The following is a 136528-nucleotide window of genomic DNA, read 5'->3' as shown; positions in this document are numbered from 1 at the left end:
TTTCAGCCGGCCCTGAAACCTGGGCATCTCTCTGTTAGCGTTCCCAGTTTCTGCCGCAGGGTTCAGGTTCCTGTCACCATCGGTGTTTCCTAAGGTTTTACTAGGAAATGGAGGAGGACAGTGACAGAGTGTGTGCAAAAAAAAATGGCTGCACTCTCCTTTGGTGAGGGAACTGAGAAATGTATGCGGCTACTTCACAGCTGTAGAGCACATGGGTGAATTCATATTCTGGATCTTTCTTGGCCCTTCATCAGCCATAAACACTGAGATTTATCAGCATTATAGAGGTATAAATTGTTACAGGGTATTATTTGATCCAGCTACTCCTTGTGTCAGATGTGTGGAATGGTTTCTGTAGCCCAGTAGCTATTCTTACAATATCAGACATTCTCCCCAAGTCTAGACAAAAATATAGACTTGGGATCCTGCAGGTTCGTGATTTCTACATTTTCCTACCACCTTTCATGTCTTGTCCTCCCTCCAGTTGCTCTCAGAAAATGGATGGGGCATCATGTGAGATGAAACATGCACGATTTTCAGAAAAGCACACCTAAATTTGCCCTCATTTGGATTTTGTCATACAGCTTGTGCTCCAGAATCTCAACCTGCTGCCCACTGACTACCTCCTTAGTTTTTTCTCAGATTTCAGTCACTTGTTAAGATCTCATTCTCGGATAACTTTATTTTTAGAAAAGATTTAAACCGAACTTTTCTCATTCAGTGGTATGTCATTTCACAGTACAGATCTATAATTTTTGACAGCTCTCATATACAGATTTCTAGAAATGTAATAGAAAAACGATTTTGCACATATGGTGCAAGTCTTGCTGGTGTACGTTTCATGTGGCAACACTTGCCATAACTTCTTGGCAAAACATGTCAACTCGAACGCTTGAGTCAGAACTCTGATGTAAATGTGTCTAAACAGCGGTATGCATCATTATGATGTATTTTTGTAAACATAGTGATGGCTTCTTTCAAGCGTATAAGTACTGAATAAAAATAATCACTTCCCTTGGAATAATGTAGGGAGATGCTCCCCAGATGATGGCCCTCTGCACAGTTACTTGCTCCGTCAGCCAGTGGCATTCATGTTTTTTAGAGAGTGAAGGAATGATACCCAGCAACGTAGAGTGTAGGAAAACCAGGCCACCAGGACTTGCCTCCTCCGAGTGTAAAACTCCCAGCCATACCTGACAGCATCCACCTGGGAGAGGCCGCCCTCATCCTCTGTGCTGTGTTCAGTTGTAGGAAACACTGAGAGGACTGGACTTGGTTCACCTATTGACCGGCTTGGTCACCTTGCCTCCTGAAGCTCTAAATTGACCAAATCTCTGTGGTACGAGGGGCCCGAGTAACGTTCCTCGTGACCCTCCACAGCTGGCTGATACAAGGGCTGAGTGTCTGTTCAGTCACAAGTTCCCCAAGTTCATGTGAAAATACATCCGCTCAGAAGACTCTTCCGAAATAACTGCCCCAATTCAAATGGCCACGTTGATTTTGGCCACATTGGGAAACTGTTGAGGCCCGTCCCAGACCGCTCACAAGTGTCCTAACTGTAGCTGACCGTCCTTGAGTTCTGATGTGCCGGGTTCTCTCCTAAGCACTTTAATGCATTCTCTCCTTTGAACCCTCCCAACCACCCTCCGAGGCGGTTACTGTTGTCCCAGTCCATCTGTAAGGACACTACCCACAGTGGAGAATCACTGGGCTTAGTAAGCGGGGTGACCAGTTCTGTTTTCCCTGTGGTCAGAGCAGAGTTCTTAAAGCCCATCAACACTTTGGAATGGATTTTGTTTAATGTATGGCATCGAGGGAAAGATGGTATTTCTGTTATTAAAAACCACCTTTAAAGTACAGTGATGTTTAAATAGGACCCTATAAACCGTATCTCCTCTGGTAACCGCCCAAGTTTCTGCGTAAGACTTGACTTACCTAAGATTCCATGTTGCAGACAAAAAAGTTTTAAAGTAGTGAATAAATTAAAATTGCTAATGTGTTCACATTTGTTTCATAGGTTTCCTGTACAAAATTGTGGGGATATAAAAGGAAAAATTTGAACTCAGTGAAGTGATATTCTTTGGGAACTCCTAGATGTTAGAAATGGCACTGGGCATTGGTTAGCTAATGTTTCTTTCACTTTTTCCCATTTGTTGTATTTGTAGCCTTAGAATCAATGAGTATGGTTTGGAAGAGAGGGATTTCATTGATGATGTCACTGTGAGAACTGTTGTGAAGATTTTGTAGGAAAATACAGTAATCTGTCGTTTTTTTCTGGTAGTGACGGCTTTAACATCTCTTCGGCTGTGTTTAAGTTCAAGAGCCTGCCACGGCCACACAGGCCTGGCTTGTGTTTCTGGAAACAGGGCATGCCAGACCGTGAGATGGGTCCCGAAAGGTTCAAGGTCACTGGTCCAGCCCCCGCCCTGCCCAATGTAGGCATCACCTCTCTGTCTCTCCTCTCTGGACCTTCATGTAGCAGCCTAACACTGGGGCCAACTTGCCTTTGCTCTGTTTTCTATGATGAACACTTGTGGAGAAACTGTGACAAATCCATCGATCCTAATATTTTTATTGTTGGAGTCTTGTTGATTCTCTATGAATAATTTCTATTTGATGGTACTGTGTAGAATTAATACCCACTAGGGATATGTTAATAAAACTATAAATGCATAGTGTAATATAGAATAGCAAGATTTTTTTGTGAACAATTTATATAGAAAAGTAAGTTGTTTTTTAAGTGTTAGGCACATTTCTTTTAGGAACTTAAAATGTTATAAGAGTTTTTTAAACATTCAATATTTTTAATTATAAGAAACATTTGTTACTAGAGCCAATTATTTCAGGTGTTCTAACTGGAGTATTGATTTTATTACCTCATATACCTCTAGAATGCCACATGTTCTGTTGGAGATAAAATTGCACAATAAATGTCAAGTCTCTGTTAAGTGTTTTTGCATCTTTCTCCAATTCATTGAAGAAGCTTTTCTGTGTTGTTTTGGTTTTTTGGGTGTGTTTTGTTTTGTTTGAAAAGAACTTTATGTCCCCTGAAGCTAAGGCTTTTCTACTTGTCTCTGAATGCCAAGAAAATATTGTATACTTAAAATGCAAGTAAAAGATACTCAAGTTCTGTCAGGGAACAGATCAAAAATCATCCCAAAAAAAATCATTCGATCTCGAGACTGAGAGGGACAAGCAGTGATAATGGAGCGTGGCATGGAAGCCGAGACGACTTCTGCCCCGTGTTTTGTACTTTCTCACTGCACACATGACCCGTTTCCTATGCAACGGCACCCTTGTATTGGGGAGGGAAAATCCTACAACTGTTACTTATGACCTTTAAAAATGAACAATTGTTGATTGTTTATGGTTTTCGAACAGTAATCTGAGTACAAAATCAAAATAGTTATGGCTAAATAAAGTGGCATGGTTGTGGCTTCCCACGTTTAGTTATTGCATAAAACATGAATCTGACATATCAGTCATTATAGGATGATAAAATGGAGCAAATGTCATTTCATAAATCAGACTAAGAAAAACTAAAAACACTGGTTTCATTTTAGGGAAAATCTAAAGAGATGAAGAGAAGAAGTGAGTTGGGGGAAATTGGAGGGGGAGACAAACCGTGAGAGACTGTGGACTGAGAAACACAGGGTTTTGGAGGGGAAGAGGGTGGGGGCGGCGTGAGCCTGGTGCTGGGTATTACGGAGGGCACGTATCGCATGGAGCAGTGGGTATGGTGCATAAACAATGAATTTTGGAACACTGAAAAAAAATTTAAAAAAAATTTTTTTTAAGATTTTATTTATTTATTTGACAGAGAGAGATCACAAGTAGACAAAGAGGCAGGCGGAGAGGGAGAGAGGGAAGCAGGCTCCCTGCCAAGCAAAGAGCCCGATGCGGGACTCGATCCCAGGACCCTGAGATCATGACCTGAGCCGAAGGCAGCGGCTTAACCCACTGAGCCACCCAGGCGCCCAAAAAATAAAATTTTTTAAAAGAGAGAAAAAAAATAAGGATATGATTTTTTTATCACTAGAAGATGCAACATTTCAACCAGGTGTTTGGATGAAACAGTAATTTGATCCAAATAATTTCAGTTTCCATTGGAATATCAATTAAAATGGAAGTTAAATTATTTTATTATTCTAAAGCATTAAAGGAAGATCATTAAATAACTAGGGTTCTTAAATATTTACAAATATTCAAATGTTCTCAAATATTTTGAGTATTTACCCCAGACACACAAGGTAAAACTTTAGATTTAAATACTTGAAAAAGTATTAGGAACAAATTCATCCAGGTTGCAAAAATTCAAAAATCAATTGTATTTCTACACACCAGCAACAGACAACTGAAAATGAATTTAAGGACAATTCCATTTACAATAATTTTGGAAAGAATAATATACTTAAGAACAAATTTAATAAGTGCTAGACCTGTACACTGAAAACTACAAAACATCATGGAAGGAATTTAAAAGATCTAAATGATAATGGAATGCAAATTTAATATAATATGAAGATGGCAATACTCCTGGAAATGATCTACAGATTTATTGCAATTCCTATCCAAATCCCACAGAATTCTTTGCAGAAATTGAGAAGCTGATCCTAAAATTCATATGAAAATGCAAGGGACCCCAGATAGCCAACAGATAGACATCCTTACATTTACGTTCAATTGGTTTTTAACAAAATGCCAAGACAATTGAATGGGGAAAGAATAGTCTTTTTAATAAATGGTGGTGAAACCACATGATCTCCTTGTCAGAAAGAATGCAGTTGGGGGCATGTGGGTGGCTCAGTCTATTAAATGTCCGACTTAGTTGTGGCTCAGATTATGATCTCAGAGTCATGGGATTGAGCCCTACGTCAGGGTTTGAGCTCAGGGCAGAATCTGTTTGTCCCTCTCCCTCTGCACTTCCCCCCACTCACATGTATTTTCTCTCAAAATACATCTTATTAAAAATGCAGTTGGAGGGGTGTTTGGCTGGCTCAGTCGGTAGAGTATGCAACTTTTGATCTTGGGGTCATGAGTTCGAGCCTCATGTTGGGAGTAGAGAATACTTAATTAAAAAAGAATGTAGGGACGCCTGGGTGGCTCAGTTGGTTAAGCAGCTGCCTTCGGCTCAGGTCATGATCCCAGCATCCTGGGATCGAGTCCCACATCGGGCTCCTTGCTTGGCAGCGAGCCTGCTTCTCCCTCTGCCTCTGCCTGCCACTCTGTCTGCCTGTGCTTGCTTTCGCTCGCTCTCTCTCTCTGACAAATAAATAAATAAAATCTTTAAAAATAAATAAATAAATAAATAAAAAATAAAAAAGAATGTAGTTGGACCTCTACCTCAAAACCATATGCAAAAAATAAATCAAGGGGCGCCTGGGTGGCTCAGTGGGTTAAGCCGCTGCCTTCGGCTCAGGTCATGATCCCAGGTCCTGGGTTCAAGCCCCACATCGGGCTTTCTGCTCAGCAGGGAGCCTGCTTCCTCCTCTCTCTCTGCCTGCCTCTCTGCCTACTTGTGATTTCTCTCTGTCAAATAAATAAATAAAATCTTTAAAAAATAAATAAATAAATCAAAATGGATGATAGACCTAAAGGAAAGAGCTAAAATTGTAGAACTTTTAGAAGAAAACATAGTATTAAATCTTCATGATCTTGGATTAGGAAATAGCATCTTCAGTATGAAACCCAAAAACATAAGCAACATCAAAAACAATAGATTAACTGGACTTCATTACTTCTTCATTACTTTTGTGCTTCAGAGAACACAACGAAGAACGAAAAGATGACCCACAAAACTAGGAGAAAATCTTTGCAAATCATACAACCTGTTGAGAGACTTGTAGTCAGAATATATAGAACTCATAACTCAACAATAAAGACATAGCCCAATTAAAAGTGGGCAAAGAATGGATACACATTCTCCAAGCAAGATGTGTAAATGGCCAATAAGCTCACGAAAAGATGCTCAACACCCTTAGTCAGTAGGTAAATGTAAATCAAACCACAATGAAACACTACTTCACTAAGATAGCTACAGTGCAAATGACAAATGTTGACAAGGATATAGAGCTACTGAAACCTTAATACCTTGCTGGTAGGAATGTAAAATGGTACAGTCATTTTGAAAGATAGTCTGGCAGTTGCTTGAAATATTAATAGAGTCAACATGTGACCCAGCAATTCTAGTCAGAGGTATATACTTAAGAGAATTAAAAACGTTGTATACAGATGTTCACATTATCCTTGATAATGGCCAAAAGGTGGGAACAGCTCCAATGTCTGTCAATTGATGAATGGATAAACAAAACGTGGCATTAAAAATAATTTTTTTAAACGGTGTAATGTGTAGCCACACAACGAAATATTATTCAGCCATAGAGAGGGAGTGAAACAGCAACACCTCCTACAACAGGAATGGACCCAGGAAGAATGAAAGAAGCCAGACAAAGAAGGCCACAAGTCTAGGGTTCCATTTATAGGAACTATTCTGAATAGTCAAAATACCAGGTCGATCAATTTTAAAGATTTTTTTAAATTTATTTTTTATTTATTTCTTTATTCATTTTTAGGTCGGTCAATTTTAGAGTATGCTGCTCAGCACACGGTTTACATAATGAAGGAAGCAAACATATCGTATTACAATCCCTATAAGGTTGATTATCCTTCACACAGTAGATGTACGGAGAGCCCAGCGTGCCTGGCCCTGTATCAAGTATCACGTCCCAAGAACCAAAGTAGTAGTACCACCCGTGGCTGGATCCCTATTTGAGGGAAAATGACAAAGACCCACTATGAATTATAAGAAACCCCCAAGTTCCACCGAGCAACTTGTGCCTCCGAATAAAGCTATATTCAGAAAGCTTACTCTGGCACAAAACGAGAGACCGGGCCCCTGAGCCCGTTGTCTCTGTCTTATGGAGATGGTTCGATCTGACGACCTCTGTCAAAGTACATGCGTTCAGGGGAAGTTTGGTTTGCATGGGATTTATGGTACTCCCGAGACTTTGTGGAATTAGTCTTGTTTTCTCTTTTCCTCCTCCTCCCCCCTTTCAAGCTGCTGTGCAGACCTCACATAGACACAGTCCCTGTGGTACATGCCTGGGGTTTCAGGCAGTCCGTTGGCAAGCAGATGGCCCCGTCCGTTTGAGGAGTGTTTAATAAAGATGTTTGGTAAGAAGGTCTGGGCAGGATGGACTGCAGCTCTGAGGGAGAGGGCAGTGTCCAGACCCAGCGCCCTCAGGGGGTTGTCAGTAGCCTGGAAGGGGAGGCCGAGTGAGTGGTTGGCGGCACTGGGATTAGAGAGGGCTGGGTGGGGAAGGCTCCTCACCAGGAAACACGACCCCCACATAAGAAGCACCGTTAGAGTTGGCAGTGCCCGCGGGGAGGGAGCCGGAGGAATCAGCACCCTGATCTCCCTCCTTTTTTCCATCTCCTGCTGCTGCTCCCTTCTAGCTGATAGCATCCGAAATCCAGAAGGCAGGGAACCCATTTTTGTCCACCCAAGTCAGCATCCTGGGACACTGAGCCGGTGGAGAAAGGGAAGGTGAGAGGCACAACGGCTATAATCACAGAGACTAGTCTGATGGCCCTAAGAGCTCTTTGGTTCCACCTCATGGGAATCCTGAGAGCTGATGTCTTTCCGTAAATGACCTCGTAATTCTTAGCAAATTGGAATAGTTGATATTTACTTAGTACGTTAGTTAAGTGTTTGACTGACATGATCACACGGAGTCTTCTTCATGAGTCTATGAGGTAAAGTAACATTGTCCCCACTCTACGGAGGAGTAAACTGACACTTAGAAGTTCCCAAGATTACAGAGCTAGTCGAGCGGATTGGTGAGGCCAAAGCACCATTCCAGGCAGTCCGAACGCATGTAAGAAGCAAAGGCCTTACCTAGTTCAGTAAAACTCATCTTTGAAGGTAGTATCTGGAAGCTTTCTGAGACTGAGTGAAAAAATTGCATCAATGAGGGTAAGACAGCAACTATCTCTTACCTCTACCAAGCTTGGCTAGTCAAACTATAAACTTGCTCTACTCGGTCTGAGAAGACCGCCGCATGAAACCCTGAAAAGAAGGCACAGACGAATATTAGTGCAATTCTGGGTCCTCGGTGAGGCTGGGCTCTGCTTCCATCCTAAATCTCATTAGAGACACAGAGTCTCTGCTAACAGCCTTCTGGATTCATTGGTCTTGATGTTGAAGAAACAATGCTTCAGTCAATCAGTCATCAATAAGGTGGCATGAAATACGTCTAAAATAGAATCTGAGTCTTTGTACTTACCAAATGTCAAATTTTAATAAATTGGCTTATGCAGTGGTTTTGAAATCCAGCTTTCAAGAGAAACGCTCGTTCTCATTTCCCAAAAATGTTATAGACCAGCTTGATCCTGATCTTTTTTTGCTTTCTTTAGTCATAAAAATCAAAATTCATCAAAACATAAAAATATTAAAGAATACCACTAATGAAAATGAAATATAACAAACAGTAGGCTATGTGGTTGAAGAGCAGTACAGGGGCCAGAACAAGGAACGATAAATACTGGCAGTTTTTTAAAACCTAGGGTCCTCTTCCCAGCAACGAGTGATGAAAAACAGAGACTCTCCAGCTTCTGCCTGATTCTGAGGAGAAATTCAGGCCGTGGGGAGATAGGAGGACAGAGGTATGAAATGTCTTCTACTCTGTATTTATTTATTTATTTTTTTTTTGTATTAATGACAATGATTCATTCTCCTTCCTGGCAACACAGAAGCATTTTCAATTCAATTGGGGGAAAAAAAAAAAAAACAAACATAATAATGTGTTTGACTGTGGGTTGTATTGTGTTTTCTATTAGCATTTCGTGCTAAATAATTACCCTTTTGGTTTCTGGTGTATTTTTGGATAGACTGGTTTTCTGTGGCTGAAGAAGGATGTCAAAGCCAAAACTAGGTACGTGATATATGAAATGTATGATAGCTCTGGAATTCGTAAAGACTGGGAACTCTGTCACATTCCTCTTTAGGGATATTTAATGGGGAAAATTATCATCAATCTCCAAGGAACCATAAACAGTTGCTTAATGAAGAAGGGTCTAATCCTGGTGAAAAGTATAAAACAAGCCTTTTCCCTGAAATCTCATTAATAATTGAGAAGTTAGTTACAGATAGAAGGAATTTAAAGATCTTCTGATCAAATAGGCAATCACCATCACTTAAGGAAAAGTAAGGCCCAGAAAATTCTACTAGCACAAGTTCATGCACGTATTTACTAGCAGTGCCTAAATGAATATCAAAATAATGCATTGCCCTAGAATCGTGGTTTTACAACCACTTGTGCACATTTCTTACTGGGGTCTCCCTTTTTTGCCTTGGCTGCCAGGAAGCTCAGTGTTAACTTGTATCTCCATTGTATGTTCCCACAGCTCAGCTTTTCTGATATGCTTATTCTCTAGTACCGTCAACCATCTTTTCTATTCTTGTCTTTGCATTTATCTTTGAAAGTTTATTGTAACAGTGCTTTATTATAAAAAGCTATCTCTGTCTGAAAATAGGTGAATTCCACATAGAAAGTATATTAGAATGCTTCCTGGAATATCAATAGTAGTGTTCAAAATCTAACTTCAGAAATAGGACACCTCCTCTACCCCTTCCTGTCACCATTGCCCCTGTGCCTGCCCCACATTCACAAAAATATTGCAGACTCTTTTTCAACTTATCCACAGGATCTGTCTTCTCAACCTTGATGTCACTTCCTCATCAAGGTTCTGTCCCCTCTGCCTGCAATGAGGGTAAGAACCTGACAGATGAGGTAAAGTGAGGCACTTGCCCAGAGGTACAGACGTGTGATGTCCAGAAGACCTGATTTCTTCCCTCTCTGGGATCCTACCTACAAGCCTTTGAGTAGAGCACACTCAAGTGTCTGTTGTCTGACAGGAGCTGGAAGTAACTTCCGGAGAACCAGCTGTGGTTTTAAGCTACCAAGATCTCAGGTTTAATTTGTAAGTGCAGCATAACTTAGTCTATGGTTGACTCATATTACAAGAGTGACTCTAACACTTTTGAGTCAGGACCCCTCTGAGAATCCTATAAAAACCATAATCCTATAAAAAAAATCCCATAAAAACTCTCCCTAGATGAATAGACACTCAGGATTTTCCAGGACATTCCCAGGGATCCTTGAATCACCTAAAGCTTATCTGTGGTCTCAGTGTTAAGAACTCTTAATCTAGAACCTTCTCTCCTGCTCAGAACCACCTTTTCCTTGATAGCTTATCTTACAGTTCTTCATCTGAGAGCACTTGTTGGCTACCTAGGAAAGACTTTGGAGTTAAACATATTGCTCTAAAATATTAAAATGAAATGGCTAATTTATTAGTCTGGAAAGGGAGTATTAGAAAGACAAATGGATGAGCCATTTTCAAAATGAAAATTCCAGGGGGCACCTGGGTGGCTCAGTGGGTTAAAGCCTCTGCCTTCGGCTCGGGTCATGATCCCAGGGTCCTGAGATGGAGCCCCACATGGGGCTCTCTGCTCAGCAGGGAGCCTGCTTCCTCCTCTCTCTGCCTGCCTCTCTGCCTACTTATGATCTCTGTCTGTCAAATAAATAAATAAAATCTTTAAAAAAAAAAAAAAGAAAATTCCACTATTAAAAAAGCATTGTGCCACATCATTATTGAAACAAAGCAGGTTTGCTCCCCCGTGAGACCCTAAAAATGAATGGATGAACCCTCTCAAAATTCTGCCACGCTTCAGTCTGGCGGGTTCTTTAATATTAAAAACTTGATGGTATACTAATGAAAATATTTCTAAAGGAATATTTTTGAAGGACAATTATTCTGTGCCAGAAACAATCCTTCCCATTTTGTTAGCCAGACAAACCTGCCCATCTACATTGCAGGCAGGCTCGCGCGGCAGACTCAGCTGCCCACATCATTCCCCACATGGCCCTGACCTCCCTCCCTCCTCTTGCTCTAATCAGAAAGGCAAATGGAGCCGTTTGAGTGCCTCTACTCTGTGCAGCCGTATCTGTTCAGCGAGCAGATGTTTCTATTGCCTAGGTACTAAGTGCCTACCATGAAATACTCAGAGAGAATATTTCAAATCCGGCCACTCAAATCCGTTCCTAAAATAAAGCTACTTTTACAAACAAGTAACCAGATAATGATCCAATGCTTTTAAAAATCGTCACTTTTTGTCTCTTCCCGCTCTGGTTCTTACCCAACAACTAACAAAAACTAGCTTTAGTTCCATCTCCCTTTTGAGCTATCTGAAGCCAAACGCCCCTTTAGTTTCATGTTTCCTTTTCTTTTTCTTGTTCCTTTTTTTCTTTTGTAAGCATGTAGTGTGTGGTATGGGCTAGACCCAGGTGAGCCGTCAGTCCTAGGCCCTGCCTGGGGTGTCCAGTTCCCTCAGACCAGAGAAAAGATAGGCTATGAAGCAAGAGAACTGTGATCCTTTGAGGACCACATGACGGCAGCTTTCCCACCAGTGGCAGCTGGGCACTGGGCTCCAGCCCGCAGACTGTGATTGGAGGGAATCGGTAATTGTCCCTGCGAGATCTGGTCTTGTGAGACAGGGAAGTGGGTTCCCGAGGCACCTGGCGTGGCTCAGTTTCTCCAGGACACAGATCACGATGAATGTGGTAGGATCTGGGTGTGCCCCTTACATGCTGTGGGTCACATGGGTTAGAGTTAGAGTATAGAGTTGTCCACACCCGGGATGCCTGGCTGGCTCAGTCGGCGGAGCATCTGACTTTTGGTTTTGGGTCAGATCATGATCTCTGGATCCTGGCATGGAGCCCCGCCTTGGGCGCCACACTCAGCACGGAGTCTGCTTGGGGTTCTCTCTCTGTCCCCTCCCCACTCACACATACTCTCTCTCTCTCTAAAATAAATAAAATTTTTTTTATAAAAGTTGTCCACACCCATTTGTTAATGGAGTGCCTGAAGTGTTTTCTTCTGAAATCCTATGGTTAAAGCCTGCGTTAAAACAAAAATCCCTAGTTGAATCTTTACTCTTAAAAATTATTGTTCTTTTAGCAGAGGGGAAAGGAAAGAATGAGTAACTTTCAAAATAATTGCAGGAGACAGCCCTTCCTACTCAAGAGACTACACTAGAAATATCTTGTGAAAAAGAAATTGCTTGGGTCCGAGCATGCTAAAGTTGAAAAAACCGTTTTATTACTCAACTGTATTACTTATTGTCAACTTCTGGCTCAGTGGCTTTGTGATAGTTTCAAAGTCTTCGGTCTGCTTGGTAAAAGAAAAAATAGCTATTCCCACTGAATTTGTGGATAACAGTGAAAAGCCACACGAACATCCTGGAAATTTGAAAGGAAAACAAGCGGCATCACCGTGGTAATAATAATACCCAGGGTGCGGTGGGGGTGGCCAATGTCATCCTGTTATCTAACAGGTCATGCTGTTGCTTCCATAGAACTTAGGACGACATTATAATTACATATTTCTGGGATTCTTTGTATCATTTGTACCCCTCAGAAGAGTTTTAGCTCTATGATGTCAGAGGACACAATTAATTTTTTTTTTTTTTTGCCTTTTTGTATTTTCTTAACCTAGCGCAGTAGCTGGCATATTGTATGGAGCTCCAAAATAGTTTTTAACATGTTAGTGTCCTGTGCTTATATATATGTATATACATAGATGAGGAACACAGCAAAAAGCTTGCAAAGATTTGAAGAGATTTGTGGAAAATAACTTAAGTTGTCCTAACCGTGGTTGGTGAGGCAATGGCGTACAGCCGCAGTGTTGGTTGCTTATGCCTTCTCGTCCCACTCCCTCATTGCAGAGAATCTAGGCATGGTCCCACCTGTGATGGAGAGTGAAGACAGACAGGAAGACACTCAAGAAATCATCCTGTGTACCTTCCCTGTCATTTGAAGAGAATACGTTTTGGCTAAATAGGCATGCAAAAATTTCAATGTCAATCGTATGCACAAATGGTGAACACATAGGTTTAGTTCCCAAATTAGTCTACACACCCAAGAAGCTAGAATGCCCATATGCACACAAGACAGCAATGTCTGGGCATTCAATGAAATGCACAAGCCTTGGAAGACCCGAACTCGGATGGAAGTCCAGCGCCAGGACATACCAGGTGAGTCACTTTGGGCAAGTCATTTAAAGCTCTCTGAGTTTTCATTTCCTGATTTGTAAAATGATAGCTACCTCTTTGAGTTCAAATAAGAATTAAAGCTGACATCTTATTGTGTTTTGTCTCTTCTTTGTTCCTTGTTTACTGCCTTGTTTTGGATTATTTATTATGATTCCATTTTATCTTCATTCTTGGATTGTTATTAGCTGTACCTCTTGGTCTGTGTGCATGTGCATGCTAGCGGTTGCTCGATGATTTACGATCTACATCTTTAACTTATCACAGTCTGCCTTAACATAAAGTCATACCACTTATGAACAGTGCAAGGATCTTACAACAAGACCCCTCCATTCTCTCTTCCTGTCCTTCTGACTATTGCTGTCATCTATTTTAATTCTATGTTTTATGAGTTTTTAATTTGATTCCATTTTGGTCAAAGAACATACTTTTGTAAGATACAAATCTTTTTTATCTTTTATTGACGTGTGTTTTATGGCCAAGCATATGGTGTTTCTTGGTAAATATTCCAAGTGCACTTCGAAAGAGTGTGCATTTTGTTTTGGGGTGGAAGGTCCTAGAAATGTCAAGTAGGTCAGGTTAGTTGATAGTGTCATTCACATCTTCTATATACTTACTCGTTTTGGTTCTCCTTCTAGTTGATTATTGTGAGAGGGGTGCTGTGTGAGTTTATCTGTTTCTCCTTCCAGTTCTATCAGTTTTCTCCGTGTATTTTGAAGCTCTGCTTTTAGATACATAAATGCTTGGATTATTTTGACCTCTTGGAGTATTTACCCTTTTGTCATTAAGAAATAACTTTCATTATCCTTGCTGATAATTTTTATTCTGGAGTCTATGTTGTCTGATATTAATATGCCTATTCCAACTTTCTTTTGGTTGGTGTTACTGTGATATAGCTCATCCCATCCTATTACACTTCACCTATAGGAATCTTTATAATTACAATGGATTTCTCATTGGCATCATATAGCTGGGTCTTACTTTTTTTTTTTAAGATTTTATTTATTTATTTGACAGAGATCACAAGTAGGCAGAGAGGCAGGCAGAGAGAGAGAGGAAGGGAAGCAGGCTCCCCGCTGAACAGAGAGCCCGATGTGGGGCTCGATCCCAGAACCCTGGGATCATGACCTGAGCCGAAGGCAGAGGCTTTAACCCACTGAGCCACCCAGACACCCCTGGGTCTTACTTTTTTATCTAATGAGACAATCTCTGCCTTTCATGGAAATATTTAGACCATTTTACATTTATTGTGATCATCGATATAGTTCAGTTTAAATCTACCATATTGCTATTGGTTTTTCTGTCTCATCCCTTATTTTTTTTTCCTTTCTGCTGTTTGTGTATCCTTTATAATTCCATTTCATGTCTTTTGTAAGCTTATTAGCTGTACCTCTTTGTTTTCTTTTTTTAAGTTTGCTTAACAGGTTAGAGTATGTATCTTCAACTTATCACAATCTGCCTTCAGGTAATGTAATTTCTCTGCAGGTGTAAGAACCTCATAATAGGATACTGTTTCTTCTCTGCTAGTATTTGTGCTTTTGTTGCTATATATTTTATTTTTTATTTAAAGTTAATTAACATATAGTGTATTATTAGTTTCAGAGGTACAGTTTAGTGATTCGTCAGTTTCATATAACACCCAGTGCTCATTCCATCAAATGTCCTTAATGCCCATCACCCAATTACCCCTTCCCCTCACCCCCCTCCCCTCCAGCAACCCTCAGTTTGTTTCCTAGAGTTAAGAGTCATCTTATGGTTTGTCCCCTCTCTGATTTCATTTTATTTTATTTTTTCTTACCTTCCCTTCTTGCTATATATTTTAATTCTACATTTGATATACACCCTGTAACACAATATATAATTATTTTTACTTTAAACCATCAACTATCCCTTAATTTTAAAAATAAGGGAACATTTTTATATTTGCTCACTTTTTTCAGTGCTTGTCATTCCTTTCTGTAGATCCGGATTTCCATCTGTTTTCGTGTTCCTCTGCCTGTAGGACTTGCTCTGAATTCTCTTGTAGTGGAGGCCTGCTGCTTGAAGAATTCTTCCAGCTTTGTGTGTCTAAAAGCTTCTTTATTTCACTTTTATTTTTATAAGAGATTTTTACTGTGTATAGAATTCTAGGTTGAGGGGCACCTGGGTGGCTCAGTGGATTAAGCCTCTGCCTTTGGCTCTAGGTTATGATCTCCGGGTTCTGGGATCGAGCCCTGCGTCAGGCTCTCTGCTCGGCAGGGAGCCTGCTTCCTCCTCTCTCTCTCTCTCTCTGCCTGCCTCTCTGCCTACTGTGATCTCTGTCTGTCAAATAAATAAAGTCTTAAAAAATTTAAAAAAAAAAAGAATTCTAGGTTGAGAATTTTTTTCTGTTAGCATTTTAAAGATGTCTGCCCATTTTCTTCTGGCTTGCATAGTTTCTGATGTGAAGTTTTCTATATTTCTTATTTAAGTATCTCCAATCTAAAGATCTTTGTATATATGTGTCCTTCCCTCCTCCCCACCTCCGATATTTTTAAAGATTCGTTATCACTGTTTTTTCAAGTTTGATTATGACACGACTTGGTATAGTTTATTTATTCTACTTGGGGTTTGTTAAACTAATTGGATCTCTGGGTTTTTTTCATCATATTTGGAAATTTTTTCAGGCATTTTTCAAACATATTTCTATCCTCCTTTCTTTCTCCTCTCTCCTCTGGCACTCCAAGTCCATGTTATAGAAGGCAAAATAATGGCTCCCTGAAGATGTCTACATCCTAACCCCCATGATCTGTGAATATGTTATGTTACATGACATGGGGTACCTTAAGAAGGGAGATGAACCTCGATTATCTTGGTGGGCCCAATGTAATCACAAGGATCTTTAGATGTGGAAAGGGAAAACCAAAAATAAAAACTGGACAAGGGAGCATAAGAGAGAGTCAGAGGGGTAGATGTGAAGGTCTGACTCACTGTTGCTGGTTCTGAAGCTGGAGTAAGGAGACCATGAGCCAAGAACTACAGGTGGCCTCTAGAAGCTTGGAAAGGCAAAGAAAGGATTCTAGAGCCTCCAGAAAGAAATGCAGCCCTGTCAACACCAGTAGACCTTAGCTAGACTTCTAACCTAACTTCTAACTTCTACAGTAAGGTAATAGATTTGTATTGCTTTAGGCCTCTGAGATTGTGGTAATTAGTTAGAGCAGCCACAGCAAACTCATACAAACATATATTAGGATGCCTGATAATTGTCCCAGGGGTCACATGGATTCTGTTTATTTTTCTCTCCCTGTGCTTATTTTGGATAGCATATATTACATCAAATTCACTAATCTTTTTTTTTTCGCAGTAATCAAATCTACTATTACTCCATCCTGTGTATTTTTCTCTTCTGATATGGTATTTTTTTAAAAATTTCTTCAATATACACACAGACACATATTCTTTTCTCTTCCACACACTTTATTTCTTGAATATATATATATTCATTCACAACTGCCCTCAATATGTTCACATTTTCATTTACATTCCTGAACAAATCTATGTTTAGATAGCTGTCCTATGTCCTTTTCTGCCAATTTCTTCATCTCTGTCATTTCCGGAGCTGTTTCTATTGATTGATTTTTCTCCTAGTTATGGGTCATCTTCTCCTGCTAGGAATTATTGATTGGATGCTAAACGCTGTGAATTTTATGTTGACTTGCTGAATCTTGTTGGATTCTTTTATAAAGTGTTGGATTTTGTTCTAGTGTGCAATTAAGTTACTTGTAGATCAGTTTGATTCTTCTTTTTTTAAAAGATTTATTAATTTATGCATTTATTTATCTGAGGGGGGGAGGGGCAAAGGGAGATCATCTCAAGCAGAATCCCCACTGAGCATGGAGCCCAACAGGGGGCTCAATCTCACGATCCATGAGAGCATGACTTGAGCCAAAACCAAGAGTTGGACACTTAACCAGTTAAGCTACTCAGGTGCCCCAGTTTGATTCTTCTGAGGCTTGTTTGGGCTTTGCTATGGTAGATCCGGGGAAGCCTTTACTCTAAAATAATTTAACCTCACAGAGGTGTGGTCCTCCAAGGACTCCCCCAAATTTCCTGTATATGGTAGCTTTTCTCCATTCTGACTGATGGAAAAACAAACTCTTCCAGTTTGGTGGGAATTGTTAGGTCTACTGATTCCCAATTGTTTCCCGTTTTGAGATTTCCCCCCACGCGTGCAGAGGTAAGTACTTAACCAAAGACGTGAGGGAATATGACACATGACAGATGTGGCTTGCTCTCTGTACCTCCATCGTCCATTATAATCTGCTTGATTAATCTCTTCCTTGAACGCAGTTTCAGCTCAACTCAAGAAGCTCTCCAAGCTCTGTTTGACGTATCCATGTCTGTGCTGGCAGCCTAAAAAACCTGCTGTCCAATGTCTTAAAACAGTGCTTTGCCTCACATAATTTGTCTGGTTTTCTAGTTGCTTCGCCAGAAGATAATTCCCATAGCAGGTAATTCATCATGGACAGAAGTAAAGGGATATTTAAAGAATTAAATGATATGTAAAAATACCTAGCAAGAAGGCACTCAATACGTGATTATATTAATCAGTGAATTATTTGAATTACCTTTAATAATGATAGTAATCATATCGGCTATGTTAAATAGGCTCTTACTAGGATCTGAAACAATGTAGTATTTTACATCCGATATCTTATTTAATCCCTATTCAGTTGGAGAATACTAGCATCACTATTTAATAGATAAGAAAACTGAAGCAAAGTAAGTAAAGCAACTTGCCTAAGGTTACATATAGTAGGTAGCAGAGTCTGAATTTGAACCCTAATATACCTCCAAAACACAGGCTGTAAGACCTCAAGTATGGTGCCTTTTACATTGTGTAAGAAATACTTAGAATGAGGTCAAGTTGGTAAAATAATGAGACTGACTTCCTTTAACCAACAAACCGAATTTGTAACTTCGGGTGAGCATTATTCTTCATAGTACTAATTACCTTGAAAGGGCAAAAACTTATTTAAAAATATTTGTAGCACAGTTAGGGTTTCTCTTACAAAATGAACTGATTAGCCACAAACACAACCTAAATTTTAACCCAAATGGTGTTCTTTACTTTTAACCCGAAATAATACCAGCTTACTCATCCACTATATTCATCAGTCTTATATCCAACTAGTTTGGCTGCTTCCAAAAAAGTCAAAATTATCCTCAAAAGATAAAGATATCCATCATTTTTTGAAGGCTACTTTAAAAGATGGATGACAACTTCGCTAGTTAACTCCCAAGCGAGTGTTGGCAGCATTGTTCGAATAATCCTATAGCCTCCCAAGGGATTATTTTTTTTAAAGATTTTATTTATTTATTTGACAGACAGAGACCACAAGTAGTCAGAGAGGCAGGCAGAGAGAGAGAGATCGGGGGGAAGCAGGCTCCCCTCTGAGCAGAGAGCCCGATGCAGGGCTCGATCCCAGGATCCTGAGATCATGACCTGAGCCAAAGACAGAGTTTCAACCCACCGAGCCACCCTGGTGCCCCAACAAGGGATTATTTTTAAAAGAACACTTAGGTTGGTCTTTAATATTTATTTAAAATACTGACATTTAGTTAAAATATTGACATTATTTTAGGGCCATACTTTTTTTTTAATGTTTTTCAAGTTTTTATTTAAATTCTAGTTAGTTAACATATAATGTAATAGTTTCAGGAGTAGAACTGAGTGATTCGTCACTTACATATAACACCCAGTGCTCATCGCAGGTGCCTCCTAATACCCATCACCCCGTTAGCCCATCCTCCCACCCATTCCAGATTTACTCCAAGAAATCAACTAGGTAGGAAATGCATTCCTTTATATGAGAATTCATAGTGATCTTTCTTTCTAAAAGTGTGTCAGTTTTACAACCACAGTAACTACCAATATTTTTTGGAGATACATCTATGTAAAAAAATTGGATATTCCTGTGCCAGTAGGCTGCATATCCAAACATCAGAAAATAATCTTAGTCCTTGATAGTCAAAGTGTAGTCCATGAGCCAGCACCTCAGAATTAATTACCTATAAGCCTGTTAGGAACAGAGAATCTCAGCCCCACTTGCAAACCTCCTGAATCAGGAAATCTGCATTAACAAGATTTCCAGGTGATTTGTATGCAGGTTAAAATTTAAGAAATGGCTCCAGCTGATTCTATGAAGAGACAAGGTAAGTTATAATGCCAATGAAACAACTAATGAAGATAAGGAAAGGATAGAATAGTTAGTGATGACTATCTTTATTAGGGAGAAAGATAATTCTACAGTGAAATTTTAGAAATATAAATCTTTAAGAGAACTTTAGCCAAATTTAGTTAGACCAGAGATGAGCATCAAACAATTAAATAACTGGACCATAAACATTCTAGAAGAAAAACATAGGTGGTAAGCTCTTTGACATCAACCTTGGTGATAACTTTTTGGATCAAACTCCAAAAGCAAAGGCAACAAAAGCAAAAATAAACAAGTGAGGGTACAAACTAAAAAGCTTTTGCACATCACAGAAACCATTAGTGAATGAAAGGCAACCTACCGAATGGAAGAAAATATTGCAAATCACACATCTGATAAGGGGTTAATATCCAAATTATCTGAAGAACTCCTAAAACGCAATGGCAAAAAAAATCCTAGCAATTCCATTTAAAAATGGGCAAGGGATCTGAACAGAAATTTTTCCAAAGACATCTAAATCACCAAGGGGATCCCGAGGTGGCTGGTCAGATGAGCAATTTAGTGTGGGACACTTGATTTCTGCTTAGGTCACGATCTGGAGATTAAGCCCACCTCAGCCAATCTCAAGCCCACCTCAGCACCAGAGCTCATTGTGTTGGGTGGAGTGGAGTGGATGCTGTTGGAGATTCTTGCCTTCTACCCATCCCTCTGCTTGCACATTCTCTAATAAATAATCAATCTTTAAAAAAATAAATGGGAACACCTGTGTGCCTCAGTTGGCTAAGTGGCTGCCTTCGGCTGGGGTCATGATCCCAGGGTCCTGGGATGAAGCCCTGCATCGGGTTCCCTGCTCAGCAGGAAGCCTGCTTCATCCCTCTCCCTCTGCCTGCCGCTCTGCCTACTTGTGCTCTCTCTCTATCAAATAAAGTAAATAAAATCTTTAAATAAATAAATAAATGGCCAACGAACACATAAAAATGTGCTCCACATCACTTATCATTAGGGAAATACAAATAAAAATCACAAGATAACAGCTCATACCTGTTAGAAGGCTATTATCTTAATCCAATTAAAAATGGGCAGAAGAGGGGCACCTGGGTGGCTCAGTGGTTAACCCTCTGCCTTCAGCTCAGGTCATGATCTCAGGGTTCTGGGATCGAGTCCCACATCGGCTCTCTGCTCTGCAGGAGCCTGCTTCCTCCTCTCTCTCTCTCTCTCTGCTTGCCTCTCTGCCCACTTGTGATCTCTGTCAAATAAATAAAAAATCTTAAAAAAAAATGGGCAGAAGACATGAAGAGATATTTCTCCAAGAAGACATACAGATGGCCAACTGACACATGAAAAGATGCTCAACATCGCCCATCATCAGGAAATGCAAATCAAAACACAATGATTTACCACCTCAGACCGGTCAGAATGGGCTAAAATCAACAACACAAGAAACAACAGGTGATGGAGAGGATGGGGAGAAGGGGGACTCATGTACTGTTGTGGGAATGCAAACTGATGCAGCCACTGTGGAAACCAGCATGGAGGTTCCTCAAAAAGTTAAAAATAGAGCTACCCTATGACCCAGCAATTGCACTACTAGGTATTTACCCAAAGAATACAAAAATACTAATTCAAAGGGATACATGCAATCCATGTTTATAGCAGCATTATCTACAATAGCCAAATTATATTTGGCATCCATCGAATGATGAATGGATAAAGATGTTACACACAACACACACACACACCACACACACACACCACACACATACTTGAATAGTGTTCAGCCATAAAAAGAATGAATCTTGGGACGCCTGGGTGGCTCAGTCATTAAGCATCTGCCTTTGGCTCAGGTCACGATTCCAGAGTCCTAGGACCAAGCCCCACATTGGGCTCACTGCTCAGTGGGAAGCCTGCTTCTCCCTCTCCCATTCACTCTGCTTGTGTTCCCTCTCTTGTTGTCTCTTTCTGTCAAATAAATAAATAAAAGTCTTAAAAAAAAATGAAATCTTGCCATTTGCAATGACATGCATGGACTTTGAGGGCATTATGTGATGTGAAATAAGTCAGAGGGAGAAAGATGAATACTGCTATAATCTCACTTATGTGGAATCTTAAAAAACAACACAAAACAGCTCACAGACACAGTGAACACAGCAAACAGATTGATGATTGCCAGAGGCAGGGATAAGGGTGGGAGAAGTGAGTGAAGGAGGTCTAAAGGTACAGACTTTCAGTTATAAAATAAATAAGTCATGGGGAAGTAATATATAGCATAGTGACTACAGTTAATAATACTGTTCTGCATATTTGAAAGTTGCTAAGAGATCAGATTTCCGAAGTTCTCATCATAAGAAAAACTATGTGAGGTGATGGATGTTAAGTAGATTTGTTGTGGTAATCATTTTGCAATGTATCAAATATCAAATTATTATTCTATACACCTGAAACTAATATGTGAATTATAGCTCAATGAAGTAAAAAAAATTAAGTAAATGACTTATGAGAAAATTGAATCCCTTTCATCTGAAAACACTGCCAGACTTTGAGGGGTAGTCCTATTGCAAAAACTAGGCCCTGTGCTCAGGACACAGAAAGGCCCCGGGCCTCAAAGAAGTGAAGGTAACTCAGAGAGCCTGGGAGGAAACTTGCAAGGCTCAGTCAGAACAGGAGTCCCACCGGAACAAATAACGTTGAAACAGCTGTGACATCTATTTCTTTCCTTCAGGAGGTCCAAACTTTTTCCCATTTGGAATAAACTGAGAAATTCTATATCAATAGAACTTTCTATAAAATTTTTAAATGCTTCAATCTGAGTTTGACAGCCACCTCTCCTTTCATGTCTTCCTAAATCATCTAAGAATACATCTAGAATTCAATAAGAAAAATTACAATAAAATGGGTTTTTAGAGTTTTCTCAAGATTTATTTAATATTTCTACTGAGAATGGATAAATCACAATTCAGAACTCCAGCAAGAAACAATACCTTGAGCTACACTTCTGAGGAAGCAAGTTAAATATTCAGAACCACCAGAGACACCATACATACCGTTTCAAATAGGCATGAGTCTCTTATCGATTATGATTCTCTAGATCCAGCAGAAATATCGCAAAGTGAATTCACTCAATATTGAAGGCTGAAGACAATCTGCTCTAGCGTCAGGAGAAGGGTTCTCACGAATAAAAATGCACTCTGATATTCCTGGTCGAATAAGATGTGTTAGCCTGATTAAACATAGCTATCAACTGAAGACAATAGCCATATTTTTGTGCACATTCTATCCATCTTGCCTAGGACACTCTTCATCCTGCTCTTGGTGCCTGGCCTTACAGAGCACTTCCTCAAGGGGGCACTCCTGTCCCCATAGCCTGGTAGTTAAGAGGTGGTACAGTGCCTAGTGACACACGGCACTCAAAAATAGCTGTCAAAAAACAAAAAGAAATAAGACAAGCTCATAAATATAGAGAAGATGAGGAGCCCGGGTGACTCAGTCAGTTGAGCGTCCCACTCCATTTCGGCTCAGGTCATGATCTCGTGGTTGTGGGATGGAACCCTGCGTGGGACTCCACGCCCAGAAGGGAGTCTGCTTGAAATTTCTCTCCCTCTGCCCTTCCCCTGACTTGTACACACGCTCGCTCTCTCTCTGAAATAAATCAACCTTTAAAAACGATAAATACAGAGCACAGATTGGTAGTGGCCAGAATAAGGGGATGAGAGGGTGGAAGAAATGAGTGAAGGGGATCAAAAGGTACAAATTTTCAGTTATAAAATTGGTAAGTTATGGCAAAGTAATGTAAGCCGGCAGACTACAGTTAATAATACTACATTGCATTTTTGAAAGTAGCGGAGAGAACAGATCTTAAAAGTTATCACAAAAGTTTTCTTTATAACTACATACGTGACGGATGTTAAGTAAACTTATTGTGATTATTTTGCAATATATACAATTATCAAATTGTTATGCTGTACACTCGAAATGACTATCCCATTGACTCCCCAACAACATGGATTTGAACCATGCGGGTCCACTTATAACAGATTTTTTTACAGTACAGTACCATAAATGTATTTTCCTTATGATGTTTAATATTTTCTTTTCTCTAGCTTACTCCATTGTAGGAATGCAGCATATAGTATATAATACGTATGAGATATAAAATAGTATCAATCAACTGTTACCAGTAGGGTTTTCTGGTCAACAGTAGGCTATTTGTAGTTAAGTTGTGGGGGAATCAAAAGTTATATGTGAGTTTTCGACTGTATAAGGGATCAAGGGATTCTACTCCCTGTGTTGTTCAAGGGTCACTGTAATGTTACGTGTCAGTTATACCCCAAAAGAAAAGAATATTTAGTGAGCATATACAGTAATCAAAGGCTCGGGTTTTGTTGTTTTTTTTTTAAGATTTTTATTTATTTAATGGAGGGAGAGCAAGAGCCCACAAGCAGGGGGAGCGGCACGGAGAGGGAGAGACAGAAGCAAATTTCCTGCAGAGCAGAGACCCGGATGCAGGGCTCGATCCCAGGATCCTGGCCTCTGCAGAGCAGAGACCCGGATGCAGGGCTCGATCCCAGGATCCTGGCATCATGACCTGAGCCAAAGCAGACACTTAACCAACTGAGCCATCCAGCTGCCCCTGAAGGCTGTTTTTAACATTTCTTTTTCAGTTTTCCAATGGAACAATTGCCATAGTCTTCTCTGACAAACATACTGTTTTTACCATGACCCACAGTGAGATCTCAGAGTATTTCAGGTTATATAAACAAAAGAGTCAAGCCACACCCATATTGACTTCCAACAATATATGCCCTATTACTAGGGGTAGAAATCTCTATGGGAAACTTCTGAAGTTGAATGGTATTAAATCCAAGTTAAAAAATAATCAAAAGAAATGAGCTCAAGTCTTTTCCTTTAAAATTGTTGGTTCTCACCTCCTTTTGAAAGGAAGTGTTAAAATTCTAATTCAAGGGTTCTCACACCTTAGGGTTTTTTTTTTTTTTTTTCAAGATTTATTTATTTTAGAGAGAGAGAGAACAAGCGCGAGTAGGGGGAAGGGTATGGAGGGGAGAGAGAGAGAGAGAGAGAAACTCAGGCAGACTGCCGACTCCATGCTGAGTGTGGAGCCTGACACAGGACTTGATCTCACAACCCATGCCAAAACCAAGAGGCAAGTGCTTAACCAACTGCACCCCCCAGCATCCCTCACACTTCAGGGTTGTCTTATTACTCAAGTATAATTAACACACAGTGTTATATTAGCTTCAAGTGTGTAATATAATGATTCAGCAGTTCCCATACATTTTTTCAATGCTCATCAAGATAAGTGTACTCTCAATCCCCTTTTGTTTCCCCCATCCCCCTACCACCTCCCCTCTGGCAACTACCAGTTCCTCCCCTGTATTTAACAGGTCTGGTTCTTTGTCTTGTTTGTTCATTTGTTCTGTTTCTTAAATTCCATGAGCGAAATCGTATGGTATTTGTCGTTCTCTGATTTATTTCACTTAGCATCATACTTTCTAGCTCCATCCATATTGTTGCAAATGGCAATATTCTGTTTTTTTTTACTAATATTCCATTATACACATGAGACACTCTAATATTATCAATTATCTCAATTTTCTCTGAAGACTTGTTTGTTCTCTTAATTATCATTTTTTTCTAAAAGACAGGCTCATAGTAGAAAATCTAGAAATGACAAAAAAGAAATAAAAATTACCCATGTGTGAGCACTGTTACTATTAGTGTATCTCCTTTCAGTCCTCTATGTACACAAAATTGGAATTATTCTGAATAGTCATGTATCATATTTTTAGTTTTTCACTAAAAATATGAGTCTAAGCACTTTCTAAAATTTACAAAATATTTGCTCATAAAAATATTTCCAGTGTGTACAATAAAAAGTAAGTAACATCTTCTACCCCAACCCCAACCTTAGCTATACACTTGGAAGTCCAAGGTGTGTATTCTTACATTTTCTTATCTAAGCATTTGTCATATCATTGTTCTGCAAAAAAAATGCTTCCAAGATTGCGTTGTATTCTACCTTATAAATATACCATAATTTACGAGGCTGTGGAGAAAGAAGAACCCTTCTACACTGTTGGTAGGAATGCAAGCTGGTGCTGCCACTCTGGGAAAACAGTATGGAGTTTCCTCAAAAAGTTGAAAATAGAGCTACCCTACAACCTAGCAATCACACTACTGGGTATTTACCCTAATGATACAGATGTAGTGATCCAAAGGGGCACGTGCACCTGAATATTTATAGCAGCAATGTCCACAATAGCCAAACTATGGAAAGGACCCTGGATGTCCATCAACAGATGAATGGATAAAGAAGATGTTATACATATATATATATATATATATATATATATATATATATATATACAATGGAATACTATGCAACCATCAAAACCCCCCGAAATCTTGCCATTTGCAACAACGTGGATGGAACTAGAGGGTATTATGTTAAGCAAAATAAGTCAGAGAAAGGCAATTATCATATAATCTCTCTGATATGAGAATTTGAGAAGCAGGGTGGGGGAGTTGTAAAAGCTAGGGAGGGAAAAAAGAAACAAGATGGGATCAGGAGGGAGACAAACCATAAGAGATTCTTAATCTCAGGAAACCAACTGAGGGTTGCTGGGGGGTGGGAAGGTAGGGATAAGGTGGCTGGGTTATGGACATTGGGGACGGTATGTGCTATGGTGAGTGCTGTGAAATGTGTAAGCCTGAAGATTCACAGACCTGTACCCCTGGGGCAAGTAATACATTATATGTCAATATAAATAAATAAGCCATACTGTAACCATTTTCCTAAATTAAAAAAAAATTGTCATACTGAAGCAGCTCTATTTCCCTAGATTGTATTTCTAGAAGTGGAATGAAAAAGTCAAATGTATGAACATTTTTGACTCTTGATACCTACAGATAAGTGCTCCAATTCACACTCCCCTCAGCAGCATATCAGCATGCCAATCTTACAAACCTGGTTTTGATAAAGATTAATATCAATCCAGTTAAATATTTGATAAACACATTATTATGCTGAATTGCAATCATTTGTATGAGCTGAGGCTTGTCAAATTTAACTAGACTGTGAGCCAGAAGACCAAGTCTATGTCTTTTTTTTTTTTAAGATTTTATTTACTTATTTGACAGAGATCACAAGTAGGCAGAGAGGCAGGCAGAGAGAGAGAGAGAGAGGAGGAAGCAGGCTCCCTGCCGAGCAGAGAGCCCAATGTGGGCTTGATCCCAGGACCCTGGACCCATGACCGAGCTGAAGGCAGAGGCCCTAACGCACTGAGCTACCCGGGCGCCCCGTCTATATCTTTTTTACCTTTATACTTCAACAGACTAGCATCATACAAAACATTCACTTATTCAATACTTATCGAATGTCTTCCAGGTGTCAGATGTCATTCCAGTTTCTGGAGACACAGCTCTAATGGGTATTACATTCTAGTGGAGATTAAAAAAAAATAAACAAAGGTAAAATTATGTAGCCAGATAATAAATTCTATGGTCAAAGAAACAAATCAGGGAAAAATTATGGGAGTGGAGGGGAAGATGGAGAGGGTTTTCCCTATTTACACAGAGCAGTGAGAAAAGGCCTCACTGATGACATGGCATCTGAGCAGACAGATACTCGAAGCAGCAGTGTGCTGTGTGGGTATGTGGCGGGAAGAGTAGTCCAGGCAGTGCAAAGAGCCAGAAAGCCTATGTAGGATGTATGAAAAGCAGAAACACCAGTCTGGCTGGAACACTGAGAGACTAGGAGACAATGGGGTCAGAGAGACAGTGGTGGAAAAACCCCCCAATGGAGGACTGTAGGCCTGATCAGGACTTTGCTGTCCTCTATGAGATCAGTAGCCATTAGGAAGGCTTGAGAAATGACACGATTGGACAGATTTTCAAAAAAATCACAAGCTGCTATGTCAAAATAGAATGGGTTAAGTAGTTAAGAGGCTACTTTGGAAATTCAACTGGTGTGATCATGGCTGACATTATAATTGAGGGTGATGAGAAATGGATTCTACATGTATTTTGAAAGTAGAGGAGAGACTATGGACTCTGAAAAACAATCTGAGGGTTTTGAAGGGCGGGGGTGGGAGGTTGGGGGATCCAGGTGGTGGGTATTGGAGAGGGCACGGATTGCATGGAGGCACTGGTGTGGTGCAAAAACAATGAATACTGTTACGCTGAAAATAAATTAAAAAAAAAACAAAAAAAGTAGAGGCAGTGGATCTTGCTAAGGTGTTGAACTGTCCGTGTAGAAGAATGCAGACGAGCCGTCTTTGTCAAGATTGTGGGCCAACTGAGAAAAATGAAGATGCCATTTGCTGAAAAAGGAAAAGATTGTTAGAGATTTTTTGAAGGCAAGGTGAAGAAATTGGGAGTTTTGATCCCAAGTTTTCATCTTCTAGGGCCTTCAGATGATGAATAGTGTCATACCAACTTAGCTGTTTGCTGGGCCACCATGTTAAACTAACTTAACTCTCAGAATCACATAATATATCAATCTGGGTAAGAGATTTCTGATGATTCAACCTTTTTTTTTTTATAAAGATTTTATTTATTTATTTGACAGAGAGATCACAAGTAGGCAGAGAGGCAGGCAGAGAGAGAGGAGGAAGCAGGCTCCCCGCTGAGCAGAGAGCCCGATGCGGGGCTCGATCCCAGGACTCTGAGATCAGACCTGAGCCGAAGGCAGCGGCTTAACCACTGAGCCACCCAGGTACCCCCAACACTTTTTTTTAAGGGTTGACTTGTTCCGTAACGCTCAGAATGTTGATCGTGCATTGAATGAGAGATGAAGTCCAGTTCAAACTATTTTTTAAAGAAATTTACATATTCAAGGTAACACTAACGAGTTGTAGCCTTAAGTCATACCCAAGACCGATTTATACATCAATACATTTTTAAGAACCAAGCTAGAAGTTCTTTCCCCTTCCTCCAACAACAAATAATAGGTACTATAGATGGTCCCTGACTTATGACAGTTCAACTTACAGTGTTTTGAAATACACATTCAGTAGAAACCATACTTCAAATTTGAATTTTGATATTTTCTCCAAGATAGCAATAGTGGTAGGACACTCTCTTGTGATGCTGGGCAGGAGGGCATGAGCAGCAAATCCTGCTTACTTATGCAAACACAAAAGTAAAGTGATATTTCTGTACCCATACAAACTTTGTTTTTCTTTCAGAATTCATCTCTTTGAAGAATACCGGTGGAATTTTGATTGGAATGGCATTAAAAGTATAGATGCTCTAGGCATATAGACATTTTAACAATGTTATTTCTTCCGATCCAAGAGCTATGGATGGTCTTCCATCTTTTTGTGCCTTCAATTTCTTTCTATGAGTGTTCTGTAGTTCCTCGAGTACAGATACTTCACCTCTTTGGTTAGATTTATTCCCAGGTATCTTATGGTTCTTGGTGCTATAGTAAATGGAATGATTCTCTAATTTCCCTTTCTGTATTTTCATTGTTAGTGTATAAGAAAGCCACCGATTTCTGTACATTGACTTTGTATCCTGCCACGTTACTGAATTGCTGTATGAGTTCTAGTAGTTGGGGGTGGAGTCTTTTGGGTTTTCCATATAAAGAATCATGTCATCTGCGAAGAGAGAGAGTTTGACTTCTTCATTGCCAATTTGGATACCTTTTATTCTCTTTGTTGTCTGATTGCTGTTGCTAGGACTTCTAATACTATGTTGAACAAGAGTGGTGAGAGTGGGCATCCTTGTCGTGTTCTGATCTCAACGGGAAGGCTGCGAAGCTTTTCCCATTGAGGATGATATTTGCTGTGGTTTTTTCATAGATAGATTTGATGAAGTTCAGGAATGTTCCCTCTATCCCTATACTTTGAAGCGTTTAATCAGGAACGGATGCGGATTTTGTCAAATGCTTTTTCTGCATCAATTGAGAGGACATGTGGTTCTTCTCTCTTTTCTTATTTGTTCTATCACATTGATTGATTTGCGAATGTTGAACCATCCTTGTAGCCCAGGAATGAATCCCACCTGGTCATGGTGGATAATCTTTTTAAGGTGCTGTTGGATCCTGTTTGCTAGGATCTTGTTGAGAATCTTAGCATCCATATTCATCAGTGATATTGGTCTGAAATTCTCCTTTTTGGTAGGGTCCTTTGCCTGGTTTGGGGATCAGGTAATGCTGGCTTCATAGAAAGAGTCTGGAAGTTTTCCTTCTGCTTCAATTTTTGAAACAGCTTCAGGAGAATAGGATTCAATGAAGTACATGAGACATTCAAAACTTATTACAATCTTTTTTAAAAAGGTGATTTATTTATTTATTTGACAGAGATCACAAGTAGGCAGAGAGGCAGGCAGGCAGAGAGAGGAGGTAAGCAGGCTCCCTGCTGAGCAGAGAGCCCGATGCGGGGCTCGATCCCAGGACCCTGGGATCATGACCTGAGCCGAAGGCAGAGGCTTTAACCCACTGAGGCCACCCAGTGCCCCTATTAAATGTATTTTCAACCTATGATTATTTCACTCACAATGGGTTTATGGGAATATCACGGTAGGTTAAGGAAGATCTGTTATTTTGTTATACACTATAAAGATACTCTCAAATACTAAACAGATTAGATAGAATGACTATCATATTAGCACTGTGCCAAAAAGAACTGTGAAATGGAAATGTTCTGTATCACATTGTATAACATGGTAGCCACCGGCCACATGTTAGCTACTGAACACATGAAATGTGGCTAATGCAACCGGGGAACTGATTTTTCAATTTTACTTATTTACAAAGTAGTCCCCATGGCACAAGTGGCTACCATACAGTGAAGGACAGCAACTATACTGTTCCATCCTCCTGATGTAACAATTTTCAGTGAACACAAAACTCTAGAATCGGATATGTACTTCTTAAATTATAAGAAGATTCCTTATTGTGTAAGTATTTTCCCATCTGTGTAGAACAGAGGAAATATATATACTATAAACTTGCATGTGGGTGTGCATACATACACTGAATGATCTGTAAGGATACATCAAAAGCTTTCTCTGGGAGAAAGTTTCTCTGGGAGAAGATGGGTAACTAGTGGTCACAGAAGAGAGAATGTTCCTGATGTATCTGTTTGAACACATAAATGTTTAATTTTAGATCACATAAAGTTTCATCTATTCAGATATAACTTTAGGGCATTCTATAATTTTTTGACTAATGCTAACCTCCACACCTTTCCCTAAATATTTTTCCTGCATGGTTCAAATCAATGACTGACAGTTGAACTAAGTAGTGCCTTCTGGGTATGTCTCTAAGGTGGTCTGTAAGTAATACTTGAAAATAAAACTTCGAAGTGACAGCCAATTCCTCAGCTTCTATAAAGCGTCAATGTCCCACCCCAAGCCCACCTCACCAGCCCCCTTTCAAGAAGTCTAAATTAGACGTGGCTTGGTGTTCTGATTACTGAATATTAACTCACTGGCTTATTTCACAATAAAATGATTATTTTGCTTCCACTTTCTATTGAGTGCTCCTCTTCTTGGGCTCTCCTGCTCAGCAGAGTGACTTGGGAGAGCCAAATTTATTTGCATTCAAATTTGGACTCTGCCCTTTATCAGGCGCATATCCTCAGGCTTTATAGATCTACTGTATCTCAGTTCCCTCATCTGCATTCAATCATCTCTAAAAAAAGTAAAAAAGTAAGTCATCTCTATTCCACTGGCTCTTTGTAAGGATTAAATGCGTTAATATACGTAAAAGGGTACCTGACATAAAAAACTCAAATTATCCTGTTGATTCATAATACCAACAGCTATGTTTTAAGTCTGTTTTAAAGCCTCTACAAGCCCATAAAGATACAGATACAATTCTGTATTTTACTATGCAAATTTTAAACAACTGTGCTTCTGTTTTAATTTTTTTTAAAGATTTTATTTATTTGACACAGAGAGTGAGTAAGAGAAGGAGCACCAGAGGAAAAGGGAGAAGCAGACTCCCCACTGAGCAGGGAGCAGGAGGCTAGGCTCAATCCCAGGACCCTGAAATTATGACCAGAGCTGAAGACAAACGCTTAACCAACTGAGCCACCCAGGCGCCCCTGTGCTTCTATTTTCAATAAATTTTTATTTAGGGGAGGGAACTATGCGCACTCAAAATACCAAATTACTTTCAGTAATTACTTTGGTTTAGCTTCTTATAAAAAGGAAAGTACAGTTGGAATTCCTATATTAGGATTAGTAGAGAATTCATCATGGGCCCCAGAGCAGGCTGGCTCTAGGTTGCAACTTTTAGTGTTGTGTTGGTTTTTTTTTTTTTCCCTCTAAATATGCTACATAGACACATCTCAGAAGAAATAACCTAATTAACATGTTTAAATAATCTAGTTTCATCAAAATGAAATAATATATACCAATAAGGGATATAACATTTGGGGTTTGTGCTTTTACCAAACATATGACATCCTAATGGTATGTTAATAACAGTTTTCTTCCTAATGGTATGTTGTTAACGGTTCTCTTTATCCTGAAAACTGGTTATAAAATGATTGAGTTGTTATATTTTGGTATTGTAAAACCAGGAAACTTACAAACAAGCATACTCAATGAATAATAAATTCTGTTCAAAATTACAGGCATTTTCAAGGTAAAAAATGTATCAATTTAGTTTACAGTTTAGTTCTTATTAGTACATGAGGTAAAGGAGGATTTAAGTTGATGAGACATTTATCAGGAAGAAAAAAAAAAAAAACCCAAACTAAGAAGTGAACTGCTCTTACTTACATCTGACATTTATTAAGGAAAAAGCATCCTGAGGGACCAGGGCCATCTTAATCTGCCAGCGAAATCAGAGAGATGAAATACAGTATAATAAAAATAAAAATTTTCTCTTCCATAAAACCAAAGTCTAGAGATGCTACTAAACTTACTGCAAATATAAAGGCTGCCAGACCAATCTTCTACATAAATGCCTTCCAAATTTCCATTTCAGGCACAGGGATGAGGGATTTAGGGGAGATAATCTTTGAATCAACATTTTACCTTCAATTCTTTGCTTCACTGACTTCTGACAGTTTGGCAAATTGGGGGTCATCACATTTAAAAGAAATGCCAAAGCTTGACAAATGCAATCTAAGATAGTATAAATTCTAAATGCCTGTGCAATTTTCTGTAGTTTCTAGCATTCTACCTCAAAAGTTATCAGATTTAAAACTTAAGTCATTTCCTTTAGATGGTGTAATTTTAGCAAAAAGCATTCTCCAAATTATGGGACAATTAAGGTAACACTAAAATCATATACTCAAAATTCAAGTGTTATGCCATTTTGTTATTCTGGGTTATTTGGTGTGTGGGTAGGATGTATGCATGCAGAGATTAACTTTGTTTTTGAAGAAAATCTGAAAAATTTCCGGTCTAATCGTATCTCAGTTTCTTTAGTACATGTTCAGGAATCTCCCTCATTGGAATTGGATATTATTGGCCACCAAGATGGTCAACTTAAAAATAGGTCTCCGGGACGCCTGGGTGGCTCAGTTGGTTAAGCGGCTGCCTTCGGCTCAGGTCATGATCCCAGTGTCCTGGGATCGAGTCCCACATCGGGCTCCTTGCTCGGCAGGGAGCCTGCTTCTCCCTCTGCCTCTGCCTGCCTCTCTGTCTGCCTGTGCTCACTTGCTCTCTCTCCCTCTGTCCCTGACAAATAAATAAATAAAATCTTAAAAAAAAAAAAAATAGGTCTCCATCCCTCATTTTCCCAACTGCCGTCTTAAAAATGTGCCACCTTACACAGTTTGGGGCCTACTACTTACAGCTGATTGGAGGTCCATTCTCAGCTGGGACTAAAAACAGCATGTGTTCACCTTTGAGCTCCTGAGGTCAGCAAGTAGGAGTCATGGGCCCCTGACTGCTCTTCTCACTCTCCAACATTACTTTCACAATTACTTTATCACGGAAGCTATTTCCCTTGAAAAGATCAAGATTTATATGCTTACATGTTCAAATGCTATGTATGTATCATCCTGTCAGACTTAAAGTAGAATCATTAATTCAGAAAAACACAAAACCAAGAAACCTGAACAGACATTCTCTTATTTTGAAAAAAAGAGGCCCAAATTCTCTGGTTTTAAAATTCAAACTGGACTCTAATTTAAAAGGAGAAAAAAACAAAAACAAAAACAGAGCCGTGATAGCATACATTTTCACAGAAATACTCAAATTCTTAGATAATGCCATACGTCTTTATGTCAAATTTTGTTAAACTTTACAATATTAGTACAGAACAAAAATGGAAGGAAAAGACAAACGTAAGCCTTCTATTATTATTTAAGAACTGGCATGACTTCAATCAAAATCAGATTAGAAAACTCAATGAAATATCAGGAATTGGTTTCTTTTAGGGAATCTTTAAAAAATCTACCATTTAGAATAACAGTGCACACTGTTATTTGTGCACACCAACTGTAACATTTTTTCTAAATGAGTTAATTACTCTCTTATAGCTATGTGAAGTTTTTCAGAGTAATTTTACTGGGAGGAAATTGCATATAACTTGGTACTTTCCCATATGACAGTGACATGGGACAAATGACAAGTGGGAACTAGACATTAGAAGTACGGAGTGAAGTATAATGGGTCAAAAACAGTTTTAAAAAAAAAAGGGTAAAGAATCTGAAACCGTAAGAGAATCAAACTGTGTGTGTTACATGTATATATGTATGTACATAATAATTTTGTATCTTCAAAAATAAAACTGGAATGTTATTTCACTTAAAATGTACAACATTCAAAATGCTCTGTAATGGTAAAAATAAAAAGTACACTGATGTAAATTTTCATAATTTTCCAATAAATGACATTCCTGGATCAAAAAACTACCATTACAACCCCTTTAACCAAATGTTTATTTTTTGTTTCCAGGATTACAATTTGCTGTGATTCATAAACCTCAATCTGAGTAGGTTTTTAGACACTGACCTCATACAGTTAGGTCCTTAGGTCAAACACTCACTTATCCAGCAAAAGAAATCACCCAGCCGTCACTCTTGCCTGGACGATTCTCTCTGCTACCTGAACAACTTAAAGTGCATATGAGTTGGGGTTTTTTTGTTGTTGTTTGCTTTTTTTTTTTTTTTAAAGATTTTATTTGTTTATTTGACAGAGAAAGAGATCACAAGTAGGCAGAGAAGCGGGGGTGGGGGGGGGAGCAGCCCCCCTGCTGAGCAGAGAGCCCGATGTGGGCCTTGATCCCAGGACCCTCGATCATGACCTGAGCTGAAGGCAGCGGCTTAACCCACTGAGCCACCCAGGCGCCCCAAGTAATTCTGATGAACGGAGACACAGCTACGGTTTCGCACTAAATTTCCCATTACGGAATTGTAGGCTTTTTCACCATGATACCTGATGATCACTAGAAAGCTGCTTAATTACATAATGTTTTAGCCATATATTATGTTAAACGCCCATTTATAACTGCAAAAAACTCATATTACAGACACACTATTGACTATGACATTATACAAAATCATGGCCACAAGTTTCTGCATAAGAAGAGATTTACTTCTCTTTCTCTTAAAGCAAGAAATACCCTACGGTTCAGATTTACATGAGTAGTGCCTTTTTAAATAAATTAAAAATAAAATGCTGTCCTGTCTGCAAAATTATAAATACTTCTAGTCCATTTTACAGAATGTTAAAATGCTTATAAATGCATTACCTCCTAGTAAATACACATTATGGCACCGAAGCCAGTGAAAAAAATGAAAACAAACAAAAACAGCCATCAAACTGGCCTATGGAAACATCTAGGGTTATTTTGGATCTCCTACACTGGAAAAATTAAACTAAAGAAAGAAAAAAGGTTAAGGAGAGATAGAAATTTTACAAAATGGCAACTACTATAGCCTAAAAGAGTGGACTGACATGTCTTCCTTCAATTCAGTAACTAAGCCATTTCTGGAATGAACATTTGTGGATAACTCGGTTAGGAAAGTGTTCCTCTTAGTGCTCAGGGCAGAATTATGTAAAAATAATTCCCACATTCTATAAGAAAAAAAAACAGGGTGACTGTTTAAAAACCAAGATTTAGCCAGGATGTTCAAGACTGATGGGTTTTGATGGAGTGAAATCTTCAGTGGTCATAAAATTAAAAATTGTAATCCTATGGATGTCGCTTATTTTTACCAATGTGAAGAAAGGAAACATGATTACAAGGTACAATACACCCTGATGGGGTAAAATGAAAAATTATGAACAATTTAGATAACTAAAATGTTCTCTACTGAAACATAAAAACAAGATTTCCAAATTGATTCAACTTGTAATATGTCTCTCAGAAACATGAAGTAGTATTAGTTCTGTAGACTGCTGAACTGCCCTTCACATTAAGTATTTCCTCCATCTTAAAAAAACAGCTTCTGAGTAGCATGGACTCCTTTGATGTGGGAGAGCAGGCTTGCCAAACTTGTTTCCAAGGCTTCCTTCCAAGGTGATTCATTCCATCAAATCTATAATATCTCCAAATCCACATGTCGCACTTCAGGATTTCGTTTCTGGAAGGAAAAATCACCACCACATTATTCATAACAAAAGAGAATTTTACTTCCTTTTATTCCTTTAGATCCCGAAAGCCACTGAAACCATATGATATGGTCAAACAATTTCATGGTAGTATGTTAGCAAGATAAAAATCAATAGAGGAATATTACACACTACGAACAATATGGTAAACAGCCCTACCTCCCGGAGTTTGTTCATATGTTCATTAAATACAAGAATGGATTAAAAATCTCATATGTGCCAAACATTGCAAAACTTCCGCAATATACTCATTTGGGGTAAAAAGAAAAATCACTGGAAGACAATAATAATGATAAGAAGAAATAATCAGAAAGAAAAAAAATTCACTTATTCTATATATGTTAGCAATAAGCCATATAGTTTTGGGCCATGCACTGTGCTAGAAAGTGGAGCTATGATCATTAAATAAGCCTGTTCCTGACCTTGAGAGACTCAGTTTAGCCAGGGAGCCAAGTATATCAATAACCATCTACGAGTCAGCGCATTAGCATTAACAATAATGACAGTTAACACGAGGGGCAGTTACTTTTGTTTGGCCAAGTACTGTGCTAAGGAAGGGGCTTCACATGCATGTGTGTGTTCTCAAGCCCTCTACTAACTCAATCGTTTCCATTTCCATGTGGGAAAACAGAAGTCTGAAGAAATTAACTAGCCTGCCCAAACTTAAGGAGCTGGAAGTGAATGATGAAGCCAGGATAGATTCCAGACTCCAAGCTCCTAAGCATTACAATGTACTATAATGCTAACTCTGGGAACAAAAATGTCAGGTCTATTACTTTAACTCGTGAGGTCCAGCAAGACTTCACTAAGGATGTAATATCTAAACAAGGCTTGGAAGTAGTGAGTTTTCCAGAGAGATGATGAAGAGGACCAGACAGCAAAGTCAGGGAGCCCGAGAAGTATGCGCTGGCAGCATGGTACAGTTAGCCACAGAAGTTGCAGCGAGGGGCGCCTGGGTGGCTCAGTGGGTTAAAGCCTCTGCCTTTGGCTCAGGTCATGATCCCAGGGTCTTGGGATCGAGTCTGGCATTGGGCTCTCTGCTCAGCAGGGAGCCTGCCTCCCCTCCTCTCTCTGCCTGCCTCTCTACCTACTTGTGATCTCTGTCTGTCAAATAAATAAATAAAATCTTCAAAAAAAAAAAAAGTTGCAGAGAGGGTAGGATCAGTAAGGAGGCGGGAAAGGCAAGCAGAAACCAACTTGTGAAAAATCTTAAATGCTAGCTTAAGGACTTCAATTCACTAACAACAGAAAATATCTTTATCACGGGCCTACTCTGTGCCAGGCACTGAAGTATGTAACAATGAACAGGAAACAAATGGTACTTGTCTGGTGAGGAAATGCAGGTAGGTAAGCAGGCAATTTTAACAGACTGCTACTTGAAAAGCAAGGCAGAAAAAATAAAGAGCAAGGTAAAGGTCTTGGGATTTTACGAGTACAAAAGGGAAGGTCACCTAACTCAATCTGTGGGGTAATTAAAAATGTAGTAAGATGTAACAGAATGACATTGTGAAAAGGGAGAGCAGAGAGAACGTATAAAACTAATTATATAACTTACATTTATCAAAGAGGAAATAAATAATGTTTAAATCATGAGGAGTTTAAGACTTTCATATAGAAATATGGTACAAAATAAAAAAAATATTAGACATGGTTATCTCTGAGCCGAAGGATTGAGGATGGTGAGGCAGGTGACACTTACTTCTGTTTATAAGCTTTTCAGTTGTTTGACTTTATAAACTTTGCGTGTTATTTGATAAAAGTTATAAAAATAGGGGTGCCTGACTGGCTCAGTTGGGAGAGCGTGTGACTCTTGATCTGGGGGTCATGAATTCGAGCCCCACGTTAGATGGAGAGATTACTTAAATAAATAAATAAATATTAAATAAATGGATAGATAAATCAACATGGGAGGAAAAACTCTTCTAAGGGATTCTGACAATCAATCAGGATTAATAACTCCTAACTTAAAAAAAATAATATCCTAGGAACATTTGCATATTACCTATATTAAAGGAATTTGAGTATAAAGACAAAAATCTGACGTAATACTGGAATTGAGCTCCAGTTAGAGCATTCTACTGAGTGTGCACTGAGATTTTTCTTCTAACTAGTTTTGTTCAACTATCCTTGAAGGTTCTTTCCTCTTGGATCTTAATGCAAGAATGGCCAGGCCCACCCCAGACATAGGTGTACCCTTTTGTTCTCAATGCTCTCTTTACCTTAAACCACTTGCTCTATCTAGAATTCCCTAAACTCATTAAAGAACAAAAAAGATTTCCTCAAACAGAAATGAAACTCAATTTTATTTTCCCTTCCCAGTCCTCCCTAACCATCCCAGTCCATCCCCTTCCCAGTCCTCCCTAACCATCACTTGAAAAAGTTTAGCTATTAATGGAAATTTTGAAAATATTCTATCTAAAAAAACACTATGTAACAAATGTGTACCAATAAAAATTTAATCTCAAGACAAAGTAAAAAGCTGATGTAGTCTGTTTTAAAATCAAGTTTTTAGAGAGAAAACTATCAAATTCCTAAAATTTAATGTGCCAAATACAAAGAAGAAACATACAATATATTTGCTGAATGAATGAAAAAGAGAATGTCCTTAAATTTTAATATTTAGTGACTAAAAAGAGATCATGTGCATAGCAGAAACTGAATAAATTTTGTTAAATGGAAATGAAAATCAATAAGTGGTGTTCAACTTACAATTTTCATTCATTTTTTCAATACTTAAATTTTTAAAAAGATTTATTTATTTATTTGAGAGAGAGAGCATGAGCAGGAGGGGCAGAGGGAAAGGAGAGAGAATCTCTCCGTCTCACATCAAAGCCTGATGTGAGGCTCGATCCCACGTCCCCGAGATCATGATTTGAGCCACCAAAAGTCAGATGCCCAACGGACTGTATTACCCAGGCATCCCTTAACAAATATTTATCGATTTATTATGTCCTAGCCAGTATCCAACTTGAACATTTTACATACCACAAATTTATTTCAAAACTCGCTATGGAGAGATGAAAACCACAATGTGTAATTTATTTTGCAATGCTGCAGACTCAAGAAAATGCTATAGGAGCATGCAATTCAAGAAGCAAAAGATGGACTAAAGAGCAGAACATTTAACTGGAATACTACTTATTAGGAATTTGCAAATACTATGGCATCTTCCCACTAAATTAATTCCCAACAGAAGTGTTGCCTCCCAAACACAAAAAACTTCATGGAGGGATAGGAGAAGGGTCTAGCCACAGACTGACATAGAGGTAGAACAAAAAAAATTTAAATGAGCAGTTCAAAGAACTTCAAAATAAAAACAAAATATATTTCATATTTATAATATGGGACTTTATAAATTAGCTTCTATTATTTTTCATGTTTTTATATAGAACTACCCAAGCTATAGATTTTATGCCAAAAATACCATCCATTCTAATAATGAGATCGATGGCATTACTCAAAAGAGATGGCCATACTGCTAAATTTTATCACTGAGGGTGATCTTCCAAAATAATTGAATAATTATTAAATTTAAACCTAGAAGGCAACCAAGCTTAGATACTAAAAAGAAAGAAATATGCCAAAGTTTTAGTTTTCAAAAGAAAATCAGCTATTTTTCCTAACAAGAAACAAGAATTAAATTCATGCACTCTGTTGGTTTGGTGCCTCAACTATGAAGAACTTTCCTTTAAGATAAATTAGGGAGACCTGGGTGGCTTAGTTGGTTAAGCATGTGCCTTCAGCTCAGGTCATGATCCCAAGGTCCTGGGATCGAGCCCCACATCAGGCTCCCTGCTCAGTGGAGAGCCTGCTTTTCCCTCTATCCTTCTCCCCACTGCTCATGCTCTCTCTCTCTTGCCCTCTCTCTCACTCTCTGACAAATAAATAAATAATATCTTTTTATTTTTATTTATTTATTTTTTTGACAGAGATCACAAGTAGGCAGAGAGGCAGGCAGGCAGAGAGAAGGAAACAGGCTCCCCGCTGAGCAGAGAGCCCGATAAGAGGCTCGATCCCACATGACCTGAGCTGAAGGCAGAGGCTTTAACCCACTGAGCCAACCAGGTGCCCCAAATAATATCTTTTTAAAAAAAGATAAATTACGGGACGCCTGGGTGGCTCAGTTGGTTAAGCAGCTGCCTTCGGCTCAGGTCATGATCCCAGCGTCCTGGGATCGAGTCCCACATCAGGCTCCTTGCTTGGCGGGGAGCCTGCTTCTCCCTCTGCCTCTGCCTGCCATTCTGTCTGCCTGTGCTTGCTCTCTCTCCCTCTCTCTCTGACAAATAAATAAATTAAAAAAAAAATCTTTAATAAAAAAAAAAAGATAAATTATACCTTATTACCTTAGTCAGAGAGGTTTTCAATTTAAAGGTATAAGTTAACTTTGTTTCCTGGTTTGAGAGATTTAGATTTCAAAAACACGTACGGATTAGTTTAGTCTCTTAAAGATTTAATAGCTTCTAATTAAAGCACACAGTTAGCTAGACAAAAATAATAAATTTACCTGATTGTGATAAAAGTAAATACAAGAATGACCAATTTGTTAACTCAAACCTGGTTTCTGACTTATTGTTCCTATTAAAGAGTAAAGATAAAATAAAGATTTAGTTGAAAAGTCCATTATTTTATCCATGTCAGGGAAATAAACAGAATGGGAAAAGCAAAGATTATTTATTCTCATGTCACCCTGCACAAAAATAATCACCTGGTATTATATTTAGAAAAGTGATTTTTCAAAGTATGGCCCAAAGATCCTGAAACCTTTTCTTTCTTTTAAAGATATTTGTTTGTTTGTCTGTTTGTTTTATTGAGAGTGTGTGCGTGCACGAGCAGGGGGAAGGGCAGAGGGAGAGGGAGAAGGAATCTCAGGCAGACTCCACACTAAGTGCAGAGCCTGGATGCTGACTGGGACCCGGAGCTCAATCTCACCACCCTGAGCAGAAATCAAGAGTTGGTCGCTTAACCAGCTGAGCCACTGAGGAGCCCCTGAAACTTTGTCAAGGGGGATTCCAAGGAAAAAACTATTTTCATAATAACCACTGATGTTATTTGCCTTTACTATGCTGGTATTGGGCACCTGGGTGGCTCAGTTGGTTGAGCAACTGCCTTCGGCTCAGGTCATGATCCCGGACTTCCAGGATCGAGTCCCACATCGGGCTCACAGCTCCCTGGGGAGTCTGCTGCTCCCTCTGACCTTCTCCTCTCTCATGCTCTCTCTCACTCATTCTCCTTCAAATAAATAATAATAAACTATGCTGGTATTTCCTCTGATGACATATCAAAGCAATGGCAGATAAATCTGATGGCATCTTTGCACAATTTAAGGCAACTGGCACCAAACCAGACAGACAGTCACTGTGCTTCTTTATTGTCAGACACGTAATTTGAAAAAAAAAAAAAAAAAGCCAGTTTCACTTTAGAATGTCCTTCATGATCAGGGTGCCTGGGTGGCTCAGTTGGTTAAGCATCTGACTCTTGATTTTGGCTCAGGTCATGATCTAAGGGTCCTGGGACTGAGCTCCCAGTCGGACTCCGCACTCAGCACAGAGTCTGCTTGGGATTCCTTCTCCCTCTCTCCCTCTGCCCCTCCCCTCACTCACATTCTCTTTCTCTCTAAAATAAATAGTACCTAAAAGCCAAAATGTCCTTAATGAAAAAGTAAATAAAATGCCCTTCATGAAGTAGTAAAAACATTGGTTTATTAAACCTCAACCCTTGAGTATACTTTTAAAAATGGTCTGTGAAGCATCGCCTGGATGGCCCAGTTGGTTGAGCCACCAACGTGGTTTCAGCTTGGGTGGAGAGGCGCAAGTGGTGACTCTGGGGTTGGGAGATCTGCCTTTTGCGGGCCCTGCATTCAGCACAGTCTGCTTGAGATTCTTTCCCTCTCCCTCCCCTTCTGCTCCTCCCCACACTTGCACTCGCTCATGCACTCTTGTTCTCAAACAAATAAATGCAATCTTTAAAAAATAAATAAGATATTCCATGACAAAATGGAAAGTGTTTCCAAAGCCCCTCTGCTTCTGAAGTGTCACAAGGAAAAGCGCTTCTGTGATTGCTTGAATTATGGGTTGAGTGAGATGCTTTTTAATCTAAACACCGTTTAGGGGCTCCTGGGTGATTCAGTTGGTGGAGTATGTAACTCCTGATTTCAGGGTTTAAGAGTTCAAGCCCCACACCGAACATGGAGCCTACTGTAAAAAAAAAAAAAGGGTGAGCTTATCTAAAACCCAGTTTTACTTGAAAGAAAAACTAACATACTATGGTTATTCAAATTTGGGTATTTGGCAGAGATCTTCTTTAAAAGTGAACAAAATAAATCTGTTACTTCAAGGAAAACAATAATATTTGTTGCTAATGGTAAAATGCAAGGTTTCTAATGAAAATCAGAATATTGAAAAACTTCTCTATCTTACCACTACAACCCCGACAGCTTCCCAATACTTAGAAATGTATCACCATTTGAAAGATATGCATAAATTCAGTGAATCAGTATTTCTAACTGGCCAATTCATAACATTCCAGAATCATGCATGGGTTAAAAGATTCAAAGTACAGAGACAGACTAATGGATTTTAAAGTAATAGTGTATAGCAGATAATTAATCATACCTAGAGAGAATTCTGGCTTTGGCCCTTGGCTATGGGAAGTGATCTCTAGGCCCTTGGAATGTCCTGATTAATTCTGTCTTTATCTTTGGCCACACAGTATATGTTCTATATCCACAAGGGACTGGAGACAAAAAGTGTGGGCTTTTCCTTGGAGTGGCTAGAGATGAAAGGTTGACCAGCCAAGCAGTCAACAAAGGAGCCCCAATAAAATCTCTGGACACCAAGGCTCAGTTAAGCTTCCCTGGTTAACAATACTCTGTGCAAACTGTCACACATCATTGTCAGAAAATAACACTGTCCATGACACCATGGGGAGAAGACAACTGAAACTCTGTGTTTAGAACGCTGTCTTATGTATCTCTTCCCTTGGCTAGTTTTAATCTGTGTCCTTTCACTGTAATAAATCATAACCATGAGTCTAAAGGCATTCAGTGGGGGTGTCTGGGTGGTACAGTCAGTTAAGCACTCAATTCTTGTTTCAGTTCAGGTCATGACCTGAGGGTGTTGAGATCAAGCTTTGAGTTGGGCTCCCCACTCAGTGTAGAGTCTGCTTGGGATTCTCTTTCCCTCTCCTGGCCATGCTCTCTCTCCTTCTCTCAAATAAATAATCTTAAAAAAAAAATTTAAAAAAGCATTCAGTAAGTTTTGTGTCCTTTTCATGAATTATCAAACCTGAGGGTGATATGAGGAACCCCTTGAAATTTGCAACTGGTATCAGAAATTAGGGTAATCTTGTGGACTGTGCCCCCTAACTTCACAAATAGTACGTGAAAAGTTCTCTGATACAGTTTCAGATTCCACATTGCAACTAAGCTTCAAGAGGCCAAGAGTTGTCAGGTATTGGTATCATATCCAAAAAGAATATCACAATTATCTGAAAACACATTAAGAATACTTTTAAAGATTCTTCCCTTTTCCCTTTTCTTCTTATTCTTCAACCATAACAATGTACATCAACAGAATGAATACAGAAGCAGATACAGGGAATCTAGCTGTCTTAGATTTTTTTTTTTTTAAATGTTTAACAATACCACTCTTCTCACTATTTTTTTCATTTTGGAAAATATAGTTACTTTTCATTAAAATGTTATTTATATTAGCATGTAATAGTTTATTATAGTTTTTTTTAAGATTTATTTATTTGACAGAGATCACAAGTAGGCAGAGAGAGAGGAGGAAACAGGCTCCCTGCTGAGCAGAGAGCCGGATGTGGGGCTGGATCCCAGGACCCTGGGATTATGACCTGAGCTAAAGGCAGAGGCTTTAACCCAGTAAGCCGCCCAGGCGCCCCAGTTTATTATGGTTTTTTAAATGAATATTTTTAGAGCTCTCAATTTTAATTTATGATTTAATAAATATCAATAAATATTAATTCAAATCAATAAAAGCTCTTTGGGTCCTGAATAATTTTTAAGAATATAAAGAATCTTAAAGATGAAAATATTTGAGAACTGCTCATCTACAAACTTGAAAATCATGTTATGAACTATAATATTAACATAAACACAATCATATTATTTGAAGTGCTTCTACTACTCTGGTAACTAGAGTCTAAAAGAAAAAAAATAGTAAGTAGTGACAGAAATGATACCCTTCAATTTTTGTTATTTGCCGTCAGTGTTTAACAAAACTGAAGAATGGTCAACAGCAGCTGAAGAAAATGCACTGCCTTCAACAAGCTATGTATGTTAAAGATCATTTATAAGTTTTATTTTTCCAATAACTTGAACTCAAGAGTCAATAAATGACAATTTGAGAATACTGAGATTTTTAAAGATAGTCTTATCAGGTAATATTTCAGTAAAAAAACCAATAGGTTGTAATGATCTCCAACTGAACAGAAGCAAAAAGAAAATATAAAATAATGACAGATGGAGTAAAAGGAAGATTGTGGATATTCAAGGTCACATTCTGTTTTTTCAAACTTTTGAAGAGAATCTAGTTTCCATTTCACCTTTCTCTAGAAACTTTCTTTCTTTCTTTTTTTTTAAAAGATTTTATTTATTTTATTTGTTAGAGAGAGAGAGCGTGAGCAAAGGTAGACAGAGTGGTAGGCAGAGGCAGAGGGAGAAGCAGGCTCCCCGCCGAGCAAGGAGCCCGATGTGGGACTCGATTCCAGGACGCTGGGATCATGACCTGAGCCGAAGGCAGCCACTTAACCAACTGAGCCACCCAGGCGTCCCCTCTAGAAACTTTCAAAATGCTTTTTATTTCAGAACAAACACAAAACCTTTAGCTATTTTAGAAACTAAGCAGGCATTATCAAATAGTGGTTGAAAGTACAGAATCTGGAACTGACCAACAAATGTCCAATTCCCTACTTTCTTGAGTAAATTACCCAATTTCTTTGAACCCAGTGATTTTTCTTGTTCAGTCACAAACCATGAGGTTACTGAGAGAAGTACACATATGATACAATCAGCACAGTGTTCTGACACAGAGTAAGTACTTAAGGGTCAGCATTATGATTATTATGATTACATCTTACTTTTAGCTCTTTCTCCAGTCTATCTACTTCAGCTCCTAAAGTATCAATAATGTTTTCTCCATGTTTAAGCATAAAGGTCTCTAGTTCTTCAGGAGTTTTCACTTCTTGAATTTCCTATAAAGAAAACAACAGGAAAACAAAATAACTTTTTAAAAAATCGTATTAGTATACCGATGAGTTCTTTAAAAAATTGTAACAAACACCATTAAATTTAGCAAAAAACTTTCACGCTGAAGGTGATGAACCACCTAGTTCCAAAAAAATTTAATTCATCAAAAAATTAAGTATAATACTTCACAAAGATAACATTACAAAATTAGTGGGAAAAGAACAGACTATTCTTCAATAAACAGTGCAAGGGCAATTCTTTTTCTATAGGAAAAAAAGATTAAACCTCTACCTCAGATCATTAAACAAAAAAATAATTCTAAGCAAATTCGAAAACTAAGGGCAGAAAACAAACCACAAAACATTTAGAAGAAAAAAGAATATTTTTATGATATTGGAATAAGGAAGTATTTCTCAAGCAAGATAATTAAAAGCCTAAAGAAAAAGATTATAAATTTAAAAAACACACTAAACCTTCTGTCCAATAACAAAGTGAAATGGTTAATCACACAGTAAAAGTTATTTGCATTTCACGGGTCGCCTAGGTGGCTCAGTGGGTTAAAGCCTCTGCCTTCGGCTCAGGTCATGATCTTAGGGTCCTGGGATCCAGCCCCCCATTGGGCTTTCTGGTCAGCAGGGAGCCTGCTTCCTCCTCTCTCTCTGCCTGCCTCTCTGCCTACTTGTGATCTCTCTGTCAAATAAATAAATACAATCTTTAAAAAACAAAAAAAGATATTTGCATTTCACAGTGAGGAAGGATCAGTGTGCAGCATATTAAAAATAAAATGTTTATTAATTTGTCAGAATAAGAAATTAACTAAAAAACCAAGCAGTATAGGACAATCCCAATGGTCAATAAATTAAAAGTTTACTAACCTCACTGTTATACTGGGGCGTGGGAGGGACAGAAATTAGAATTACATATAAATCACCAGTTCATATCTATCATAATGACAAAAATTTAAAACTGTCAATATAACTAGCATCTAGTAAGAATGTGAAACAATAGAAACTTTGTACTGATGGTGGAAATTAAATTGACACAATTTTGGAGCATAATCTGCCATCTAGGGAAGATGAAAGTAAGTTTGTTTTGTTTGTTTTTAAGTAAGCACACCCAGCACGGAGCCCAACATGAGATGAAGACCCGAGCCAAAATCAAGAGCTGACATTTAACCAACTGAGCTGCCCAGATGCGCCAAGTCTAGCCCAACCATTTTAAATCTAGCTGTACAGTACCCTAAAGGAATTCTTACACGTCTGAACAAGAAAACATAAGAGAATGCCATTGTGGAATAAGTATGCATCAAATGGAGACTGGATAATAAATTGCACTATATTCCACAGAATATTATATAGCAATTAAAATAAATGACTAGATGTGTGTGTGTTGTGTTGTGTGTATACATATATAATAATATGTAGGAATTTCAAAACCATGCTGAGTTATGTTTTCTTTTTTTTTTAAGATTTAGTTATTTGACACAGAGAGATACAATGAGCGAGGGAACACAAGAGGGGGGAGTGGAAGGGAGAAGGAGGCTTCCTGACCAGCAGGGAGCCAGACGCAGGGCTCGATCCCAGGACGCTGGGGATCATGACCTGAGCCAAAGGCAGAGGCTTAAAGACTGAGCCATCCAGGCACCCCTCAAAACCATGCTGTTAAACAAACTATAGAGGAAATCAGATGGTATGATACCATTTATATCAATTTGAAATATTCAAAATGTTACTATATACTTATAGTGCTAAGAAAATCTGTTGAAAAGTATAAAAACTGAATGGAAATAACTACTAAATTCAAGACAATTTTTAGTTCTAGGATGGAGGAAGAAGAATAGATCTAGAAGGAGGAAAACAAGGTCTTCACCTGTTTTGTAACAATTCATTTCTTTTTTGAAGATCCTAAGCAAATACAGTAGAATAAAATGTTGAGATTTGATAAAGGCAAGTAGTAATATATAGTGAACTTTGCACTGTTCATTATATATCCTCTCAATTCTCTTTTAAATTTAATTCTATATGTAAAAGCATGGGTTGTAGAATCACAGAGCTCTACATTCACATCGACTCCATATTATGGCTCTGCAATTTTAGACAAGTACTTATCCTTGTGTCTTAATTTGACTACATATAAAATGAGTATTATTTCTTTACCTCACAGATTTGTTGAGAGTATACTAGAGAACACATATTAAAACGCCTAGCCCATGACAAGCACTTGAATGTACTTTGCTCCGCTGCTTTCTCCTCACCCACTCTAGAACAAATAAAACGGCTGTCGATTTTGGAACCCTAAGAAGTTGAAAGCGGAAGTAACTTTAAGACCTGTAAAAGTTTTATTTTATTTACTTAAAAAGTAATTTTTCTAACCTTGACAAGAAAACAATAAATACATAACTTACCTGTAGCATTTGTCAAAATCTTGTTTTTCCAAATACGATCTTGTAACAACTCGTCCATCAAAATCTACTTCTGCCTTAAATCTTACTTTCCCTAATCACAGATCTGTGGCTTTAACGTCATGAATTGCCCTGCAATGAATAACAATGCATACAAATTTATATATGTACACATAACATTTTAATGGCACAAGTACAGAATTCTTATTTTTTCCATCAGTGATAAAAATGGACCAAGATGGCTTTCAGAATATTCACCATTAAGTGCCATCTATAAATTCCCAAACGTCCAGTTAGCTATTTTTGTGTAATGCATACAAAGACACAAACTTAAAAAATATTATTCTATGGCCTGTATTTACATGAATTACATAGTTTGTGGATTAAAAAAATAAACTCTAAATTGCTTTTCTACAATGTTGTAATTTTGTCTCATAATTCCTTTTCTCTTTTTTTTTTTTTTTAAAGATTTTTATTTATTTGACAGATCACAAGTAGGCAGAGAGGCAGGCAGAGAGAGAGGAGGAGGAGGCAGGCTCCCTGCTGAGCAGAGAGCCCGATTCATAATTCCTTTTCTTAAAAGCTTCTTTAGAAGTCTTCATACAATAGTGAAGTACTCTATTAGAATGAGGTTAGTAATGACTACCTAATGGATCTGATATGGGAATAATGAGCCAACACATACACACAATGTTAATATGGTAGCAACTACATGGCAGGCATTTAATGAATGGAATTCAGGGAAGTAGATAAATTTACCTTACAGATTATAAAACAGTCCTAGAGGGGCCTAAGTGACTTGCCTAAGGTAATTTAGCTAGTTAACAGCAGAGGCAGGACTCACCTCCAGATCTTCAGACACCCAAACCCGGTGCTCCATTACACTACTATGCCTCCCAGAAATGTTCTAGTGTTTTAACTACTTTTCATCCTTTTTGGCCCTAGCTCTCACTAATGAATCTTCCTTAGAAAACTGCTGAGAAATTCTTTTCTTTCTATGATAACCACTGTTAACATCTTTTCTTTATGGGATATATAAAATAACAAAACACTCTGAATCCCGGGGATATAGAAAGCTATAGGAAAACGTGCCTAAATGAGACTCCAAATACTCAAAAAACATTTGACCCTAATTTCTGAGTGATCCTGAGCAAATCAGTAAATAGTGAGTCTAAAATTCTTTAGACAGAAATAAAAAAGCATATTTATCAATGATTAAAGTACGAATGATTTAATACTTATAAAGTTATATATAACCAATGAATCAAAACTTGTCCAGATAGGCAAGAAGCTATATAATTTTTTTCATTTTTAAAAGCATATCTACCTCAATCCTAACAAAATATTACAAATTTCATTATTTGACTAATACAGTGTAAAATAATGCTCAAAGGGAATTCATAACTGTAAAAGCCTTTATGTTTTTTATGATTTTATTTATTATTTGACAGAGAGAGAGATCACAAGTAGGCAGAGAGGCAGGCAGAGAGAGAGGAGGAAGCAGGCTCCCTGCTGAGCAGAGAGCCCGATGCGGGGCTCGATCCCAGGACCCTGAGACCATGACCTGAGCTGAAGGCAGAAGCTTACCCCACTGAACCACCCAGGTACCCCTAAAAGCCTATATTTAAAAGATAGATATCAAATGACAAACTTAAAACTATCATCTTAAGAAACTGGAAAACAAAGCAAACAAAACTAAAGCAAGCAGAAGAAAGGAAATAATGTAGATTAGAGCAGAAATTCATGAAATGGAGAAAACAACAGAAAATAAAATTAAAAGCTGGTTCTCTGGAAAGGTCAACAAAACTGACAAGCCTTTAGCTAGACTGGCCAAGAAAAAAAGGAAGACCCAAATTACTATTAGAATCAAAAATGAAAGAGAAGGGGCGCCTGGGTGGCTCAGTGGGTTAAGCCTCTGCCTTCGGCTCAGGTTATGATCTTGGGGACCTGAGATCGAGCCCCGTGTTGGGCTCTCTGCTCAGTGGGGAGCCTGCTTCCCCCTTCTCTCTCTGCCTGCCTCTCTGCCTACTTGTGATCTCTGTCAAATAAATAAATAAAATCTTTAAAATAAAAAAAAATGAAAGAGGAGACATTACTACCAACCCTAAGAAATAAAACGCTTACAAAGGAAAATTATGAATGGTTGTATGCCAAAAATTAGATAATTAAGAACTCATGCACAAATTCCTAGAAAGACAATAACTACTGAAACTGACTTGAGAAAAAAACAGACAATCTGATCGGACCTGTAACAAGTAAACAGGTAGAATAAGTAATCAAAAAACTACCCACATAGAAGAGCCCATGCCCAGATGGTATCACTGGTGATTAGTACCAAACTTTAAAAGAAGAAATAATACCAACTCTGCATAAACTTTTCTAAAAAAAAATATTAGAGGAGAGAACACTTCCCAACTCATTCTCTAGGGGCGCCTGGGTGGCTCAGTGGGTTAAAGCCTCTAACTTCAGCTCAGGTCATGATCCCAGGGTCCTGGGATTGAGCCCCACATGGGGCTCTCTGCTTAGTGGGGAACCTGCTTCCTCCTCTCTCTCTCTCTCTCTGCCTGCCTCTCTGCCTACTTGTGATCTGTCTGTCAAATAAATAAATAAAATCTTAAAACAAACAAACAAACAAACAAAAAACCAACTCATTCTCTAATGTATTACCTTGATACCAAAATCAAAGATGTTATAAGGAAAAGGATATTAACATGGATTAATCAAGTACTAAGCCTAATACTAATTCTAAGAATACTCAACTTCTAGTCTAATCTAGCAAGGTAACTACTTTTCCAGATTAAAAATATAGGGCTTAGAATATAAATCTAATATTATTTTACTCATTTGTTTTACTGATTTGGATATACAGGTCATTCTTCAAAGATTTAGAGATTCTGGTTGTAAGGGGTGCTTGGGTGGCTCAAGTCGTTAGGTGTTCAAGTCATGATCTCATGGTTGTGGGATCAAGCCCCGTGTCTGGGCTCTATGCTCAGAAGGGAGTCTGCTTGAGATTCTTTCCTTCTGCCCCTCCCCAATTTGTGTTTTCTCTCTCTCAGATAAACAATCTTAAAAAAAAAAATCTGGTTATAACACAGAAGAAAAATACATTCTTTTAAAGTTTAACACATATGTAGCTAGTAGAAAATTGGGATTTTAAAGGTTTATTCCCTCCATGTCACTCTGAAACTTGAATTTCCTATAAAGTACTAATTAGAACTCTGATTCTGATTATCTCCTAAGTCTTCAGTTCTTCATTTTTTTTTTTTTTTAACCCCCAACGTGGGGCTGGAACCTACGACTCTGAGATCGAGAGCTGCATGCTCTACTGACTAAGCCAGCCAGATGTTCCTTCAGTTCTTCATTTTTACATCATTTAAAAGATAAAGATTGTAAGGAAAAACCTGTAAAATGAGCTAAAACAAAACGTCTATTTTCAAAAGGAGTATAACTTATATTCATTTGGTAATCACCTCCTCGTTGAATAAAAATCTTCTTAAATTTAAGATAGCAATTTGTAATTATAATACAAATACGAGGCAAGAGTAAATACAAAGGCTCCACATCAGTGGAGACATTAAGGAGACAATCGCTTGCAAACTTCTGTTCCCACTACATCATCTAACTGTTCCTTATTTTAAAAGTTAAAGATATACAGGGGCGCCTGGGTGGCTCAGTGGGTTAAGCCGCTGCCTTCGGCTCAGGTCATGATCCCAGGTCCTGGGTTCAAGCTCCACATCGGGCTTTCTGCTCAGCAGGGAGCCTGCTTCCTCCTCTCTCTCTGCCTGCCTCTCTGCCTACTTGTGATTTCTGTCAAATAAATAAATAAAATCTTTTAATAAAAAAAAAAAAAGTTAAAGATATACAGAATTTAAAAGAAACAGGGAGTTTCCTAAATGTTTTCACTTATTTTCTTTTAAGGTTACAAGTCTGAAAAGTCATAGATTACAAAGTTTTATCTAAAAGTTAGGGAGACACAAACTCTTCCGGAAGTATTTAAAAACCAAGCATTTCTATTTCTTAGTATGTTTTGGAAACCTTAGCAGCATCACTGGAATAAGCTGACCTTACTGATGGGTCGTTCTCCAGGAGTTCAGTAAGCCGTTGTACTTGTTCTGGCTGGATGGATCGCCCTAAGAGAGCTTCCGTGTTGGTGTAGATCAGGAATGCTGAGACCATGCCTAATAACGTGCCCACACCCAAAGAACCTAGGCTGTCATACAGAGGATTACCTAAATAAAGCATAGGAGAAGTCAGTAAATTCACATTTTCTATTGTTTCAATCAGCTTTAGTCAGTAAAGAACCAGAATTAGTAAAACAAAGGACCTAAGATACATTCCTAATTCCTTTAATGACTTTCTCCTAATAAGTTTACTATACTACAAAATGGGGATGTTACAAATACGCTTCATAATACACAGGAGTATTATGTGGTTTAATTATTCAAGATCTAATTCTTGCATATGGTCATTACATGAGTGAGGCTTCAGAGCATTTTAGAGACATCATATACATACTACTAATATAACAAAATCCATTTCTTTTTAATGTATCAGTAGCACTTTTCCTGTCCCACGCTGACAACACTGTGAGATCAACAGCTGAAAAAAATGACCACTTTTTGTCTCTTATTCTTCTCAAGAGTCTGTGAGAGAATGAAGCCATACAAAAAATGATCTGGATCTCTCTTTTCATTTATCCAAGGATGATACATAGCTAGTAGCATTCCAGATGCAAAGGGGAGAAGTTAATTCATCACATGCTACAGGTAACAGAGCAGTGGTTCTCAAAGTACAGCTCTTTACCAGCAGCTGCAGCAGTGTCGCTTGAGAACTTGCTAAAAATGAAGTTCTTAGGCCCCACCTAAGACTTTCTGAATCAGAAAGTCCAGAGTTGGGACCAACATTCTTTGTCTTCCCAAGCCCTCCAGGTGATTCTAAACTTTGCCTTACGTTGTTAGGTCTTAATTCTCTCCCAGAACCAATGAGAAGAGTTGATTTATTATCTATGAATGTGCGGGTTAGTATTTACAAAACAGACATCCATAAATATATTTTAAATTTTTATAATAAACTTTAGATACAAGGCTTTTATAATTAAGTCTTTTTAATCCCAAAGAAATATCAGTACTAAATTTAACTCTTTTTTTTTACTTTTGTCTTTGTTCAGCCTCTTTATTCTAATTTGTTTTTTTTTCCTCCCATTCCTTTGTCTGCCTTTTAATTTTTTTTATTTTTTTATTTTTTATAAAGATATATTTTTATCCCCAGGGGTACAGGTCTGTGAATCGCCAGGTTTACACACTTCACAGCACTCACCATAGCACATACCCTCCCCAATGTCCATAACCCCACCCCTCTCTCCCAACCCTAAATTTAACTCTCTTAATGCCTGATAAAACATACATTTTACTAAAAAAAGAAATCAATTTACATACTAGTTTTACTAACACTTAGTCAGAATATAACACTGAAAAAGTAAAATGACTAATCTGTGCTAAGGTATTAAAAATGATCCATTTGACTAGAGGGTATTATGCTGAGCAAAATAAGTCAATCAGAGAAAGACAATTATCATATGATCTCTCAGATATGAGGAATATGAGAGGCAACATTGGGGGTTTGGCGGGTAGGGAGGGAAAAAAGGAAACAAGATGGGATCTGGAGGGAGACAAACCATAAGAGACTCTTAATCTCACCAAACAAACTGAGGGTTGCCGAAGGGAGGAAGGGAGGGAGAGAGTGGTTGGGTGATGGACATTGGGGAGGGTATGTGCTATGGTGAGTGCTGTGAAGTGTGTAAACCTGGCGATTCACAGATCTGCACTCCTGGGGCTAATAATAGATTATATGTTAATAAAAAATAAAAAATTTTTTAAAAAAGAAAAAAAATGATCCATTTGTAAAATATAATCCACTAGGAGGCTTGTAATTACAGAGTTCAAAATCAAATACTATTCTTTAAAAATCCAAATTTCCCTAATTATTATTTAAAAATATACATGTATAAATAATCCTACAGAAAACAGAAATATTAGTTGGAAAATATTTATTTCTTGGCATGTTATTTAATTTAAATGAATTTAACAATGAATTAAAACAATGTAAAACTCTCAAAACAAAAAATTATGTAAGTTTGATTTGACTACTTTTATTATTATCCAAAGGAAAATAATCTATTAATAGATGACTTATTCATCAAGTGACACTTTCCTTAAGCCTAAAATTTTGCTAGGTGATAATCTGTCTAAGAAATGTCTAAAATGGTAAGGTCAACCAGAAAAACACTCAGAACTTTTAGAAATATTCTGGATCACAGTGAATATCAGAGAACGCTGGTTTAGTCTTGAGATGTACATTCAAAATGAATAAGACTCATTCATATTTCAGATATTTTAAGAAACACGCAGAACTGTGGAAGCTCATCACCTACAATTACTTCAAATGTGCAAAGACAAACGGATAAGCATGGAAGAAGCTCCATTCCAAGAGAGTTCCATCCTCAGAAATGGAATCTTTTCATACCACATGGTTCTTTTGTTTTAGAAAATAAAAATGATTTCTCTGTCTTCTCACTGGCCTGTACTGAACTGTTCTGCAAATTAACTAGCTACCAAAATGAGGATAAAATCAACTAGAGTCCAGGAAAGAGGAAAACGACAGCAGTTATTATTGGCACTAACAGTGGAAGACAAGTGAAGAAGAGCTACAATATATATTTATTTACAATTTTAGGGTTTATTAATGTTCTCTCCCATATATTAATAAACCTTCAAGGTCACTAGGCCAAATATTATCAATACTTATTAGGCTCAGAGTAGCTGCATAATTTATTAAGGCAAAGATTTAGCACATTAGAGAAATGCTCTAACAACAGCCTTCTTTATTTCAAACTAAGAACATTTCTGAGAGAGAAATCTGAAGACTTTTATCGTCTTATCTGTCTTACACAAATAGAGGGTCAGTGTGGAATTAGCATTTAACAATCTGTTGGCTTAAAATTATTCAACAATATAAAAGAAAATACACACATATTAGAGAATTATTTAAGTAGTACAAATAAATCACCTGTAACTTAAGAAATATTTACCTGTTATAGAAGTAAGGCCCATACACGTAGCTGCTATGGTCACTCCCAAGACCGCTGCAGTATCCTCCAGTAATATAACATTTGTACTAGGATCACGACTTTCCATTACTTAATCATTGGGGTAGAGACAAGAAAAGAAACTTTCTGAAATCCTAATTTGATCCTATCATGTAACATTTTATTAAGTATCTATCTAAAACTGAGATAAAAATTAAGATTAAAAAATGTATGAGATCCTGATTTCAAAAACCCTGTTCAATGTAAACATAATTTATTGGTTTTAATGTTGACAGTAACTGAAATTTAAAGTCAAATTACTTTCTCTGGTTATAAAAAGATATATAGAAAAACTGCAGTTCACTTCAGTTAAAATCCAAATATAAAGTATTCATGTTCATATCACATTACATTTCTCTTTTTAAAAGAGATGATATATAACGTAAGAGCCACACAGAGAAGACATCAAGATATATTTTGTACACCCCTATAAGGAAAAAGCAATAGTACTGGGCAATTTTAGAAAATAAAGGAGATGAAGTAAGGCACCTGGCTTCTAACATACATACCATATTTATAAAATGACATTCCTTTGGCCCGAGCACTCCTACGAAGTTCATTTACAGCAACAAGAAGTGTTGCTGAAAGAAAAGCATTCATATCAGCAAGAAAAAAAACTGCATGCCTCCAAATTATAAAGACAGCATCTCAAAATAAACAGGTACAACACTTTTAACACCAGGGTTGTCAATAAAAGTTCTATATTAACTAGTCACTATCGAGACTCCAATTATCGTCAAAACAAAAGGAATCCCGTATTTCTAAACCATAATAATTTAAATGTCATTACCACCACCTTAATGACCTTAATTTATTGGACAGCACTAGTTGGCAGGCACCACACTAAACACACTTTTGATCCTTCCGACCTTTTGAGACAGTGGTGTTATCACCATTTTGCAGACTGTCAAAAATTAAGGGAACACAGCATTGGGAATGACAACATATGGGAAGTAAGCACACTATGAATACAGCAATGAATCAGGCAGTTTCCTATATGATGTAGTACTTCTCTGTCATAAAACTTGCTACAGCTGAAACCTGCAGAAACCTGGAAATATTTTATTGCAAAGAGTCAGCTTCCCATGATTAACACTACTAAAACCTTCTCAAGGTTTTTTTAAAAAATTTTATTTATTTATTTGTGAGAGAGTGAGAGTGAGCGAGAAAGAGAAATAGAATACAAGCCAGGGGACAGGCAGAGGGAGAGAGAGAAGCAGACTTCCCACGGAGCCAGGAGCCCAATGCAGGACTCAATCCCAGGACCCCGAGATCATGACCTGAGCTGGAAGCAACTGCTTAACTGACTGAGCCACCCAGGTGCCCCATTAAAACATGATTTTTAAAAATTCAATATATAGGTATGTTTTTAGGCTCCGTTCCAAATGTTCTGAGGGTTATGATTAAGATACTCAAGAGGAAAATAACAGCTTTTCCCTTCCCCACATCCATTAGAGGAATAACATAGTACATTATACAAAGAACTTACTTCCTCGAAGTAGATTCCTACTTCCATAGTTTTTCTTTAATCAGTGGAATTTAGCAATTTATAAAAATGGACTGCTGAATATATATTACTAAATTAAGAATAAAGAGATACTGTAACAGTACATACCTCCTTCAGATGCTAATGATCCCGCTAAAATACAATACGCCTAGAAAGTAAGTATTAAAATAAGGTGTAAGTTAATATTTCATTAGAGAATCATAATGATTCATGCATAAAGTTTATAATGTTTAAAATGCAACATAAATTTAAATCCTAGCCAGATAAAAATCGTGATGGGAGACAGCTCAAATGAAGGCAAGGAAATAGATGGCATATCTTCATAAAAGGAAAAAAATAAAAGTTAAAAATCTGATGGTCATCTCATTTTTTTAAGGCTTAAAAGAGTAATCTGTCCACTCTACAGAATGTTATACCATGACCTAAGTTAAATTCATAACATAAGAGATGGAAAAATTCATATAAAAATTTTTCTGAAGTTCAAAATGAACACAAACATTTGAAATCTGAGGTATGGATACCAGGATATAGTAAGATCCATCCCCACAAACCATAAGAGACCCTTAATCTCAGGAAACAAACTGAGGGTTGCTGGGGGAATAGGGGAGGAGGGATAGGGTGGCTGGGTTATGGACATCGGAGAGGGTATGTGCTATGGGGAGTGCTGTGAAATGTGTAAGGCTGATGATTCATAAACCTGTACCCCTGAAGCAAATAATACATTATATGTTAATAAAATATAAATAAATAAATCATCCTTTCCTCTCTGAAACTCAAAAAGAAAGATCCATACCCATAACTATGTAACTTCTGTTCTGGATTTTGTCTGGATGCCCAGTACCAATCCAGATTCAAAAAGATAAGCAGTTATAAATAGTGATCAATTTGGGATTACATCATCTTCCTCGCAGTAACAGGACACACTTGAATTAAATAAAGATTTGCAAAAAAACTTTAAACCAAGAGACAACCTAGCAACTTGAATTTTTTAAAGTTTCAATGAAATTCAAACGAAACATATGTAGAATTTTCAGCATTATCTTTTTGGAACCCTGGGTTTCCCTGAAATAGAAGTTTGGAAAATTCTGAGCCTCATCTAATACTCTTATAATTCTGTTAAGGAAACTGAGATGTCCTAGGGCTATGTGATTTGCTTGAGTACATAGAAATGATACCAGGGTAAGAACTAGAATATGGGTTTTCCAGTCTCAATTCTAGGCTATCTCTACTGAATGTTACTGCTAACCTACAATATAATTTGAACTGCTTAACTGCCCAATAATTTTTTTTAATCCTTCTATCTCCTTCCTGAAAGGATTTAAGACACACTTATCACCCAATAAAGGGAAACAGCATATCCCAGCAAAAGATTCCAATACCTAATAAACATAAACTGATCTATGGTACATTGCTTTTATTATTAACTAAAAGCCATAGTCTTATGTAACCTCATTTAGCTGCAAAAAGACAGAAAAGCCTCTAGGAGCTTTTTTTTCCTTAGTAGGCTCCACACCTACCATGGAGCCCAGCACGAAGCTTGAACTCAGGACCCTGAGATCAAGACCTGAGCTGAGATCAAGAGTCAGATGCTTATGTGGCTGAGCTACCCAGGCACCCTGAGCTTCTAGTAGGTTTAAAACTTACATGCAATTGAAAATTTAACTAATTTTCATTAACCACTTAGTCTCTGTGAAGTAATACAGATGAATACTATTAGATGAGGTATCTATAAAGCGGCTGAACATTTTCAGAATGGAGGAAAAGATGTTCAATGAGATTCATTCCAATTGAGAACAAATGAGGGTGTAAGTACTCCCACATTCCAAAATGAGGTGCTACACCATCTCTTCAGGCTTTGTGTAGAGAATGCCCAGCCTGGTTTTACAACTCCTAGCTCCATACCACTAACCCATGAGGAAGAGCTAAGGTCAAGGCTAAAAGTGAAGAATTCTTTGAAGAAAGCTATTAAGCCATTAAGATTGTTCAGAAAGCTGGATGTGTGTCCCCAGTGTTTAGAAGAGAATATAGTGAACTATGCCTAATGCACATATAAAAATAAATTTATTGGCAAGTCTACTGATACAGATTGTGTCAACAGAGTAGATGATTACATCTGGAAAAAAAAAAAAAAAAGCACTCTCACTGAGAGGGTAATAAAGATGTCTGTTTTACCACACAGAGCCCAAGGAGAACTCTGAGTAATTAGAGTCTCTTGAAAGGAGATCAACTGCCCAAAGAGCCTTCTGGAAAATGCAAGGCAACCTCAGCAGAAAGAGTCTGGAACTACATCCTAAGATGCAGAAGCTAAGAGGGGGTGTCACATGACCAATCTGTGCTTGTCAAAGGAACTAGAGTCAGAATGGCCACGCAGGGTAATCTCCAAGAAGTTTCCATGAGAGAAAAAGGCAGCTCTAAGCATCCACAAAGGCCAGAGGAAACCAATGCAAAATGATGCTGATGCCGGTAAAGTAGTACTTTTCTGTCTTCTGTCCCTACCTTTGATGCTGCCAGAGGCAAGCTAAGGAGTAAGAGAGAAGGGCAGAAGCCCTAGCTAGGGAAATCTAGGTGACCATGCTCCCATCCTCCCATTCCCCCAGTACAAGCTTCCTACCTACGTAAGTGGAAAAAACATCTTCAAATACAACAATTCCAACTTAAGACTATCTTGTGGCACTGGATGTTTTAAATCCTGACAGATTATTCTTGGGACTAAAAATGAACAGAGATCTTCTCGTTCTTCAATATAACTTAAGAAATTAATGGAACTGCCCAAGATTTTAGCCAGGAGTCAGTACTTAATGATTGTACATAAAGAGTTACTCTTTTTTTTTTTTTAAGATTTTATTTTTACATAATCTCTATACCCAACGTGGAGCTTGAACCCACAACCCTGAGATCAACAGTCGCACACTCCACCAACTAAGCCAGCCAAGTGCCCCTGTACCTATAGAGATACTCTTGTTCAACATCATTGAACCGTATGAATTTAGAGGTCATGTGTACTCATGTTCTAAAAAACACAACTACAGACACATAACCATTACAGTAAAAAAGGCATATGTTAGTCCCTTTCTTTAACATCAATATGACAAAGGCATTCTCCCATACTCATATTACTTGAAAACTGAGGGGGAAAAAAGATTACCCATAGAAGGGATTCCATTGGTTGAGGATTAAGCAATCCCATGATTCCGTGGTACCAAGATAATCCTGCACCCATCATGAAAATACCAACACCACTAATTAGTGAAGCAATATAGCGCATATTTGAAAATCCATACCTGAAAAATAGAAAAAAATTGTACACTTTACAAGAAATACAAATCATTTTACAATATATGTTGAATAAGTCAATGAAAAAGAAAATCAAAAATTTCTTATAAAGATGTTTATGGTTTTATATTAAAATAAGTGTATCAGTTATATTATTTAATATTAATTAATCAAAATTTATTTTGAATCTATTAAATTATTATTAAATTATTTTAATATTATATATTATATATTATTATAATATTAAATTATTTATTAAATTATTATTTATTAATTTATTATTAAAGAAATTAAATTTATTTTGAATTTATTAAAATTAATTAATCAAAGTATCAAAGTTAAAATGTAAATTCAATCAGAAAATAACATATAAAGGCAAAAATCCTGCAAGATCTTTGAAAATATAGAAAAACAGAGTGAATATAACTGAATTCAGGTATTTGTTAATCCTTTTTCCATATAGTATGTATTGATTAAATACAGTCAATTTACTATTATGTACAAATACTGATAAAATTAATCTTTTTAAAAATGCATTTAGGTGTTTAATGGAGAGGATGACATTTAAATTACCCTGTAATACAGTTTCTTTTTTTTTTTTTAAAGATTTTTTTTTATTTATTTATTTGACAGAGAGAGATCACAAGTAGACAGAGAGGCAAGCAGAGAGAGAGAGGGAAGCAGGCTTCTTGCTGAGCAGAGAGCCCGATGCGGGACTCGATCCCAGGACCCTGAGATCATGACCTGAGCCGAAGGCAGCGGCTTAACCCACTGAGCCACCCAGGCGCCCCTGTAATACAGTTTCTAACTGAACATTTGGTCTTCTTGCCTATAATTCGATGTTGGATACCTGGGGCTGGTTCTGAATAGTTTAGCACACTATTAACTTCTAACTATTATTATTAGGACTATGAGCTTCAGTTTTCTGGGTGTTTTTATGGCAAGTTTTTTTTTTTTTTTAAGTCTCATTTATTTTTTAAGAATCTTTGGTCAATATGTGTATTATCTTCTATTATTGTATGTATCAATAAAATACTGAGTTTTAAGAAGCTCAAAAACATGACATACTTTATGAGGAAAGCAGTCACTCATTAATAAAAATATTTCCTGGGAAATTTACTCCCAAAGCCAAACTCTATGGCACCCTTCTGGCAGATGCAAATTTAAACAACAGGTCTTAATTAAAACTGCTTTTTAAAATTATTTTTGCAAATATGTAGTAATCTTGCCACAGGGAATTCTCAGTTTATAGATGTGAAAATGTTCTACTGCTTGATTTAGAAAAACTTACTTTCTCTAAATGTTCCCCCAAAGTAATATAGGATATATATATTTATATTTATTTCAGTTAAAGTAAATTAAGATCTAAATTAAGTCCTATTACTTTCCTTCTCTATGTTTTCAAAAAATTGTAGGTTCTTACTGAAAATTTTAACTATGTAGATCTTCATCATCCCATATTAGTCATCAGCCACATAATGCTATTTAAATTTAAGTTAAACAATAAAAATTGAAATGTAGTTCTTTACACTAGCCACATTTCAAATGCTCAACAGCCACATGTAGCTACTGACTATCATACTGGAGAGATATAAAATACTTCTATCACTATAGAAAATTCTATTGAGCAGCACTAAGTAGATTGTTGAAAATACCTTAAAAAGAAATCTTCACAACCTAAAACTATAAAATTTTATCCTGTTTTTAAAATTTTGGTGTATAAAACTAATCAGAAAAAAATTCTTTTCTTGACACAGTAAAATACTATAATGATGTTAATTAGTAGATAAGAAAACTAGTTCTCTATAACTACTTACTAAGATATTAAAAATACACTACTGTTTATAAAAAAACATAGTGTCTTGAGATGCCTGGGTGGCTCAGTTGGTTAAGCGTCTGCCTTTGGCTCAGGTCATGACCCCAGAATGTGGGATGGAGTCCCACATTGGGCTCCTTGCTCAGCAGGGAGCCTGCTTCTCCCTCTGCCTCCTCCGCCTGCAGCTCTCCGTGCTTCTGCTCTGACAAATAAATAAATTCTTTAAAAAAAAAAAAAGTAGTGTCTTGCTTTTGAGTAAAAAATGGCATTTAAGGGCGCCGGGGTGGCTCAGTGGGTTAAAGCCTCTGCCTTTGGGTCAGGTCATAATCCCAGGGTCCGGGGATCGAGCCCCACATCAGGCTCTCTGCTCTGTGGAGAGCCTGCTTCCTCCTCTCTCTCTCTGCCTGCCTCTCTGCCTGCTTGTAATCTCTGTCTGTCAAATAAATAAAATCTTTAAAAAAAACAACAATAAAAAAGGCATTTATATAAAGCACAGAGGTAGACTCCTTTACAGAAATAAAAGTACATTATTTTGACCTAAGGTGGATCAAATTTTATTACTGAAACTTGTTAAATAAATGATACATGAGGAATTCTAAAAGTATTATGGGAGCACCTGGGTGGGTCAGTCATTAGGCATCTGCCCTTGGCTCAGGTCATGATCCAGGGTCCTGGGACAGAACCCCGAATCAGGCTCCCTGCTTAGCGAGAAGTCTGCTTCTCCCTCTCCCACTCCCCCTGCTTGTCTTTCCTCTCTTGCTGTATCTCTGTCAAATAACTAAATAAAATCTTAAAAAAAAAAAAAAGGATTAGGGGTTATGTTAGTAAAAAAAAATATATATATATATATATATCTATAGATATATATATATATATCTCAAATAACTGATGTGACTCAATATAAAAGAATACTCATGTTACAAATAAACAATTTTGAAATGTTAGCAGAATACTAAGTCCCAACAGAATTAAAATACATTAAACATGGATTTCATAAAAGTTTTCACTAAAATTTTATTTTTATTTTTTTAAAGATTTTATTTATTTGACAGACAGCACAAGTAGGCAGAGCAGTAGGCAGAGGGAGAGGGAGAAGCAGGCTCTCCACTGAGCAGCGTGCCCAATGTGGGATTTGATCCCAGGACCCTGGGATCATAACCTGAGCTGAAGGCAGCCGCTTAACAGACTGAGCAACCCAGGCATTTGGTTACCACTAAAATTTTAGATTCAGTGCCTCTTAGTCTAAATGTAGAATAAAACTCTAAGATCAAAATATGTGCTTTGCTATTAATTATCAAATATGAAGAGGACAAGATCTCTATGTTGTTACAAAGCAAAAATATAATTTAAAAACAAATTTCAAATTATATCTTGAGTTTGACACTGTGGTTGAATCCTGTATCTTAGATACTACAGTGAAAGAAATGACCAAATCCTTAACACAAAAATGCAGATATATAAACTGCAGGAGACTTCTAAAATTCAACTGCTTGTATTTCAATGACTTGCTGCCAAAAATAAAATAAAATAAAGGCAATGTCCTTACGGATGAGTAGGATCTGGTGTTTGAACAGACTTACTGATGCCCACTGCTAGCAAACCCTATGGAGAAGAAGAAAGGGTAAATAATTAGCAAGATGGAGAGTATAGTAGAACCAATCTGGAGTGTGCAATCTGACAATGGCAAAGAACTAATTCATATGCACTTACACAACAAACAGCCCAGCAATCCCAGTTTTAGTCTTTACCTTGGAGAAATAAAGATTATCCCTGAGGGGTTCAAAACACCATTGCTTATAAAGAAGAAAAATGTGAAAGCAAACCTAAAAATCCATCAATAAGGAATGGCAAAATAAATTATGGTGTTGCCAAACCACAGTTACTTCTCCACCAGTTTAAAAGAATGGAGTGGAGACACAGCTTTCTGTACTGACCTGGTAAAAGCTCCTACACATACCATTAAAGTGGAAGAAAAAAAAAAATCAAGTTTAGGAACAGTGTTTAAAGTACAAAAAAACTTACGTCGTTTTTGTAGACAACATATAATGTAAGGCACAGGAAAAGTTCTAAAAGAATACACATTCAACTGTTTATACCTCTGAGGAGAGAAGCAGGATTAGGATAGTAGGTGATAGCTGGTATTTTTATAGGAAAAATAACATATTGCTAAACAAACAAAAGATGGTAAAAATTTTAAATACCATACATTGTATACAGATACACACATTTCTACTAAAACTTCAAAGCCATACATAGGAAGTACATATATCAATATATACAGAGCAGTGATTATTGGGGCATAGAAAGAGGGAATAAAGATGTAGGGTTAATTACAACTAAGATTTTCTTTAAAAAAAAAAAAACAACAACAAAGTAAATATGGCAAAAATACCATGTCTTTAATCCTAGTTACCACCTCTCTCTCCTTCCTTCCATCCTCCCTGAACTTGATCTTTTCTTCCTTTCTCTCTTTATTTGGTTTTTCAATTGCATCTTTTGTTAAAAAAGAGTTATCCACTGGAAACTCCTGATATTAGTATGCTTGTTCCTAGTAAGTCCTTTCTATTCTTTTTTTTTTTTTTTAAGATTTTTATTTATTTATTTGACAGAAAGATATCACAAGTAGGCGGAGAGGCAGGCAGAGAGAGGAAGGGAAGCAGGCTTCCCGCTGAGCAGACAGCCAGATGCGGGCCTGGATCCCAGGACCCTGCGACCATGACCTAGGCGGAAGGCAGAGGCTTAAACCCACTGAGCCACCCAGGCGCCCACTCCTTTCTATTCTAATTTGATGTGAATTTAGATAAAAAGATTATCTTATTAGAATTATTTATTTAAAACAGAAGGCCTCTGAGTGAATATCCTACATGATATTATTTGCCTCATCTGGGGCCTTTCCATTTTGTCAGCACGGTATCAAATAATCAGACAGGTAAAGCTTCAAGATAAGGTTTCATAGATGAGGTTTCCCTGTAGGTTACAAAAAACTTGATAGAGAGACACCTGGGTGGCTCAGTCCTTAAGCGTCTGCCCTTCGACTCAGGTCATGATCCCAGGGTCCTGGGACCGAGCCCCACATCGGGCTCCCTGCTCTGCAGGAAGCCTGCTTTCCCTCTCCCACTCCCCCTGCTTGTGTTCCTGCTCTCATGATCTGTCAAATAAATAAAAATCTTGGGAAAAACAAAGAAACAAACACCTTAACAGAAACATTCTCTCTAGTAAAAATACACAGAGATTACACCACCTTGAAATGGCTAAAACAAATACATGACTGTACTTTTAAGTTTTGTTATCGGAAATCCTACCCTAAATACACAGAGCATTACAAGTTTTTTTCTACTGGATTCCAAAGAAAAAGAGGGTTAAAACTACCTAGAAGATGATGGCTTTTCAGTGAATCAAACCAAGAAATGAGAGCAAATTAACACAGAATTCTTTTAAACTTGTAAATTAAATTGAAATATTCATTAATTCACACTGTATATATATATATGCATGTGTTTATAATGCTTACAAAATAGCCAATGGGTATTCATTATTTCTAAAGTCCTTAATATTCAGGTTGGCCATGCAATGAAGTGTAGGATAACAAGTTTTTCACAAACTGAAATGTGGACCAAACTTGTTAGTTTTTCCTATAAAAATAAGATGTCACAGAACATCCCTAATCCTGTCCGTCTCACTCCCCACAGGGGTAGGAGTAGCATGAGATAGATTTCAGACCTTTTTCTGCACAATTACAATGTGTGTGTGTATACATAAATAAATATACACACTAATATATAGAGAGAGATATATACATATCAGTTATGTAAATATAACCTACATCTGTTTGGTTTGCAACATAATGAATATTAATATCTACTGGCTAAGAAGCATTATAAATGCTTCCCCCTCCATGATTATCCTTCCCTTTTTTGATTTTTCCTTAAGTATCATACTATCATGCAACTGCTTAAATGTTACCTTGCACTATCTTTCTAGTTGTTTTGACCTCCTTACAGAAGACAAAGTCTAATTTCTCTAAATACTACATTATAAACTCAGGTGTTCAATAAGTTCATATCAATTAATATTAGTGATGTACTATATATTATTTAGCAATAAAGTTTTAAAAAATGAGCCGCCACAGAAGTTGCCAACCTAGGTATCACTAGAGACATAGGTCTAAATCTAAAACTTGAGGTCGTTTAGTCTCTCAGAGGTAAAGAAAAAAAAAACCACTATAGTTATAAAAATATTCAAACAAATTAGTTTTTTAGTAACTGAAAGTTTGTACCTTTTGACCACCTTCACCCATCTCACCCACCCCTACTTACCCCGTCTCTGGCAACCACCAACCTGTTTTCTGTAAGTTGGGGGTATTTTTATTTTATTCCACATATAAATGAAATCATTCAGTATCTATCTCTGACTTTATTTCACTTAGCATAATGCCCTCACAGTCCATCCATGGCAGGATTTCCTTTTTTTTTTTCTTATGGTTGAATAATATCAGTGCGTGTGTGTGTACACATATATACATTTTTTTAATCCATTCATCTATCAAAATCGACATTTAGGTTGTTTCCAAGTCTTGGCTGTTGTAAATAATGCTGCATTGAGCATGAGGGTGCAGATATCTTTTCATAGTGTTTTGTTTCCTTTTAGATAAGAATTCCAGAAGTGGAACTGCTGGATCATTTGGTAGTTCAGTATTTTTTTTTTATGAACCTCCATACTATTTTTCATAGCATCTGTACCAATTTACATTCCCATCAACAGCACACAAGGGCTTCCTTCTCTCTACATGCTTGCCAACCCTTGTTATTTCTTATCTTTTTGATAAGTCCTTCTAACTGGTGTGAGGTGATAGCTCATTGTGGTTCTGATTTGCATTTCCTTGATGATTAGTGATGCTGAGCACCTTTTCATGTACTTTTTTGGCCATTTCTATGTCTTAGTTGGAAAAATATCTATTCAGATCTTCTGCCCATTTTTAAATCAGATAGGACTTTTACTATGGAGTTGTAGGAGTTCTTTAGAACTAATTTTTAAAAATATTACTCTACTTCTAAAATAGTTTTATTTTGTTTTGTTAGTAGGCTCCAAACCCAGTGCAGAACCCAATGTGGGGCTCAATCTCACAACCCTGAGACCATGACCTATGACAAAATCAAGAGTCAGATGCTTAACCAACTGATCCATCCAAAGGCCCCTAAGATAGTTTTCAAAATGCCCTAAGAAATATAATTTCCATCTACTCAGTAAGGCCCTGCTGAAATCTTTTTCATCAAAGCCATTCCGACCACTTTAATCAAGACAAAACTCTTTACCAAGGATTCTCAAAGACCAACACCATGTGACTTTAGCGCTTATTTACCTCTGTTGCCGCTCAATCTATTACAGAAATTAATTTGTTTTTCTAGTTAGAACACTAGCATTCTCATTGTAAAGAAATCAAATAGGACAGGAGAGGAAATCGTTTAAGAGTCTGACGGATATTTCAGACTATCTTCATACACACTTGTAAACAGTTTGTTAATGTTGCTTTTGTGAATATATTTGTGCCAGATTTCAGGGAGGGGTGTGTGTGTGCTTAAAAAAAGATGATCACAATCTACATCACGTCTTTTTGCACTTTATATTATGGAAACTGTCAACATACAGAGAGATGGGTAAAACATTTTTTAAAAACCCAACAGAACATTTCAATAAATCCAACTCATCCGTTGCTTAGCTTTAATAATTGTAAATATGTAACACATCTGTTTTCTCTGATCCATACCCACTCCCCCCATGAATATTTAAGTAAATTGGAAGCTTCATGCCATTTCATCTTTAAATATTTTACCTGAGTGACTAAAACTCTAAGGCATTTTAGGAAATTCAGACACAAGACTATTATCATACTTTTAAATATTAATACTAATTTCTTAACATTTTAAAATATACACTCAGTAATCACATTTCCACATATGGAAATTCTAAATTTGTGGTAAAATTCACACACAATGAAATGCAAGAATCCTGAATATACAGTTCTTAAAGGTTTGGCAAATCAATACCCTTGTAACATACTTTCTCATCAAGACACAGAACTTTTCAATCACCTCAGAAAATTCTCCTGTACCTCTTTTCAGTCAATCTCTCCCAACATCAGAGACAACCATTTGCTGAATTTTTTAAATTGTTTTTATTTTACTTCTGGTAGAGTTATTAGACAGGGTTAATTTCAGGGATACAATATAGTGCATCAACACTTCCATATATGACCCAGTGTTCATCGTAAGTGCCCTCCTTAATCCCTATCACCTATTACACCCATCCCCCATCCACCTCCCTTCTGGTATATATCTAACTACATATACAGCCAACTATATATCCAACTATTCAACTATTAAGAGTCTGTTTCTTAGTTTGTGTCTCTTTTCCCCCTTTGCTCATTTGTTTTTTAAATTCTACACATGAATGAAATCATATGGCATTTGTCTTTCTCTGACTGATTTTATACTCTCTAGCTACAATCATGTTGTTGGAAATGGAAAGACTGCAATCTTTTTATGGCAAATAATATCCCAAATATATATGTATATATCCCCCACAACTTCTTAACCATTCATCTACTGATGGACACTTGGGCTGCTCCCATATCTTGGCTATTGTAAATAATGCTGCTATAAACAGAGGGGTGCATGTATCCCTTTGAATTCGTGTTCTTGTATTTTTTTTGAAGATTTTTTTATTCGACACAGAGAGAGAGCACAAGAAGAGGGATCAGGAGAGGGAGAAGAAGGCTCCCTGCCAAGTAGGCAGCCCAATGCAGGGCTTGATCCCAGCATCCTGGGATCATGACCTAAGACGAAGGCAGACACTGAATGGAATAAGCCACCCAGATGCCCCTGTGTTCTTGTATTTTTTGGATAATACACAGCAGTGCGACTACTGGATTATAGGGTAATTCCATTTTTAACTTTTTGAGGAAGCGCCATGCTGTCTTCCATAGTGACTACAACAGTTTGCACTCCAACAGTACACAAGCATTCCTTTTTCTCCACATCCTTGTCAACAATGGTGTTTGTATTTTTGATGTTAACCATTCTGACAGGTGTGAGGTAGTATCTCGTTGCAGTGTTGATCTGCATTTCCCTGATAAAGAGTGATGCTTAGCATCTTCTCATGTGTCTGCTGGCCATCTACATATTTTCTTTAGAGAAATATCTGCTTATGTCTCCTGCCCATTTTTTAATCGGATTCTTTGTTTTGGGGAATGTGGAGTTGTATCAGTTCTTTATATATTTTGGAGACCAACCCTTTATCAGAAATGTCATTTGCAAATATCTTCTCCCACTCAACAGATTGCCTTTCAGTCTTGTCGACTGCTTCCTTTACTGTGCAAGCTTTTTATTTTGATGTAGTCTCAATATTTTGTCAGAGAAATTACTGCCTCTGTTCTCTTCTGGATTTTTATGGTTTCAGGTATCATATTTAGGTCTTTAATGCATTTTGCATTTATTTTTGTGTACAGTGTAAGAAAGTTGTCTAGTTTCATTCTTTTGCATGTAGTTGTCCAGTTTTCCCAACACCATTTATGGAAGATACTTTTTCCCACTAGATAGTCTTTCCTGCTTTGTCAAAGATTAATTGACTATAATTGTGGTTTATTTCTGGGTTTTCTAATCTGTTCCACTGATCTATGTGTCTATTTTTGTGCCAGTTCCATACTGTTTTGATTAATAAGGCTTTGTAATATAACTTGAAGCCTGGAATTGTGATACCACCAGCTTAGGTTTTCTTTTTCAAGATTGTTTTGGCTATTCGGGATGTTCTGTGGTTCCACTAAAATTTTAGGTTTTGTTCTAATTTGGTGAAAAATGTTGGTATTTTGATAGGGACTGCATTTAAATTTGTAAATTGCTTTGGGTAATACAGACATTTTAACAATATTTTGCTCTTCCGATCTTGAGCATGGAATGTCTTTCCATTTCTTTACATCTTCTTAAATTTCTTTCATCAGTATTTTACAGTTTTCAGAGTATAGGTCTTTCACCTCTTTGGCTAAGTTTATTCCTACAGATTTTATTATTTTTGGTACAATTGTAAATGTGATTGTTTTCTTAATTTCTCTTTCTGCTGCTTTGTTTTTAGTATATAGAACTGCAACAGATTTCTGTATGGTGATTTTGTATCCTGAGATTTGATTTAATTCACTTATCAGCTCTAGTAGTTTCTTGGTGGTCTTTAGGATTTTCCATATATATCATGTCATCTGCAAACAGTGTAAGTTTTGCTTCTTCCTTATCTATTTGGATGCCCTTTATTTCTTTCTGTTGTTTGATTGTTGTGGCTAGGACTTCTGGTACTATGTTGAATAAAAGTGGTGAGAGTGGACATCCTTGTCTTGTGTCTGACCTAGGAGAAAAGCTCTCAGTATTTCCCCATTGATTATGATGTTTCCTGTGAGTTTTTCATGTAAGTCCTTTATTTGTTGATGTACGTTCCCTCTAAACCTACTTTGTTGAGGGTTTTTATTATGAATGGATATTTTACTTTATTACGTGCTTTTCCCCCATCTATTGAAAGGATCATATGGTTCTTATCCTTTCTCTTATTGGTGTAATGTATCACACTGATTGATTTGGGAATACTGAACCACCCTGGAAATCCAGAAATAAAACCCACTTGACTGTGGTGAATGATTATTTTAATGTATGGTTGGATTTGGTTTGCTAGTATTTTGTTGAGGATTTTTGCATCTATGTCATTAGAGGTTTGGACTGTAGTTCTGTTTTTTGGTGGTATCTTTGTTTTTGGTATCAGGGTAATGCTGGCCTCAGAGAATAGATTTGGAAATTTTCCTTCTTCTATTTTTTGGGATAGTTTCAGAAGAATAGCTATTAACTCTTCTTTAGATGTTTGGTAGAATTCACCTGTGAAGCCATCTGGCCCTGCACTTTTGTTTGTTGGGAGGTTTTTTCCCCCCAAGATCTTATTTATTCATTTGAGAGAGAGAGAGAGAGAGAGCACGAGCAGGGCAGAGAGGCAGAGGGAGAAGCAGACTCCCCCCCCGCCCCCCTGGGGGCCAGATGAGGGGCTTAATCCCAGGACCTGGAGATCATGTCCTGAGCCAAAGGCAGACACTTAATCATCTGAACCACCCAAGCAATCCTGGAGTTTTTGATTACTGATTCAACATCAGTATGTTCAAATTTTCTATTTCTTCCTGCTTTAGTTTTGGTAGGCTAATTTATCCATTTCTTCTAGGTTATCCAATTTGTTGGCATATAATTTTTCATAATATTCTGACAGTCTTTTGAATTTCTGTGATACTGGTTATTTCTCTCTCATTTGTGATTTTTTAGTCCTTTTTTTTCTTGATCAATCTAGCTAGAGGCTTATCAATTTTGTTGATTTTTTTTTCCAAAGAATCATTTCCTCAGGAAAGCTGGGTGGCTCAGTTGGTGAAGCATCTGACTCTTGATTTTGACTCAGGTCATGATATCAGGGTTGTAAGATCAAGTCTCATGTAGAGCTCCATGGTAACAGTGCAGTCTGCTTAAAATTCTCTCTCCCCCACTGTCTATGCATGGCATGCATGCTCTCATGGGGGGCGGGGACCAGCTCCTGGTTTCATTGATCTTTTGCTTTTCTAGTTTCTATACCATTTATTTCTGCTCTAATCTTTATTATTCCCTTCCTTCTGCTGACTTTGGGTTTTGTTTTTTGTTCTTAATTTTATAAAAATCTTTCTTCATTTGCACATTCAAGGAAAGGAATTAAAAATCCCAGTTTATGGGCCCCTGGGTGGATGAGTCGGTTAAGCATCCAACTCTTAATTTCAGCTCAGGTCATGACCTCAAGTTTGTGAGATCAAGCCTTGTGAGATGGGAACTGTGATCAAGATTGTGAGATGCTCAAGATTGTGAGCATCAGGCTCCATGCTCAGCAGAGGGTCTGTTTGAGGTTCTGCCCCTCCTCCCTCTGGCCCTCCTGCTGCTCATTCTCTCTCTGTCTCTAATAAATAAAATCTAAAGAAAAAACCAGTCTAATGTGAAATCACTTTAATTCATTAATCACTTGTGATTATTTTATAACTTTATTTTTTTAAGACTTTATTTCTTTATTTGAGAGAGAGAGAGCATGCATGCACATGAGAACATGAGCAGAGGAGGAGCAAAGGGAGAGGGACAAGCAGACCCCACACTGAGCATGGAGCCCAGTGTGGGGCTCGATCCCAAGACCCTGAGATCACAACCTTAGCCAAAATTAAGAGTCAGATACTTAACCCACTGAGCCATCCAGGTGACCAATTATTTTATAGCTTTATTCAAAAAACTTAATTGGTCCTTATAGTCATAAGAAGTCATATTCAGAGACCAAATTTCTACCTAATGATAAGAATCTCTTCTACAAAAACCTTTGCCCACGCTTAGTACTAATAATCTTATACTTCATATTCCATTGTTGTAAGTTCTTAAAGCATAACAACCTGCTTTAAAATCTGATCGGGGCACCTGGGTGGTTTAGTCAGTTAAGCATCTGACTCTTGATTTCAGCTCAGGTAATGATCTCAGGGTTATGAGATCTAGCCCTGCATTGGGCTCCATACTGGGTGCGGAGCCTGCTTGAGTTTCTCTCTCTCCCTCTGCCCCACTCCTTACCCACTCATTTTCTCTCTTAAAAACAAAAGTAATAAAGAAGATCCTTGATTTAAAAAATAATAATAAAATACTATGATCAAATTTCTATGTACTTCACCATCAAAAGTAAAAAAAACTTTCACTTTATTCCTCAAGCCAACTATAGGAATCATTCTGTTTTTAAATAGGTCAACTTTCAGACTAAAGCCTTAAAAAAAATTTACTTTAACATTAACAAGAAAAAAACTTTTACACCTTACCTGATTACAAGTATCAGATAAAGAGTGTATAGCTTCAGAGAACATACTTGCTGAACCCGTATAAATCCAGGCAAGAAATTTAAAGAAGCAGTTTAATCCATTGCTAGGAGAGAAAGATAAAACAATTTAGCATAGGTTTTGATAAAAATTTCTACCAAAAGCTTATTTGAGTACATAAACCTCTATACTAGATTCTGTTCCAAGTAAATTAAAAAGAATCTCTAACCTTTAAGAATTTATTATACTTTAGGTAACAAGAGAATAAATTTGAAAAATACAGATTATGATATCATTAAATATTCCAATGAAGAAACATGATATTTGTAAACAAATTACTTAAGTGTATTTTGAGAACTGATGAGAAGAGAATGTTTTATATTTGGATGAAGTAAAGTTAGGAAGGAAATTAAGTGTCTTATGTAGGTGAAAGAGATCTACACTTGATATTGTCCAGCATACTAACGACAAAACCAAGACTTCGGTGAAAGTCTAGTTACTTAAACACGCCAGATGTGAAGGTGCCATATGCCAGAGGTGAAAACAAATCTAGACCAAGCAGTCTCAGAGTCACACTAGAAGATAATAGATGCTAAAAATAAACAGCTAGCTGTTCAGATTCCAACAGTAATGACTGGCGCCATTTATCTCGGGCACTACACTTAGCCACTTACCATGTTTTACTGTAACACTATTATATAAATATTAATATCTCATTGTATAAATAAGGAAACTGTACATCCCCTTCCAGCTACCCTTTCCCCTCCTTTCTACTTCAAATAATTTTCTGAAAGGATTGTATCTCCTCTTGCTGTCTTCATTTTCCACATTTTGCATTAAGTCTTCGGTCCATTTAACAATGGCTTATGTTTCAGATACCTTGATTATTATCAATACCACAACTGTTTCTTGCCACTAAATTCCTGAAAATACTTTAGTATTTTCCTTAATCCCCCAGAAGCATATGCCACTATTTTCTTAGAAGACTGTCTTCCTTGGCATCCATGATATCCCTGATTTTCTTTCATTCCAGGTTTGCTTTCCTTTCTTGCTTGCTCGTTCCTCTTCTTCAGTCTCCTCTGCAGGCTCTTTCCTCTACCCCTTTCACAGATGTTCACATTCTTCAAGGTTTCCTCCTGAGGGATTTTTCTTCCACACATTTCATACACATTCTCCAGGTGATCTTTAATTACTCCTATGGCTTTAATTATCATCTCTATATCAGTAACTCTCAACTCTTAAGTCCCTAATTCAGCTTTCCTTTGTGAGCTTCAGACCAACATATATCAAAAATTATTACGTACTGGGTATCACACTAAGCAGTTTACATATATTACATACATTCTTCCAATGAAGAAAGTTTTAATTGCTAACCTCACATTACTGATGAGAAGAACTAATGCTGTTGACCAACTCCACTTGGGTGCCCTACAGGTAGATCATTAAACTCAAAACTAAGCTCATCATTTCCTTTTCTGCCACCCTGCCCCTCCTTCAAGTGCTCCTTCTCTCAGTGATGATGCCATAGCTATCCAACTGTCCAAATCAGAAGCCTGGGCACCATCCTTGACCATACCTCCTAAATATTTCTTGGACCTAAACATGCCTTTCCATCCCTACTTTCATTATCTCAGTTTTAGTGCATCATCGTCTCCTCTCTGCATTACTGTACATGATGTCCTCCAGTCTAGTGCCCCTCCAATCCTTAAAGATGAGAATTATGATTTCTAGCTTTGTATTTCAAGACCCTACCACAATTCCTGGCATGTCATATGTATATATTTTAGAAATAAACAAACTAATAAATTACGGAATTAATACTTTTAAATATCCTAAAATAGATTAATCAGCAAAAGAGAAAAAAGATAACAATAGGAATCAGGAAGACAGAAGGAAAAAAAAGAGGCACAAATATCAGTTATGTTCTTCCAAGATAAGTGGGGCAAAACAAGAATGTAAATATTGTTCAGTAGATATGACCCAGGCTTGTTTATTCAAAAAATGATCTCAGCCAATTCACCTTTCTAAAAAAGACTTCTATCAACTCCAATGAAAATAAAAGAATTTTCAGAGAGCAACTATTCTTAGATCCTAACTACTCCAAAAACAGACCCAGCACAAGCATGGATATCTATGTGGACTCTTCTTTCAACACTGTACTGACAATAATTAAAAAAGGTTCATTCAGGGGCGCCTGGTGGCTCTGTTGTTAAGTGTCTGCCTTCGGCTCAGGTCATGATCCCAGGGTCCTGGGATCGAGCCCCGTATTGGGCTCCCTGCTCTCTCTCTCTCTGTCAAATAAATAAACAAACACATAAATAAATAAAATCTTAAAAAAAAAAAAAGGGTTCATTCAACTTCCTTCTATAATAACATAAACATCTAACTCTTCACCTAAATGCCAAGTAATAAATTTTTACATTCATAGATACACACATTAAAAATAATACATTTTTATTTTAGGTGGTACTTACATGCAAATGGCAACCATCACCACTTTTCCTGGCCCTTTAAAAAAAACTGATGTCGTTCTGGACCGTGGCTATAAAAAACAGACAAAACACACAAAAAATCTCTAAAATTTCCAGAGAACAGTTTGATGCTTATAACTGTTCTGACACACTAGAAAATATGTCCTCTATCAAACCCTCTAAACATCTAGATTTAGTTATTTGCTTCCTTTTCTCTAGAATCTGCATGTTAAAAAGTGAGAAGATAGAAATTGAGAGCATATGTGAATCTCTTTCCAAAAACTTAACCGTTTGTCTCTTTGTAAGTAATTTCCTGCCTGTTGCCAGGAAAGATCTGCGGTGGTTTCACAGAAACTAGGGATAAAATGACAAAAATGTATTGAACTAAAATCGATACACTCTACAATTTTTCCACTTCTTGAGCAACTTAACTTTTAAGGAACAGTCAAAGCCAAGTTTGCTTCTCCAATTTAACTCCTTATTACTCTATAAATACCAAAGACCTCAAGTGATAATGTTGAATTCCAAAATAGACCAAAACAAAAGGAACAAACCAAGTAAAGAAAGCTATTTATCTTGAGTTAAATGTAGTTTCACTGTTCCTTCAATGTATACTTTGTTTTTTCTCCTGCTCTGCCCTCTCCCTGGAATGCCAGCATCATCTTCTACCACAATTTGTCTAGCTTTTACTCATCCCATTCCATGTTAGGCCAACTGGCACTTTTCTATTTAAAGCCATTCTTGGTCCATCACAGAGAATACTCACTCTGCTGCACATTTATTATTGAACTTTACATTTCTATTAAAGCACTTCATATAGGCTGCCTTATGTCATTTATTCAAGAAATATTTATTGTGCAACTACTACATGCCTGGCACAATTCTAGATGCTGGGACCTGACAGTAAACAAGAGTCCTGCCTTCACTGATCTCAAAATTGAGTCCAGGAAGATAGAGAATAAATAAACAAATACATAACATCAGATAAGAATAAACATAATTAAGAAAATAAAATAGAACGGAGAAGATCATGTATGGGGGGAGGGTGTATGTGGAAAGGGTTATTTTAGCTAGAGTATGAAAGAGGTTCAAAGATGAGAAGGCAGCAACCATGAAAAAATCTGAAGAATGGTTTCAGGCAGAGTATACACACAGGACATTTAAAGACGTGGAAAGAAATAAGCTTGCTGTGGGGAAAGGACAAAATAAGCTTGATGTGACTAAGAGCATAGAAAGCAAGGAAAAAGGTAAGGGTTGAGGACAGAGAAGGAGGCAGGGATCATATTCCACAGGATTTTGGAAACTATGGTAAGGAGTAAAACTCTTATTCTACGGGCAAAAAGAAGGCACCACATGATTTTAAGCAGATATTTGGTATAGTCTAATTTGGGTTTTACAAAGACATAGCTTAAAATGCAGAGAATAGGGACGTCTGGGCAGTTCAGTCAGTTAAGCATCTGCTTTTGGCTCAGGTCATGATCCCAGAGTCCTGGGATCGAGTCCCACATCAGGCTCCTTGCTCAGCAGAAGCAAATTATGGGGACAAAGCAGAGATGGAGAAAACAATTAGGAGGGTAGTCCCAGTAAAGGATGGTGATGGTTGAGACTAAGGTTTCAATAAGAGGCATGGTGAGCAGCAGTTACACTAGGCATCTATCTTGGAGAAAATGCCAGTTGGATCTGCTAATGGGATTTAAACATAAAAGGGTCTATAATGAATCTCTAATATTTGGAGACTGAGTAAATAAGCAGAGGAGTTTTTTTTCAGAAGAGATGAAGGAAGTGAAGGTATTAATGAAGTCCAAGGAGAACCAGGAGAAAGACTGTCTTAGGCTCCTAGAGAACAAGGTGTTCCAAGGAAAAGGAATACTTCTGCTGGTGACGGGCACTTGACTATTCCTTCCCTCTTGGATTTCCATGAGAAGAGACTTCCCCCTCCTCCCAATACTGGTGGCCTCCCCTCCTCCCCAGTGGCTGTCTGGGGGTTGACTAAGTAAGTGTAGTAAGGTAAATTTAGAAGAGAATACTGGGCATATTTATGAGCTCTCTCTTTTATTTTGGGACTTGGTAGACATTTTCTTCTGAGTGGCTCTGTATTTGGACAAGACAGGTAGAGGTGTCTACAGTTTACTGGGTAAGTCTCAATCAGAAGAGTCTTGAGGTGCCTGGATAGCTCAGTGGGTTAAGCCTCTGCCTTCAGCTCAGGTCGTGATCTCAGGGTCCTGGGATGGAGCCCCGCATTGGGCTCTCTGCTCAGCAGGGAGCCTGCTTCCTCCTCTCTCTGCCTGCCTCTCTGCCTCTCCTCCTCTACCTGCCTCTCTGCCTACTTGTGATCTCTGCCTATCAACTAAATAAATAAATAAATCTTTAAAAATAAATAAATTGATCAGAAGAGTCTTTAAGATCTAATGTAATGGACTGGAACTCTGAGAAACAGATGAGGAAAACAAATAAGGAGTCAGATTTCAGGTTGTTACTGGGGTCATGCCATGCAAGAGTTACTTACTTCTTGGTAAGTCACCATAGCTTATGGCAGTTTTGTTCCCTTGCACACAGACCACAATGGCCCTGAAGAGGGACAAATAGCCTGCACTGAAACTGCAGGTCCTGTAAGTCAGGCTGCTGCAGCGTACACTTGGATTCTATAGAATTTCTATAGAATTGGCTGGTTATTGCCAAGAAAGCTGAGGTGAGATTTCATATCAGGAATTAGGAGAGAAAAGTGCCTATTTAAATTTCTTCTCACTTTTACAGTGTTTTGTAGTCAGGTCTGCAGACCAGGATTTTAAACAGCACCTCCTACGTTCCCTGTGGACAACAGACACAAGAGGGAGCTTCTAGATTTTAAGTGTTAAGGCCAGCTCTTGACAATGTGCAATTAGATGCCCCCCAATTCTGTTTTGAACTGCCTCCAGAGCTAAGACCAGGAATTAGGCAGGAAGAAACCTTATCCATATGATTTTACTTGAACTTAGATTTGCAAACTATAAACGCTGACCATGGCTCTAGATTTTTGAGTTCTATTATTTATTAATAAATAAAAACTAGAGTACGTTTGTTTTATTATAATGAGAATGTGCTATGTCCTTTGGCTGAATAAAGAAAAACAAAACTCCAAAAAATTATTTTAGGAACAGTAAAAAAAAAAAAATGCAGAGAGATAAATGAAAAGATGCTGTTTAAAGTGGAAGATGAGAAATATGTCTTTAGAAGAAAGGTGCAAGAACTTTTGGGATAAATAAGACAGACAAGGAAGGAAAATGAGATCTTAAAAAGTAGAATAAAATGTCTTAAGGAAAAAAAGATTTACAGAGCTCAAACAGCTGATAAAAAAATTATTACAGAAAAGGTGAAAACACGTTGGTTGTTACATCAGAAATAGTGACAAAGTCCAAGGAAAAGCAAGAGATCTACAAGGAGCCAGGATTCACAACACCCTTGGGAAGCATCCTATTAAAGCCACCCATAAATTCCATAATAAAAGCAATTGCAGAACTGACCCTTAGAGAGCAGAATGGCCAACACGCTGGGAATTACTGAAATTGGAAGATGGGTTCATCAAATATTTTTTCTACTTTTGTATATATTTGAAATTTTTGATAATAATTTTTTAAAATATTGGAACAAAAACAGAAAATGCGGCAATATTTCAAAAACGACTACCAGCAAATCAGCATAAAATACTCAAAGCACTACTGACACTTCAAAATTATAACTGCAAGTGGAGATAAAGGTACTTCTAATGCTCTAAAGGACTATCACAAATAATTTCACAGAATTAGAATTCTAAGGAAAGGCACAAGAAAGGAGAAGTGTATTAAAGGAGAAATGTATTAAAAGGACATTGAGAAATTAGGTATCAGACAGTTAGATACTGTTCTGATAAGAGAATGCTTTTGGCAGACCCAGAACATAGTGAGTTCATATATATCACTACTAGAGTTCCTCTAATACAAAGAAAAATATCACAGAAAAACAAGTGGATCAGAAGGTGGGGGAGCAGAAGAATTTCATAATTAATTTAAAAATATTAAGTATTTAACAGGACTAGCCCCATATATTTCTGGAGAAGAAAAGCAATCATCTTCAGTAGGAGACTGAATGTGTTTTACAGAAATATGGGAACAGTGGAGGGAAATTAAAGTATTATCCTATTACTACAAAAAAAAAAGAGTATAATAGAAACAAATTCTAGGGGGCACCTGGGTGGCTCAGTTGGTTAAGTGTCTGTCTTTGGCTCAGGTCATGATCTCAGTGTCCTGGGATCAAGTCCCACATCTGGCTCCCTGCTCAGCAAGGGGGGTCTGCGTCTCCCTCTCCCTTTGCCCTTAATCGTGCTCTCTCTCTCTCGCTCACTCTCTCTAATAAATAAATAAAATCTTTTTTAAAAAATTCCATTCAAAACCTGGAACTTTTCAAGGTTGACAAGTATGAATCCTCAAAAGGCCTCTAGTGACACTGATTTCAGAAGTCAGTAGCTACTCTCAAAAATCTAGTGACAACGAACCTTCATGGAAAACAGACAGAACACCGAGGAACAGATTCTCCCAGGAGGTAGGTCTTGCCAACCTATGTTACTATGTTATTCCACAGCAGCAGTGAAGAGCCTGGCTCTTGGGGCAAAGATTCCACCAATGGGATGCCAGAAACACAAAACTCAGAGAGGAAATGGAAATTAAGGAGTTCTGAATACAATGAATAGAAAAGAAAAGAACAAATAAATAAAATATGACTAGAGTTGTCATCACTGACAACCAAAACTTTGCCAAAAGGGAGCAATGTCTGAAATGTAACTCAGAAGAAAGGAGACAATCTGCACAGCTAGTCTTTTCTCCAAATAGGACCTTCACTTTTTGACAGGAGATATCTCCCAACTAAGTTTAAATGCAATGTTGGCTCTGGACATGATTACTTGGTATGTTGGAGGTACTGGTGACTTTGATAAAAGCCATTTCAGTGGACTGGTGGGGATGAAAGCCCAAATGAAGAGGATTCAGAAGAGAATAAGGGATAGGATGATAAAGGTAAACTTTCTATACTGGTCTCAATATTAATTTCCTTCTAATAGTAGATAAGTTAGTAAATCTGGTGATGAAAAGTGAGCTACTTTTATCTGATTACAACTATTTTTTTCAGTGAAAGATGAAGCAAGGTCATCAGCTGAAGAGGAAGGCTGTAGGAAGTTTGGGAAGACAGGAAAAGTATGCAACAGCTGTTTCACAGAGTGAGAGACTGAACGCATTATGGAAGTTCAGTAAGACTGTCAAATAATATTGTGTCCACTGATTTTATACATACTCATATAATAAGTAAGAACAATCTGAATGGCTGTGTAATTTTCTTGTCCAAGGGCTAAACTTTTTGAGTACAAGCACAGAAGTGGCAGTTTGAATATTTAATCAGGGTTAGAAGTAGGAGAGAGGACAAAGGAAATTAAAGGTATATACAAAAGAGTTAAATTTTACTAAAAACCTAAGAAAATAAAGACTTCTCCCTTACCTGTATCTATATACTTATGGTTTATAACATGTTATGAATTTAAAGAGAAATTATGTCCCAGTTTTTTTTAATTTCAAGAAAACCAAACAGAGACAGACTATATAATTCAGTAAATTACACTGTGCTCAAGAAAATCTTGAATTATGATCAAACATGCTAAAATTTCACAATGGACTGATACTAAAATTTCACTGTGCAAAAATATACACATGTAACATTATCAGAAAGATAATCTTACCTTGGTGTTTCCCAGGAAGTCTCTATATTCTCTTAGTATCTTTTGGTTTCTAAATAGCCCTTTATAAGAAAAGAATTACAAAATACATTTAGCTCATACATATTCTATCAGTCACATTCTACACTAACACAATTATTCTCTTTAAGAGTATGTTAAATATTTTCTATTGGCTATCAGTAAAAGTACTGGATTATTATAAAAAATCTGGATCTGCAACCTGGATAAAAAATGGGCAAAGGACTAGAACAGACCTTTCTCCAAAGATGATATACAAATGGCTAACAAGCACATTAAAGAATGCTCATATCAAACTCTTTATGGAAAATGCAAATTAAAACTAAAATAAGGTATCACCTCACACCCACCAGAATGGCCATTATCCAAAAACAAAACAAAACCAACTCAGAAAATAACAAGTGTTGGCAAGGATGTGAAGAAAGTGAAAACCATTTGTATGCTGGTGGGTCAGTAAAATGGTGCAACCGCCGTGGAAAGCAACATGGAGGGTTCCTCAAAAAATTAAAAACTACCATATGATCTAGCAATCCCACTTGGAGGTATACATCCAAAAAAAAAAGGAAAAAGAAAAAAAGAAAAAGAAAAAAGCAAGCAAGGTCTCAAAGAAATATTTACATACTCATATTCAGAGCGCCACTATTCAGAATAGCCAAGAAGTGAAAGCTACCAAAATGTCCATGGATAAACAAAAGGCGGTATATGCATACAATGAAATATTATTCAGACTTAAAAAAGATGGAAATCCTGGCACAAAGATAAACCTTGAGGACATTAAGCTACATGAAATCTCAGTTAAAAAGACAAATATTGTATACTTCTATTTATATGAGTCAAATTCATAGAGACAGAAAGTAGAACAGTGGTTACCAGGGCTACAGGTAGGAGAAAAGGGGAACCATTTGTTTACAGAGTTTCAGTTTTATGTGATGAAAAAGCTCTGGGAAAAAAATTCCTAAAGACTTGTTTCTTAACAATGTGAATATACTTAATAATTCCTTTAAAATGACAAATTCTGTTATGTTTTTTAACACAACACAAAAAGGCAGGGAGAAATGCAATGAGAGAAAGGTGCACTTTTAAAAATGTTTATTTATTTATTTTAGAGGGTGGGGGTAGGAAGGGCTAGACGTAGAGGAAGAAAAAGAATCTTAAGCAGGCTCTATGCCTACTGCAGAGCCTGAGGCTGGGCTTGATCTCACAAGCCAGAGATCATGACCTGAGCTGAAATCAAGAGTTGGACACTTACCCAACTGAGCCACCCAGGCGCCCCAGAAAGGTACTCTGATATAAGATTCTCTTCTCAATATTATCTAAAAATATGAATTACTTAATCTTATTGTTTTTAAAGATTTTATTTATTTATTTGACAGAGATCACAAGTAGGCAGAGAAGCAGGCAGAGAGAGAGGAGGAAGCAGGCTCCCTCTGAGCAGAGAGCCCGATGTGGGGCTCGATCCCAGGACTCTGGGATCATGACCTGAGCGGAAGGCAGAGGCTTTAACCCTCTGAGCCACCCAGGCACCCCTGAATTACTTAATCTTGATAGAAGAACCAGTTCTTCAATTTTTAGCTCAAGGTTTAAAAATACAAGAAAAACAAATTTCTATTACTTTATTTTCTCAAACTGTGTTTAAATATTTCCTTTCATATATGTACAGCCTCATGGTACCATTATTTTAATAGCAGAAGACTGAAAACAACCTATGGGGGAATGACTGAATAAACCATGTTGTACCCCCCAAAATGGAGTATTATAAAAAGAATGAAGAAATGTCTCTATTTATTGCTACAGATTGGTCCTCAGGACATAATGTCAATAAAAAAACCAAAGACAGAAAGTATACCTTATTTATGAAAGGGGGTGGGGAGGGAATTAATACCATATACATGCTATTTCATAGTATATTTTTTAATGGAAAAAATAACTCCAAAACTGATTTTTTAAATGGTTACCAATGTGAGAAGGAGAAACAGGGTGGAGAAGATAAGGATGGAAACTAAATTTCTCTGAAGGTTCTGTCTGGTAGAGGAATCATACAAGTTATTTCTAAATATCAGAAGCAAAATGAAACAAATGAACATCATTTTATACCTATTTGATGGTTTATCTATGCAGACAGAAATTTCAAGTGAATTTAAAACAAAGAAACATTATACATCCCTAGTGGAATATATACTAAAGACAAAAACGAAAGTCAAGAACACTTAAATCATCCTGATGGCAATAATACTGGTATTATTATTTTGAAACTATACCATGTTCTTTCTATATGTATGTATACACATATAAGAGTAAACCAAAAATATAATTATATTATTGGATTAAGAAATAAGATTTTCAGTGTAAGGAAAAGTTAAAAAACACAACAAAGAAAACATTTTAAGTTTTCCAGAATAGCCTATATAGCTTCTCTCTTAAGGAAAATGAAGTATTTCTTATTACTGTCCACTGGAAAGACCTTAAAAATATGTCAACCTATTAAAAATGAGTACCACTGGGGCACCTTGGTGGCTCAGTCCGTTAGGCGTCCAACTCTTTATTTCCGCTCAGGTCGTGATCTTGTGGTCATGAGATTGAGCCCTGCATCAGGCTCCACGCTGGAGATAACAGCCTGGACATAACAGCCTGCTTAGGATTCTTTTTCTTCCTCTCCCTTTATCCCTCCACGCCTTCCTCTCTCCCTCAAAAAAAAAAAAAAAAAAAAAAGTACCCCAAAGGCCCAAGTACAATCTCTCAATTTTATTTACCACAAAAAAAAAAAAAGGGGGTTCTTTTCAGAAATGGGTAATGCCCAGTCTGGGCAGGACACGTACAAGATAAACCTGAAACACTTTATTATACTTAAAAGAAAGGATGCCACAATACTAGGGTTATGACAAAGGGACTTCAGAACCAACTTGAGGTACTTCCATTGGCCAAAAATGGGACAATCTGAACACCACTAATTTATCTACTTTGTTCTTTCCTTCCTAGCATGTCTCCTCCACCATCTCTCCCTTCTCCTTGATCTCCTTCCTATCCCACTACTTCACCCTCTTGATACTGAACTCCCACGCTCTCAAAAAACTCTCTCTCCCCCTTTTCTTCCTATATTACTAACTATAACTGTCTCTCAATTTCCACCTAGAAATTTCACCAACTCATCAAGGGAAGGTAATACTGTCACCTTTAAGCTTTAGTCCTCTAAAGAATTTAGAAATACAGTTGAAGAATTCAGATTCTCCTAAATAAAGCCTGTCAAAGAAAAGTATGCATACATTTTTCTCAGATGCTAGCATCTCTATCTCTATTTTATTCCTGCCACATTATATCTGTTCCCCAAAGTAACCAGAACTATAACTGCAGTGCAACCATCTAATTCCTCAATGCAATCTGCCCTATTGGAACAACATTTGATCATATCCTGTATGAGCATCTCTATTACCTTAAAGAACCCAACAGAAGCCTTTAACTGAATAGTGGTATCAAAATTCTGAAGTTCCCTGACTCCAATATATATTTCTCTTAAGGCAATATTTCACCCCTGTGGATTTAACTGTAGCTCTCTTTAGCATATCTGTGAATATAATCAGCAACTGTTTGCTTTTTCTGTGGCCCAAACCCCACGGATACTAAAATTTACTGATTCTCTTTATTACTTCTCAAAATGTTATACTAATGATTTAAAGGACTTGGATTCTACAAAAAAATCTACACTTGCTCAACATGCAGATGACTTCATATTATATATTGCAAGCCTATGAGAATCTCAAACATATTCCTTATTCCTCCTGACTAGATTAGTTGAAAAGAGAAAAAATGTTTTCAATTTTGTCAAGAAAAGGAATAATTAGCAAAAGGTCATTCATTTTCTTTGCCTGAATACAAACTATCTAAAACCATCCTAGATCTTCAGCCAAGGTGCAACTGAGAGGATATTAAGACCGAATGAGATTACTACAGGTAGTGCTTAGTGAACTTTCTAAAACAGTTCAACTACCACTACCATGTAAACTAACTAAAACAAATACCTGTTTTTTCAGAAATATACACTGAAATATTTAAAGATGAAATGGATTCATTTCAAAGTAATTTAGTAGAGTGAGGGTAAAGGAGATATAGATAAAACAAGGTTGACCATGTGTTGATAACTGTAAAGCTGGGTGATGGATTCCTGCGGAGTGGTTATACTTTCCTCTGTACTTCTATGTTTGAAATCTCCCACAAATGGGGGGAATGAAACAAAAACTGAAGAAGGAAGATGAGAAAATACTCAGAGCAAAAACCTGCAGCAAAGTAGGAATAGAGAGAAGATATCTCAACATCATAAAGGTCATGTATGGAAGACCCACAGCTAATATCATCCTCAATGGGGAAAAACTGAGAGCTTTTCCTCTAAGGTCAGGAATAAGACAGGGATGTCCACTCTCACCACTGTTAAACATAGTACTAGAAGTCCTAGCATTAGCAATCAGACAACAAAAAGAAATAAAAGGCATCCTGGGGCATCTGAGTGGTTCAGTCGGTTAAGCATCTAGACTCCTGATTCTTGCTCAGGTCATGATCTCAGGATTGTGATACTGAGACCCACATCAGGATCCACGCTGGGTGTGGAGTCTGCTTAGCAATCTCTCTCTCTCTCTCTCTCACTCCCTCTACCCTGCCCCACTCTCTCCCTCACTAGTTAAAAAAAAAAAAAGGAGGAAATAAAAGGCATCCAAATCAGCAAGGAACAATTCACAGATAACATGATACTCTACATAGAAAACCCAAAGACTCCACCAAAATACTGCTAGAACTGATACACAAACTCAGCAAAGTCGCAGGATACAAAATCAACAGAGAAATCTGTCGCATTTTCTATACACCATAAATGAAGCAGCAGAAAGAGAAATCAAGGAATTGATTCCATTTGCAATTACACTGAAAACCGTAAGATACCTAAGAATAAGCCTAACTAAAGATGTAAAAGGTCTGTATTTTGAAAACTATAGAATATTTATGAAAGAAATTGAAGAGGACACAGAGAAATGGAAAAACATTCCATGCTCACAGACTAGAAGAATAAACATTGTTAAAATGTCTATACTACCCAAAGCATCTACATATTTAATGCAATCCCTATCAAAATACCACCAGCATTTTTCACAGAGCTAGAACAAAGAGTCCTAAAATTTATATCGAACCACAAACGACCCCAAATAGCCAAAGCAATCTTGAGAAAAAAAAGAAAAGCTGGAGGTATCATGATTCTGGACTTCAAGCTCTATTACAAAGCAACAGTCATCAATACAGTATGGTACTGGCACAAAAATAAATACATAGATCAATGGAACAGAATAGAAAAGCCAGAAATGGGCCCACAATGATATGGTCAACTAATCTTTGATAAAGGAGGAAAAAAATATCAATGCAAACAAGATAGTCTCTTTAACATACTGGTGCTGGGAAAACTGGACAGCCACATGTGGAATGAAACTGAACCACTTTCTTACACCATACACAAAAATAAATTCAAAATGTATTAAAGACCTGAATGGGAGACACAAAACCATCAAAATCCTAGAGAAGAACACAAGTAGCAACCTCTTTGACCTCAGCCATGGCAACTTATTGCTAGACATGTCTCCAGAGGCAAGGGAAACAAAAGCAAAAATGAACTATTGGGACTTCATCAAGATAAAAATCTACTTCTTCTTCTTTCTTTTTTTTTTTTTAAAGATTTTATTTATTTGAGTGACAGCAAAAGCGAGAGAGATCACAGAGAGAGAGGGAGAAGCAGACTCGCTGCTAAGCAGGAAGTCCAATGCGGGTTTCGATTCCAGGACCCCAGGATCATGACCTGAGCCGAAGGCAGACACTTAACTGACTGGCTGCCCAGGCACCTCAAGGTGAAAAGCTTCTGCACAGCTAAGGAAACAACAAAACTAAAAAGGCAACCTACAGAATGGCAGAAGGTATTTGCAAATAATATAGCGGATAAAGGGTCAGTATCCAAAATCTACAAAGAACTTACCAAACTCAACACCCCCCAAAACCCCCCCAAATAATCCAGTTTAAAAATGGGCAGAAGACGTAACTAGACATTTTCCCAAAGAAGACATACAGATGGTTACAGACACATGGAAAGATGCTCGACATCACTCATCATCAGGGAAATGCAAATCAAAACCACCATGAGATACCACTTCACCCTAATGGCTAAAATTAACAACTCAGGAAACAACAGATGATGAGAATGCAGAAAGGGGGAACCCTATTATACTGTTGGTGGAAATCCAAACTGGAGCAGCCACTCTGAAAAACAGTACAGAGGTTCCTCAAAAAGTTAAAAATAGAGCTACCCTACCACCCAGCAATTGCACTACTAGGTATCTACTCAAGGCGTACAAACATACTGATTCAAAGTATATGTACCCTGTTGTTTACAGCAGCCATTATTAACAACAGCCAAGGTATGGAAAGAACCCAAATGTCCATCAACTAATGAATGGATAAAAGAAAATGTGGTGTAAATATACAATGGAGTATTACTCAGCCATCAAAAAGAATGAAACCTTGCCATTTGCAACGATGTGGATGGAGCTACTGTATTATGCTAAGCAAAGTAAGTCAGTAAGAGAAAAACAAATACTGTATGATTGCACTAATATGTGGAACTTAAGAAACAAAATAGATGAACATAGGCGAAGGGAATAAAAAAAAGAAAGGGAGGCAAACTCTTAATTACAGAGAACAAATTGAGGGTTGATGGAGGGGAGGTGGGCACAAGATGGGCTAAATGGGTGATGGGGATTAAGGAGGGCACTTGCTGTGATGAGCACTGGGTGTTAGATGTAAGTGATGAGTCACTAAATTCTACTCCTGAAACCAATATTACACTATATGTTAACTAACTGGAGTTTAAAAAAACTTGAAATAAAAATAAATTTTTTTTAAAAAGTAGATAACTCCAAAAAAAAAGAAAAAAATATTTAGAACAGACAAAATTAAAGAGTTAAAATCTACCAAAAACTCATTAAATAAATTTAAGAAGATATACAATGTAAGAGATGGAGTAAAGGATATAAAAATTATCACAGAAGAAGAGTTAAGAAAAACAAATAAATATATTAAAGATAACCAACCTCAGCAGTCACCAGAGAAACTCAAAATTAAATATATCATCTACTGCCCATCAAATACACAACAAAGTTAAAACAATGGTAATATCCAACATTGTCAAGGGTTTGAGAAAATAGTCACCCTCATACACTTTAAGTGTAAATGTAAACTGGCACCATATTCCTTCAGAGAATATTCTATTAAATTTTAAAATGCCCATGTCCTTTGACCTTGAAATATTACTAACATTTTATCTATGAATTTGTAATAAGAGAATATGTTATTATATATTTAAGAAATATGATATTGACTGTTGTATTCTTTGTAATAGTAAAAAAAAGTTTGAGAACATAAAGCTTATTACATCCACACAGTGGAATATTATGCAGCTGTTAAAAAAAGAATGAGAGAGAGGTAGATTTCTATATGTAGATGGGAAGATGTTTATGGCTACACTGGCAAGTATAAAGAACTGGAGGCAAAACAATAGGTATAGTGTCACCAATTTTTATGTTTAAGTGAAAAAAATGATGTATATAAAATTTGAAAATGCAGCAGAGAAATATTCTGGATAGATATATCCCAAACTTCCAGCAACAGTTATCCATAGGAAGTAAAATGAAATGGTGACTAGAGAAAATGAAAGGAGACTTTTATTCTTTATATTTTTGCATCCTTTTTTAAATCACAAGTGTGCAACACTTTTGACATTAATGAATATATACATGTATGTAAATCAAAGAATTAGCTAAATTATATCTCACATAATTCTGAATCCTAATTCTATAAAGGTGGCTTTGTCACTCAACTATTGGAGTGTTAAATACCCAGAGACTCTTATTTGCAACTAAAACTCAAGCATCAACCACAGCTTCTAGTTCACAGCTTCTGTTTGATAAATATCTGCTGAATGAATGAATTAAAGTAGAAGTGGGGCAGGCAGTGCCTGGGTGGCTCAATCAGTTAAGCATCCAGCTTTGGTTTCAGCTCAGGTCATGATCTCATGAGACATGAGATCAGCCTGGCATCTCTGTGTTCAGTGGGAGTCTGTGTCTCTCTCTCCCGCCGTTTCCTTTTGCCCCTCCCCCAATTCATGCGACTCTCCCTGGAATAAACAGAAAATTTAGAAAAGTAAAGTAGAAATGAGGAAACTGAATTAACAGACTTTTCTGTAAGAAAGCACAATCACTTTTAGAACAAGTGTAATCTTCAAATCAGACCATAAATTATAATATTCATGTATCTTATAATAATAAACCACCAACCAGCTTTGTTTCCTCTCATCATCCTTAAAAGAGCTATAGAGGAAAAACACAAAAAAATAGATACTGCTTTTATTTTATTTATTTTGTTTTTTAAGATTTTATTTGTGAGAGAGAACAAGCATGCAAACACACAAGCAGGGGAGCAGCAGGCAGGAGAAGCAGGTTCCCCACCGACCCAGGAACCTGATGCTAGGATTCATTCCAGTACCCTGGTATCATGACCTGAGATGAAGGCAGACGCTTAACCGAGTGAGCCACCTAGGTGTCCTGATACTATTTTTAAAAAGTAACTGAATCCCAAAGTGACAATTAATATTTGCTAGAACCAAAAGAGCCAAAATGGAGAGGCATGCAACTACTAGGGAGTGCAATTATTAAAGGCCCAAGTTTTACCTACAACTTACTTTTCAATTAACTCCACTTTAAAGTGAATATACTTACTTTCTCTGTATTCTATTTCTGCTTCTTTACGCAGTTTTTTCTCTCTGGCCAGAGCTTCAGGGCTTCCCCAAACTTCCAAGGATCTGTACATACATATATAGCCATCAACAATGGACAATTTTAATGACTTTATTGTAATTATATTTAAATCAAGATGAACTATAACTACATGAAAAGATTACAACAAAACAAAAGGTCCTTTAAGAAAAATACATAGGACTTAAAAAATGTTTCTAAATTAACTCTAAATAGTAAGTAAATTCAACAATAAATTTTCTTATAAATTATCAAATACTTTTAGTTAACTAGTACATATTAGTAATTTGCAAACAAGTTTGCAAAGATAAAAATATTCTGCTTTTAAAATAGATCACTTAAAAGCCTCTATCCAATATTGGTTTTTATTAATCTAAAATTTGCCTTGTACATTTATTCTAGAAGAAGCATGTTCTTACTTTGCCTCCACATCTGATCTCAAGTATACAGTAAAGGACTCAGTATCTTCATGAGGACTTCGTCGTCTGATTTTTCGAAGCTGGTCTAGATCACTGAAGAAAGAAACGTGCTGAATTTATTCTGAAAAGGTTCACATAGTTTTTGTTCTTAGAAAGATTATTAGGGGTAGGTAAAAGCCACTACCTAGATCCTGATCTTTAAAGGCTATACAGATCAGTTTAAGGCTGGAAAGATCAGTTTAAATAAAGATGGCATTTTGTACACAAAATGTGGTCTAGAGACAGTGAAAAAATAAAAATTTTTCTTGATGCTCACTAAAAATACCATAATGTGATAGGCAGAGATGTAATTCCTTCATTAGTGTTTGTACTTTATCTGCTATGGACTCCCCACTGCAATGTCTGATGTATGAAAAAAAGTAGAAAAAAACATGGATTAGAGTAACATCCTCTACTTAAGAATTTAAATTAAAAATTTATAGTCATACTTGTTCATATCCAGATTAATACTAAGTGGTGATACTAAATGGTAATATTATTTACAGGTATCAAGTTAAAGAGTGTCTGTCAATTCTATGTTATTTATTTTCCATTCTCAAGGTTTATGTATTCATCAACACTGCTAAACAGTCATTCTAAATTTTTTTTTTAAAGATTTTATTCATTTATTTGACAGACAGAAATCACAAGTAGGCAGAGAGGCGGGCAGAGAGAGGGGGAGAAGCAGGCCCCCTGCTGAGCAGAGAGCCCGACGCGGGGCTCGATCCCAGGACCCTGGGATCATGACCTGAGCCAAAGGCAGAGGCTTTAACCCACTGAGCCACCCAGGCACCCGGACAGTCATTCTAAATTTGATCAAATTTCCTATGGAAATTTTAGAAGAGTTATGAAAAGGCCTATAAATAAAAAGCTGGTATAAGTTCCAAGAAATTAAACTTGGGAGATTATAGGGTGCCTGGCTGGCTCAGTCAGTGGAGCAGCAACTCGATCTCGGGATTGTGGGTTTGAGCCCCACACTGGGTATGGAGATTACTTAAAAATAAAATCTTTAAAATAAATACAATACAATAAATCAACAACCAACCATCACATATTAGTATAAAGTTTGGACAAGGTATCAAAGATATGTATTCTAACCCCATGATGCTGACTTAGTAAATGAGCTGAGTCATCAGTGACGTCTTTACTATGTTTCCTGGCCTACAATGTGGAGCTAGCAATACCTAATCTACTTAATTCACAAAATTTTTGTGAGAACTAAATGAAATACTCCATGTGAAACAGGACATTGTTTTACATCAATCAATGGCACAACTGGTTGTTAATAGGTATGGAAGTTACAAAACTGATTATAAGAGTACTTATTTCTTGATAATATACCATAGAGGCTGTGATGGGCGGGGGGGGGGGGGGGGGGGGGGGGGAAGAGGCTAAATCTGATAACTAAATGTCAAGAAATTTTCCATGCAATATGGCTTGCTTAGGTAAACATGGAAAAAGGAGGGGGAAATTTTTAATTTGTGACAAATATCTCAACAAATCTATGATTACAAGAAAATTCATAACAAAAAGATATCAGAAAACAAAAATAATTTATGCTCAACAGAGTTGGAGTATGAACATAAATGTAACTAAATTACTCAACTCCACTAGCCAAAAAAAACCAACACTTTTTTTTAATTTTATTTTTTTCAATGTAAAACCCAACACTTTAAAAAGCTAAACATACAAATATGCAAATATCTTATTGATAAGATATCTTATATGCCACGTATTAACATAATAATAAAACTCCTAAGGTTCTTATGTGATACAGATGTCTTGAAGAACCTGCTTCTTTGGGTTTAAGATACCAGGAAAGACTGGATTGCCCACACTGAAGCAGAATTCCGTTTCATACGCTAACAATTTTAACATTTTTTTAACTGAACAAAGTAGTTCTTCAATTTAGGAAGGAGTCATGGGAAAATTTCCACATGGATAGCAGCAAGTAACACATTCTAAGAAATACATGGTTATTTAGATGAGCTAGAACTACCACACTTTATAAAAAACAACTACTATACCTGGATTTAAGGCAGAACTCATTTATTGCTCTGACTCCAGTGATGAAATTATTCTGAGTGTACTTTGGTCCATACTCCCTCTTCTTAAGGACTGCTTTGACTACGTCCAAAAATATAAAAAAGCATAAATATGGACATTAGAAATCACATTAGAAGATGAACATATGCTGATACTCAAGAGGGCTCACTAATGAATTTCACAGAAAAACTGATGTTTTTCTTGATGCACTGAATGGCACCAGAAGAAGAAAGTCTCCCAAGTGCAGATTAGGACAGAATTCCATTTGTAGCCGTCTAGATTGTATCTCCATAGTCATCTGTAACTGATGCCAAATGTCAACCCTCTGTCTAATGGATACCCTGTAGAGGTATTCCTGGTCTGTTTACATTGTACTAGTACAATATAAATGGTCTAGGGTCTAAAAAAAATAATAATAAATTGTCTAGGGTCTAAATGAAAAGGAGGTTTCAATAAAAAGAAAAAAATCACATGCTTGTTCAATGTTTTCTAAACTGCAGGGTAAAACCGACATTTTATAAAAAATTCAAATAAAAAGTGAAGAAAGAGTACCACATACAACGAATAAGTACGTTTTGTGAAAGCTTTTGTTTCAGTTACATACAATAATGTGTGTGTATATATATATATAGTAGGTCATTAATATTTCTTATGTGACTTGCAGTCAAAAAAGCCTAAAGCTGCTGGACTGTTTCCCCATAGTTCATAAGAAAGCTAAAGTAAACATAAGAAATATTTTTATAAAATATAAAATATAAAATAGTTAAAAATTCTAGAACGTTTACTACAGATTCTAGGTAATACTACCTTCTATTAAACTGTTTCCCTACTACCAAGTATCAAGTTGTTCATTAAAAAAAAAAACAAAAAAAAAACCAAAAAAAAAAAAACAGAGATATCAATAACAAAGTATCAGTTTGGCATCAATTATAGTCTGTAAATCAAAAACTACACTCAATATAGGTCTATATTTATAAATCAGATACTGAGACTTTCGATTGTATGACACAGATAAATAAAATAAGCAAATATCTGAAGAGCAGGGGCAAAACAACAGAAAGTCATCTGTTCCACTTCCAACTATCACCCTGTTGCTTCATATTCTATTCTCAGATATTAATTAACAAGTTTTCCATTGTATTTTGAAGTGGAAAGAGCAAATTAAGACTAAAATGATTCATCAATACAGTAGGTAAAAAAGACTTTTAAAATATCATATTAACTATTAAAATCAAATGCAAAAATAAGAAGAACATTCCAAACATAAAGTTCAGTATAAAAATCAAAACTTTATTTGAAAAAAATATATCTAAGGAAGTTCACGATTCTTTTTCTGTGAGTTTCAAGTCTCTGAACTGGCTTACTCTAATAATCCTAAAATTCTATATTCAGATGAGCTCCTCTGGAGCAACTAATTATTCTTTCTTTTGAAAGATTGAGTGTTTTTTTAAATTACTTTTTAAAGATTTCTTCAAAGTATACAGAAATCCCTATTGGCCTGTCCTGGCCCAGGGTATTGACGATGGTGACAGCTATCAATGTTAATTATTCTTAACTGTCATTATATATACTATGGATCATCTTCAAGGTTATACTAGAAAAGAAATCCCATTTTTAGCACAGTCTTATAGGGGAGAAAACTGTGGCAAAGGGAAAATGCCCAAGGCCATACAGTTAATACATCCTGGAACCACAAACTGAATCCACTTTTGTCTGATGTCAAAGCCATGGTGCTTCTAGTCACAGAGTTACTGCCCTTGTCAAACACACTGGTTTGTAGACAGGAGACACAGTTCATTACAAAGAGCAGAGCTGCAAACAAGACTGCCTTTGTCACTCAGTTATTCCTAAAAAAGAAAGCTGGACAAGAATGTCCAAGCTCTATTTGGATTTGAACGTGCTGGAACTGAAAGGTACTGGTCTGTTTAATCACATTACTTTTCTAAAAATGAAAAAGCAATGGGTGACTTTTATTTGCCATTACTTCCTTCTTTGGGCTTTTGAAAAAATAATTACCACCAAATTTATAACCCAAATGCAAAGTGAACTTCAGTAGAAATTAGCTTATAAGCAGGAGTATAAATCTTTACAGTCAGTATATTTAAAGAAAAGTAAAAATAGGCAGGCCACTCAGAATAATACAATTATACAGAGCTCTATATAAATTAATTTTGTATATTCAAAACACCATTATAATGAAAAATAGAATAAAATATATTTACCTCTTACTTGGAGAGGCTCTTGCTTAATAAGTGGAGCTTTCAGTTCAGCGCCTATATTTTCTGCTATAAAGTATATTAAAAAAGTAACAATAAGTAGTTGCTTTCATACAAACCTATGAACTTAATATTAGCTAACAATCTGGCAATGTATAAAAACGATAATACATGACAGACCAAGTTGTATTTATCCTAGGAATTCAAGAGTAGTCAAACATTAGTAAACCTATCAATGCCCCTAATTAACAGATTGAAGAACAAAAACTATAGAATCATTTCAGGAGCTAGAGAAAAAGCATTCACTAATATTCAACACCCATGCAACTTTCAAACTTTTGAAAATTAACATAAGAAGGGATTTCCTTAAAAAATAAAACAAACCTCTAACAAACATACTCAATGGTGAAAAATTTAGATGCATTTCTTTAAAATAAGGAACAGGGTCCCTGGGTGGCTCAGTTGGTTGAGCCACTGCCTTCGGCTCGGGTCATGATCCTGGAGTCCCGGGATCAAGTCCTGCATCGGGCTCCCAGCTCTGCAGGGAATCTGCTTCTCCCTCTGACCCTCTCCCATCTCATACTCTCTCTCACTTTCTCTCTCTCATATAAATAAATAAATAAATAAATAAATAAATAAATAAATAAGGAACAAAACGATGACACATACTATAAATTCTTTTACTCAAAACTACTCTTGAGGGGCACCTAGAGTGGCTCAGTCAGTCAGGCATCTGACTTTGGCTCAGGTCATGATCTCAGGGGCCTGGGATCAAGACCCATGCTGGACTCCCTGCTTAGCGGGAGCCTGCTTGTCCCTCTCTCTCTCCCTCTATTCCTTCCCCTGCTTGTGCTCTCTCTCTCAAATAAATAAATAAAATCTTGGGGGTAAAAAAACTATTGTAGAGATATTATTCAATGAGGAAAGGATGACTATCAAGGAGCTACTGGGACAACTGTACAACTCCCTCCCCCCAAAATAAATGAGTAATTAAATAAAAATTAAAAATTAAATATACCTCACCCCATAAATAGGCAATTTCAGGTAAAGATTTACATGTTAAGGCATTTACACACCTAACAGACAACAGAGAATATATTTATGGTACAGACAGATTTCTTAAACAAGAAAAAATGGGTATATTCTGCTAAATCAAAATTCAAAACTTCTGTCCATCAAAAGATCCTTTAAAGATTTTTTTTAATTTATTTTTTTGACAGACAGGGATCACAAGTAGAGAGAGAAGAGGAAGCAGGCTCCCTGCTGAGCAGAGAGCCCGATGCAGGGCTCGATTCCAGGACCCTGGGATCATGACCTGAGCCGAAGGCAGAGGCTTTTAACCCACTGAGCCACCCAGGCACCCAAAAGATCATTTAAAAAAAGAAAAGAAAAGCTTCAAATTGGGAGAAGATATTTCTAATAAATAGGATCAACAAATGATAACTACCAATATTTAAGAATTACTCCAGATCAACAAGAAAAAAAATCTCATTAGAAAAACAGAGCAGAAGACAGTAAGAAAGAAAGGAAATATAAGTAACAAATAAACATATGAAGAAATGGCTGCCTCATTATAGACAAAACCCAAACGAAACCACAAGAAGCCATTTTACAACCATCATTAGAAGAAAATGAAGAAATACATCAATATCTAATGTTGGCAAGGATATGGAGCAATAAGAATTCATGTACTGCTGGTAGAAATACACAAAGACACAATTACCTTACTAGACAAGTTGCCATTATCTGATATAGTTGAACACAAGCATAACCTGTGACCTAGCAAATTCTACTTCTAGGTCAATATATTTGCCTTAATAGAAAACTTGCACAAGAGTACAAGGAGAAAAGTCTATGAGTATTTCAGAGCAGCACTGGTCTGTTGCTTCAAATTGGAAACAACCCAAATGTCTATAAGCACTGACAATTATACCATGTTATAGTCATAGATTTTATAGTAGTGAACATTATAAATATAATAATGGCCATCTTTCTTTGAGCCTTTACTATATGACAACCACTATTTATTCTAAGCACTTTGCATTTATCAACTCATTTAATTCACACAACCCTCAAAAGTATGTACTCTAATTATCCCCATGAAAATGAATGAACCAGACACATATACCATTAGGATAAATCTTTCCAAAATGTAATGAAAAAAGTAAAACACAAAAGCATACACACAATAAGTTACCACACAATAAAGTAAAAAAAACAAGTTAAACAATACACACAAATGTTTAAATCTATGCTTTTGGAGCTCAACACAAAATTCAGGACAGTCACTTAGTTTTTTCTTTTTTTTTTTTTTTTTTTTTTTTTTAATTTCAAGATATTTTTAAATATAGATTTTATTTTTAAGTAATCTATACACCCAACATAGGGCTCGAACTTACAACCGTGAGATCAAGAGACTCAGGCTCCACCAATTGAGCCAGCCAGGTGCCCCTCAAAATACTTTTTTTTTTTTTTTTTAAAGAAGTTTTATCAGGAAGAGGGGCAGAGAGGGAGGGACAGGAAGAGGGAAAGAATCCTAAGAAGACTCCTCGCTGAGTGCAGAGCTCAACGCAGAGCCTGCCCGTAGGACCCTGAGATCATTACCTGAACCAGAACCAAGAGTAGGACGCCCAATGACTGAGGCAGCGAAGCACCCCAAGATACTTTATTTTGAAAACGGGTCACAACACTAAGCTTCTGGCCCATTCTGCCAAAGTAGAAGCTACAAACACTTGCTCAGCAGCTGAGGGGCACTCTTTGGTAGCATGTATGAGAAGTGAATAAAAATCCTATAAAAACAAATATTCGATTAGTTTCCACAGGAACAAAGATAACTGACTCCATCTCCCTAGCCTTCCATATTGCTGCATCCATGCCAACCCTTCTTACAAAGACATTTCAAAACTAGCAGTAATTAATTTAAACTGTCCCTTCAAATCCCACAATTCAAGAGAGACTTGGAGTTAACAGCTACAGGAATGGCACCCACAAGCGAATGCTAGCTGAAGGACAGGCAGCGGGGGAACGCATTGTCCTCCTCTCCCAGGCACAGGACGCGGGCAGGGGCTGACATCCTAGTCCTCTACTTAGGGCACAGGAAGTCGTGATTCTGAATTTGCTACATCAGTTGCCATGCTGGCCCCTACATCTTAGAGCACCCAGCTGGCCTCTGGTACCCATCCAAAGTAGAAGCAGCAGCAACAGTGTGAACACCCGCTTTTTCAAAGAGCATCCAATCACCCACATGCCTCTCGGGCAAATTACAGCTCTGAACAATGTGATCAAGGCCATCACATGTCAGTCCCAATACGCTAGCTGAATGGTACCTCACATCTGGTTTGGGTCTATTTTGCAGAAGGATCATAAAGGATCCAATTAAATGATCCATATACTCCAACATTCATGTAATACATGAAGTCTGGTTCACTCGACTCACTCTTATCATCAGAGCCTGTGTGATCCTTTAATATGAGTTTTTTTGGCGAAGATACTAACTGCAAGCACGATAGCTGATGCAATGTAGTATCTGCCAGGCTCAGCTATGATTCTCAATCCCAAGTCTGACTCTGACGGGAAATACTTGTCCAGTGCTGGGTTTATAACTGATAAATTTGATGCTGAGTTCTTCAAATTAAAGCTTTCCACCCTCAGATCCAGGAAAGCCACCAATGATATCAAGCAGATACATGCTGAAGCCAACCTCAGCTCCCATGTCAAAGACACAGCAGGCATCAGAGATGGCCTGCACGAAGCTCTCAGGCTCAATACAGCCACTTCCCACGTAGGAGCTGACACCGATGGCATCAGTGTTTAGCTCTCTCACCCATTCCAAAAGAATCCTGCTGGTTTTGAGTGTGGCATCAAATTTAAAATTGAGACGGGCTGTTTTGGAATCATCAGTGGCAATCTGCAAAACCCACTTTACTTTTGGATGTACCTTGGCAATTTTCATCAGTTTAACTTCACTATCAGAAGTCATCATCTGGGGCGCGTGGGTGGCTCAGTGGGTTAAGCCTCTGCCTTCAGCTCGGGTCATGATCTCAGGGTCGGGGGATCGAAGCCTGCATCGGGCTCTCTGCTCAGCAAGGAGCCTGCTTCCCCCCTCCCTCTGCCTGCCTCTCTGCCTACTTGTGATTTCTCTCTCTCTGTCAAATAAATAAATAATAATAATAAAAAATGAAGAAGTCATGATCTGGACTCCATTACTGGCAGCACAGTTCATCTGAGATACTTGTTTTGCAAGGAACTGCACAGATCATCTCTCTGGAGGGACTCAGACTCTCCACCAATTCTTAGGTTGGGTGGTAAATGCCCAGGTGTTGATTTTATTATGTTTTTATCTGATATTTTGTAATAAAAACCTCACCCTTAAAAAAAATTCTCTTTTTTCCTTTCACCCTCCCATGGATGTTACTCCAAATCACTCCTGTCTGTGTTTTCTGCATATTGTGGCAGATAAAAAGTCTACCTCAAAAGAGCAACAACTGGATAGCATTTTTACTTTCTCTTTGGAAGCTTTTAAGTTGGGTTTTTTCTTGTTTTTGGTTTCGTTTTGAAATCTATGATTTTCTTTTAACTTATCCTGCTTAGTATTCAAAGTGTACTTTTGATCTGAAGATTCCTGTTTTTGCCGAAATCTGAAAAATTCTTATCATCTCTTTATATACTTCTCCACCATTTCTCTATTCTCTCTGAAATGGCCTATTAAATGTAGCCGAGAGCTTTATGCCTTTTAAGTGCCTTTTCATTTTTTTTTTTTTTAGTCTTTTTGCTTCCCTATGCACACAAAGGGTCAATTCAATTTACTAATCCTCCACTTGACGATGACTATTTGATCTATTAAACTTTTGTTTTGGGGCGCCTGGGTGGCTCAGTGGGTTAAGCCTCTGCCTTCAGCTCACGTCATGATCCCAGGGTTCTGGGATCGAGCCCCGCATCGGGCTCCCTGCTCAGCAGTGAGCCTGCTTCCCTCTCTCTCTCTGCCTGCCTCTCTGCCTACTTATGATCTCTGTCAAATAAATAAATAAAACCTTTAAAAAAAAAAACTTTTGTTTTAAAGATTTATTTATTTTTAGAGAGTGAGAAGGAGCCAGAGGGGTAGGGAAAGAGGGAGATAAAATCTCAAGCTGATTCCACCACAGGGCTCAATCCTGGGACCCTAAGATCATGACCTGAGCCAAAACCAAGAGTCAGATGCTTAACCTACTGAGCCACCCAGGTGCCCCTAATCTATTAAATTTTTATTTTAGTGACTACACTTTCATTTCTAAGATTTTTAATTGGCTCTTTTCCAGATTTATTTGTTCTGGTTTTACTCTGCCAGTATGTATTTCAAATATGAGTACTGAGGATATTAAACTTCTTTTAAAGCAATTCAGGCTGTTATTTTAGCATCATCTAGAGATAATACACATTTGATTTTGTTGGCTTTCTTACAGCTAGGATTTTTCATGCATTTTTATTTTTTTATTGATACAATTGACATACAAGATTTTATAAGTTTAAGGTGTATAATGTGTTGATTTGAAATGTATACATTGCAATATGATCCTTTGTGTACTTTTATATTTTGGGGATTACAATCCTATTAATTAACAATTAATTAATTAACATCCTATTCTGAATAGGATATATCCTTTCACTCTCCTTCTCATGCTCTAGCTCAAAACTCAATCTGATCCTTCTGTCTTGAACCAGATTTCCTACTGCCAGTTTGAAATTCCCATCCCTCTATCCAGTCTGGAAAAGAGCAAATAGTAGGATCCAAATCCTCTTTTTCCCTCTTGCCTCCCTAACTTACAGCCTCCTACAAGACAAAGCCTCACATAACAAATGGAAGAAGCCAGTTCAGCCTCCGATATGTGTGTGGGTAAGTTCAAACAATGAGTCTGACTCCAGCACTTGGCTATGCATGTATCGCCTATAGATCTATTATCCTAACCAAACCGAACCCCTGGTGGCCAATGCCTGATTACAGACCACAGTCCAGCACCTTCTGTTACACTCCTTGGACATAGCACATCTTTTTCTGAGTCCAGTTGTTTCTTCAGTTTTCTCTTTCTATATTTTACCTATCACCCTAAGGAGAAGTAGAACAGATACCTCAAAGCATCTATTTGAAATGCCATCTTGGTGAGAATTTCTGCCTAAGCCACTGATTTACCTTCCTTCAAAGGTTTTTCAGATAAATTACATGCCAACAGGGGCGCCTGGGTGGCTCAGTGGGTTAAGCCGCTGCCTTCGGCTCGGGTCATGATCTCGGGGTCCTGGGATCGAGTCCCGCATTGGGCTCTCTGCTCAGCAGGGAGTCTGCTTCCCTCTCTCTCTCTCTCCCTGCCTCTCCGTCTACTTGTGATCTCTCTCTGTCAAATAAATAAATAAAATCTTTAAAAAAAAAAATTACATGCCAACAGCCTAGGCACTAACAAAGGCAAAACTCGTTGAAATAAAAGCAAAGGATGCCTGGGTGGCTCAGTCTGCCTTCAGGTCAGGTCACAATTCCAGGGTCCTAGGACTGAGTCCTGCATCTGGCTCCCTGCTCAGTGGAGAGTATCCTTTTCCCTCTGTGCCTCTCTCCCTCTCTCAAAAATAAAAAAATAAATAAAATCTTCAAAAATAAAAAAATAAAAGCAAAAATCTTACATCTAATTTTTAGTATATCCTTAGGGTTTTTTTTAGTGAAAGCCACTGGAGAAATGACTTAACATGGTATATTATGTTTTGATTACTAAAACACATACACAAAATCCAAAAGGCTTTAACTATATATCAAATCCTAAGTAGGTCATGATAGTATCAAACACTCCTATTTAGGGGCACCTGGCTGTCTCAGTTGGTAGAGCATGAAACTCTTGATATCGGGGTTGTGAGTTAAGCCCCACATTGGGTACAGAGACTACTTAAAAATTTTTTTTAAAATTTAAAACACACTAATTAATAACTACAGCTTACAACATTTGACACCAAACAGTTCAATATGCTTTTATTTTTATTTTTATTTATTTGCAAATTCTAAAGCATCTTTATAAAAGTCTATATATCAATTTCTTAAAATTTTGTTGTGGGAAGAGAGAAAAGGGCAGACAAAAGTAAGGGAAAACCTTTAATCACTCACCTAATATCTAAACAGCTAAAATCTACTGTCAAAAGTTTTAGAGACAACCCACTTTTCCACAATGATCAAAGTAATTCAACCAATCACATGAAACAATCTGCTCTAAGACCGATATTTCTGGTTATTTTTCTCACTACAAATGGTCTAGATGCAACTAATAATATAGTGCTAAGAATCATAAACAAGAAATGCAAGTAAATGGTTCAAAAACAGGTTTGAATACTAATTTTGCACACCAACATCTTTATAAACTTATACTCTATCACTGGAGTAGAATCTTTATGATTTCAATAAATAACTAGATAGTCTATCCATGAATATCTCTAGACACTTGTTTAAAGCTCAACCCCTGGCTGTTTGCCACACATCTGCTGTCATTAGCAAAATTAAAACTAATTTTACTAAAATTTAAAACATCTGAATGCTCCTTAAAAATTTAAGGATTCCTTAGCAAGTCTCTGCCTCTTAATGAGCTGTTCCTGACTTTACCATGTGATTTGAATTATTCAAAAGTCAATCTCAAATCCTTAAATATACAAATTATCTTTCAATCAAGCAATTACTTGCTATCTATCTAATGGCTAATAAGTTCTAATTTGACCTAAGCAAATTCTGAAAAATTGAACCCAAAATAAAACCATCAGTAAACAATGTATTTCTAATATAAGAAAATAAACTACCATTTTTATTTCAGTCAGCAGAGAAAAAAGAAACCTGGTCATGGATTTCAATTTCAAACATTCTGTATAGCAGAACCAACATTAAGTGCTTTTGCCTGAATCTATGTTCACCTCAGAAGAGTATTATAACATATTTTTTTCTTAATTGTATGATTTTATCACTTGTTTCTTTTCCCATTTCTATGTTCCAATAAATATGCTTATTTCTGGAACTGAGGGACTCATTACACTCTCCATCCCTTCATCTTCTAATAGCAAACTCTCAATCAATATTCGTCTCTGCAGTTCTCCATCACCACAAGGAAAAGAGAACGAATTGGTTAAAACTGCACAGGAAGCCCAGAGGGAGGATGGGGCTTAGGAAAAAGGATGAAAAACAGGCATTGTAAACACAAGCACAGGTTTCTCGAGGAATCTATAAGATATTCCCCTGTGATGGGGCACCTGGGTGGCTCAGCAGGTTAAACCCTCTGCCTTCAGCTCGGGTCATGATCCCAGGGTCCTGGGATCGAGCCCCACATCGGGCTCTCTGCTCAGTGGGGAGCCTGCTTCCCTCCTCTCTCTCTGCCTGCCTCTCTGTCTACTTGTGATCTCTCTCTGTCAAATAAATAAATTAAAAAAAAAAAAAAAAGATATTCCCCTGTGAAAGGCATCCAACTGAAGAAAAGGTAGTCTTGAAATGTTTATTATTCCTCAAACACGCTCTACTTCTGACACCATATTCTCCTTGGTTTCCCTCCTACCTCTCCAGGCTGCTCCTTCTTAAGTATTCTCCGCAGGCTTCTCTTTCATCTGCCCCTGACTCACTGGGGATTTCTGTACTGGAAGATCTTATCTCCTCACTCTGAACTCCCTTCCTGAACTGCCCCAAACACACTCATGACTTCAGTTATCTCCAGGGTATAGTTAATAGCTAATCCTAAATCTCTCCCCAAGTTAGAACTCTGCATTCACTCATTTACAAATATTTATTAAACCCCTACTACGTGCAAACCACTGCTCTAGGCACTGAGTCTCCTGCTTTCATGGGGCTTTAGAAACAAGGAGGGAATGAGAAATAAAAGAAATATTGAAAATATCAATCGGTATTATTAACTGCTATTCACAGAGAGAATTAAAATTAGGCTAATATTAAAGATTGACTGGGTGGCCACTTTTTTTTTTTTTAAGGTTTTATTTATTTATTTGAGAGAGAGAGTAAGAGAGAGCACATGCATACACATACAAGCAAGGCAGAGGGGCAGAGGGAGAAGCAGACTCCCTACAGGGCTAAATCCAAGGACCCTGAGATCGTGACCTGAGCCAAAGGCAGACACGCTTAACCAATTGAATGGGTGGCTACTTTAGATGAAGTGATTAAAGAATGACTTTGTGCAGAGTTGACATTTTAACTAAGATATAAGTGACCAAAAGGGGTCAGCCATGTGTAGAAGGTCACCTTGGAAAGAGAAAGCACCTAGAGCAAAAGCCCTAAAATGAGAACGAGGTTTGTATTTACTAAGAACCAAAGGGAGACTGGTTTGGCTGAAGAATAATGAGCATGAAAGAGTAGAAGCAAGGAGCCCAGGGAGAAGGCAGTAATCCAGCCAAGAGATGATGAGATGATGATGTCTCACAACAGAAAAGCAGCACACCCAACTGCCTACCAGTCATCTGTTAAGATGTCACAGAGGCACCTACAATTCAGATGTCCAAAACTAAATCACCATCTTCTCATTAAAATACACACTCGTTTTGGTATTCCCAATTTTAGAAATCAATGAATCATCTACACAATCATCCAATCCAGTCAGTAACCAGGCACTATGCTTTACTTGATTCTCTTCTCTTTTTCCTAAATTCAATCACCAAGTCCTAATTATTCAGCTCCTAAATCTCCAGTTCATCTACTCACTTAAAAAAAGCATCGCCATTATCTTAGTCTAGACCCTCATTTGTAATACTGCTCTCACTCTCCTTCCTTTCCAATGGGTTTTCTAGTCAGCAACTATTATCTTTCTAAATTTTAAATCTGATCAAGTACTTCCCCTACTTAAAATACTCTAACAGATTCCCAGTGTCTAGAAAACAAAGTCCAAATTCCTCAACAAAACCTTGATCTGACTTTGCTGACCACCTAATATTCATCCCTTGTGCTCTCAAAACTACCAACATCAGCACCAGGTCCCATACTCACTAACCTAATTACACTAAAACACTTGCAGTTTTGCCTTTCTCTACCATTCATCACACCAATACCTAATTTTCTTTTAGGTCCCTAACTAGGTAACATTTCCTCATGGAAAACTTTCTCAACCATTCAAGACTCAGTTCAATACCCCTCTAAGTACTTCTGCAGCACACAGTACTTCCTCCGCCGTGGTATTTACCATGCAGTATGATTTTTGTTTGCTTAACTTTGTTTTAATTTTCGTTTTAGTAATAAACTCAGAGTCATTCTCTTTTGCTGCCATATAAAAAGCGTTCAATAAATACATCTTGGGGTGCCTAGATAGCCAAGTCAGTTGAGCGTCCAACTCTTGATTTTGACTCACGTCATGATCTCAGGGATGTGGGATAGAGCCCTGAGTGTGGCTCTGCCCTCAGAGCAGAGTCTGCTTATCCCTCTCCCTCTGCTCCCCCCCGTTCTATCTCCAAAACGAATAAATAAAACCCTTAAAAGTAAAATACTTCTTGAATAAATAAATGAATAAAGGACTTCATTTTAATGCTGCACAGCAGACTAGATATCCTGGACAAAATCTTTTCAAACACATCGCTAAGCTCACAAAAAACGATGCAAAGAGGGCAAAAACAAAAGGAAAGCTGAACCTCTACAGACTGAGAACACCAAAGCCAACCAACATTTCCTCTAAGATTTCTGTTGAGGTGGTTTTTTTTTAAAGATTTTTTTTTTTTTTAATTGACAGAGAGACAGAGACAGTGAGAGAGGGAACACAAGCAGAAGTGGCGGAGAGTGGGAGAGGGAGAAGCAGGCTTCCCACTGAGCAGGGAATCCGATGTGGGACTCAATCCCAGGACCCTGGAATCATGACCTGAGCCCAAGGCAGAGCTTAACAACTGAGCCACCCAGGTGTCCCTCTGTTGAGGTTTATAGTCTTTGAGCTTCTACTTCCATTGCTGCTAGGGGCATGAGAGACAGGAGAAGACGATTACATTCTATTCCAGATGGAACATCTAACAGGAGACACCCAGAAAAAAAGCTAGACAGACAGTATAACTGTGAACTAAAAAATACACACACACACAGAAGGGAACAGCAAGAAAGCATGCCAACCTCTCCTTTGGTGTTAAATAGTGGGGATGAAAAACATAAGGCTAAGTCAGCCCTCACACAAGTCTGCAGTCTGAATTCATGCTACCAAAGTGGTCTAAAAAGTCTAAAGCAAAGAATTTAAGTTAATTTGGTCCCAAGCTGTATTCCTAGCAGCTAAGTGAGGCACAAGCAAACTATGCAGAAATGCATCTTCAATCCAGAGAGACTTCGAATAGTTCCAAAACACTAAACTCCATGGAAAATGAATAATTCTCAATAAAAAACAAAGATATGGCATCATGAATGAGTGCACAAAGTAAAAAGATAATACAGTAAGAACCAAAAAATTTCAGATACAATTTTCATTTATAGAATATAAAATAGACACATTTAATATGGTAAGTAATAAGACAGGAGTTTGAAAACTTAAGGAACAAAGAGAATAAATAAGCAAGGTGAAAAATAAACAATTTCTAGATATGAAAAATATAATCACTGAAATTAACAACCCAACATACAGGGTGCCAGGGTGGCTCAGTCGGTTAAGTGTCTGCCTTTGGCTCAGGCTGAGGCCTGCCTCAGGCTCCCTGCTCAGCGGGAAGCCTGCTTTTCCCTCCCCCTCTCCCACTGCTTGTGTTCTCTCTCTGTCAAATAAATAAAACCTTAAAAAAAAAAAAAAAACACAAAAACCCAACATACATATCAACCGGTAGACCAGAGGCTAACTAACAAGGCAATTGGCAAACTAGGCAGATCTAAGAAAATAATCCAGAATTCAGGCCAGAAAGATAAAGAAATACAAAATACGACAGAGAGATTTCGAGACATGGAAAATAAAGCAAAAAGATCTAACATAATTCTTAGAGTTCCAAAAAGAGATAAAAGATAACTGAAAACTGACTCAGTCAGTGAAGCATATGACTCTTGATCTCAGGGTTTAGAGTTCAAGCCCCATGTTGGGTGTATAGATTACTTAAAAATCTTAAAAATAAATGAGCAAAGGGGCATCTGGGTAGCAAAGTCGGTTAAGCGTGAGTGAGACTCCTGGTTTCAGGTCAGGTTGTGATCTCAGGGTGATGAAATCAACCCGCACAGCAGACTCCACATCTACTTAGGTTCTCTCTCCATCTCCCTGCTTCTTCCTTTACTTTTGCCTGCCTGTGCGCTCTCTCTCTCTCACAAACAGATAAATAAAATCTTTAAAAAATAAAATTAAATTAAAAAAAATTTTTAAAAACCCACAAGGAAGCTCATGAGACAATGGCAGAAATATGCTTAAATATATCAGTGATAACAGTAAATATAAACAGACTAAATTTCTAATTATAAGACAAAGATTATCAAATCAGGACAAAAAAAGGTTAAAATTAAAGGATGGGAAAACAGGCAAATACTAATAACATCTGGTAGAGACACTAAAAAAAAAGAGTTGTTACATAAAAAGAAAGGGTGTCATGCATTAGTGTTATGAAATGACTCTAAATGTTTATTTATCTAATAACATAGCTACAAAATATATAAAGCGAAATTTTAGGGACAATTGTTGAAGGAAAGACTGTCAAATCCACCAGAGCTATTGTGGCTTAAACACCTACTTTAGAAGAAGAGGAAGGTACAGAATTAACGAACAATACAGCTATCTGATCATTAAAAAATGAATGACAGAATAAGCACAAAGAAAACAGGAGGATATAATTAAGGTAAGAATAAAAATTAACCAAACAGGAAACAAACATATAATATAAATATTCAAAGTAAAAAGATACTACTTGGAAAAATAAGAAAATGGACAGAGTTCTGGCAAGATTAATCAAGAAAATGACAAACACCATTAAGAATGAAAAAAAAAAGGGCTGCCTGGGTGGCTCAGTGGGTTAAGCCTCTGCCTTCAGCTCTGGTCATGATCTCAGGGTCCCGGGATCGAGTCCCACATCGGACTCTCTGCTAGGCAGTGAGCCTGCTTCCTCCTCTCTCTCTCTCTCTCTCCTTGTGATCTCTCTCTGTCAAATAAATAAAATCTTAAAAAAAAAAAAAAGAATGAAAAAAAAAAGATATAACTATAAATGCTGCTAAGAGTATACAGAGACTATTATGAACTTGATGCCAGTAAATTAAAAATTTAGTTTAAGTGGACAAACTCCCAGAAAAAAATAGAACTTACCAAAACTGAGTCAAAAGCAGAAAAATTAAAAGAAAATAAATTAGCAGTTTAATAGCTTTCCACAAAGTAAACATTAACCCAGATAGTTTTGTACATAAGTTCCATCAAACATTCAAGGGACAAATAATCTTACACAAGCTATTTCAGTATATAGAAAAAAAAATGATTTTAAAAGATTTATACACACCTGTTTCATCAAATGATGGCACTTTTTCCACTCTGAGAGTCTGTGATCCCTGTCCTTCCTTCTGAACATTTGTGGAGTATGACTTCACTTGACTCAGTGTACAAATAAATGGGTGACTATAGCGAACCATGTTTGAAAAGCTTCCCAAAGTCACTACATTCTGCCATTCTACCAAAAAAAAAAAAAAAATTAATGTCCAACAAACTCACAACAAAGATTTTATACCCAATAAAACATACCTACTATGTTAGAAAGAAAATAATTTTACAGAGTAACAATAAAACTTTCATTCTGCTAAATACCCAAAAGCACATGCCAACCCACCCTCTCTGTAGAGGTGTTTCACTGACCCCTAGGTGTATGGAGACTACGCTTTGTAAAGAAAAAATAATAATATTCTTATTCTCTAATTTGTAAATTTATTTATATAGGAAATTTTATTTTTAAAAGTCTTTTTAAAAAGATTTTATTCATTTATTTATTTGAGAGAGCATGCACAATCAAGAGCAAAGGGAGAGGCAGAGGGACAAGCAGATTCCTCATGCAACCTGACACAGGGCTCGATCCCACGACCCTAAAACCATGACCTAAGCCAAAGTCAGATGTTTAACCCACTGAGCCCACCCAGGTGCCCCTGGAAACTTAAAATATGGAAAATCAGATAAGACATTCTCATTATTCACCTCTTCTGAAACATCTCTGACATATGATACTTTTTATTTTGTATATGCTGGTTACATGTTAAAAAAATGTTGGCATAATGTACTTTTCAGAGGAGAGAACTCTGAGAGGGAGGAGGTAAGGAGGGCTTTCTACTCAAAATTACCCTGTGTCCTTCTGCTAGCTAGAGATTTATTCCTTTCATTTCACAATCAATAAGTGAATTATATTAATCATTCATACTGTCACTGATTTTTTTAATCAGATAATTAGATCAACATTTGGTGAGATTCCTCAGTACACAGGAATTCTAATTGAGGGAAGAATAGAAGACTAATTACAAAGCACTTCAGCTGCTGCATCTGGTTGACTGTGGGCTTTGGAGGGCTGAAATACTGAAGAAAAATATATTCCACACTTGCACTGAAGTGGCAGAAAACTAAATCTGTCTTTACTTTCATGTGACCCTCTTTCTTTCTTTTTTTTTTAAATTATGAGTACTAGACCTTGAACATCTTGTGAATAATTTACATATTTTTTAAAGTGTTAGCTGAAATAATGAAGGTATATCATTAGAGATAATGAAGTTTTTCTGAGTGGAGAGTTAAGCATTTAAGGGCTGAAACTTTTCTTTCTTTCCTCCCCCCCCCCCAAGTAATCTCTACACCCAACTTGGAGATTGAACTCCACCTTGAGATTGAGGGCCACATGCTTTACCTACTGAGCCAGCCGCGAACCCTAAGGGTGAAACTTTTCTAACTGCTTAATAATGATCTTCCAGGGGCGCCTGGGTGGCTCAGTGGGTTAAAGCCTCTGCCTTCCACTCAGGTCACGATCCCAGGTCAAGTTCCCAGGGTCCTGGGATCGAGGCCTGCAACAGGCTCTCCACTCAGCAGGGAGCCTGCTTCCTCCTCTCTCTCTCTCTCTCTGCCTGCCTCTTGGCCTACTTGTGATCTCTGTCATCTTACTGTTTCCCTTATTTGGCAAATAACTGTTGAAGGCCCAGTATGTTTTTGGGCATTTGCCTCTATTTTTTAAAGGCTTACTCTTACACTAAAGTAAAGCAAATATAACAATGCATCTCCTTGCACATTAAAATCTGTAGCCTAGGGGTGACTTGGTGGCTCAGTTGTTAAGCAGCTGCCTTTGACTCAAGTCATGATCCCAGGGTCCTGGGATCGAGTCCTACTTTGGGATCCCCACTCAGCGGGGAGCCTGGTTCTCCCTCTCCTCTGCTTGCTGTTCCCCCTACTTGTGTTCACTCTCTCTTTCTCTGGCAAATAAATAAATAAATATAAAAAAATAATAAAGAAAAATCTGTAGCCTATTAGCCAAATCAGTGAAGCAAGGACTAAAGCAAATTTTCCTAAGAAACGCACCCTCCAGAAAAGCATCCTGTTTACCGTGGCCACTGGTGTTGTCAGTCCTATCCAAGGTATCTTTTGTGATTATTACCTAACAAAACCAATATGCCACCAATGCTTTTTTTCCACCCACTGATCCAATGCTTTTATAAGCTGTGCTAAAGTGTTTAAAGAGAGACTATTCCAGTCTTTTTTTTTTTTAATATTATTTATTTATTTGTCAGAGAGAGAGAGAGTGAGTGCGTGCAAGCGCACAAGCAGGGGGAACATCAGGGAGAGGGACGAGCAGGCTCCCCTCTGAGCAAAGATCCTGATGCAGGACTCAATACCAGGACCCCAGGATCACGACCTGAGCCAAAGGCAGATGCTTAACCTACTGTGCCACGCAGCTGTCCCTACTCCACAGTTGAAAAAAATCCTCCCTCAGAATATAAATATTTCCATGATTTGATTCTAGATTTTTTCAAGGTTTTCCTTAGTTCTTCAAACATTACAGAAAATTTCAAACATATGCAGAGGTAGGAAAAAACAGTACAATAAATGGCCAGGTACTCATTGCCCACCTTCAGCAATTAACAACTCATGGTGAACCTAGTCTCATATCTACCTGCACCAATACTTCCTCACCTCCATGCTAATTTGATGCAAATCTCAGACATAAAATTACTTATTTATATGTTTACTTATAAAGATTTTATTTGAGGTAGAGAGCACAAGCTGCGGGGAGGGGCAGGGGCAAAGGAGGATGAGAACTCCCACTGAGCAGGGAGCCCAATGTGAGGCTTAATCCCAGAACCCTGGGATCATGACCTGAGCCAAAGGCAGACACTTAACTAACTTAGAGCCACCCAGGCACCCCTCAGACATAAAATAATTTAATTCATAAAATTTTCCATACGTATTCTAAAAGACAAGAACTAAAAAACACAGCCAAACCACCATGAAAAAAAAAAAAAGCAATGCCTTATATCATCAAATATCATCAATTTCCAACTGTTACAAGTGTTAAAATTTTTTGTGTGTAGAAAGATCCTAATAAGATCCATTTACTATTGTTGATTGAGATGTCTTTTGAGTCTCCTAAAAGCCACAGGATGTATTTTTTTTCAGCACAGGGCCTGAACCCATAACCCTGAGATCAAGACCTGAGCTAAGATCAAGAGTCATTCAGTCACCGACTGAACCACCCAGGTGCCCCCAGGATCTTTTTTTTTTTTTTTTTTTAAGAGCCATTTTTAAATTGAAGAAATCAAATTACTTGCCCCAAATTTTTGTCCTGGTAGTTTTCCAGTCTGAATTTTGCTGAACTAATTCCCATGGTGTTGTTTAACCTGTTCTTCTGTATGTTCTATAAATTGATGGATGTGAAGGTTTTATCTAAATTCTGATTCTTTTTATTAGAACAAACACTACTTATTAAGCAGTGATGAGTTCTGGGACACCTGACTGGCTCAGCTGGTATAGCTAGCAGCTCCTGATCTCACGGTCTTGAGTTTGAGCCCCATGTTGGGCCTAGAGCCTACTTTAAAAAAAAAAAAAAAAAAAGCAGTGGTAAGTGTTTTCATCAAGTACCACATAATATTTGGTTGTCTCTTTATTTGTGTAGTGTCTGCTATTGTTCAGTGCCCAGAACCATTTAGCCATTAGGTGGGTATAAAATGGTGATATTCAAATTTTACCACTTCTTCATTTGTCAGAATACTTCAAAAAGAAAATTCCCCACATATACTTGGTTACTCAGCAGTATAGTTTACAAGAAAATTAGACTAAATTTTCTCCTTACTTACCAGTTCTCAAAATAATGAGTTCACTACATACTATCCTGAAGTAGTGACACAGTAATTTGTGCATGTATCATTATTTCATAGATTTAAACATTATTTGATCTATTTCAATCCATTTTAGTTGCTCTGGTTAATGGTCAAATGGTCCCATTTTTGGCCAAAAGGGTCTCTTCAAATTGACTCCTGCATTCTTTAGACAGTAACCTAGAAAATAATCTTTGATAGCTTCCTTGCTAGCTGTTCCAAAAAGTCCTTAATTTTTAACTTCAGTAGAATTTCAGGTATCAGCAACTTTAAAAGTACACATCAGGCATCGATGCAAGATCAAAAACTGCATAAAACTTGAAGAATACATTACCATCTTTAACATTTTATACTCTAAAAAATATATAGGACCACATTTGATTCAATAAACCAAATATAATATCTAAAACACAACAACTGAAACACAACCATTTAAAAAAAAAAGGAAATGCACAGGTGACTTAGTCAGTTAAGCGTCTGCCTTTGGCTCAGGTCATGAAGGGCTCCCTACTCAGCGGGGACTCTACTTCTCCCTCTCCCTCTGCTTGTGCTTGCTCTCTCTCTCTCTCTCTAATAAATAAAATCTTCAAAAAAAAAAAAAAAAGAACCATTTTTAAATCAATTACTGAATTCATTAGTTAATACTAGGATGCAGAAAAATAGTTAAAAAAAAAATAGTACCCACCACTAATATATCCTTTCTTCAAGGTGACATCTAAAATAAGCTACATACTTGGGGCGCCTGGGTGGCTCAGTGGGTTAAGCCGCTGCCTTCGGCTCAGGTCATGATCTCAGGGTCCTGGGATCGAGTCCCACATTGGGCTCTCTGCTCGGCAGGAAGCCTGCTTCCCTCTCTCTCTCTGCCTGCCTCTCTGCCTACTTGTGATCTCTCTCTGTCAAATAAATAAATAAAATCTTTAAAAAAATAAAATAAAATAAGCTACATACAGAAGATTAATCTTTTTGAAAGTTTGGTGCTCACAGTTCTATGGGCTCGGACGAGGACTTCTCATAGCTGTATATATAAGAGCTATTTCTTCATCAAGACTGCGGAGAGACTCTTATTTTGTCAGTCTACTTACAACAATCACTCCTCTCTGCCTTTTTTTACTGTTATTGCCTCTGTAGCTCCTAACAATCACTGCTGATAAGCACCTGTCCTCTCTCTCCAATCTGGTTTGTCACCTACCATTTCCTCTGGCTTTAAGAGGAAATTTGGCCCTCTTTTTCACACTACAACAAACAAAAAAAGAAACTCTGTTTGTCTCATGCAAACTGACAATTCTGTCTACTGGATATGTTGCTCCTGCAATAACCATAACTATAAACAAAAGATTTCTTGCAGTTTGTACTGTTTTCTTACTGGCTCATTTAAGGGCTAGAGAATCAAACTTGTAGCCTACTCCTTCTAAAGATCAATCTCTTTACTTAAGAGACTATTTCAGTAGTTTTGCCCCCAAATTCCTAAAGCACTGACATTGATGTTATACTTAATTTTATAAGAGGTTAGTGTGAACTTAAAATACACAACAATAAGCAGAGTAGCACAGCAGAGGCATGCTGAGCCCATTAAATACACAATAATATGCAAAAACTGTTCTTTGTGGTAATATTTATTATGGCAAAAACTGGAAAAAACTTAAATGTTCCCTAATAGAAAAATAATTAAGTTATGAGAGGTCCCTATATTTTCATTGTGTATATATTTAAATCTTTTAAGAATGTGGGAAAATATTCATCATGTTGCATTTTAAAAAAAGCAAGAGACAAAACAACATAGTGGGATTTCAACTATTAAAAATGTGGCTAGGGGCGCCTGGGTGGCTCAGTGGGTTAAGCCGCTGCCTTCGGCTCGGGTCATGATCTCAGGGTCCTGGGATCAAGTCCCACATCGGGCTCTCTGCTCAGCAAGAAGCCTGCTTCCCTCTCTCTCTGCCTTCCTCTCCATCTACTTGTGATCTCTCTCTGTCAAATAAATAAATAAAATCTTAAAAAAAAAAAAAATGTGGCTAGTGGGGGTACCTGGTTGGCTCAGTCAGTAGAGCATGTGACCCCTGATCTTGGGGTTGTGAGTTTGAGCCCCATACTGGGTGCAGAGCCAACTTTTTAAAAATGTGACTGGGGAAATATCTAGATTATGCACAAATTTTACTCTATAACACTTTTCTGGGCTTTCAAAAATGCCTAAATTTTTAAAAACTAAGAATGTAGTCATTGCCAAAATTACTTCTATTATTATTACTACTAATATTAACAGTATCTAGTTTATTTTAATGCTTTTGCCTAGCCAAAAATGCAGAAAAATCTTTTGTGCCTATCATCTACCAAGCGAAAGTTAAACCTAGATCAGGTAGTTCAGCCTTGAGGACTATTACTGATGTGATTTTTTTTTTAAATTAATTCTTTATTTTTTCAGCATAACAGTATTCATTATTTTTGCACCACACCCAGTGCTCCATGCAATCCATGCCCTCCACAATACCCACCACCTGGTGCCCCCAACCTCCCACCCCCCACCCCTTCAAAATTCTCAGATCGTTTTTCAGAGTCCATAGTCTCTCATGGTTCACCTCCCCTTCCAATTTCCCTCAACTCCCTTCTCCTCTCCATCTACCCTTGTCCTCCATGCTATTTGTTATGCTCCACAAATAAGTGAAACCATATAATTGACTCTCTCTGCTTGACTTATTTCACTCAGCATAATCTCTTCCAGTCCCATCCATGTTGCTACAAAACTTGGGTATTCATCCTTTCTTTTTTCTTTTTCTTTTTTTTTTTACAGCTTTATAAACATATATTTTTATCCCCAGGGGTACAGGTCTGCGAATCGCCAGGTTTACACACTTCACAGCACTCACCATAGCACATACCCTCCCCAATTACTGATGTGATTTTTATCCAGCAAAAGGGAAGTTCTGTTTTTTGGTTTTGGGTTTTTTTTTTTAAGAATATGAGATCGGGGCAACTTCCTGCACTGCCTCTTGGTATTTCTATTGCACTTAATTCTTATTAATATTCGCTTAGACAAATAAAAACAATATCTAATATATTCAGGGTTTACCAAGTGCCACTGTCCAAAATACTTCACCTGTATTACCACACTATGTAATTTATATTCCAAAACATACCTCAAAGCCCTCTGCTTCCCTCCATCTTCATTGCTAGCTACCAAGGCCTAGCCACAGCCTTGTCTGCCTAGCAACTCCCAAAAGATCTCTTTAATTCACGCTCTCCTTTCCAAACCCATTTTCCACAGAGTAGGCTGCTATTTTTAAAATATTGCCTTTTAGGGCACCTGGGTGGCTGAGTCAGTTAAGCGACTGCCTTCGGCTTGGGTCGTGATCCCAGGGTCCTGGGATCGAACCCTGCATCAGCGTCCCTGCTCGGTGGAGAACCTGCTTCTCCCTCTCCTTGTGCCTACCTGTGCTCACTCTCACTCTCTCTCTCTCTGTCAAATGAATAAATAAATAAAATCTTAAAATATGTATGTGTGTGTGTGTGTGTGTGTGTGTGTGTGTATACACACGCACATATATATACAGCCTTTTAAACCTATGGCCTAAAAGGCTCCAGTACCTCTCAAACTTCATTTCATATCCTCCTCTCCCTTACCCGAGCCACAGCAGTTTTCTTTTCTGCTTCTGAATACTAGTAGTCTGGTCTCTAGGGTTCCTGTTTGCTCTACCTGGATTGCTCTTCACCGCAGGTCTTCACCTGGCTTGCTCATTTTCATTTTTATTTTTCAAGACTTGACTCAGTCACTGCTTCCTCAGCATATCTAAAGAAATGGCCTCTCCTAGCTACTTTCTAGCCCATCACCCAGTTTACTTCTTTCCTAGCACTCAGCCATATTTTCTCATTCCTGGTGTCCGCCCAATAAAGGAGGATGATACTATGTCTGTCTTCTTCAGCAGCACAGCACCAGCAACAATGCCTCAGACCTCTTTGCTGAACTGAACCTCACTCACTAAAAGTTAGGAGGAACATAGTATAGTTAGCCTCATTTTACAGCTAAATCCTATCATTATAAATCCTATCATTAACTTGAACTACATAGAATCAGGGTGTCAGCCTGCCAGAATGGTCTTTTGTTAGTTCTTCAAAGGCGGGGGGTAGGCACAACAAAACAAAATTCTTGTCAGATTAGAGACAAGAGTAAAATACAAAAATTTAATTTATACTTTTCACTTAAAGCTACACTTCTATTAACCTCAGATTTAAGCAAAAGCATGTGTCCATTAATTTGGTATACTGTATTTAAAGGAGAATCCTCCCATCTCAAATTTTTGCCAAATGAGGCAAGGCATAAATATATGAAAAATAAAGTAAGTATTTATGAAAAGTCAGAGAAACTTAAAAAGGAAATATTTATTACAAAAACTAAGTCACATTTTTATAATATAAGAGGATTATTTTTAATTATAGATTGTTTGAAAAACACAGTTAATAAAAAATTTTTTCTAGAGAAACTTATTGTTAATATCACAGTATATATTCTTAACTGTACTTTTTTCTAGTTTTACCTAGTAGTATAAAAGCATTTTCCCCAAGCGCCTGGGTGGCTCAGTTGGTTAAGCCACTGTCTTTGGCTCAGGTCATGATCCTGGAGTCCGGGGATCGAATCCCGCATCAGGCTCCCTGCTTGGCAGAGTCTGCTTCTCCCTCTGACCCTCCCCCATCATGTTCTCTCTCTCTCATTCCCTCTCTCATATAAATAAATAAAATACATATATTTAAAAGCATTTTCCCCATCACTATTCTTCTAAATTGATTTTTTTAATGTTGTATGTATCAACAGCCCATAGTAAAGGCACCATAATATATTTAAGTTTCCAACTCTCTATAACTATAAATGTTATCAATTTATTACTATGAATAATGAACTTGTGCACACATTATAATACCCGTCTGATTATTTCTTTATATAGTTTTAAATAGAATCACTCAGGGTTGGGGGGCAGCACCTGGGTGGCTCAGTTATTTAAGTGTCTGCCTTTGGCTCAGGTCATGATCTCAGGGTTCCGGGATTGAGCCCGTGTAGGGCTCTGTGTGGAGTGTGCTTGTCCCTGTCCCTCTGCTCCTCCCCCACAACCCTCTCCCCAAGCTCTTTCTCAAATAAATAAAAGCTTTTAAAAAAATAGAATCACGGGGCGCCTGGGTGGCTCAGTGGGTTAAAGCCTCTGCCTTCCGCTCAGGTCATGGTCCCAGGGTCCTGGGATCGAGCCCCACATCGGGCTTTCTGCTCAGCGGGGAGCCTGCTTCCTCCTCTCTCTCTCTGCCTGCCTCTCTGCCTACTTGTGATCTCTATCTGTCAAATAAATAAATAAAATCTTTTAAAAAAAAATAGAATCACCGGGTCAGAAAGTATAAACCTTTAAAGTTTTTTTTTTTTTTTTTTAAGATTTTACTCATTCATTTGACAGAGAGAGCACACACATACAGGTGGCATAGCAGGCAGAGGCTCCCAGATGAGCAAGGAGGATTCGGGGCTCCTCGATCCCAGGACTCTGGGATCATGATCTGAACCAAAGACAGAAGCCTGACTGAGCCATCTAAGCACCCCTAAGGTTCTTTTCATAAAAGAATAACTGACCACCAGAACACTGAATTATATGTCCCAATCAATAGAAAAAGAGAGTTCCTGCTTTCCTGCACCCTCAATATGAGGTATCAATATGAAAAAATAGCCAATATGACACAGGCAATGAGTAGCAAATCCTTAAGCTTTTATTTCTATGGTTATTGGTAAGTACGGTACATTTTACATTTTTATATGCCATCTGAACTCCCTTATGAACTCATTCATATCCTTCACCCATTTTTTTTTAAACTGGAAGATACACTGGTATGTAAGAATTCTTCATAAATTAGGGATACTAATTTTATAACTGCCCTGTCCAGTACAGTAGTCACTGTTCACTGAGCCCTTGAAATGTGACTATTCTGAACTAAAATGTGCTAAATGTAAAATATACACTGGACTTCGAAGATTTAGTACAAAAAGATGATGTAAAATATCTCAAAAATTTGATCTCGATTACATATTTAAATATTTTTACGTATACAGGATAAAATAATATTAAAATTAATTATTAAACTAAATATTAAAATTAATTATCTGTTTTTACTGTTTCACATATGGCTATCAGACAACCCAAGATTACATACGTGGCTCATGTTATCTTTCTTTTAGACAGTAAGGCTCTACAATACTATTTTCCTTTTCACCTTTAAACTGAGCTTTCAGTGTATAGGCATTTCTCATTTTTAAGTATGCAGATAAAGCAAGAGTTTCCCTTAAGGTTTCCTTCTCTCCTTATTCTTTGTAAGTCTACCCCCTCTGCCATACAGGAATTTTAGAAGCATATATTTTATTTCTTGACAAAGAAAAAATCTGTTTTTAGATTTTTTTCCCCCGAAAGTTTTCAGGTATCACTTTTTCCTTTCATACATCTGACTTAAATAGTACCCTTTCCTGATGCTTTTTAAATTTTACCATAATGGCTGTCCTTTTAAAAACTGTTTCAGTTATTAGTGGAACTAAATTTTCACAAAGGAGGTTATTTTTAAAACCTACTATGTGTTAAGTGTGAAAACACATTTTAATTTTCTGGTGATAAACATTCCAAAGAACTTTGCAAAGTCATTCTGACCAAAGAAATAGGTACTTATTATCTACGGTTCACAGACGGGTGAAACAAAGAGTACATAATTTTTGGTATGATGATGGCTATTATTGCTATATAATTACAAATTACACAATTTCAAGTCCTGTCTACCGACTTAGAAGGCAGGTTACCCAGTATACCTAACTTAAGTGTAAAATGCCAAAATTGCTTGGTAAATAGAATCAACTATGCTAGAGAGTTTAATTGGGGATTTCTGGAGTATGGTATAATCAGAAGATTCATTTTGTTCCTAAGAGAACCAGCTGTATTGCCAATATAGAAAAAAAAAAAAACTCAGCTTTTCTATCCCCACCAAAAAGTCACAGAACATGATGTTAAAATTAACTATTCTGAAATTTTAAAAGTTTTTACATTTACTGCAAATAAACGATACTAATATATTCTCAATTATCTTCACAGTACAGGTGTCACTATAACTTGTTACTTTTAAACTTGGATGACTGGACTACAAGTTCTAAGTTCTATTGCCACACCACAAACATGCCACAAGCTTTTTCAAACATGAATTTTTGGAAAATCTTATCTGTAAACACTCTATGCTCAAGAATCTAAGGAATTAGACTAGAGGCGGATTTGGTTGTTTTACTCTCTGTTCTCGAGGGGTCAAGCTATTATGGCATCCCAAGCTATGGCAAAAACATAGGTAAGCCTGACTAAAATTTACAAATTCAATGCCAAAATATTGGAAACTGCGGGAAAACTTAAATTTGAGTAAAAAAAAAGAATGCTTAAGGAGAGGGATAAAAATTCTCGTCAACCATGTTTTTCTGGGTTACAGTTCCATTACACACGTTTTCACCATAAAGATCGTTCAACGAAACTCAACAGTTAGTTTGCTTTATGATCCAAAACTGGATTCATTCAATGACTGTGGCATGGTCATATTCTCATACTTAAGAATGATTCGGAAATGATGAGTAGCACCCCCATCCCTCACTCCCTCCTTCCTTTTTAGGAAATTTAAGGGGAAAAGTTAGGAGAACGGGGAAAGGAGCAGGGCAAGAAAATCTGTTGAGCCAAAGGCGCTCAATGAAGGGGAGCCGATGAACTCGAAAGACCCTGGCACTTTTAGGTTTCCGTAATTTCTCATTGCCTGCCTGGGGGAGAGGGGCTGTCATCGCGGGACACCGCGATGCGCATGTAGCATTTTATCTGGTACAAATGGTTGGCTTCAAGTATGTGACCCCGCCCGGGAGCTACCTGCAGTTTCCGTGGGAGTTGTGCTAGGGCCTTGGGGAAAACCAGGGTCTGGGAGAGCTGCCAGAGGTCCCTGTCACCTGGGCGAGCTGAACTGCAAAGACACAGACCCAAAAGGAAGGTTCTGGGGTTGGAGAAGGGCAAGCGGCCGAAATGCCCGAGGCGAGGCGCCGAGCTCGGCCTGCTCCTCCAGGCCGGCTGCCGCGGAGTCAGCGGCCGAGGTGGGACACTCACCCTGGCGCTCGCTGGAGCCGTGGGCCGCCGCCCTGCAGCGCAGATGGAGCCAGCAGAGGGAGGACCAGCTACATCTGTGGGCCGCAGTGGCGGCGGCCAAGCCCGGTAACATCCTGGCGGGGCAAAGGCCCCCACTCGGACACCACCTCCTGCCTCCGCGACGCCGCGGGGAACAACTGACTCCATAGACTGCACACCGGCTAACACTCACGCCTGCGCCGCCGTAGGCGGCCTCACTGACCCGGAAATGGTAACGGCATTTATCGGCGCCTGTCGGGCTGGCGGCGGAAGTGGCGTAACGAGGAACACAAACCAAGAGCCAGTGTCTCCGCAGACCGGGACCGGCGGCATGGGCAGGGCGTGGCTGCAGTCAGGGCTTGGTGTCCGCCGTTTTTTTTTCCCCCAGCATCTGTGTCTTTTCACTTTCGGTGGAAAGCATCGCGTAACTTGTTTTCATCTAAACGGGACAGCTTTGGGAGACGTGACAGGGACTTTTCCGGCGTCTGCCTGCTCCTGTTTTCTGAGCTCGGAACTCGAGCGGTGGTGGTGGAAATGGGAAGAAAGGTGGAAAGGAAGGATGCTGGCTTTCTTTACCTCGTTCGGAGCCTTCCTGGATGAGCCTAAGCGGCAGCTCACGTACCGAACGCACGAGTCTCCGAACCTGGCCGCAGTACTTCGTTCTCCTCTTTGTAAGACACCTTCGTGTGGCCGGTACATGAAGACAAGTACTCACTTTGGGATCAGTATGGCCGTGCTAACCTCTGAACCTCAGATTCTCGTGTGGAATGTAGTAAAGTAAGACTTTCATGTGTTTACGATTTGCCTGAGTAAACGGAGATGTGCAGACTTCGGAGCAGGAGCCAGTCTGGTTCTAGGGAGAAAGAGACAGGAACGATATTCACCGCGGTAAGCACCGCGGTGTTTACCCCTGACACGCGAGTTCAAGTCTCAGCGCAAACTCGGGAGAGGCTTTCCTTAACTGCCCTGTCTGTATGTGGTAGGGCTGGTTATTTTCTACCCGGTTGCCTTGTATATTTTCTTCAAATGCTTATCAATGTTTTTTTTTTTTTTTTTAACTTTCTGTCTCTCAGAATCGAAAATAAGCATCAGGATACTAGAATCTTAGATTTTGTACATTGCTTCTTCCAAGGGGGTAAAACAGTAGCTGGCATAACCAATAAATGGAGTGGAATGCATGGTCGTTTGTTTTGAAATCAGTCGGAGTAGCTCAACTATGTTACTTCACAGTAGTTATTTCAAAGGGAAATAAATTAGCATGTTCCTGGGGCACCTGGGTGGCTCAGTGGGTTAGAGCCTCTGCCTTCGGCTCAGGTCATGATCCCAGGGTTCTGGGATCGAGCCCTGCATCGGGCTCTCTGCTCAGCAGGGAGCCTGCTTCCCTTCCTCTCTGTCTACTTGTGATCGCTCTCTGTGTCAAATAAATAAATTTTTTTTAAAAATTAGCATATTCCTAATTTTGAGAGAATCAAGTCTTTTTTGCTAATTGAGGTAATCAGATTAGTGAAGTCATAGTGATGAAATTATCACAAGAATGGTAAAGTTAACTTCTATGACAAACAGTTTAAAACGTTAAATGGTCAGGGTACCTCAGTGGCTTAGTTGATTAAGGCCCCACTTTTTTTTTTGCTTAAGATTTGGTGTTTGTGTTTTGTTTTGTTTTGTTTTGTTTTTTGACACGGCGTGAGAGAGCAAAAGGGGGGCGTGGGGGGGGGCGAGAGAGAGAGAGGAGCCAGATGAGGCCCAATGACAGGACACTGGGATCATGACCTGAGTCAAGGCAGACACCCAACCTACTGAGCCACCCAGGTGCCCCTAAGCGGCCCACTCGATTTAAGCTCAGGTCATGATCTCGGGATGGTGGGATGGAGCCCTCGCCCTCTGCTCCTCTCCTGCAGTACTCTCACCCCCCTCTCTCGAACAAAAATCTTTAAAAAATAATAATTTTACCACTTATTTGATTCCCTTCCTTCTCTTAAAAAAATATTAAGTGGACATATAAAAATGCTGTGCCATAAATATTCATAACCTCAAGATTATTCAAATACCTGCATATTACTGGAAGGTTCTTATCTCTTCCTTGTAAATAGATCTTAACAGAAATTCAACTCTAGGATATAAAATACATAAAGGCTTAGTTCTTATTTTATGTAAATATCCATTGACTTTCACTATAATGCTTACCTGCTTTGGATTCTTAAAGTAGCCCCTGGTTTCTTAACTTGGATACTGTATTAATTTTGATAAAACTTCAGAAGCCTTGACTTGCCAAATAAATTTGAGGAACACAGCAGATCATGCTGAGTTTTCTTATGCCTCAAAATGCTCTGTCAAATAAGGTCTCCATGGACTTGCATTAAAATATTTCTGCAGCGGGGCACCTGGGTGGCTCAGTGGGTTAGGGCCTCTGCCTTCAGCTCAGGTCATGATCCCAGGGTCTTGGGATCGAGCCCCGCATCAGGCTCTCTGCTCAGCGGGGAGCCTGCTTCCTCCTCGCTCTCTCTTCCTGCCTTTCTGCCTGCTTGTGATCTTTGCCTAACAAATAAATAAATAAAATTTAAAAAAAATATTTCTGCAACTGTCTTGGTGTTTACACCTATATTGTCATTATATACTTGTCCTACTGGACAGTCCTCAAAATTTCCCCAAGTGCTGAAAATTGAAGCAGTCTGTTTTAGAGCTCCTTAGGAGAATTTCCTTTGATCCTAAATGAGAAATCCTATCCTTACCAAGAGACTTTGCCTTACTGCTCCACTCAGACATGTTCAGCGGCTGCCTATATGTATTAAATGGATTAGATTCCAATATCATGGAGCTTATTTTCTATCAAACAAGACAGAAAATTTCAAAATAAACAGATTTCAAATAGTGATACTATTAGGGGTGCCTGGTGGGCTCAGTCAGTAGAGCATGCGACTCTTGATCTTGGGGTTCAGTTTGAGCTCCATGTTTGGGGTAAACCCCATGTTGGGTTTACTTAAAAAATGATGTTAGTAATAATGTTGATCATTTACTAATCGCAACACTCTCCATGTGCATTATCTCATTCATAACACTTGAGCAAGTTATATAGATAAGGAAACTAAGGCAGAGATCTTGCTTTTAACCACGCAAGTTACTTTCCAAATCAGTGGGTTTTATCCTTTGGGTGAAAATACCGGGTCTTTCAAATTATTTGAATGACAACATGATCTTTTGTCTCCTGAAATGTAGGTCAAGAGAGCATGTCCCTACATTTTTTTTTTTTTAAGATTTTATTTATTTATTTGTCAGAGAGAGAGAGGGAGAGAGAGCAAGCACAGGCAGACAGAATGGCAGGCAGAGGCAGAGGGAGAAGCAGGTTCCCTGACGAGCAAGGAGCCTGATGTGGGACTCGATCCCAGGACGCTGGGATCAGGACCTGAGCCGAAGGCAGCTGCTTAACCAACTGAGCCACCCAGGCGTCCCTGTCCCTACATTTCTTAATGTATGATCAACATGATACTGAACTTAAAAAAAAATAAAGTTTCATGAGGATTTGTGATATAGATGCCTAAATATAGATAATTATTAAGTCAGAGAGATGGAAATAGAAGTAGGAAAGGAGTGAAGTGTCATTTGATTATTAGCATACACCACAACACCTGCAGGGTTTTCCATGAACTCTGAAGAAGTTCCTACATCTTTCAGGAATTTGCTTCCGTAATTGAGCTGTTTCTTGGTTTCACCTTGTCTATTGCTTTGGGAAAACAGTGATTCTGATCATGAGACAAACTTGGCCATTTATTTGCAAAATTGACTTAGTCCATTGCAATATAGAATGAGTGGTTCTATCATGAGGTATACTAAGAACACAAATTTAATTTTGAATGCATCTATCTGTGGGCATCATGTTTGTTTCATGCAGGATTGGGGGTGGAGGGAGCTTGCCCACCTAAACCCTTCAAAAAGAAAATGGCGTACATGTGGCTAAAAGGGAGACTCCCTGGCCACAGCCAAGAGTGTCAGCACCTGCTGTACAAACATAGTCAGAAGCAGTGTGGGTCTGCACACACATAGTCTGTATGTATAGGCAAACATCTGCATAAGTAAAGAAAGTGAAATGTGAATTTGATATGATGTCTGACCAGGCTGCTAATCCTCCTCTCCATTTTTCAGAGCTGTTGAGTGATTTTCCCAAGACCACTCAGCAAGGATGGGCTAGAACACGGAATCAGACACAGGTCCTCTGACTCCAAGTCTGTATGTGTGTGAGCATGGGCTGCAAGGGGGAGAGGCAGAAGTTGGTTGTTCTGATGGGTTTTCTCCCCACATTATTTGTGAAGTAACTTATTTCTTGATCACAATTATTACGTGTTATAACCATATAGTAACTCCACTTGCATTCAGTAGGTTCCCTCTGCCAATTCCATCCAGGAATAGAAAGAGCGATTTCTCCAGTGATGACCATATTCCTGGGTACTAGCTCTCTTCTCCATCTTAGCTTCTCCAATAATGGCCCATTCTGCAATTCACTTTGTTGAGTTGGGAGAAGATTTTTATATATAAATTTATATATATGCATCGTTCACCATGTGGGCCCCTGGCTCCTTTCCTCAGAGGTTAGTGATCAGCGGATTACAGGCATTACAGTTGGGCAAATCAATTTACCAAATACTCCTAGGGACAGAGGAGACTGCAGTGTTTGATAACCTTTAACCTTGAGAAAAATAAGCTGGGGACTGAGAGCAAGTAGTATTGGTACCTTGGGGCAGGGCAGCATTTGTGGAAGAGAGTCCGTTTCTTCTGCAAAGCCACAGGTGGGGGCACCACAAGAAATTCTCGTAGGTTTTTAAAATTTTAAATTTTTATTGAAGTATAATACACAGATGAAAGCACAAATCTTACAGGCACACCTCTAAGGATTTTAACTAAGGAACAAAACTATGTTACCAATACACAGCATTACCAGCTTCCCAGAAGATTCTCTTCCACTCAGTACTCTCCCACCCCTCAAGGGAACATGAATCCTGCATCTAACAACATAGACTGATCTTCCTGTTTGGGGACTTTCTGTGCATGAATTTTGTACACTGTATTCTTTCATAGGACATATGAAAGAGTCTAGTTTCTTTACTTCAGTATTATTTTTATGGGATTCTTACGGTTTTCATTCTCACAGCTATGTGAGATCCCATGGTATAGATATCCCACAGTTTACCCATTTTCCTGCTGATTAGCATCTGGGTAGTTTCAGTTCGGGGCTATTACAAACTGTCATGGACACGTGTATGTGTTTCTGATGGATATACTCCTAGGACTAAAATTACTGCACACTTCCAGCTTTAGCAGTTACTAGCAGTTTTCCAAAGTAGTTGTAAAAATATATACTCCCAAGTGCGGTATGTGAAAGTTCTGTTTCCTCATGACCACACCAACATTTGCTACTATCTTCTTTTTTAGCCTCATGGTAGGTATGGAGGCGCATGGCATTGTAGCTTTAGTTTGCATTTCCTTGATGGTAAGTGAAGCTAGTTATCTTTTTAAATATATATTTGTCCATTTGGATATCCTTTCATATTCTATTCAAGACTGTTATTGCCCACCTTTCTTTTGATCTGTATGATTGGTTTGTATGATTCTTAATTGATTTGTATATTCTGGAAACAACTCCCTTGCTGGATATATGTATTACAAATATCTTCCACTCTGTGAGTTCTTACCATTTTTTAGTGGTGTCTTTTAAGGAAAGGAAGTTCTTAATGTTACATTATCAAATTCTCCAAGTTAACAATTTATTTCACTAATAGTTAATATATTTTGTGTTCTATTTTGAAAATCTGTACTTACGCTATGGTACTTGTAAAAATCTGTAGCATCTTCAAGATGAGGAGAGTGGTATCTCCATCCCCATCTGTATGTTTGCTTAACCACAGGCTTGCTGATCTATTCCAGTGCTATGAATTTGGGAGGAAATTTTGAGCACTGGGGGGTGATGGTACAGAGAGCAGACTGTGGATCCTGACTGATCCTACAGACCTCAAGCTGGGATCACAGAGAGTAAATGAGATTGAGACCTGTAGACTTGTTACAGAACAACCAAACCTGGGACAAAAGGCATGTGTGTCTCAGGTCAATGTATTTCCCACTGCCAGCCAGTAGTCAACTGATGGATACAGCAAGTCTTGCAGAGAACTATCAAAGCATAGGGAGCTGCTTGGGATTGAATTTCTCCTCAGCAGGGCCTGTTGGGAATTCTTATGTGTCCTCACTGATAAGTAGCTAGATAAGCCACAATGACCTACAGAAAGGGAACAGCAACTTTACTACACTCATGCATTTGAGAGATCACCGGTTTCCCTTGTTGAGCTCCTGACCCCACCATCAGAAAAGCAAGCACATGGAAGAGAAAGACGTGTGTGTAAATTGAGTTGGAACCACAGGTCCCGTCTACACCCTGGAGGGATATGAGTGTTTTAAAATTAAATATGAGATTAATGTTTTTTTTGAAAATATTTACTTATTTGAGAGAGAGAGCACACGGCGGGAGGGGGGGCAGAAAGAGGAGAAGAGAGAGAGAAGCAGACTCCCTGCTAAGCCCTACACGGGGCTCAATCGCATGACCCCAAAATCACGACCTGAGCCAAAACCAAGAGTCAGACGCTCACTCAACAACTGAGCCACCCAGACGCCCAAGATTAATGTTTTAAGTGAAAAGAATTAAATCTCAGTACCTGGAATTAAAGTTTTAAGAACCAGGGAGGCTACTACCCCAGAACAATAAAGTCTGACCAAGTACCAAGTATAGAAAATATGAACATTTCATGCTTATGCCTCTTGAGATTCTCAAACTGGTTACACATCTTTGTCTCCCCTCATTATCTTTAGACAGGGATTGTTTCGTCTTCATCTTTCAAGCTTTGGTGTCTAGTGTACAGTAGTACATGGGACATAAGATGTATGTGAGTGAGTGAATGAGCCCATGCAAACTATAAGAACTACATAACTGTTTCAATTCTCCTTTAGTCCAGAGGCTCCATCAGAGTGAGAAAGAGTGACGGTTACGTCTGTAAAATCTCTGCAACCTTCACCCTACAGAGAGAGCTTTCAATCCACTTTTATCTCTTTTTCTAATCAGCTCCCTTCCCCCTCAATAGACACATACATAACAGTTCTAGGAGAAAGAAAGATTTCCCCTTAAAATGTTACACGACTTTGAGCTACATTCCTGAGAGGCACTCTCAGCCTCTACAATCCTTTCCCTCTCTTTTAGGGATCTACCTGCTCTGTCTCCAGCATTCCACTCATCTCCTCATCCACCATCTCCTCCCATTTCTCTGTAAATAACCTCGTAACTCTGCTCCTCTGGCCTTACCATGTATCAGTTCCGTCCACGTCTGAAGCTACTTCCCCACCTCAGCATCATTGTTGAGAATCTGGAGAGGAATGGGAGGCAATATTTCTTTCCTTCTTGCCTCAAATATCTATACAAGTGGGGATGGGAAGGTGAAAAGATAAACAGGGCCAGTCTTGCCTTTTTTATTACTATCCTCTTGTGAACCCGTCTTCCACCAAATATTTCAGTAGTATGGCCATACTTCATTTCAGCTGTTTTGTTCCCACCTAACACCTCCAACAGTCCTTGTGTTTGGATAACTAGCTGGAAGTACTTTTGTCTGGCATCAATCTCTCTATGTATGTATATCAGATTTCTGTGAAATTTTGCACTAATTATTTGTTCTTTCTAAAAAATATCCAGACTTTATTTTTTTAGCTGTAAAAGGAGGGGGGGTAGACTGAGTCAATTCTTATATTTTGGCTAAGCCATATCTATATACAGCAGCTACAGAGAAACCGAAAAAAGAAGAAAAGAATCCTGTCCCTGCCCTGTTTCCTGGTTAGGAAGGAGCAGACTTTGGAGAAGGGAAGCCAAAGCATGCTTTGTAACAAGCTGAAAATACACCCTTGACAGCTGAGGCCTAAACTGTACCCATACAATGGTAAACAAGCTTGACTGTGGCTTTGGCTTATTTATAATAAGGAATAAATCAATTGAAGCATTTCACATTCTTATTCATACCATAAAGAGCCAGAAGACTTTTCAAAGAATGGGGCAAATGGAAGAATTTAATAAACAGAAAAGAATTAAACAAATGAGGAAATAAAAAATAAGCCACGAAAATATTTTCAAAAAGATAAAAACATTTTAGAATGTCAAAAAAAATAATTACTAACCCCACATAGCTGGGACAAATGAATTGCAAGCAGAAGCCAGAGTACAAAAAGTAATTATTCATTAACTTGTAGTGTAGCCTCTGCTACATGTCAGCAACTAAATTGTACAGTAATGACAATGAATTCTAAACTTAAATCTCTAATAATACGGCAGAGTCGTTTCTGTCCCATACTTGCAAAAACATAATAATAATTTAAAAAAGAAAAAGTTCATGGGAAAAGTGGTTAAATGGAATCAAGACTAGTCCTAGACTCTAATATCTTTAAACTGGGCTGGGCAACAGGCTGCTCACTGACCTAGCTGCTGAATACAGTTTTTAGGGTGACAGAGGGAAAAGCTCTGAGGCAGCCCAGTATTTCACACCCCTGCTGCTTTTCCTGATAATGGGCTCACATTCATTCCTATTCCATAAGTAAAGCATCAGACAGTTTACTTACTCCACCCTCTGACCAAGAAGTACAAGTTCATGATGGAAACCATACTCTAGGCCATGGGGTTTGGCTATTATTTATCAGGATGTGAAATGAGAAAATATGCAACTGACAAAGCTTAGAAACAAAATCAGGAATGAAGAAAAATAAATCTGACATCAGACTGTTTAACAGTTGATATTAGAAGCAAATTCTGGCCACCCCAAAGCTATTGGTTGAGCCGACCCCTGCTTCCTCCACACCTACTGGCCTGCTCTGCCCACAGGTCCCTGGGCAGCCAAGGGGCTGGTGACCTGGTGGTCCTGACCTTTCCTGCTAAGAGCACGTCTCTGCTGGGTTGCTTCTTTCATGCATATGCATTTGACTGTATAGAAGAGTTAGACTAACCATGTTGGGGCAGTTTTAGGAATTGTTGCTAAAAGGAAAAACAAATTAATTCTAGCTTAAACAAAGTTTCTATCTAAATTCAGGTCTCCCGATGCGGAATTTTTTAAATGAAATTCTTTTGGAATTTTTTTTAAGTTTGTTCTTTTTTTTTTTTTTTTTTTTGGTAGTAATGTCTATACCGCCATGGGGCTCAAACCCATGTTTGCATGTTCTTCAGACTGAACTGGCCAGATGCCCCTGGAACTTTTTTTTTTTTTAAATGCTAGAGTAGTCTGGTGCTAATGAAGGACATTGATCATATTTTCTGTCTGCCCAGCATATTTTAATGTAATGCCAGTATCTGGGGAATCTCCCAGCTTGTGGGGTCCACTTCCCAAGGTAGAAGGCTGGGACTTGCTTCCCCAGGCCCCCTTGCAGCTTAGGGCTCACAGATGTGACAGAGACTTCCATTTGAAAGAAACTAATGGGAAAAGTAAGGTATCTCATGGAGTAAATGTGGGGCAAGGGAAGAGGTATGAAGCCAAGATACGTGCAGTTTCCAGAGAGAAGAGGGACAGAAGTTCCGGTGAGTGCCCCCACATAGTGAGGACTGTCTCCAATAGAAGCTGCATCACTCCATTCTATAGCTTCCAAGCTTGACTCTCTACTTCAGATTTGTTAGCTACCCAGTATGCTTTGAAAAGGGATCCTTTTCTGTTTAACTATGGTGGATTTTGTTTCAAACATTCAGTGCATATTTACTGAATGCAATCTGTGTTCTAGGAACTGACTTTAAGCAATGAAAAAACAGAAACAGATTCTTGTCCTAATAAAGCTTACACTCTGGTAGGGGAGACAGATGATAAATACATGATAATGGTACATGCCATAGGATAAGCACTATAAGACAGTAAGTATTGTAGAGAAAAGCAAAGCATCTGAAGAAAAGAAATGCCAGGTTTGGAGTGTGGCATATTTAAGTAGGGTGGTCAGGAAAGGTATGACCAAGAATGGCTAAAATTAACAATTCAGGAAATGACAGATGTTGGTGAGGATGCGAGAAAGGGGAACTCTCCTACACTGATGGTGGGAATGCAAGCTGGTGCTTCCACTCTGGAAAACAGTATGGCAGTTCCTCAGAAAGTTGAAAATAGAACTACCCTACAACCCAGCAATTACACTAGTAGGTATTTCTCCCAGAGATACAATTGTAATGATCCAAAGGGGCATCTGTACCCCAATGTTTATAGCAGTCATGTCCACAGTAGTCAAACTATGGAAGACCAGATGTCCATCGAAAGATTTAAAAAAATGTGATACACACATGCACACTGGAATACTACTCAGTCATCAAAAGAAACTGAAATCTTCCCATTTGCAACATGAATGGAACGAGAGGGTATTATGCTAAGCAAAATAAGTCAGTGAGAGAAAGACAATTATATGATCTCACTCTTAACGTGGAATTTAAGAAACAAAACAGGATCATAAAAGAAAGGAGGGAAAAATAAAACAAGATGAATTCAGAGAGGGAGACAAACGGTAAGAGACTCAATCATAGGAAACAACCTTAGGGTTGCTGGAGGGGAGTGGGGTGGCAGGATGGGGTAACTGGGTGATGGACATTGAAGCCATGTGATGTGATGAGCACTGGCCATTATATAGACTGATAAATCACTGAACTTTACGATACACTCTATGTTATGATACACTCTATGTTAATTGAATTTAAATTTTAAAAAGGTGGGGAGGGAGCCCAGATGGCTCAGTCAGTTGAGCTTCCAACTCTTGACTTTGGTCCAGATCATGATCTCAGGGTTGAGAGATCGAGCCCCACATAGGACTCTTCACTCAGGGGAGAGTCTGCTTGTCTGCTTCTCCCTCTCCCTCTTCCTCTGCCCTCCCCCAAATAATTTTTTAAAAAATAAATTAATTTTTAAAAAAGAGGAAAAGTCTGACCAAGATGACATTTGAATAAAGATCTGAAGGATATAAAGGAATGAGTTGAAAGGATATCTAGGTCAGCATTCTAAGTAGAAGGGAAACGAGGACTTGTGTGCATGAGCAGAAGTGTACTTGGCACATTCAAGGAAGAGCAAGGAAACCAGTGTGGCTGGAACGTGGTGAACAAGGGGGAAAGTAGTAGATGATGAGGACCAAGAGGAGAGTGACCCAGCAACTGCTGGTAGGTTACTGCAGGGGCTTTGAGAGTGGAAACACTGAAGGGCTTTGAGCAGAGGAGACGTGATTTAACAGGATCACTGATTGCTGCACTGAAAACTGACATAGGGAAAGGGACTGGGCAAAAGCAGAAGAAAGAATAAAGTGAAGAATTACTAAAACAAACCAGATGAGAGATGAAGATGGTTTGGTCCATGGTGGTAATTGAGGTGGGTGAAGAGAAATAGGCTGATTCTGGATATATTTTGAAGGTGTAACTGACACCATTTATTGATAGGTTGCTTTGGGGACATTCTGATGACTTCATGCTTCTGACATATAGGATTAGCATATATGATTTAATGTGTTTTCTAAGAATCAAAAGGCAAAAATACATGTATTCTTGACATTAGTAGTATAAACCCTCTTATGTTAATAGAGACTTTAGCATTAACACTACCTGATACATATAATGACATATCAATTATCCTTACTCTGCTAAAGTCATTTAAAAAATATTTTCAGTGGGGGCGTCTTGCTGGCTCAGTCAGTAGAGCATGTGACTCTTGATCTTGGGGTTGTAAGTTCAAGGCCTGCTTTGGGTGGAGAGATTACTTAAAAAAACTTTCAAAAAACAAACAAAAACAAACCAACTTCAGTGTTTACTATGTACAGGTCATGATAACATCACCAAAAACTTAAATAGCACTAGAGTTGACAAAAGCACTTTAACATCCATTATTAAACTCACAACTGGTGGGCTTGTAAGAGGAAGAGAAAGAGATCTTTCTCCTTCTCCATGAACACGCATCTGAACATACAGTGAGATGGTAGCTATTTACAGGCCAAGAGAAAAGGCCTCAAAATGAAATCTACCTTGGAGGCACCTTGACCTTAGACTTCCCAGCCTCCACAACTCTGAGAAAATAAATTTTGCTGTGTAAGTCACTCAGTCTATGGTATTTTGCTGTGGCAGCCTTAGTAGACCAATACACCATTATTGTAGAAGAGAAAGGTGGTTTAATCTCTAACACTCTTAATTTGGCCAATTTAACATATACACAAAACCCCAAAGAAACATTCAATCCTGACTTCATTTTCAGGCCATATAATCCAAACCATACAAAGTTCACAAGGCAGTGGAGATTAGAATCATCATTTTATTCCATTTAGCTGGCCCCTAAGCTCCATTCACAGCCATGGAATCTTATTCCTAGCCTTTGGGGAAACAACAGGTGCTAAGGCCAAGTTCACCAGAGAATCTCTTAAAATCTCCTTCATAACTTCAGTATCTGTGTTGTCCAATTAATTAGCCTCTAGTTATATGTGGAGAGGAAGTATTTGGTATGTAGCTAGTATGAATTGAGATGTGCTGTAAGAATAAAGTATATACCGGATTTTTAAAACATATTAATAATAATTCGAATATTTTGGATACAGTGTGTTAAATAAAACATTACAAAAATTAATTTCATCTGTTTCTTTTACTGTTTTTAATGTGCTCCTAGAAAATTTAAAATTACGTATGTGGCCTGCATTTGTGCTTTGCATTGTATTTCTGTTGCTTCTTCATACATACACATACACACACACACACACACAGAGTCTCTTAGTCCTTTTGATTTACTTACACTTTCCTCAGAACCTCAGCTCCAGCTCTTCTTGGGTCTTGCCTCCAAAGGATGTTGCCAGTCTTTCTCTGCTCCAACTAGTTCTATTGTTGTGGGCAGATTTCAGAATTTGAATATGCATGAGGCAGAAGGGGGCAGACCTTAAGGGAGTCTAAACCCCCTTCCAATAAAATATTGAATACAATTAGCTCTTTCCTCATTGCACTGATACTTTTTCTCCTTCACCATTTTAAGTAACATTATTTTTAAAACACCCTCTAATAGTGTAACCCTTAGAATATAACATTCTAGAAAATTGAAGGGAGTGGCAGGGAAGAAAACTTTATGCTATCAATATATACGTTAATGATTTTGATCCTATATTACTCCCTATTTTTCAAGAGAGAAGCTGTCAAGAGTGATTAAATGCATCACCCAAGGTCACAGATCTGTATGAAGTAGATTTCTACTGAAATCAGGGCTCTAGCCAGATTCTGTGCTCTTACTATTATACCACAGTATCATGTAGTCGCCAAAATTCAAACTTTGACAATTCAAAATTTTATAGAACCTGGGTAAGGGAGAAAATGAGAGGTGGTCATTGATATAAACATCAATTATTACTAAACATTACTTGGAAAATAATTATAGTTATTTTCTGTTCGGGATATAGGTAAGTAGGAAATTATGTTAACTACTCAAGTTATTCAATAAAACTCCACAGAATTGTTCTAAATTACAGAGGATGATGATGATGACAGCCAACATGTTGTATGCCCTTATGTGTGATGCACTGTGCTAAACACTCTGTTCTTAAGCTCATTTTATCATCTCACAGTGTATGGGGCCCTCTCAACCCCATTTTATAGGAGAAACCAATCACAGGGCTAAAAATTGACTGAAACCAAGCCTTTTAGATTTCAGAGCCCTAGAGCTGGGCCTTGCTCTACTGCCTTCCAATGACAATGGTCTCATCTCCACTACTTCTAGGTGTCTCACTTGGGATAAAAGAATGAAGTCACTCCCAATTTCTGGCAAATTCTCTAAAGAAGAAAGAATTGTAATTCTGGGCCTCATTCTCTACATATTACAGATAAATTTAGTTTTGAGCATTTCTTAGGCTATTTTTGCATCCTCCTTATGCACTCATTTGGGGTAGTTTAGAAAGAGCATGTTTTAGAGAGGACTTTTAATCATTTACTGATTTTGAAGATGTACTTCTGGAGAGAGCTCTCACAATTCCAGAAGCTGATCTGATGTCTGTGCCAAGTAATAGCATTTTGCTTTCTGTCCCTTGCGTGAGCCTCCATATCCCTGGAAAAATCCAACTGCCAACCTAAGGCTTTGTATTTTAAAGCAGGGGCAGGGATTCTCTTAACAGGTCCAGTTTCTTTTTTGCGCAGAAAGGTGTTGACTTAAAACATGAAAACGCAAGTTTTAACTAAATATTGACTCATCAAACAGGATCTCCAAAGTTGTTCTTTAAATTCCAGGAGTCCTAGAATCCCCTAAGATAAAGTTTGAAACAGAGTATAAAACATAGCTATTTGAGGGGCTGCCTGGGTGGCTCAGTGGGTTAAGCCTCTGCCTTTGGCTCAGGTTATGATCCCAGGGTCCTGGGATCGAGCCCCGCATCAGGCTCTCTGCTTGGCAGGCAGCCTGCTTCCCCCTCTCTCTGCTTGCTTGCCTCTCTGCCTACCTGTGATCTCTCTGTCAAATAAATAAAACATTAAAAAAAAAAAAAAACATAGCTATTTGAACAAACCATTACAGTATATGAATATGTACAGGTCAAACAATCCTCAAAATAATTCTTTACTGGCCACGTTCTACAAATGAGGAAACTGAGGTCCAAGAAAACTAAGACAATGTCTAAAGATTGTAACCACCATTTATGGACTTTCTGACATTATACCTGATTGATGTTACATGTATTTGCAACACCTTGATCATACTTAATGTACAGCTGGTATGTCGGTTTGAATCCATCAACCAGAAAGAAAACAGAGACATCCTGAATAAAGAGCTCAGAGAATATGGCAAAACATTTATTTAATTTTCCAATGGAGTTTCTTATCAGATTGTATCAGAATCTACTTCAGATAGACAGCAGTCCCTTTTCTAAGGCTCCTTGCCTCTCCACCATCACTTTCCCTTCCCCGTCTTTTCCTGCCCCTTGCATCCCATTAGGTTCCCATGTCTATCTTGGACAGGCAATAAAGGATCATTTAAGTTCCATCTATCTTGGGGGGGAGGCTTTGGATCCTTCAGATTCTTCAGAATAAAACCCTACCAAAAGACCTTTCTTTTGTTAGTGCTGACCAGTTTTCAAGTCTCAAAGCCTAACTTTGGACTAATTTGTTTCTAGTCGTATGGTCAACACCCCAAATAATCTTTTCCCTAAAATACCCTAAATCTGGTCAAATGGGAAAATAAATCCACCCCCCCACACACACACCTTAAAAACAACCCCACGATAACAAAATACAAAGAATTTTCAAAGTGAATACACACAGGTAATCTATCTAGTACCTCTCCAACCTGGAGGAAGAGGTAGGAAGCCAGTACCAGACAAGAAAGCAGGGGATAAAGAAGGCCACCCAGGAAGGGGACTCTAACAAGACACGTCCGCATAACAAACAACTGCATGAGAAGTTTAAAGAGGCAGCTAGGAAAGTTGCCTTTTTCTACCCTTGGTCTGTAGGTCTGCAGCCAAGCACCAGGGGGCCGATCCCGGGCATCATTCCGAAGGAAGAGCAGGATAAAGTACAAAGAGCAACAACAGGCCTGACCCTGCAGGGCACCACTGAGCTAAACGGCCACGCCTTCATTTCCGGCCCGTCATTTCTCACACAAATTGGTCTTTTGGCCCACTCGAGCTCAGGAAAGGGAATTCTGGGATAATGTCATTCCCAGCTTGACCAAGCTGATCACAGAATAATCCAGAGCAGCTGTTCATAAAAGACACCTAGGGGTGCCTGGGTAGCTCAATGGAAACTCTTAATTTCAGCTCGGGTCACGATGTCAGGGTTGTGAGATGGAGCCCCACATTGGGCTCCACGCTAGGCAAGGAGCCTGCTTAAGAGTCTCTCTTTCTCCCTCTCCCCCCCCCCCTCCTTCTAAAAAAAGACATACCCGAAGCATAAAGAATGGGAAGACACGTCAGGCAAAAAAACTAAGCAAAAGAAACCTGGGTATACTTATATTAAAATCAACAATAAAATTTAAAGCAAAAAATATTTTCAAGAGTTAGAGGGTCATTACAGAACGTGTTCAACTAAAAAATAAACTTCTAAAATTGCATACATCTAATAATAGAACCTTAAAATAATATGTAAGGTAACTGAGATTACAAGAGGAACTGACAAATCTGTTATCACAGTGACAGACTTTGACATACCTGAGACTTAACTGAAACAGCAAATAAGGAATAAAAAGAAGAGTATGCCAGATGTGAGTTAACACTATTAAGTGTAGAGAAAAAATAATGCTATGAGGAAGAAGGCCCAGGGAGGTATTAGTTTAGATTGGAGATTGAGGTTTTGGAGGGCAAATGCAACAGAACAATGGGGCAAGTGTTGAGGACACTGCCAAGAGAAAGAGGTTCATGAGATGTCTGGAGGTAGAGAAAAGCAGAAATACAGGCAGGGTTAAGTTCAGAAAAAAAAGGAAACAATCTAAGCATTTGCAGAACATGTGTCATGAATAGGTCTTCCAAGCGCTCACTTTAGCTTAGTTCTAGGCCTTGGAGTTGTTTCTTCTGGGTTGATCTTTCAGTACTTCAGAGATGTGGGAAAAGTTACTTAGCCTTAGGCCACAGGGGCCTGAGATTCTCCCCGACTTGAGCAATGCCCATTCTCCTTTCCCTTCTCTCCTATCTCTGGTCAAAACTGAAAATTGTTGGCAAGGGAGTTATAAGACTGAAGTCTTGCAGGGCTCAAACTTCAGGATTTTCTCCACCAAAAGGGATGTGGGTCAGGGACAGGGTCAGTAACAAGGATGGAGTACAGGGCAGAGATGGGGAAGGATCTCAGCAAAAGGAATGAGTTCTTGAGGTTATTATAATCCAACCCAATTTCCCACAGCAGGAAATCAAAGATGTGGGACAGAGTTCTTCCCTATTAAAGGGTATACTGGCCCAGGAAGACCAGAGCTGGTAACCTGTTGCTGAATTGGGTCCACATTGAGACTGGGAGTGTCAAAATGTCTTCATTTGTATTTCAATGCCCATGTACCCTCCTGCTCATTTCCGTCTTCCCACTGCTCACAGCAGTCCTTCACTGACAACTATTCTATTGTTCTATTGTTAGAACTCCTGTGGATGTTGGCCTGTGTGGCATTATCCTTTCAGTTTATTTTCTTTGGGTAATAGTAAATAGTTGAAAACTTGGGATCCTGGATATATGTTTCTTTCTAAGAGGCTTGATCAACATTCAGGAAAAAAAAAAACAAAAAACCTCAAAAGATTCTGTGTGAGTTAGGTACCATGATTTACAACCAGATTTACTAGTAGCTAATTACAACCCAAATTTTCTTTGTATTTTCAAATGGCTTTTTGTATATTCCATGTATTGTGG

The 136528-nt window shown here is 37.9% G+C and overlaps 1 protein-coding gene and 1 pseudogene across 1 annotated transcript; both read right to left on the bottom strand.

Moving 5' to 3' along the window:
- Positions 1–33469: 33469 nt before the first annotated feature.
- Positions 33470–119411, bottom strand: SLC30A9 (solute carrier family 30 member 9). Its single transcript, XM_047719189.1, has 18 exons — positions 119173–119411; positions 107221–107388; positions 93829–93891; positions 91588–91687; positions 89522–89614; positions 89067–89149; positions 80260–80318; positions 74526–74593; positions 72055–72157; positions 62725–62780; positions 59235–59370; positions 56198–56237; positions 55092–55163; positions 54526–54633; positions 51502–51667; positions 47442–47570; positions 44929–45042; positions 33470–35801 (listed from the first exon to the last, which is right to left on the bottom strand). Exons 1-16 carry the CDS (start codon positions 119282–119284, stop codon positions 47537–47539), a joined length of 1461 nt encoding a protein of 486 aa, XP_047575145.1. The 5' UTR covers positions 119285–119411; the 3' UTR covers positions 33470–35801; positions 44929–45042; positions 47442–47536.
- Positions 96479–97804, bottom strand: LOC125093676 (ornithine decarboxylase-like; annotated as a pseudogene).
- Positions 119412–136528: the final 17117 nt, after the last annotated feature.

This window comes from Lutra lutra, chromosome 2 (assembly GCF_902655055.1).
Source record: "Lutra lutra chromosome 2, mLutLut1.2, whole genome shotgun sequence".
NCBI classification, from domain to species: Eukaryota; Metazoa; Chordata; class Mammalia; order Carnivora; family Mustelidae; genus Lutra; species Lutra lutra.
Note: the sequence above shows the minus strand (reverse complement) of the source record. Positions and strands in the feature narration are given on the sequence as shown.

Coding starts and splice junctions, on each gene's coding strand:
- SLC30A9 (XM_047719189.1), bottom strand. CDS start 119,284: ATGTTACCGGGCTTGGCCGCCGCCACTGCGGCCCACAGATGTAGCTGG. Junction 56,238..59,234: donor CAATGGAATCCCTTCTATGG/GTAATCTTTTTT, acceptor CTTACTTTCTAG/GCGTATTGTATTTTAGCGGG. Junction 55,164..56,197: donor ATCATTAGCATCTGAAGGAG/GTATGTACTGTT, acceptor CTTTTCTTTCAG/CAACACTTCTTGTTGCTGTA.